This window comes from Emydura macquarii, unplaced genomic scaffold (genome assembly GCF_026122565.2).
Source record: "Emydura macquarii macquarii isolate MOO-44397 ecotype Brisbane River unplaced genomic scaffold, CSIRO-AGI_Emac_v2 contig_1146, whole genome shotgun sequence".
Lineage (NCBI taxonomy): Eukaryota > Metazoa > Chordata > Testudines > Chelidae > Emydura > Emydura macquarii.
This window is the reverse complement of record NW_027131283.1, coordinates 375315-519493: the sequence shown is the minus strand read 5'-3', so window position 1 is coordinate 519493 and position 144179 is coordinate 375315. Positions and strand designations below refer to the sequence as shown.

At 41.3% G+C, this 144179-nt stretch overlaps 1 protein-coding gene across 3 annotated transcripts; it reads left to right on the top strand.

Moving 5' to 3' along the window:
* Positions 1–31750: 31750 nt before the first annotated feature.
* SIM1 (SIM bHLH transcription factor 1) lies at positions 31751–94963 on the top strand. Of its 3 annotated transcripts, none has more exons than XM_067546513.1 (12): positions 31751–32070; positions 32812–33451; positions 45195–45277; positions 46471–46560; positions 46887–46995; positions 47121–47206; positions 48429–48628; positions 48740–48846; positions 49934–50081; positions 73580–73745; positions 81682–82087; positions 88234–94963. In XM_067546513.1, exons 2-12 carry the CDS (start codon positions 33277–33279, stop codon positions 88953–88955), a joined length of 2292 nt encoding a protein of 763 aa, XP_067402614.1. In that variant the 5' UTR covers positions 31751–32070; positions 32812–33276; the 3' UTR covers positions 88956–94963. The 3 variants fall into 3 exon arrangements, with proteins under 3 accessions (XP_067402614.1, XP_067402616.1, XP_067402615.1); XM_067546515.1 differs by lacking the exon at positions 88234–94963 and adding an exon at positions 84143–84318; XM_067546514.1 differs by lacking the exons at positions 31751–32070; positions 32812–33451; positions 45195–45277 and adding an exon at positions 45446–45552.
* Positions 94964–144179: the final 49216 nt, after the last annotated feature.

Sequence of the window (144179 nt, the reverse complement as noted above, 5' to 3'; positions counted from 1 at the left end):
ACTGGGCTGGATGGCGTTAAAGGACAGTACTGGGCCCAGCTAGCCCTTCAACCCTGCAGATCATGCTCCAAGTGGAGACAAGGTTGAAAAGGGAGTAACACAGCTCAGAAAACTGAAGGCTCAGAAGAAGTAGAGGCCTACCCTGAAGGCTCCTGCCCAAAGGGGCTAGAGACAACTCCTTGAATTACAAGGACTGTATGATGAGCTTGGCTGGGCCTGATGGTTTGGGTTTCCTTTTCCGTATCATGGACCAGAAGCAGAGGGAAGCAATGGGAGGAAGTGACTTGGGCAGGGTAACTCAGAGGATCCTTCCCCAGAGGTCAAATGCTGCTGACCCTCCTAGTGCCCTGGGTCAGAGCTGGTGCAGTGAGCAGGCCTGAGCTCCCCTACCAGTGCCCCACAACTGAGTGGACACTAACCACTAGACCTTCCAGCCCACTGAGAACTCTAATACAGCCTCACAAAGAGGAGAATATGTCCAGGTACATCTTTCTGGGTCAGTGGCTGAATCCTGCATTCTCATACATTTACAGGCCTTCCCTGCCCAGAGAAATTTCGAAGTCACTTTACCCAACCAATGGCCATAATAGTCAAGTGTGGGGAGGCCTTAGTGGACATGGCAAAACTGCTGACTGAATTCACTCATGGGAAGCTGCTGCTTTGGGAAAAGGTCCGCTTGCTGCAACAGGCTCAGACATCTTTCCCCATTTTTTTCCCTTTCTGTCACTTTAGCTTAACTCCCACTTAGGTTCCCCACAGTTACCCTTTCCCTCTCTGGGCATGGTCACTGCTAGTCTGGTGACAGCCACGTCACAGAAAAATAAAACACATTTTTATCTCACTAATTGTTCTATGATATGACAAAACCAGTGCAGATACAGTTCAAGGTCACTGGGCTCAGGCAAAGAATCAGGGTAGTGTAGGCAATCACAGTTTGTCTCCAACTTTGGAAAATCTTGGTAGGAGGGAAACCTGAAAACAGGCTGCAAGGAGAAAGAAGTTGGCATGACTATCCCAACTGACATGAAGAGGACTTACCCATTTTGGTATTGCATTTCACCTTTCACTCTTAATGAGGTTGTGTAAGAAAATTGGACAGATAGTTTAAAAACTACATAATTTTAATAAAATAATTGTGACACCCTTAAGAGTAAAGGGGAGACTCAGAGAACACCCCAGAGATCTACAGCAATAGTAATAATCCACATACTATGCAGCCAGAGAAGATAAGGGATAAAATGATCATTCCCATTAAGAAGAAAAGTGAGGGACACAGAGACAAAGGGAAGGAAATGTAAATTATAACTGCATCTACTTTTATAACATGATGGGGGGAAAGGGGGGAAGAGAGATTTTGTTTAAATCAAGACTAGGATGTCCTGGGATAGAAGATGAGGATTAAGAGTGTGTGCAGATGACACCAAGGATGGTAGTTAGGGTAGAAGGTGAGAGGTTTGTAAAATTGACATCCTATCCAACACAGATGACATAGAATGAAGACTCCACGTGGATAGAAGAAGCAAAGAGAGAAATTAGAAACTTTTATTAAGTAGAAATCATAGGGTACTGCAAAGTCATTATTTTGAAGTACGGACATTTTAATGCAGTCTAGAAAGAAGGTGGAATATGGAAGGCAAGTTAACTTCCTTGCATTCTAGCAAAATTTCTAGGAATGATGTCATATGTAAAAAAGCATGCCTAAAACTTCAAGCTTGCTTTTATTGAGGGGTGGTCATTTTATACATAATTGGCATTCTACTACCAGATTAAACCAAAGTTTAAGAGGACATAAATCATAAAGCTTTCCAAAAACTATTTTCTGCATTCTTCAGTGGAGGATGAAAGTTTAAAATGTGAACTCTGGTTGGAAAAATTCAGAAATTCACTCTGAGGTGGAAGGGTGATAGATGGCCTACTGTATCACTTAAAGCCTGCATTGGGGCTATACAGAAAGATTACAAGAGTTTCAGTACCTCCTCTGTGCTGTAGACTGGAATCCTGTGCCAGCTTTGGATATAACAATGAGCAGGAGGGATTTGGAGATGGAGCCATGGAATATTCATCTGCACGGATCAAGAGGACCAAAAATCCCATATGCAGTGATGAGAAACTGCATCTCTACCACTAGACCCCTCACTTGTGTAGTTCCTCAAAGATCAATTTTCTCTCCAGTCCTTTTCAACATCTACATGCAACCAAAAGATGATCTGGTCAGATGACATGTGCCAGTAATATGCAGCTGATATACAGCTCTACCTATCCTTCACTACATACAATCACACCGCTCCCACCAAGATAGCCCAGTGCTTGGATGAGATCAGCTCTTGGATGAAGAACAGTTGGCTGATGGTGGACCCAAACAAGACAGAGGTGATGCTGGTGGGCAGAGGAAAGTATGCTGAAGAGCCTGCAGCCACATTGCAGTCTTCATTGGTTGAAGATACGCACCCACAATTGGTCAATTCAGTCTATAGCCTAGGAGTGTGCTTGGATTTCTTGCTGACACTGAGCTCTCACATAGCAGCATCTGCTAGTATTGCTTTCTGCCATCTCTATGTGGCTAGGAGATTCCATCCCATCCTGGCAGACAAAAATCAGTTATTTGGCCTCAGTTACGCATGCCTTTGTCATCTCTCAATTGGATTACAGCAGTGCAATATACCTGGGCATGAAGCTTTCAGCACTTAGGAAACTCCAACTAGTACAGAAGGCTGCAGTGCATCTCCTCAGCAACACAGGGTACATCTTCACTGACAGCAGTGAGATTGATTTATCCAGATAGACTGAGTGGAAGTATAGATAGAATAGAGTACCAGCAGAGGGAGCAGCAGCTGACTATTCCAGTCAATAGATACTAAGAATTTTCCAGGGGAGAGGAAAGCCTACAGCTAAGTAAGTGATTAGACAATTTGTGGTGGATTAGGCAAAATATCCTTCCTGTGGAATGGTGGATGACAAAGCAAGATGTCAAACTAATTTCTGAAAAAGGGAATGCATGCACTCCATGTAATGGAGGAGAAAGATCTTCTGAAATGGGTTTGGGGCCTATAGGTTGCACAGAAAAGCTTTTTGTGCTGCAGTAGGCTGAGCAGAGCCTTTCCTGAGACTAGCCCTCATGACATTCAGCTTCTATTGTGTCAGCTATGTGTGACTCTGCTCCTGTCTGTCTAATATGTAGGTTTAATAAGTTAGTATATCTTTGTAAAGATGTGATCTTAATAATAGTCCTCATCCCAGAGATTACAACATTTCACTGGTGCTACACTGATACAGCACCAAATTCTCTACTGGTGCAATGCCATTGACATCAGTAAAGCTATACAAACAGAGAAACTTTGGCCCCACAGTTTTGTGAATTACTTCGGGATATTTGGTGATGAAAGAAACAGCATTATTATTAATGGCACATACTGGTGGCAGATTGAGGTTAAACATCTGTGTCTTTGAATGTGAGGGGAACTTCTATTCCAAGAACAACTTTTGGAAGAAACTGTAGTGTTTTCTACCAGTTAAATCCCTGTGTAAATAATTCCTAAAGAAGATTCAATCTAGAGAGAGGTAACAATCTCTATAGAGGAAGGATTCTCCACAGTGATTATATCTCTCAGCAATTAAATGTGTTTACAAGAGTCTTGTACTCAAATCTCATAATGAGTTCCATAGTCCCTCAATGTAATTTGAATCCAGTACTCTCAAAGTTAGTGAGTCCTCCTAATAAACCTTTTCTTCTGATTTTATAGACCTGGAAAATCACAATCTTCTCTGCTGTGGGTGTGTTAAAATTGAGATGAAACCTTTTCCTACAGTCTTACGCTGTCTACTCATTTTTATATTTAAAAAATAAAATTACCTCTCACTCCCTGCTAAACATAGACCAGAAGTATTAATATATTATTTCGGTACAAGATTCTACCCAGTTATTCTCACCAATAAAAGCCAAATAAAATTTCTCTTAATAAACCCAGACTACAATAATGGAGTTTAAACCCTAATTGAGAGTATGCAGCAGCCTTTACTATTCTGATATTTTTACGCTTTCGCAATTTCTTCTGGTCTCTCCATAACTCAAATGTTGTCCTACAGAAAGTTTTGGAATATAAAAAACTGAATAAAATGTAAGGCCCACTTCTTCCCTTGGTGGTTGTTCATTTGGGTCCAGACCCATCCCTGCTTTCAGGGTTGCAGAAGCTCCTTGGGGAGCAGAACTGTGAGGTCCTACTGAACAGTGAGAGAGTTGGATGGAAAGGAGTGCAGCATGTGTGGGAGTGAAGGTTTTGGATACAGGAGGCTGGGGTCTAGTGGGAATGGAAATCATCACTGTCTCAACTGGGCCATCACTGTGTGGGATTCTCTTATTACTCCCCAACACCCGATAGGCTACTTAAGTCAAAGGGTTTCCATATTTAGTTGAAAAAGCTGTGCAGATATTCTACCAGAGTTTAATAAAATATCCAAGCTGTCTGGCTTTGAAAGGCGAATAAGGCCAGGAAGGGGAGAGCCCTAACTTCCATTATAGTTGATTACAAGGTACAGCTTCCATTTTCACACTCGGGTTTATTTCTTTCCAGCTCAGACTTGTTCTTGCTGTTCATTAGTTATACTACTGAAATGCTGAATCATGAAAGTGCGACCACGGAATGTATTAAAGAAAATTGTTGCCTGAGTTCTGGTATGTCCTTTCCACATGTTATCTTCAGACATTTTGTGCTTGGCAGGTTAGGAGTTACGAGAGAAAGCAAATGGGAGTGGACTGAAGGGTTAAGGCCATGCTACAACAGAGTATTTAAGCACGTGCATGAGTTTAAACATGCAGAGCAGCTACCATTAGCTTCAATAGGAGCTGGAGGCGCTTAGCACCTCAAGATTTGGCCCCACATTTAGATTATTCCAGCACCTGGCCCAACAGTGCAGTTAATTTGTGAAGTGTCAATTACAGTAATCCTTTTAAACTCGGTGGTATGATGCTCTCTGCCAATCCCTGGTTAAAACCTGAAATGGAAACTGGACAGGGTAGTCTGAACTTCTATGATTTTTTTTTTTGAAGTGTCTGAGAGATGCACAGATATGGTGTGTGCACTGTGTTGATTCTGTACACTTTGTGATCAGTGTGAATACCAGTGAGACACGATACGCCCGATTTGCACATCAATAAGGTTTAATGTGCAAGGTTTTCTATAAATATACTAGTTAGATACAAAGCCTAAAATTAAGTACAATATATCATACTCACTAAGCCTGGAGAGCTAACCAGTTACTCAGAAGGCTGTATACAGGAATGGGTTTCTTCAGGGGCCCGCCAGGGAGTCAGTGGATCCTCTGGTCCAACTGGCAGCACCTCCCGCGGAGTCAGGTGTTGATGGAGCGCCCCCCTTTGTCTAAGTGGTGACTACTTATACTCTTCCATAAACAACCTTCACCTAATTATCTCTCTTTCATTATCATATGTGCTAATTACCTACATTGGGTTTCCACCCTTAACTACAGTCCATTCTCACCATAATAATTGGGGTCGTCAAAACAACATCTGGTGATAGGAGGGGCGGAGTAAAAGTATGCTCCTTGGCAATGACACAGCGTAGCCCCAGACGTTCAAAGATAACTTCTTGTTCAACTTCTTGTTCCCATCACCGTTATCTATGTGCAGCTGCAAGAAATACAGTATCTGTATTTTGTCTTATGTGCCGTGCTATGCAGAAACTGAGACATCTGTAAGGTTATTCAGTCTCTGCCAACTGGAAGATGTCATGCTACAGGGGTCAGAATAGCCAAGCAAGCAACTGAAGCTATGCTAGGCCTGTAGGACAGTGGTCAAGCAACTCAAATTGTACTGGGCCTCCAACACAGTGTATATACAACATTATCACAGGGAGAAGTCCCCACAAGTGACAACATTTTTGCCATCAAGGCTGCTTTTTCAGATAGCCGTTCTCCAGAACCAGCAGGTTCTTCAATAAACCCCAAATGCTGGGCTACCCACAATTTTTGTGTAACTATATTGGTTTAGAAACTGACCTAACCACCTCTGTGGACACAGTTGTACCAACACAAAGTGCTAATATCAGTGTAGTTTTTTCAGAAACTTTACATTGGTACAAAAGCTGTGTACAGACAAGCACAATGCCTCTGAGACTGCACAGAGAGACGTACAGAAAACATGGTTGATATTAATGCTATAAATACACTAACCTACTCTTTGTTTTTAACGGTGCTCGTGATACATTCAACACTGTGAAACTACAAAAGAAAGTCCAGTCCCTGCCCCGAAGAGTTTGTTCTGTAAAAAGAGAAAGGAAGAGTAGGAGGGAGAAAAACTTTGGTCTGGGTGTGATTGCCCACAATCTGGGAAAACAAAGATGATAAAAGTTTTGGGTTTGTTTTTTTTACATTTTATGTTGGGATTTTCAAAAGCACTCAGCAATGGCCTAGCTGCTCCCACTGAAGTCATGGCAAAACTCCCATTGACTGTAATAGCAACAGAGTTAGGCTAATATTTGAAAATTCCATGCATGCTCGCTCGCTCTCTCTCTCTCTCTCTATATATATATATATATGTATATACACACACACACCATGATCCCAAATTATCTTACAGCCATGCAATTATAGTTACTTTGTAGGGGACGCAGTACAGAGGTGAGTCTTCAACAGGGTAACATGAAGCACTGAATATTTTTTTCTAACCACAGTCTAAACTATAGTTATAAACAGCATTCCTTATCCATGAGCATATTAGCATCTTGGAAGTGAAATAACTCATTATCTGGCATATACAGCCAATGTGAGATTATGCTTGCTTTCTCATTTAGCTCCCAGAGATGCATTCTACCAATTAACGGGTTAAACTTGTTTCTGATGCCAATAGCACATGGCGAGTTCTTTTCACACAGCTCAATGTATTTGTCAGCAAATCCAGCTCATTAGGGGCTAATTACTCGATGGAATATTGCAGCAATATCAAATTCCGATAAACGTTCATCTTTGTCATTGTAAGGATTCTGCAATTAAGCCTTATTTTATTTTCTTAAATAATTCTGAAGTAGGAACTGGGAGAGCAGTGAGAGGACGCTGTCCTCTAGCGAAAGAAAAGACTTTTTTATTCTAGGGCAGGATATTTCCCTAATGTACATTTTCTACTGCTTTGTCCTTTCTAGTTTAAAGTCCCCAATGCCATAGGTTTCCATCCCAACCATGGGAGACTTTGACAATCTATGAGTTTACCAGCAAGAAGTTTTTCCAAATAGTCAGTGTGAATTACTGTAATTTGATCCCACTGCTTCTAGTTGTACCCCTTTCATCACCTGAAATACTGCTTTTCACCCTGATGTTTACCCTCTTCAAATGATTGCAAAGGCTTATCTTTCCCCCAGATATGTACAGGCCCTGCTCCAAAGCCCACTGAACTCGGTGGAAAAAACCCGATTACTTCAATGGAGTGTGGATCAGGCTTTGAGTGATTGCTTAGCTAAACTCCACTGTACATCCTCGTTAATTAACCAATCAATCCCTTCAGCCCCCCACTGAATTCCTTCTCTGGTACTACAGCGCCCAGAACTGAACGATGTATTAAAATGGCAGCCAATGGTGAATTAACACTAAATGGGTTACAGATCCATTCTAACCACAGCCTCACCACAGTGCTAGTGGCTCATGTATTTCTATCTGATCCTCATACAAACCTCTCTTTCAGAATGGAGCCCTCATCCCTGCAGAAATGTAGAAAACACAACCACCCACACAAAGCAGAGTCTCATTAATCTGCACGCTATATAATTTGTACCAAAAAAGTCAGTCTCTCCTCACTTCTCTTCAAAGATTTATTAGCAGAGGATTTGTAGTGCCCTCGTGTATTATTTTTACAAGACATACTACAGCCTATAGAGGACTATATTCTGAAATGTTATCCAATAATTAAAAATAAATTACAATTGGATGAGAGCGTTCAGAACAGTTTGCTTACTGTTTTAACTTTCTATTATGGACTATTTTTCAGAGTGGAATGATGCTTAGCTTAACCCTACACTGGTGCACTCCCTCCCTTTCACACATAAATAACTCATCTTTCATAATGGTATTTTTTTTCTTTAAATTGAACCACACTCTAATAGCAATAACCTACACCTGAGGGTGCAATAGCACATGATTGTTGCACTTCTGAGGTGGTTGTGGGCACTTGGACTTTGGCATCACACTCTGATATACCTGATGCATGCAGTAATAGCTTTCTAACATGCACCCCATTGAGACTTATTGCTACACTGGTCATGAACTTAAAACTTGAAGAAAAAATGCGAGAGCTCAACAGGTGGGTGTTCCTAAGATCTCACAGCTGTAGTCATTAGCTGATTACTGCATTCTCATACTATAATCCAGAGTCCTCTGAGAATTGGTGAAAGTTTGACTTTACAACACATTTTCAGGTCCTGTCACACTGTCTCTGTGAGTGGGGAGCAGGGGGTAAAAGAAGAAATAGCACAGGAACCCTGAAGACTTGACGTAGAGATCCAATTTGCAGAGCACTTAATTTTCCAGTGGGTATCATTTTACAGCAGCTACCCACAGAGGAAGAGAAAGAGGGAGGGACGCTGGCAGTTTAAAGTTGGAGAAAAGGAGGTTGTACTCTGAGACAAATGTTTAAATTGAACAAAGGCTTGTTTAGGATGAGCGTTGCATGTCCTTTGGGGAAAGCTGACAGGGTGAGAAGGGCATCATCCAGCCATGAAATTCCTTGACTTTCTAGCATTAATCAATCTGCACTATAAACCATCCAGGTCATGATATTCCAAATTAATATATTAATTTATTATCCTTATTTAAAACTCACTTTTCAGGTGAGAGAAAGCTCTAGTGAGTCATTTTAAAAAAGTAAATGATGATTGAAAGTATTTTTGTCTGAGAAAGGGCCTGAAATAATAGTGAGCTACAATAAATCAATAATTCCGTTAATCCAGCACCACAAAGCCAAGAAATGTTACCGATTTCTTGGGATTAGGTTTGTCCATTCAATAGCGCAATGAGATTATACAATTATATTCAAAGGTGCTTAAAGTAGCAAGAGAAAATATGTCTGGGTTATATAAGTTGAATGTGGTTTGACAAAAACATCACGTTAGAAAAGCATGAGAAAGTTAATTTTAGTTTGCTGATGTGTAGAAAATTATCTTTATGTATATTAAATTTGTGATGGAAAAGTTAGCTCCTACCATGATATCCTGAGCACTAAGAGAGCCCCATTCAAGATCTGGCTGAAAAAAGGAGAATTGTCACAAAAATATTCAAGAATAGCTCATCCTTTTATTAATTATTATTGAAAAATTTAAATGCCTCCTTTGTACCTCCCAGGATGCCACTTCTAGGGCCTGATGCTAACGGCAAATCAAAGGTTCTCAAGGACTGTTGCTTAAGCCCTGATCCTGTGAACACTCGTGCACATGCTTCACTTTGCTGTTGTGAGCCGTCCCACAGACTTCAGTGGGACCACTGCGTGTGCACAAATGTTTGCAGGAGCAGGACCTTAGTCATTTTTCTTCTATTTCCTAACAGTTCACTTTAACGAGTGTGGGGAAGGCATTTGTATTCAGGCAGCAATCCTATTCTTGGTGTAAATAAATTGCCTACGGGTTTCCTTCCTGACAAATTGCTGTTGCCACGAGGCATCTTTGCTTGTTGTCTGGAAAACCTGAAAGTCCCGCTATAATGAGGAACTATGCTTGTGACCCACAAATATGATGGATGGATGTTGAGGCCTAGTAAATTCCAGTCTTGTGCTTCTGGGTTTAAGACGACAGTCCGCAGGAAGTGTGATGGCAACGTGGCTGTATAATATCAGAAGAACTGGGCCACTATCTTCTACATAAAACCCTAAACAATTTTTAATTCTAGAAATCAAAATAGGGTGGGGTTTTTCACCATGTATAAACTCAAAATATATTTTCTTTTTTGTTTTTTGGCCTTAATTCAAAAATACATTAATAAGGGGAAAAAAACCCAAACCATCTGCTCCCCACTCTGCCCATAACTAATCTTTATATTTGCTGTTGGTATGTTTGAACAAGTTTAAATTATATAGAAGGAGGGTTACTCTCCAATGGTCTGATCCAAAGCCTTTTGACTTCATTAGCTTCACTTGGCTTTGGACCAGGCCCTCTGCACCAAATCCCAGGAGGTACAAAAGATGCAGTGCGCGGAGAAGACCCTCAGAATCCCATGATGAGGTAGCGCTACTGCTAATATTTCATATTTACATTTTTCAACAACAAAAAGAGGGATGAGCTACTTTGAAAACTCTTGTGGCAATTCTCCCATTTTGTGCTGTGTTAAACTTTAAAGAAAAAGGAGTTTGTTCCAGTCTATCCTAGAAATAATGGAAGGGTCCAAATGGAGTGCTTTAGAAATAAATTCAGTACAAGTGAACAAATGAAAAGAAACCTCACTTCCCAAGCAGACACTAAGAGGCATTCCAAATACTTTGTTTTTTTATTAAGAAAACAACAATACAGTACCAAGCTATGTAAGGGAAAGTGTTCTGGAACAGCTGCAGTAACTTAGTGAATGAGTTAATGGGCTCCATCTAGAAGTATGGGTCCATGTATACAAAGCAGTTTGCAGGATCTGGCTCTAAATATTTCTCTCCATCACCACCTACTGAAAAGTAATTTAAAGAATATGGCAAAGCTCCTTTTCTGTTGATGCATTACCCTTTGCTAAAACTTGAGAGGCCAGAAGATGAAATGTGTTCTTAACATATGTTATTCGTGGATCAAATTCAGTTTCTAATATCACTTTCAAAGGATTTGGCTAATCAACAACAGCATTAATCTAAACATCTAATCCCTTGCTCAGACCTCGCATTTACAGATTAACAGCTGCAGATTTATTTTCTAATATTTCTCATTTATGATCAATAACATTTTTTAAAATTAAACAGCTTGATAATGTTTTAAAATTATTTCATACCTGACAGTCATCGTCTCTAAAGGAAAATTGCCACCAGGAAAGTCAGGGCAAGAAAAAACTTCTTTTTAAAAAATTACTTTATAAACAAACTGGATGGGGAAAAAAACCCCGTCTGTTAACAATAGAACAAGCACCCCAACAAGGGGAAAAATTTGGACTCACACCAAGAATGCCGTGGGGCAATAGCTCCTTTAAAAGGAGTCCTGGCTGCTATCATTGCAGCAGGGATGATGTTCTTAACAGTAGTTTCGGATTTGGACCCATTGTAATGGTCAAGAGTGGCTGCTTGTAATGGTCAAGCCCCTGCTTATTAAGAGTCCTGAAAATTATTGATTTGTAAATAGAGGCTGTCAATTGACTCAGGGCCCTATTACACATAGCAAAACGACAATCTTTGCTCCCAGAGAACTTACAAATGAATAGACAAAACAGGCTGAGACCAGAAGAAAGGAAGTATTATTACCTGCTTTTTACACCTGAGGAGCTAGCCTACAGAGAGAACAAGTGACTTGCCCAAGGTCACACAGGAAGCAACTGGCAGAGACAGGCATTGAATCTGATCTCCTGAGTGCCAGTCCTCTGCCTTAACCATTAAACTGGCCTTCCTTTCTTACAACCCTGGGGAAGTGGGGAAAATATTGTGCTTGGACCAGTGTAACAGAAATGGGGAGCAGACGACTTTGCTTATTTTTTTAAGGTAACGTCATTCTAGGAGGGGTATGTGGGGGGAATTTGTGGTAGTCCATTCTAGAAGATGAGAAAAACAAAGTTCTGGCCTCTGGTGGGAGAAAACTGAGTGTGTGCAGGGCTGAGAGGTTCTTGACCTGGAGCTCTTGATTCAAGGTATAGGGCAAAAGTCCCTGCTGACAACTTGCTAGCTGGGTCAGTCAAGCACATAGGGAATCATTATGAGTGACTGAAATTTAGTAAAACTAGGGAAGCCAGCTGGAAGGCTTTGAAAAGGCTGTACTCTGGGTCCCCAGTTTCCCCTGCACCAGGAAGAGCTAGCCACTGTTGTGATACAATATTGGCAAATTTACTCACACTGGGAGTTCAGCTATAAAAAGCGAATGAATGTTTATAAAGTGTCACAACAAGCAACAGTAACAAAAGTTGATGAGAAAAGGTGCAAAAATGAGCCAGTTAGACCAAACAAAACATCCTTCAGATAGACCTCACGCACTGGGTTAAAATCAAGCGTGATAAACAAGATAAGTGTGGAACTGGAAATCAATGAACCAAAACTGGTGTGTCAGAAACTAGGCCTAATTGACGGACAAAATGATGAGGATGAGCTATTCTGCCCATTATTCCCCTCTTGGGATCCCCTAAAAGAGACTTTTGAGAGAGAAAGCTGGATCCCGAGATGCTGGCTGACTGAAAGGAGAGAAGAAAGCTTCATTAACATAAATGCCATACCCATCATCTTCTGGCACCCCAACCTTCTTTGTCCTAATCCTGAGATGCCCTGACCAGACCAGGCCAGAGAGAGGGACCCAGATGACACCACCATCTCCAGTTGAATCCTGAATACCACTGGCGATGTGAGACGTTGTCTCTCCCTACTCAAGTGTCCTTTTTCTTCCCCCCGCCCCTTATTTTTTTCTCTTTCCTATTGCTCTCCTTTTCCCTTCTCTCTAACAAGAGTCTGATTTAGCCAGCCAAGACGGTATACTTTTCAACACCACTGTGAGCCTGTTACCAGAGAGGCAGTTAAAAGCCATGTTCTAAACAGCCCAATGTTGGTACAAGTTTGCTAGGTGTCAGCATGACTGATAAAAGCGGGTGTTGTGCCTGTTTTTTTTTTTTCCCCAAGCAATCAGGTTGCAAGTGAGAGTCAACACCAGAAATAGAAACTGCATTTTCTATATCTGCATTTTCTCTCCCCTTTTACGGCTGTTTGTCTTGTTTTGTCTTCTAGGAAATGGGATCAGACTCAACAGCAGCAACAATGATCGCTCCAGTCCATCTTAACTAGCTTCTCTTTTTCCCAAAAGGATAGCTATTATCATCTTTAATACCATTTAAGAGACTGTCAAGGGGTTATTTTCCTTCTAAAAACTCTCCAGCTGAAGAGAGAGGGAACAAGGGATGTTGTTACAATGAAAACCTTACTTGATACTTTACATTTCAAATGCTTTAACTGTTTTTCCGTCTTGTCTGTATCTTTAATAAAAGGTTATAAGGTTTTTTAATGGTGTAGTTTATATGGCAAAGCAGACTGAGGTCTCTGTACCCCAAGCCCCAGATCCTGTTTAACACTGTTAGATTTTGAACAAGGACTGGGTTATGTTAACACCTTTAACTCTTTGGGCCCATTTATTTTATCTAAATTAATACAAGCCCCCACCCCCTCCACACACACACACACACACACACACACACACATCTAATGAGGAGACAACCCCACTATGCAGTGACTAGTGGGTTCAAAGGTTCTGCACTACAATTAGTGCAGCCTATTTAAAGACAACAATCAGTAAAGTTGACCAGCATTGCCTTCATTGCCCTTTTGGATTGGGAGATGCTGAGAGCAGTGGGCAACTCCCAGGGGATGTAACTGAACTTTGCTCAAACAGGAGCCTTAGTAAATCAGGTTCCTACCATATATCACTATAATAGCACATAAAAGAGGTTTTCTCATTGAGAAACCAGAGTCCCATCCAGGAGGAGGGAAGTGTAATCGTTAGCACTAGGCTGAATCCTAGGAGTCTGCACCGACCTTCAGCTTAGAGACTCTGAGTAAGAAGAAGAAAGAAGCAAAATCATCTCTTGAGAAAGGATTGATCTTGAGAGGCCCAGACCTTTATAGCCTCCAGATCCCACGACACTGCTAGAGCCTGGCACCTCATGGTTTTGTACCTGGTCACCTATGACGACCTCCTCGTGGGGCCAGACAGCAGAAAGACCAAGTGGACCCAACTGGTATGACATGAAGCAGGAGTCCCCTTCCGACCATCTCTTGGGTAAGTGGGCACTTAGTCCTGGTAGGGGATTTTAGCAGGTTGGTGGGAGTAGAGAAGGATTTTGTACATAATGGAGAACGTATTTTTGTAACCAGACTGTGTGACCTTTAGCTTGTAAATCCCATCTGCCCGTGCTTCTATTTTCCCCACCTAATGTTGTAGATCTGGCACATTGCCTCATGCCCATTGTTAAAGTATAAATTATCCAAGCCAGGACTGTATCTTCCTGTATGTTTGGGAAGCAAGTGGAATATTTGGGATGCTACTGCAATAAAAACACTTCTTCCTCGCCTTCTCAAGGGAGGAAGAAGAAATGGGATAATGTTAATAATAAAAAATAGCTTGCAACCAAGGCAACACAACCTATTTAACCACAGAATCCAGAGTTTATTATAGCCACCAATATAAATGGAACATAGGCATCCACAATATGTGTCAGAAAAGAAATGTCTCTTTGCGTTTCTCTTTCACTGTCTCTGATCTGGATACCTGAATGAGTGACAGGTACATTCTTGGTGACTGTAAGAGCCAGCTTCCTTGAAGATGAACTTCCACTTTTCTTCTTTATTTATAGCCCTCTCATTTCCTTTTTAATTATTTTGAAACCTTCTGTTTTGTCCCAAATCAAGATTTGACTTTTTCCCCCCCATGTCTGCCAGTCTAACGTTTGATTTGGAAGAACACTTACCAGCACTAGCACTATGAAATAATGGCTTAAATTCCCAAAACAATATAATTCTGCCATCCCCTCCCCCAAAAATAAAGAGTGGCAGGACATCAGAGAAGGCAATATAAAGAGATACAGGAATAAATAAAATGCAACTCTGCCCTAAAAACTGTATATCTTTTCCTTTCCTGTGTATATATCCTTTCTCTCTTTCCATGTCCCACTTTCATCCTTTGCCCCTGTGTCTATTTCACTTTTCCACTCTGGATAGCGTCAACTCCCTTTCCCTTTTATTTATTTTCTTCTTACTCTCTGCCTCCCAGTACATTTCTTCATGGAAGCCAAGCAGCACTTCCCCTTAGGAGCTGGAGATGGATCTGACTGAGTGCACTCCTGGAGTCTGGGACTTCACTAATCACTGACAACAAATTGTAAGTGGGGGGCACGGAAGGGGAAGGGAAGAAAATAGCATGTTAATGGGACATGTGTCTGCTGGATGTTCACACCGTCATGTGGGGAAACTGAGGCAATGGCTAACATCCAAAGATACTGTGGGGGTGGGTGTTTTGCTGCTTATTTGTATAAACATATAGTTGATTAATTGTTGTGTTTTCCCAAATGAATGCTAATTCCTTTTCCCCTTAGTAAAGTTTTCCATGTTTTATACACAGACCCAATGCTTATAAGAACGGAAGTATTGCCTGCTAAGGGTGCCCATGGAAAATATTAATTTTTCCCCAGGTGGCTGAGTTGGGGCTCAAGATAGTGGGGTTTCATAATTTCAAGAGGAACTCCTAGATAATTGAACCTGGCCCTTTTGCTGCTCTCAACACCTGGCTGAAGGGTTACACAAGCCTCTAGTACCTTTGCTTTAATCCAGCTCTGCTCTATCTTTCATTCTCCCCATCACGCAGACCTTTCTTTTCCACCCTGAAGTACTCCATTTGACTATCCTTATCCTGCTTTCTAGAACATGACTAAGGGAGAAGGCACAGGCTGAGTTCTCCTCTTTGTTTCCTGGCTCTCTGCTCATACTCAAGAGGGACTCAGAAGAGCCAGAATTTGAGATTGAGCGGGACAGTTGCCGGACAGTAAGGGAAGCAAATTCCTTCCAACATAGGAGAGAATTTTAGCCTCGCCTGTAACTTGGGCCCCGATGCAGCATGTCAGACATCAGCATCAGAGGGGAAATAGCAGAGGCACAGTGACATGAATGCAAGGAAGTCTCTCCATGAAACCTCATCTGTTGCATGGGCTTAATTTCAATTCTGTTCCTTTGTCCAAAGCTAAATCAATACTGAAGAAATTATCAAGTACAAAGATTGCTCGGCTCATACCTACGTAAGGTGAGGTAATATGATTGCCTTTTCACTTGTTTATAACCAGGAGCACTATTCTCCCCATCAAATACAGTAGTGGCTAGGTCATATTGATCTGTCTGGAATCACAAAGGGGTTACACAACTAGATGGCTAAGGAGGAAGTCCACCATCACATTAGGTAGGATAAAAATATATAAGGATATATCCTTCTGCTTCAGGTCATAGGTCAACCATTGCCTAATGGGGGTTAGCGTACAACACCCCAATGGGCAGATTGGTTTATAATTGTCCATTGCAAGGTATCACTGATGTATCTGGTACTGTTGGCATCAGCACACTGATCTGATTTGATATGGTTATTCCTGCATTGTTAATGCAACAAACCGAGCTGAAGGTAAATGTGTAAACCAGTCCGAACCTTTGATATTTTCCTGGGCCTCTTTTCTGTCTCCTACCAAAACCCACGTCAGGGTTTTGATCCTATGCAATACTTCCCCAGACAAGTCAGTACATTTCTCAGTAATTATTTCGTCTTTGAGATGGATCCAAATATATGAGCCAAACCCAGCTGAAAATAGCTTGCCTAAGCACATGTTTAAAGTGGACACACACACTCCTCCATTTGTTCTTAATCATGAATCTATACGATAGATAAAAGCTCAATTTCTGTGATTTAAAAGGAGGAAAACCCCATATAAAGAACTGATCTTGGGTGGAAGATAACACAGACGATTTCTAACATAAATGCTAGTTATTAGGTGTCATGTAGAGTCAGGAGTTGCCATGGAATCCATTTGTTTCTAAACCAGCTCCTCCTGCTGGAATTCTTTCTCATTATTATTTCTTTATGTAGCACAAAAGGAGCTGTCTGCAGAAGAAATGTTATTTTAGGAGGAAAGTTGCTATACCATGTCTGGACTCAGACATGAAATTAAAATCTCAATTTAAAACTATGTTTCAGCTCAGGTTTAGAGTGGTCAGAAGAATGAACTTATGTCAAGGGTTCTTTTCAGAAACACCTGACAATACAGAGAGAATAAATGATGACTGAGGTCTGATACGTAAGTCTTCCCAAATGATATGTCTTTTCAGGAGTGAAAGTAAATGTCATATCAGATGCCTATTATTTACATTTCTCCTGTACATTCTCATGTACATTGTTTTTATTTTTGCTTACCTTAAAATAATACTTAGGTATTTTTAATACTAATTATTTTGTGCAACTGTAGCCTAATTACCACATGTCCTCTTTTCTTGATCTCCTACTAGGTGGGATGGTTATGTTCATGCCAGACTATGATTGGTTAGACCATGGCCCTCGTGTTATTAGCTAAGGTGTCAATATTTTGATTGGTGGATTTTAGAAATAGTTGTGGTTACCTCTGTAAACTCCAGATATGATAATCACAGGGTTTCAATTTACTTGAGGAAAATAACTTCAGTGGAATGAATCATGATGAGACAAGAGAAATATTGGAAAGTAATTGATGATTTAACTATAATATTGTCTGGCGTGCTAACATTATGTAGGAATAAAATTGTAATGGTAATAAATTCATTTTAATTGTAATTGTAACCCTGTAGATTAATTCATAGCTTTTAATTCATACCCTTATTTGTGTCAACCTCTATATAGTTATTATTGAAATCATGTAACATTTGAACTTCTCTCAGTCATACTCCATATTGTGAATGTAAAACCCCATTTTGACCTATGTACTCCATCTTGTGTAAAAACCCCATTTTGACCCTATGTACTCCATCTTGTGTCAAACCCTTTCTAAACCTTTAGATGAATAAGATAGTTATCTGAACAAGGTATGAATGGAGGGTGTGTGTGTGTGTGAGTCAGACCCAAACTGCCAGCTTGTCTTGATGAAGTTGTCCTGATGAAGTGTGAAGTCCATCCTAGGCTGAAGAGTGTGAACATAGCCCCAAAAAGCAAAGAAGGATCCACCCCAGAAAAACTTAATCAAACTTAATCAAAGACATCAAAGAACAAGCTGAAAGTCACGTCTGCTATTGTACCAGCAATCAAGGGTCACAGAGAAGCGACGTGACACAGCAGAACTGAAAAACCTATAAAAGACTGGGTGAGATTTCAAGGCTTTGGGGGAAAAACAGCGTTCTACACATCATCTAAAGAAGAGCGTCGGTGCGCGCCCGACAAGGACCCTGCTCTCCTCGTGCCCAGCTTCCCTGGCCAGGTAGCTGCCACGAGCCACGAACTCCAGCAACGAACCCTAGCTACGATCTCAAGCCACAATCAGGACTGGTAGCTATATATAACTATAGAACGCTTTCTGGTATGTTTGGGCGCGTGTGTGTGTGTGTGTGTGTGTGTGTGTGTGTGTAGGTTTAAGTTAGTTATTACTTTAGTTTCTGTCAATAAATGCGGCATACTGCCTTTTCCCCTTGAAAAAGTCCCGAGTGCTTAATTTTGCACAACATTATTGGTGGAGAATGCGAAGGGGGGAAAGTGAGAGAGATTGAGAGTGAGTGAAGTATTGCTGCAGTTATTAAAAGTATAAGATAAGCGCTTGATACTTGGTGTGCCACCACCGGTTGTAGGGATAGCCGGAGTTAGAGCCAGGTTTAGAATACCTGCTCTATTGAGAAAATAATTATTTGATATTTGGTGTGTTACCACCGGTTGTAGAATAGCCGGAATTAAAGCCTGGTTTAGTATACCAGCTTTATTGAAAAATTTATTGCCACTGGGCAGAAAGTTGTGAAATAAAATATTGGTTTACACACCACCGGTTGTAGAATAGCCGGATTTAGGACCAGGTTTAGGACCCCGGTTCTATTGAGAGCATTATATTTAGTGATAGCACTATGTTTATGTTTAAGCGTAGGCAAACCCCTAAGGACTCTTCTAAAAAGAGATCCAAAAATTAAACTTTGTAAAAGAAATAACCCCGTTCCACACCACTTTAGAAAAATTTGGACACAGTCCCTGGACTCAGCAAGTTTTGTCTGATGTCCATACTATAGCTGATCTGGAGGATAAATTGGCTAAATACCTCCTAATATATAAACCCACAAGTCCCACAAAAAAGGATGCAGCAGCAATCTGGCTTTTATGGGAAGCCTGTAATGATGCCTACATTCGCCTGACTGATTTTCAGGAAGATATTGCTTCCCTCCAAAAAGAAGTCCAGAAATCTGGCCAGGAAACTGAAAAATGGAAAGCCTTGGCTGCAGGCTTACAGAACCAATTGGAAATTCTTAAAGATATGTTGAGAGAATCTAGAACTCAAGGAAAAGAGAAAAATAACCTCTCAAAGGAAAATGAGCATTTAGAAAAAGAAACCTCAAATTGTTTGAGTGTTACAAGTAGCAGTGTATCTGCTGGGGGGAAGTAATCCCCAGAGTACTGTCTGTGGAGGAGGCAGAAAGTACTGTTCAACTTATGCTGGTGAAAGATTTATCAGTTGTGGGTCTGGATTCAACTGAGATCCAGGAAGGAAAGGTTCCTAAGCCCGTGTCTGTTGAGGGCAATAGCTTGCCCATGGGGAAAGCCACCCCGGTCTCCAAAAGTTTGGCTGGGAACAGCCATATGGACTGGGACAAAAAGGGGGAAATTTCAAATAGTTGGAAGGTTAAGAATAGCAGTTTGTCTGCAGAGAGAGAGTTTAGCTCCAATCATCTGTCTAAAGAGCAGACAGGGTGTGCTTCTCAGTTTATGCAAGTTAAGGGGGTGCCAGTGGTATCAGATCTGGTCCTGGACTTAACAGAAACCCAGAAAGAGTCTGTTGGGGATCAGGGAAATGTTTCTTTGGAGCAGGCCCTGGATGAAAAGGGTAGGGGAGGAATTTCTGTGAAAAATGATTTGTTGCCTAAAACTGCTCCTGAAGGAATAAAACCTCCTGCTGGCTTTTGCAAGCAGTTTTCTGCAACTAAAGGGTGTGAAAGTGAATTGATTAAGCCAGCTCAGGATGAGTCATTGCCTGTAGCAAGCAACAGCTTAGATGTTGGGAAAAGTGGTTCAGTTTCTAACTGCCAAAGTTTTCCAAATGTGGATGGATTCACTGACTCTGTTATAAAAAAGTCCAGTTTGGATACCTTGGAAAAGGTTCCAGATGGGGTGAAGATTATTAGAAAGCTTAAACAGCCCTGTAACCAAGTGGCTGTGCTTAATCATTATAGTGGGGAAACAATGGTGTTGGAACCTGAATGTCTCCAGGCTGTTAGCTCTGTAGGTGAACAGATAGTGCCTCAGTTTCAGAAAAAAGACTGGGCACCTAAAGCTACACAGCAGAACAGATGTGCTGTTGATCTCTGGGAAAAACAGGGGTGGCAGACAAACTCTCACCTCTGAATGCTTTGGATGTATCTTGTAGTCTCTTAATGGACTCAGGTACATCTGATGCTATGTGGAGTCAGATATTAGCAATGGAAGAACATGAGAACCCTGTTTATGAGATGCTAGTGAAAATGGTTGATATCTCTTTAAAACCTAGTCCAGACTGGAAAGGGATAGCAGTTAAGCATCTGGGAACTAGTGAACTAACTAGTGGGGGTGTTGATGCATACTACCTGCCTGACAGGGGGGGAAAAGATCCACCCATAGCTGTTTGCAAGAAGAATTCCTCTCGGGTGTGGCCAGCTGAAAGTAAGTTGGGTGTGCCTGGATGGCTCTGCATTGGAGCCACATGTGGAATGAATCTGTTAGGGCTCAACAAAAAAATGTTTCTTTGGAGGGGGCCAGAGTGGGGGCCCAAAGCCTAGTCTGAGCAGGAGGGTAATGTAAAGGTAACAGAACAACCAGTGGTGAAGTATGTGTCACCATTGAGCTAACTAAACTATTATAACTGTTTGTAAAAAAAAAAAAAAAAAAAAAAAAAAAAAAAAAAAAAAAAAACCAAATAACATTGTTACCTCCATGATGAACCTTGCAAGGAAAAAGCCTGTTTTAGCTAAACATGATTTTGCTAATGATATGTGTGCCATTGTTAAGTCTTGTAGTTAGTTTGTTGTTAGTGCGAGAAATGTAAAAATGTGCCGTGTGCCTGATATTATGTAAAAGCCTTGAAACATGTTAAAAACTGAAGAGGGAAAGTTCCTATGATGCACCCCTTTCTGCATCAGTTTTGCGTGGTGGGGTGTCACGCTGTCTGGATAAAGAGGGAACCTGAGGTTTATTCAGGAGCTCCGATTGCTCCTTTCTACACCAGTCTCACGTTGGGGGTGTCACACAGGCTAGCTTGAGTGGGGGGGCATTTTGTATATTGGGTGACATCAGTATGGCAGAATCATGATAATGCGTGTCAGATACATCATGTCAGATACAATGTTTACTTGAGCATGTTTCAGGTATCCCCATAAGAAGCTGAATTTCATAAAATCTCCGGTAGCTACAGGAAGCTAAGCATTCATACCTGGATCACCCTCCACACATCCTTATGGACAGTCTCGGTACAGTAACCTACTAACAAAGACATTTCTCCAGCGCAAGCGTTTCTTTCTCTTTAGGTGGACGTCAGCAGCAGAGATGTGGACACCATTTCTGGGGCTACTAGTGCAATTAATCATTATAAAAACAACCAATGCGCATTGGGGAATCCAGTGGTTTAATTTCACCACGTGGAACCAAATTGAAATAATACCTGTATATAATAACATACTGCATGGACCAATTCAGCTAATCACATTACAAGTATGGGTAAATATTACACCCAGTGATCATGATTGTGTATTTGAAGTAAGCACCCACATTGGACCTGTAACAGATTACAACCGTGGGTGTCATCCTATGTTCCTGGATGGTATAATGTGCTAAACTCCAAAGTATATACATCCACTCTTACAGGGCATATATCTATACAAGTAATCAGGGCACAGCCCCACAGTCACAGGGCTATCTTGTGGCCATTCAAAGCCCTCCCAATTCTCCAGGGCAAACATATCTGGGTCCCTCGATTGGCAGGGACCTATCTAAATAACCAAGGAGACATTATAGATCATCGTTCATGTTTAAGGTGGACCCCACAACAATGGATATGCCCTACCTTATCAATATTAGAAGAACCCTGTTCATTACAACATAAGAGTTTGGCAACTTGTTATTGGGACGAGTTAAATAATGATACTGCAAAGGTGTACTATGATGAAAAAACTTGTGTTTGTGTAATTGGGTTAGAAAAAATTGTTTGGCAAGACAAATATATCTCAGAGCCCCCTGTGCAACAATGTATGTGCAATGTAACTATGTTAAAAACTCCAAGACTAACATATTACTTTCCATCTCATGAAGATAAAACAATCGATGGGTTAGAAGCAAGTAATGTTCTATGTTTTAATTTTTCATTGGGAATTAATTGGACAACTCTGTACAAATTAATGCAAAAGAATGAGCAAATTAGCCACCTGACCACAACTACCCGCAACCAAGTAGAAACCCGCAGTATAGCCATATTGCATCAGAAATTCTAAGAATTTCTGCACAAGTAAATAATGACACATCATTGGTATGACATTTTTGGGGGATGGTCCCCTCCTGGTCATCATTTTTAAAAATTATGTTACATCCTATTGTTATTCTCTTTGCTTTAATAGTGGTAATGTTAATTGTAATGTGTTTCATGTGTTGCTGGATGAAAAGAATGTATTCAAGGTTAAAACCACAAGCTCATATTCTATCTCAATATATTGCCTTAAAACAATTACATAAATTGTAATGAACGTCTTCTCCCTTCCAGTGGCCACCCTCCTGGCTAACAAATATTGTTTCAGTAAAATGTGACCCATTCACCACATGTGAGGTGAAGGGTCAAAAGGGGGATAATGTAGGAATAAAATTGTAATGGTAAACCTGTAGCTTAATTCATAATTGTAATTGTAACCCTGTAGATTAATTCATAGCTTTTAATTCATACCCTTATTTGTGTCAACCTCTATATGGTTATTATTGAAATCATGTAACATTTGAACTTCTCTCAGTCATACTCCATCTTGTGAATGTAAAACCCCATTTTGACCTATGTACTCCATCTTGTGTAAAAACCCCATTTTGACCCTATGTACTCCATCTTGTGTCAAACCCTTTCTAAACCTTTAGATGAATAAGATAGTTATCTGAACAAGGTATGAATGGAGGGTGTGTGTGTGTGTGAGTCAGACCCAAACTGCCAGCTTGTCTTGATGAAGTTGTCCTGATGAAGTGTGAAGTCCATCCTAGGCTGAAGAGTGTGAACATAGCCCCAAAAAGCAAAGAAGGATCCACCCCAGAAAAACTTAATCAAACTTAATCAAAGACATCAAAGAACAAGCTGAAAGTCACGTCTGCTATTGTACCAGCAATCAAGGGTCACAGAGAAGCGACGTGACACAGCAGAACTGAAAAACCTATAAAAGACTGGGTGAGATTTCAAGGCTTTGGGGGAAAAACAGCGTTCTACACATCATCTAAAGAAGAGCGTCGGTGCGCGCCCGACAAGGACCCTGCTCTCCTCGTGCCCAGCTTCCCTGGCCAGGTAGCTGCCACGAGCCACGAACTCCAGCAACGAACCCTAGCTACGATCTCAAGCCACAATCAGGACTGGTATATATAACTATAGCTATATGTGTGTGTGTGTATAACTATAGAACGCCTTTTCTGGTCCCGATGTTTGCACAACACTATGATAGTACCCAGAAGCCCTAATCAAAATCAGAGTGTGCCAAGTGAGGCAGATAGTGTGTGTGTGTGTGTGTGTGTGTGTTCCGTGTATTAAGCAATGTGCCTACACATCTGTCACAAGTTCAGTTATTAGTACTTTAGTTTGAGCAGTTTCCCATGTCAATAAATGCAGCCAGCAGACATTTCCTGTCCTCATTGCTGCCTTTGGCAGCAGGACTCCCTAACCTTGAAAAAGTCCTGCACTAAATAAGGCACAATGCCACACACTGAATGACTTAGAGCTACTGGACTAACTACATTAGCTGCCTGTAGGGCAGGCTGTTGCCCCTGTGAACCAGACATTAGAGGAGGATTGAAACAGTGGGCTACCTATGAACGAGTAGCCCTGTTTTACAAACAGCACAGCCAAAGACAAAGTGAGACCCTCCGTACAGTCCTTAGCACAATGAGAGTCTGATCCCCGTTAGGGTTTGTGGGCACCATCGTAGCATAACTGTTAAATGACAGGGCTTGTTCTTGCCAAGAGGCAGTGTCACTAAGTGAATGGGATTTGGGGTTGCCATATTAGATAACCGGGTTCTGTCCCTGGTTAGGTAACCCCCCAGTGTGGCTATCTAACCAGGGATAGAACAGTGTGACAAGACCTCTCAACAGTTTGTAACCGTCGAATCTCAGTTGACTTTTGGGGGAAGGGCAGGGAGCCTCTCTGACCCTGGGGCTTTCTCCCTGACCTGTATCAAAGGCTTTTGCAAACAGTGGAGGTGATCCAGTTTCTCAGGAAAGGCCACCAGGAATCTCTTATAATGGGAAAGCATTAGGCATCCTAACTGTAAGGATTGCTTCCAGCTCTCCATATAATATCTACAGATATAAACATGAAGAAGTCTAAAACTTGTAAGATATCTCCCAAAACCCAGCACAGATATTACAGCAATCTTTCGTTGCTTGCCTTCTAGCTGAATGATGGCAAACCGGAAAAACGTTTATGATGATAAAACATACCATCACAGTGGGTCCTTGCTGTAGGATTGTTATATGTTCCATCACTTAGGATGTTCTATTGCCTACAATTCACTCCTATCATTCCTGCCTGTTCTAGTGGAAGGGAGACTGAGTCTACCACAGGGGTTATTTATTTCCCCAGGTGTTTTCCGAGGGGGTGATTTTGGAAGAAGGGATTTTAGCATGCAGTATGGGGGAGAAGGTGTATTCGGTGTTACTCATTTAATCTAAAACGGTGTGTGTTTATACATAATGCAGACTGTGTTGATCCCATTCCTCATAGGCTGCTCTTATCCATTGGAATAAGGAAATGCTATAGCATAGTGTGTCTATTGGCAAACTCCAATTATCTGCTTGATCACAAGAACAGTCCATGGAGCTGTTCCTGCTTTTGCACATTACTCTTTGGGGTGCTGAAATTTACACATGCTTCTGCTGACAGATTCCCTCCCCCACAAGTCCTCAGTTAATGTAATCATTTATTTGCTAATGAGAGCCAGGCCCTGGGAAAGGAGATTGCACTGATGGGGAAAAGCCAGGCCCAGGAGCAAACCTGATGTGGCTGCAGTTGTATTGCTACAACTGAATGAAGGTGGTTGCTCTGGTGCAACTAGCGCTGGATCAATAGAGCCCTGAAAATCTGCAGATATGCACTTTATATCCGTGGATGCGGATATCTGTGAACCATATTTGTGGATTGCAGATCAGATGTGGATACAATTTTTTTCATCAGCTCAGGAATCTATAGATCAGAGCTTGGTAAAGAGCCAAGCAATGAAGACAAGCACCAGCAAAGTGACTTGTTCCTTCTCCCTCTAATGTTCCCGGGCAATACAGGAAGGATGGTCAAGTCTCTGAAGCGGGGGGCTATTGTCCTTCGGCATGGGCATGTGCCACCCATCGAAGAGAAGCCCCAACGAGGTGGCATGCTTGTGTCCTGTGGCTGTTGCTTCCTCTTCTTGCACAGACAAGAACAAACGGCTGCACTGCCCTGCCCAAAGAACAGCGCCCTCTCTCCTACCAGCATTGCCCCATGGCCATATTGCAGATTGCCGAGAGAGGCCTCTGACAGAGAGATTAGAATTTGGCTTGGTCTGGTATGAAACTAGCAGTCTTTCCGAGAGTACTGAAAAGAGAAGGCAGCTACTGGGAGCAGGGATTGTATAGGAAATTGAGCCTCTAGAGAGCCCCATGGCAGGGATGTGATCAAAATCCTGTTATTTGCAGAGCTATCCCTTTGCTGGCTGTATTCCACCACCCCCAATATGTCTGAGCCCCCCTCCCCCCCCCCCAAAAAATCCCCACCCTCCTCGCCATTGTTATCATTCTAAACGGTAACAATGCCTGGGCTCGATCAGGAATTGATTCTAATATCTGCGCACCAAGAAACCCAGCAACCACGGCTGCCTTTTGGCCACCCTTGCCACTCTGCAGCTCCCCCGCAACTTTGAACCTTTGGCACGTGACCAAAATATTTTGCCTCCACGTTTCTCACACGGATGTGCAACTAATATCAATCAGGCGTCGCCATAGGAGTAATTATCTTATTTACACCGCGTTCATTTGGTTCCCCCTTCCTCCGTGTAATTGAATCTCTCGCTCCGTGGAAAGGTGGGGGGCCGGTCTTCTTGCAAACGCTGCCTGGGCCCCGCCAGCGGATCTGATCGCTCCTGGGAGGCCGGCTAATGAGCACCAAAATCCCTTTGCCCAAAAAGTGAAATCAGCGCCGGCCAGTTGCCTGCAGGCTGCTCTCCCCAGCCCATTAGCGTCCTCCGGACCGCTCCGCAGCGCAGCGCAGGGGTGATGAAATACCAAGTGACACGTGTGTGTGTGGAGGGACCGATCGCTGCCACGGCTGGAGAGAAGCTCACCTCACACACGAGAGCCCAAGTGGCCCCCATCTGCTTCGCACTTCCGACCTCCAAACCTTGCCTGGCTGTGCCGGGGAAATCCTCTGCCTGGTACAACGTGCTTACGATGTACGAACGAGAGCACGCACGTGGCTCAGCCAGGAGTAACTTTGGGGAACTGTGGCACGTTCCGAAAGACTGTCCCGCCGCTGGATTTCGGGGCGTGTTTGGAAATTTCACTTTTCCCAGCCACTCACTCTAAATAGTTCCGGGGATCAGGCAGCTGGTGGAAGTCTGGCAGCTTTTTGGAGGGGTGGTTCATTTACATGTACAGTCTATATTGTACACACAGCAGCTGGTATCAGGAATTGGGATTCGTGCTAATCGGAAGGCTCTGGAACAGGGCAGGCCATTGTTAATGAAGGGTAATCGGGAGGTATTTTTACATTTAAAAGGCCAGCTGGAAACGGTCCTCAGCCCCCGATGCTCAGCATCCCGGCCACCTTCACTTTTGGGAAGAGGGGCATAAATCGCAAAGACAGACACGAGCTATTGCCCAGCTCCGCCACCCGGAAATAAACACCTCTACAAGGAGAGAGAAATCGCTCCAGGAAAAGCTAAAGGGTCACTGGTAATCTAAATAAAGGGAATACACACTGGAGAGGGGTGATTTTCTCACGTGTGTGTATCTATACCTATGAAAGAGGATGATCACTCGGTTTAATGCCTTAAAGTCCATCCCCACCAAGAATGAACTAGTATTTTGACCGAAGAATCTCATTCTATGGACTGAAGAGAAGACAAGAACTCTCAGGACAAGACAATGACCTCCGGATACAGACTTTCTCTGAGAGCACACCGAGGAACGTGACCGCAGCGAAACATTACTTTAGATTTCGGCAACTGCCAGTTTTGGCATCTGATCAGCAGAGAGCGACTGTCCACAAGTTGGTCCAAAACGCAGAAATGTGATGCGAAAAAAAAAAAAAAAGTCTGAGTGTGAGATAGAGGGAGAAGGTTTTTAGCAGTCATTTTATTCAGATATTTTCTACTAAGAGTGTTTCAGCTTCTGCCTTGGTTTCAGAGTCAAACATGCAGGTTTCGTGTGTAAACAGAGAGAGAGAGATGGAAGTGCGTGGGTGTGTAATCTGTAGTAACATAAAATCGATTTTATTTTACCTCCCTTACTCAATGCAACAATAAAAGAGAGCGAATTTGATTGTTATCAATAGTGTATGAAACAGATCAGAGCTAAGGAGAATTGATTCACTGGAAGCCTGAATGTAACAACCTTGTGACGTTTATGCTAACGAAGAAATAAAAGCCAGGGGCATACACGGTTAAGAGAAATGGCCCAACGTGGCATTTTTTTTTTTTGGAAGGATATATATATAGCTCAAATGTTATTTAATAAGGTGACAAAAATGCCGGAGCATGTTTATAGTAGTTAATCTAATTTACAATAGTCCTGTAATAGTTTTAAGTGATACTTACAGAATCACCGAGAGCTACCAGCTAGTTCTCTAGTGTCTAGCTCCTGTTTGTTACCTGTGCTGTAAAAGAGAATCCGCTTTCTCGCTTTCCTACTTGGCTGGGCAATCTAACATCAGATGAAAAGGGAAGATAAGTACCCAGACCGCGGGGAAGGGGGAGCCCAGATCCGTTAAACACGTTAGTTGCTTCTGAAGGTATCAAAGTGCATTCAGTGGATATATTTATTTCAATACAGTCTTGAATGAGACGTATGAAAACACACACACTATAAGGGGTTCCTAAGGGTTTCTGGTGCGTGTGTGTTCGGTAAATTATGGATCCCATAAAACTGGACTTTCCATTGCCATGTGTGCCTCGGTTTTCAGACAAGCACACTAACGCAGGGGTCCCTAAGTGATGCAGCGCAGGGAAAGGAAATGTATACTTATCTCATTTAAAAACAGAGCAGATTCAGTGCAATGCCTTTAATGCTCTTGGTCCAGCCAAGGTCGGATTCTGCACTCCTTGACGACTTAAGGTGAGTATTTTGGGAGCTCACAATTTGGGCCATAGGTACCAGAGACTTTTTTTTTTTAAGCAACCCGGGGACGGGCAAGAGCGGTTCGCCAGCTAATTTCCTACCAGTTTAAGACTCCAGCAATATACATATATATATATATATCTATATCTGAGCGTTTAGCAGACTTTTTCTTTGCATTACACACTGCCCTTTTGATCCTTTTGGAGTTTCAACACGTGCCCTAATTCACAAACCAATAAACAAATCTAAGCACTGCAGAACACGCTGCATACGGAAGAGTCCTGCCCGAAAGGTCACTTCCATCTCTGATTTCTGTGACACTATAGATATCGATATAGTTATGCAGCGTACAGCGCATATTATGAGGTCTGGGTAAACAAGTTTTTGTCTGCATCTGCGTAGAAGGCGGTTTGTGAAACGCGCCTGTTGTTTTCCGCGATCCCATTTGAACATGTCCCATTTTACACTGACCACACTGAACGCAAACTGTGACCCACAACCCGCTCGTTCAACTTCCCTTTACTGTCTAATTTCCAGCGTAGTCTCGCCTGTGGGAAAAATGCATCCGAATTAAGCACAGCTGTGGGGTTTAGACAGCAAGCGCTTTACCCCCATTCCCGTCTGCTCCCTGGTTTCCCTGAAGCGCAGTAACAGAAGGGAAGAGCGCACTACACTGGAGGCACGCTTTTACACTGAGCACCCTTTCAAATCGCGGCTGCTCTCCCCGGGCAGGAAACGGGGCGCGTGGAAAGGGTTGCGGTGAACGGGAAAGACATCGGTACGTTTAATAACGTGTTTCTTTTCGTTTGCTCGGGGGTCAGACCTTAACGCTCACAGGTGTTTCTCCAAGAGCTAATGCCCTCTCCCTTTTGTACACTGCGCTGTATGCTGCGGATTTACCGTGGCACGGCAATGCATTCAGTCTGTTTATTAAACAAAATAATCCGCTCCATTCTGGGACAAACGAGCTTCAGTGGGACACTGGAACAGCCTGGCTTAGCCCACCCCGACATCGGTCTTTCGATTGATTTCCAACCCTCTGTACTAATCTGGCTACTGCAGACGACGTGCTGGACTGCTCTGTAGCCCACCACACCGCGCAGACAAGCACTGAGAGAAACATACACAAAAGGCACCTAAGGGCACGGCTTATTTTTTTCCCCATCCAAAGATTTTTGTAACAAAGGTATCGAAGGTTGCCGGCTGCTCCAAAACTGCCCTGCCTGACTCCGACATTTGGTAGACAATATTAGCACTGATTAGAAATGTGGTTCTCGTCCAGCGCGGTTCGTATTACTCTGAACAAATATCCTTCATAAGCTGCTCCTTTTCCTCTCTTACACGTTATCTACGTTAGCATTTCTTAATACAAAAAAAAAGAATGAACAGTGTGTTTACGGCTCCTCTGATCACACTTTTATCAAAAATCTGTCCTCCCCACCTCGACAGCCGCCGTCAAAAATACCACAATACAGTGGTAAACTGTTAAAACTCATGTGTGTGCACATTACCCTAACCGCCGGTATTAGATGCAATTTTCTAGGGTTGGTGCCCAGGATTTCTGCAAAACCGTGAGCATCTGAATCTTTGTCAGAAACGGAGCTTTCTGCGGTTCACGTTGACACATAACTCATGGGATACCTGGCAGGGCTAGTCCAGTTGTTGCCCAGATGTCTAAATAGCCTCCAAGACATGTCAGTGTCATTTTGCAAGCTTATTGCCCTCAAATGGAAACCAGGAGGCAGATGTCAGTATTTTTTAACAAACATTTGAACGCTTGGTCATAGCAACGGACGGGGTAAAGGCTTAAAATCCAGCATTTTCTTCCTCCCATAGCAGCGAGCCCTTTAAAACGTGCGCCTGTTTGTCAGATCCCTACCTACACTAAACGTATTGCGTTTGTGTTTGTTTAGCAATGTGTTGCTTCAACAGAGCAGAAGAATCAAAAGAAAAATGTAGGCTACGTGGATACAGTTCTCAGATGGAAGAAAACGTCTGGCTACTCAAATAAGTGCCTGTACTTGTCTTTTCTATTATGTCCACTTTATTTATCGAAAGGAATAGAAGGAAAGCGTTTAATCAAAGGAGGGGTTAAAGCGATAAGCGGTGAACAGTAATCAGCATCTTGAAGACGTTAAGTAAAAAGTGGTGTATGTATTCTGCAGGAAATCTTCAAAACACTTTCGTTTGTTCGAAAACCGAATCGTTTCTTTTTGGAAAACACACTTGGCGTAAACAGCAAATTGTTCACTGTGATTTAGTTTAAAATAAATATTTTGCTTCATTACATTCCTGAGCTGATCTTTGGGGTTTATTTGCAGATTTTTTAAAAGAAGAGTTTTCACATGTCTGTGGTTTAAACGAACCATTTCCAAATCCCCACTACTCTCCTCTCTCCCAAGAATAATAACTGTCAGGGAGAGCTGCCTGGTGGGTTTTTTTTCTTCCCCCTCAAAGAAATGTCGAAGATCTCCCAGTTCTCACTCACTGGGAGGGAAAACCCCAGGGTTTGGATTCACTTCCAGGTGGTTGTAAAGTGCCTAACTCGCGTGATGAGGCATTCTGCAGGGTGTGTACCAAGAAGCACTCCCTTAGCGGGTTTTCTCCCCAGCCTCCATTCATGTGGTCACAGACAGCTCTGGACTCTGCTGCACATCACAGTTTGTGCTGTTAAAGGGTAACATGCCTGCACTTATTTCCCTCGCCCACCGAACACAGCGGCTCTCCCCTCCCTCCAGAAGAAAAGTGGCTTGAAAGACCGATCAGCTTCACAAATAATAGGAATCAAGCCGCTGGAGCGGGAGTGCTCCTTTCCTAGGGGCTGCTGCTGATTGAGCTCAACAGGGAGACCCTGCATCTTGCAGTGGAGGTGGTCAGCGGTGACTGCGAGGCGGTGGGTCTCTCCCGTTGCTCAGAGCCAGCACCAGCCCTCGGACTGGAGCATCGCCTCGCCGCGGGTGAGGGGGGAAGGGGCTGGACCGCACAAGCTGGTAGCTGGGAGCCGCAGCAAAAACATCCCTTCGCGAGTTACGCTCTCACCCAGGCCCAGCCCCGGGACACGCATAGCGCTGCTGCTGCTCCCGCCGCACGGAGCGGTCCCAGCCGGCGATGGGTGGGTGTGTGTGACTAGCTCCGCCGTGCAACTTGCCTTTCCCAGCGCCCGCTCATTAGGAGCGCAAGGAGCCGGGAGGTCAGAGGGCGGCCGCTGCAGACTCAGCCCTGCACAAGGGCAAAGGGGGGGGGGGGGGATGTCCGGAACGCGGTGGCGTCACCCTGCCTCTCAGCCAGTGGGAGACCGACCTCGGGGAGACTGGGACCAATCGGAGGCGAGGTGGGTCTGTGGGTGGCATTCAGGGAGGGCGAGGCTGAGGCAGGCAGAGAAATGAAGTTGTGCTAAAAGCCTTTTTAGCGGTAAAGAAGTTATTAGGCATTTCCCAGCCTCAAATTAGGGCTTCTTCGTTAATATCAACGCATCCCCATTGCTGGGAGAGGGAGAGTCTGACACCACATAAAGGGGCTAGGAAGGAAGCAATGTCTGGCTCCCCATCTGGGTGAGAAGCAGGGAGAGAAGCCAACTTGCCCTCTGCTGAGATTAATGATTTCAATTAAAGAGTTGGGCTCCGCTCCCACCTTGGGAGAGCTTTCTGCAGGCTGCTGGGTGCAGGGACGGAAGGTAGGTAAAAGCAGATCAGTCTCACAGGCCAGTGGCGGTGTTACCTGTGCAAGGGAGCAACGAGGAGTGTGTCTCGTTTGCTTTTGCTTTCCCATCACTGCTGTCCGTGCGGCTGGTCTAGTTGGACTCCGCGGCTCCCTTTGTTTAATATGCGGTCGTTAACCTCAATTCCTAGGCAGGATGAGAGAGTAGCATGCGTCCAGATGATCTAAAAATGGCCCTTTCATGAGTAGTTGAGAGAGTTGGTTTAGAAATCAGACTCCAGCTCCCACAAAGATGAATTGAGAGCGCACATGGGGAAAGTACAAATGCGTTGGGATTTGAGCGGTTTGCACGTTTCAGTGGACGTGGTAATGTGTAGGACTTCTGTTCTCCAGTCCGGGCACTAACAACTAAAGAGGAAGAAAGAAATAATCTAGTTAGTTCGTAATGAAAGGAGCGCAGAATTTCCCTAGTCTTTAAATAAAAATCTGTAACTTCATTTTCATTTTGGTCCTAACATGTTTGTCTGTGCAGCCGAAATGTGGGTGGAGAATATATGAACTTTTTTTTCCCTACTCATTCTCACCCGCTATTCACCAGAGATGTAAAAATACACTTGCCGTTATGAGCCCAGTTGAGAAAATGGTGCAACTCATAAGAGGCTGTTTCTTGATGATTATTTATTTAAGATTTAATAGCACGGTTATGTGTGGCATTGTGCAACAGATCTCTCATTCCAGGAATGTGTTGTCTTCACAGTGGCACGAAGGAAGTAACCTGTACCTGATACCCACTAAAGGAGCCTAAAGCCGATCATTTCAGGCATCGGATTGACAGCAGAATAATAATAGAAAAAGGATTATTATGTCTCTTTTCCGAGGAGCTATCTTTGCAGCAATGAGTAGAAGAAAAGGACAGAATACCTTGATCTGATTGCTATTTGGTGCAGGCATTTAGCTCTCCCCGCAGTTACTTGGATTCTCTGAGCTGCATTGGACTTTTTCTATCCATTTGCATTCAGCTAACGTTATTTTTAAGTGCATATTTTTAAAATTCTCACTTCTGGTCGTGCATCTTTTTTTATACCATTTAAAGATTCACCGCTGAATTCAGAAACAATGTTTGATGCTTCTGGAAGATGAATTGTAATTGAAAGTTCCCCCCTTCCCCTTTGGATGAATCTGTGGAGCTTAAATTGTAAGAAGGAAGGGGAAAAAAACCACAATGAAAGAGAAGTCCAAAAATGCTGCCCGGACTAGACGGGAGAAAGAAAACAGTGAATTTTATGAACTGGCTAAATTACTGCCTTTGCCCTCAGCTATCACCTCTCAGTTGGATAAAGCGTCAATAATCAGACTCACCACCAGCTATTTAAAAATGAGGGTGGTTTTTCCTGAAGGTAGGTGACTTTACTGAAAATGAATATTTGCCTCCATTCAAATTCCAGTCCAGATGATCGTTTGCTCTTATGTACATTTCATCTGGCAGTGTATAATTCCTGAAGGAAGGTGTTCTGTCTTGTCCCTTTTCTCTGCCGTAAATACTTTCACTTCACTTCAGTACATGTGGGACATGTTTGGTTGGGGACCTACAGTGCTTTTGTCAACACTTCAAGATACTGAGCTCAGCTGCGTATTCTGCTAAAACAAACATGACTTTTTCTTTTCTACTATGTAAGATCGGCATCCCTTGCGAAGCACGTGTATAACAAAAAAGGGCAATCCACCCATATTTATAGCGGTATGAAGGGGAGTTAATATATGGGTAAATATTTACATAAGTCTATGCAAAGTCCTAAAGCCTTAGTTCAAGAACTGAACGTAGGCACAATTTACAGGTACAACGCTATACAAATAAATAAGAAATCCAAACAAACCTTGATTGCATTATGAATGTAGTGTCTCCTGGTCTGAAAGTCATTAGGATGGTTTGGTGACGTTAAAAGGTCTCCGAAATATTTAATAGACGTTCGACACTCGGAAGAATTGAAAATCCCTGTAACACTAGGAAAATACGGTCCAAGTTTGGGCCTGATCCTATTCCCATTGAAGTCAATGGCAAACTTTATGTTGATATCAGTGAAAGAAGAATCAGGCTAGGCTGTCTAGTAAAATCAGGGTTTGGAAGTCTTATATACTTTTCTTGCAGTTAAGCAAATCTAGTATTTAAAGTTAATGTTTAAAATGTCTAGATCCGCTGCCAAGCAACGAAAAGTTAAAGAGGGACTATTCATCAGCAAGAGGGACTATAGAAAGTTCGCTTGTATCTTGAATCTATTGCTTTTAATGTGCGAGAAAAAATAATTGCAAAAGTATGTAAAAATATTTCGTGTGGGTTCACCTGAATGGAGTATACTGTATGGGGAAGAGAAAACCATGAAATGGGAAATTCTTCCGATCGAATGAATAACATGAATCACATATACAGCTTTAAACCCTCCCAAGATAGTGTGTTTTACACATGAAGACTGGCTATTTGATCCAGTGTATGTTTTTATCAGGAGCTGGAAAAAGTAGGGTAATATATTAATCTTTGCATTTTAAAAAGTCTGATGGAAAACCGAACGTGTGCATTATTAACATTTAAATTATACTTTTAAATAGTAAAAATACATGAGAGGTGGTATATATATTTGGAAACGGGAAGATTTAAAAAGTTTGCTATTTGTTTTAGCTGGTTTTAAACTGCTTTTTTTTTTAAAGGGGGGGGGGGGGAAGTCCCATGACAGTAACTTCTAATCTATTGCATTTTGAAGTAATTTCCTTAACCAATAAAATCCATCTCCTAATGACTTGAAACCAAGCGAGGAGATGAATCAAAGATGTAGCACCTAAGAGGTAACACAATAAATGAAACTGCACATTCCTATTGTGTCTGTGATTTGCCGGCCTGCAGATCATTAGATGAGGCTGCCTTCTGTTTAAAAAGAGATCGAGTTGTCCTTTATACTGTCAACGCGTACTTTATAAAAATAAAGCTATTGCAAACTCTGATGGCCGTGATGTTCCTAAAAGGATTATTAGCAATGATTTGTCAACTCCTGCAGTCTCAGTAGGCTACCTTTCTGCGTGATTTCGAGCAGGTCTCGTCAATTATTGGTGCCTCTGTAGCGGGTTGTTTGATCAGAAGAAGCATATGGTGTTTCTTGTAGGCTGTGAGTAATCATGGGAAGAGAAGAATAGCTGATCCCAGTCCCTCAGTGCCAAAGCAGAATGTTTGAATGCACGAGGGAATTGTGTGGCAAAGTGCACCATAGCCAGAGCTGCTGCTGTCCAAAACATATGCCAATTTGTGCAAAGAGACGAGGGAAGGAGGCTAAATGGGGTTTTTAAGGCAGCAAACCCCTCAGAGCCTAATTAAAGGCAAGCTTCAAATTAAAATAATCATCATAATAATTATAAAGAGGCAGGCACCGAAGGTCTTTCCATCTTAGATCTCAAAGAGCGTGGATGTTGTGTTGGACAGCGAGAGTGCCCCTACCCACTGCAAGGGCTTGATTGTGTAGTCAGAGCAACGCGGCATATAGTCTCCTATGTATTTGCCCGTTAGTCTGGGTGGGGTAGACACAAAGACACCGCAACATCAGCACAAACGCACGCGTTGCGTTAGTTTTTCTAGGCAGAGCCGCGCCGAATCTAGTCTCCTTCCCACGTATTTTCCACTGGCTGTGTGTGTGTGTGAGGGAGCGAGAGGTGCACACACGCGGTCACACACCCACCGCGGCAATGCACGCGGCTGGTTTCTATCTCGAGATTAATGCGGACTAGGCTCTGCCCCTGTCTAGCCTCCAGCTCGGTGGGTGTTTTTGCAGACGTAGAAGCGGGGCACTGGCTCCGGGAACAGCATTTATTTCTCACGTTTTTGATGACCTCGTAACTCACCGGCAGGTGAGCAGAGCGAAGCCACTGGTGAGTTCTGCCAGGCCACCAGGAAGGAGTGAGTCGCCCGGTGTGTCTCTTCCCAGTGTGATACAGTATCAGTCTAAATTCGGATTGGAACGGATGGACTGGTTTAGGGCATTTTCTGTGGTTGGGGGAAAATCTAGCACACCCTGGCATTACCGGTGGGGATGTGGGTAGCGGGAAGCCGAGAAATTATGCATTAGAAGCCAAGGGGCTACAGAAGGAGGGAGCTGGGTAAAAAGATAGGGTGTATTTAAAGGTGGGAACCTTCTTCTTCTATTTCCCCTGGGAAGGGAAATGATACAAACCTTTGGGAGCGAGAGAAGCTGCTGGCTAAAGAGTCCAGATAACAGGCAAGGGAGACAGCGAAATAACGTGTCATCTCAAGGCTTTCTACGTCACAAACCTCTTACAGTATTTAAACGTCTTGTTGGAGGAACCATACCTGCATCTCACTAGCAGCTCCAGTGCAACTCAGAAAACAATTTCCCTCTTAAAATAATGAATTCAAATCTATCTAGGCAGTGATTATATGTGAACTGATTAAAGTGATGATATGCAAGAAAGATATAGATACACAGAGCTGGGAATAGACAGATTTAAGGAGGGGTGAACAGCTTTCTGCATATAATTCCTTTTAAACACTTTTTATATAATCAGTACGCAGATCAATTTTGGATTCATTATTTTAAGCGGGAAACTGTTTTATGACTAAAATAAAGGGAGTGGTGAGTCATCAGGGTGCAGCTCCCTAAGCTTGTTGAAAAATAAATACGAAAATACATATTGACTATATAGTACTATATAGTATATTGACTACAACTCCTCAATGTAAGAAAGAAAGCGACCATTAAATTACAGTCAGCACAGATTTTAAATGAATTGTATCATTATCCTCCTTGCTTCATGTTTTAGATACAATTTAATTCTTAAATACCAATAAAAATGTGGTTAAAATACTTAACATTTCCCGTGTACCCTTCACAAGTCTGCTGTAGATTAAACCCTCTCAAAGGGGAACTCTATTATACTTGAAAACAGCGGCTTGGGCAGCTTGCATCCTTTTAAACCTCCATGGAGAAGACAAAGAGAAGCTTTCAGTAGCTAGCTAACTTTTGGAAGGACTGCAGTTCTGGTAAATCATCAAGGGCTGTACCGTGCCGGGGATTTTTAAGCACAACTGCCTGTTGAATTCAGGAGGGAGTTCTGCTTTTAAAAACAAACCCATGACAAGATATGGCCCTGAAATCGCGATTTAACATGAAATAGTTGAAACGCCGAGTCTAATGCAGCGTCAGAAAAGTGTAAGGAGCAAACATTCCATGTGTAGCAAATGGCTCAGAACATTTCCTTGACATTTTTTTCCAGGTCTATGCAGCCATGCGTATGTTTTTTGTTTTTTTGGGGGGTGGGGGTGGGATAAAAAGAGAGCTAAAGGATCCAAAACTGCTGAAATAAATAAGTACTCAGTTTAACTTATTTTGGATAAGTCCATGCTATTGTTTCATGGCGAAAATAGTTTAGGAAAACGATCATGAAAATTGCTGTGCGTTTGTAGGTAGTCTCAGAAAGGCGTTTAAATTCACAGACTCAAGCAAAGGGCACTGTTTAAATAAACCTTTGCAGAATAATAATGGCTAACATTGCAATACTGAAATCCTTGATCTTCTTTTATTTTAAGGACTAAAAGACTAACCGAAAAAATAAATCCGTTTCCCACGTGGATAGGTGATTTAATGCTGTTTTTCTTACCGCTAGGGGAAATGATTGAGCATTAGGTTTCAATGTTTATTTTCTTACAGAAGTTTTTCTCATTTAAAAGCCTTTAAGCTGCAGTTTACTCTCCACGCTGCCTCTCTGTGTTTAATTCTAGTTTTGATGTGGACTTAAAATGTGAAATGCAGAACTAAACTTCTTGCATAACAGTTGCAAAAGCAGATTTATGTTCCAAAAGCGCATTATCAGATCAATGTTGAAATCATATTTTCTTCGGCGTCAGTCTCTCTCTTTTGCTAATAAAACATGACCGTTTTTAAAAAAAAAAAAAAAAAAAAATCTGGCGGATGCTTTTCAGTATTCATATAAATACCGTGTGAAATAATGACTTGGCGCGATCGTTCTCAGGATAGTTGCCTGTGAGCAAAATAACTTTGATTTGGATTCTTTTATAATAGGTGCGATCCGTGTGAAATTCGAAAATTGGGGCTGACGTTTTGAAGACGCTGGCTTGCATTGTAAAATGTGATTACGTTGCCTTGTGTGTGTTAGAAGCAAAATGCCGGTAGTTTGCTGCATAGTGAATCAGTATAGACAGCAGCAGCATTAGTTCCCCTACGAGGGATGCTTATTTAGGCAATATTTCTTTAGAAACTAAACATGGGTATGAACTGAATCTTTGTTTCAAATGAACACTCTGGGTTTACCGGGCTAATAAATGTTTAGAAATCCTTGGCAATCCTCTGACACTTCGAAATGAGCAACACGTTTTTTTTTCTGAAAATAGTTTATTTCATTTGATCTGGAGCCTCCAAGGAGAAATTAACATTTCCTCGCAGCCTCAATCGTTTGGGATTTTTGTTACCGGTGACTGTTGCCTGTAAGATTAACTATCCATAGCAGGGGTCTATGCTGGAAGGGGGTAGCAAAACAGGGCATTGACAGTAAACTTATTAAACGGCTAATAACCTCAGTTTATAACTGAGTCCTACACGCAAACCCTGGTGCCTTTTTTATTATTATTTTGCAGGGACTAGGGCTGGTAGTTTGGTTGGTTCGTTGTTTTTCAATCTTTGCGAATGGAAGTAATGGCCTATGCTGGTTCTAGCTGGTCTTCCCCCTCGGAAATGGCAGCAAGAGCGATAAGAAAGCACCCTGGCTGGTGCGGTGAGATCAGGAAACGCGAAAGGTGCTGCATACGTCCTATGGGGTGCAACGTTTGCACAGTCATAAAGCTTTATGAGGGGCTTCACCTGGCAGGCTGCAGGGAAGCAACGTATGGGGAAAGGAAGGAGCCGATGCTCACAGGGGTGGGCCACGCACTTCGCCTCTTCAAACTTCTCTATGCCCCTGCACACACGGGCGGTTCGCGCCCAGCTGCAGGGTCCGGTTGCAAAGACGCCGCGGCTCTGGCTGCCAAACGCGAATTCACTCCAGCTCGAGCTTCACTGGCAGGGGCTGCCTGTCTTATTTCATTTCTCGGCCTCCCTGGTTGGGGAGTGTGGTGAGGATGTGTGTGAGTGAGTCCATCCGCCAAGAATCCGCAGAGGAACCCTGAGGTGGAATTAGTATCAGCGAGATAGAGATGCATTTCTTTTTTTTTTTTTGCTTTCATCGAAGATGAGCCTGCCAGTGGCGGTGTGTGTCCTACCTTCTGGAGATGCTCTCCTGGAAGCTGAGAACTGGCTACAATATAATCCTTCATAATAGCCAGGCATTGGCCAGCGCCTAGCCCGGGTTGGAGCGCTTGGCGTGTGGCCACTCCGGGTCTGTGGGTCCCTGGCTCTGCAGAATGTTTCGTTTCACATGCAAACGACAAACGCCTCCGTCAGGTTTGCAGAGGAAAACGAATCCGAAGCAAGAACGTTAGGTGGCCAAAGAGAACCGCACAAATCGAAGTCAGGTGTGCCCTGCTCCCATTATTAAAGTGTTAATTGAATTACATTATATCACTCTGTTTGCTGAGATCCAAGTTTAGGGCCTGATTTCCAGTCTTTGACAAATACAAAAAAGATCTCTTGAGGTCCCTTGCGGTCCTACCACTTCGATGACAAAAGCAATCCTTTTGAGGTCAGTAGGGAGTCCATCGATTTTATTTATTTATTTTACTAGAGTTAGGACTACAGGTCCTACTTGGGCCCGATTCTGTAGTTTTCACTCTGGCAAAACTCCTTGTTGAACTCCATGAGAAGTTTTCCCGGGGTAGGCGGTGCCGGATTTGGTCCTGTGTTGAAGGCGAGAGAGAGATTGTCTTCAGTATACAGTACAGAAAACCAGAATAGAAAGACCCTGACTCAGGCAAAAGACCCCGATGACTTCAAGAAGAGTTTTGCCTGAATCACGATTGCAGACTCGGGGCCCAGTTCTAATAAACGATCTCGTGTGATTCCTATTCGAATTGTGTTTGTGGTCCTGTCTGCCCGCAGGCCCCCGCGCCGAGCTAGACGTGTTTAAATGCGCATCCTTTAGGAGGACGTTTGTCTTGGCATTGTTTAACGTGGCACTCAGCGCTGGGCGCAGCCCGGAAACGCGTTCCCCACCGAAGGCCCAAAGCTTTTCCACAGGCAGTGGAAACCAAGATAAAAGAAGCCGACCATCCGCGAGCAAAAGGTGCCTCTTTTTTCAGGGAGTGCTCAGCACCGCTCCTTCGGGGGTCTGAGACCCCCAAACCTGGGGCAGCCACAGCGACTAGTCTTCGCCTGACCTTTGCTTTCACTGCGCCGCCAGTGACTTCCCAACCGGAGAGCGAAGTTAGTGCTTTGTTTTCTCTCCCCTGAATCCGGATTGTCGGACAAAGAGTTTATTTGGGGGGGGGGGGGGGAAGAATAATACTACTTTGAAAAGCCAGCAAGTGTGAACAGAACAGAGAAGGGTTTACATCGCCAGCCAACCCCTCTTCCCTACTCCCGAACAAAGGAAGGGAAAGAGCAGCGTGTGCTTCAAAGCTGCGGCTGCGCACTGAGAGATTCCCGACCTAGGAGATCGGCCAGTGCTAAAGAGATGGAGGTGCCTTTTGGAGCCCCGCTTGTCCTGCCCCTCCCTCCGTTTAATTACTTAATTTCCCCCCCTCTAGATTAAATTAGAACCGATTGGAAGGGCTACCTTCCTCCGTTCCTTTGCCGCCCTTGCCTGGGGATTTCGCTGTTGCATGGGACACAAGCGCTGGTTTATTACAGCAGAAATCAGAAAGTATTTCTCAGCCCAGTTTTGCCCCTGGCTGCTAGAATTAAAGACTGAATCAAGCGGACGGTGGGGGTGGATGTTGTTAGGTCAATGGTTACTTAAAGCGACGGGGAGGGAGGTGTCTTAATCACGGGATTGTCCCGTCAGTGTGAACTGGATTCTCCAGTGGTCTGGGTATGTAGGTGTGGAAATAAGACATTTTCAAAGGCCAGAAAGGCCCCTTATGATTCAGCTGATGTGGCTAATACCCGGACATCAGAAAACGGAGAGGAAACGCCTTCTGTAGCCTTGAATATTTCCGAAAGTTAAACGCATTTCCACAGAGACGTTATTAAAAGAAATAATGATGCAGCACCCGCACCCCCAAAGAAGGTAGCGTTTTATGCTCTATTCCGACTAGGCACTTCAATGGGTTTAAGAGCGTAAGCAACATTCCAGGTTGGCTACAATGCCTTCTGCTTTCTTCTAAAGCTGGGTAGTTTCTTGTAACCTAAATTGTTTATCTTCTTATAAAAAAAAATCCTCGAGTGGAGGAGATTGTTATGTAGAGGCCATAATCTGTATTTTGCCAAGAGTAGAAAATTCATTCCGAAGGAAAATCTCGATCAATTTAGTTTTGCTGCTTGCAATAACACAGCTGGATGACGCCTGGAGCCCACGGTAGACTGTGGCTCATCATTCATTCGCCAAGAACTGGCCTAAATGGTGCCCGTGGGATTAGGTCAATTTTAGTGGATCTACTTCGCCTCATTTGGTTACTAATTGGTTTCTTGTTTTATAAATCGAAATCTCATTTTCAGGAAATTACAAAGACCAGGCAGCCAGTCCATTGAGGTAATCCATGGGTCAGGGGGTATTTAAATGGAAATGGTTCTTCTACAATGCATCAAGTATAAAGCAACAGTAAAACGTCGCCTAGATTTTCAAATGAAATGTGAGCCAGCCTAGCTCCTTAGATCCATAATAGATACATCCCTTCTAAGGCTACTTATGTAAATATGATAAACCAGACTTTGATGGAGGTGGGGGCTCAGGGAAGAAAGCAAATTTTATATACTAAGGTTAATGTGGCATATCTTGGAAATCTTCCAAAATAGATTATGTTTTGCTTTGTCTTCGGCCACTTTAGCTGAGAAAATCCTTTGCCTAAAAGCGATTTAGTTATCCTTCCCCTCACAAAGCTGCTTGTTTCTATTCCAAACCTATTATTCTGTTGGCCTCTCCAAATTACAAGAGAATCTTTAGATCTTGTTTCCAGTGTAATCCTGAAGCAAAAGGGAGAGCTGATTTCCTTGTTTTGTTTTAAATAGACAATCAAAGGATTTGCAGAATTTTCTGCGGTAGGTCAAGTGCAAGAAATCACAGTTTACCCCCCTCGCTAAAAGGAAATTGGAAGTTAAAACGAACAGACAGAAAGACAGACAGATAAAAAAAAGTTACATCAGTGGAGAATTTTTCTTGCACAACCTTTACAAAGCAGAATTGCAAAGGGCATCAGGAGAGCAATACTTTTTTTGGGGGGGGGGTGAGGGGAGGACTGGCAATGAATAAAAATAGTCTCTAACTTGAAAGCACTGAAACATCTGGGAAGTACAAAGACCTGTCTTCTGTAGGATTTCGAAGGTAGACCAGTGAAAACATTTAATTATAAAACATTAACTTAGACACGGCCAAACAGCGAAAGGTTTCCACTTGACACATAAAAAAAAGGAGTGCAGTGCTCCGTGAAAAAAAAAATGTGTTCCTGAAAAAAGTTAACCTGTAATAGATGGGCTATTCATTAACCCGCAAAGGTAGGGATATTTTCCCTTTTAGGAGCAGAATAATTAGATCCGTTAACTCGGATTAATAAACAACTTAAAACCTCGGCAAGCAGTTCATACGCTGTGTTAAATACAGAAATCCGTCTTCCTGATTCTCCGGGTAGGAAATCTTAGGTAGAGCGGTGCTCTCTTTACTTTAATGGGCTTTATTGTTAATTACAAACAAACAAAACCGCCTAACCAGGTCATTAATCAACATTTTCGTAGAGGAATTTTCTGTCTTTCTCTGGAAACGATGCAACCTTTGCAAGATAAAGATAGTGCTTGTTAATTTCAAGAGTAAATGTGGTGCCTGTTAATTTGGTCACACGCTTTCCCTAGTCTATATGCTTTCCGGTCTCTTCCCCGTGAAAGGGATAGACGTCTGTGCGTCCGTAGCTCGCCTGCTCTAACGGGGAGATGCGATGATCGCTTTCGGGAGCAGCGCAATTGTCCATTATTATAGAAGCGCGCAAGGTGCAGACTTCTCCCATGAGCCTTTACCCCGGGGCTGTGCAAAGTCACGACATTGGGTGTCTGCGATTGAGCAGAAGGAACGAACTCATCGCAGGGACCCTGCTGCCCGGCTGGCATTTGGCGGGAGGGAGGATCTAGGGATAGAGACAGAGGTATGTCCTTGGGGGGCGGAGGGAAGGCAGGCTTTTGAGGCCGCTGGCTATAGAGGTCTGGCCGAAGGAGCACCGAGGAGCGAAGGGTAATACCCGGTGTGTAGGGAAGGGGAGAATAGCGCAGAGGCGGAAGGGAGAAGAGAGATGCTGGTATGGAGGAGAAGGGCGGGCTAAACAGAAGAGGAGGAAGTGGGGATGGAAGGAGAGAGACTCCTGTGGAGAACGGAGAGGGGGGTAGGAGAGAGATGGTGAGCGAGGAGCGGCTGGCATCGCAAATAGGTCTGGCACGCTGAAGGAGGGATGGAAGAATGGAGGCCTAGAGAGAGACAGAGAATGGGCGGCCTTTGAGTGAGAGCTGCAGTGTTTGAATAGCGGCGGAGAAAATCGTTAGCTTTATTTAGCCGTGTAAACACCCAGGTGAGCCTGGTCAATACTGAGGGGGAGCGGAACTGCTCCACGTCGCCTCCCTTCCTGTCCCTGGTTTGTTTGCATCGGAATGAACGGGAAAGAAGCCACGGGGAGCTGTGGAAAGGCTGAGTCTGGGCGAGGCCGTCCCGTTTGTCGGCGTGTTGGTCTGCCGGCGATTTGCGCAGCACGGCCATCAATCACCTTTTCTGTGTGTCACGTTAAGCCTTGTTTAATGGTGTAAGCATAAAAGGGTTTAATCACCACCTTTCAATTGTTTCAGCAGCCGCGCCGTTAAAAGGCATCACCCAGGAATAGTTTAACTCCGGCACAGCCCATTCGGTCTGGCTCACCTACCACTTTGCACACAGGGAAACAAGCACAGACTGAAACACGAGCCAGGGCCGGGGAGACTCGTTGTTGCACCCACCCGACGAGAGTATCTGGCAGCTGATCGTTCCCAGTAAAGACAAGTCATTCCATCAGTGAGAGAGAGAGGGCCTTGTATGTTGTGGGGAAGAGGGCTGGACTGGAGAAAGGGGAGCAGGTACCTTGGCCAGCGAGTGACTCTAACCGCTTTGGGAGTGCATTTATGCGTTTATGGGAGTGCACGGGACATTGCAGCTACGGATAGACCTCGGGAAAGGTAGTTTACTTTTAGTGGGCTTGGCGCATACTAAAGGGGAAGTGCTTTTTAATAAAGAGATAACTACAGAGGATGTAGGGGCCCGATCTTGCATTCCTGGTGCACCAAAAAGCTCCCGTTGGAGTCGACGGGTTGTTGAGGGATGAAGGATCTGGGTCTTATTAGGGATTTATACCTGACCGCTGATCAAATCAGAAAGTGATCTTGGTGGCCAGGGTTGTATTTTAAAGCCACCACAATATATAGGCTGGTCTGCGTATTCATCCTGTTAATTTCTCAGGAGGTTGTGAACAAACAATCCAAAGCATTCGGGAAACACACTAAATAAAACGCTCACATACCTGAGTTATCCTTGTATGATCGAATAAGATTGGATAAGAGCAATGCTGTACTTAATTGGCTTCATCACATTTAAATCATAGGAAACTGTATTCAAGTCCTGTTAACGGCATCATTCACTTGAAATGAAGAATTTCTTTTTGGTCTCATTTTGACACCTTGCCTCGAGGTCAGAAACAAAGATATTGTCTCACATTTTCTTCCCGGAAGCAACATTCTAGTAGACATAGTCCGTGTTGAATAGCATTTTATCTGGAGCGGTTCCTGGCTTAGTGGAATTCCCTCAGTTCTTCCTAATGAACTTTACTGTTAGTTCCAACATACCTATCCCCCGCAACAACATCCCAAACAAGAATTAGATTAAAAAAAATCAGCAAGGAAATGATTTCTGCTTATTCAACTACTAGAAAACGTTTGTAAGTGTTTGAAACTAAAACCGAACAAGCCAGCCCTAACAGGCCAATGAGAATTTTATATCTTGTCGTCTCACCTTAATTTTTTGTGTGTCTTAAATAAACAGGACTTGGCGAAGCCTGGGGCCATTCTAGTCGAACCAGCCCTTTGGATAATGTTGGACGGGAACTGGGATCCCATCTTTTGCAGGTACTGGCCTGGAAACGAGAGCCATTTGGTATTAATGATTAAAGAAATCGTACCATATTCTGAGCTTTTAATTATCCCCTTGTCTAATCGTTAACTGTTCACGTGCTTCACAAAGGGAGAGCCCAGAGCTGTGAACAGTGTGGCGGAATTTCTTGACTTGTATTGGAACTTTATCTTAATCTGTCACGATCCTTTGCCTCTCTCCCGATACAATGGGCGATGGCCGCGCGACTCAACAAGCTCGAGGACATTTTGTGTTTCCGAAGTAGAAAGTGGTAGGTTGATTTCGTCCCTTATCTCAACATCCTTGTCAATCAGCCGGGTGACAAGAGTTGTGAATGTAGTTGTCTTGTGCTGAGCAATCTGGGCAGTGCAAACATGTCTTTAAAGCGGAGGAAAGTGGAAAGAGAAGTGGGAGACATCGTGCAGGCTCAGGGGGGTATATTGAGGAGCATATAGAAAAGGTGCGTACAACGTTTAGAAAGCCTTGATCCGTGTAGTAGTTAGAATAAACATCGATTAATTACAGACACAGACAACATTAAACAATTCAGCTATGACACATTGAAAACTCACTGTTGTCTGAAGGATTAACTAAGGAATATTAGTGTTTACAATATTAGCTATTCAGGCCTTTTGTATTGTGGAGTCTTGCAGCATTGAATACCCACCTCTAATAAAGAGAGGCCTGTTCTTCTCTGAAGGCACACAAATAAGGCTCATTAACGTCTGTCTGTCTGTCTGTCTATCTATCATCTTCTAGGCTAACGTAATCTAATCTTAAGAGGCCTTTTAAATAGTTCTGTCCATTTCAGACTTTATTTACAGTGCGGAGAGTTTTACATTGTCCCTTGCTCGCTCATGTCTCACAAGCAAACATTTGAGTTAAAATCTCTACTGAAATTGTAGATGGGGGATGTAAGTGTTCCGTGTTTCTTCAGTGGGAACAGTCAGCAAAGCCGAGGCTGGGAGCCCTGGACGCTGAGAGCTGATGTTCTTGGTGCTTTAGCGTCTTAGGTTGATTCATTGTCACATTTCATTTTAAACAGCCCCCGTTTTGAGGTGCGTTGCGTTAATATCCTGGCTCCTTTAAGCGGATCTATTGCATAAAAGCCCGGCTGGAATCCCCGATCTGCTCAATCAAACCGAGGCACACGTAGTTCACAGATATTTTGTCTCTCTTTTCCCCCTAGACCTTGGATGGTTTCATATTTGTTGTGGCTCCAGACGGCAAGATCATGTACATTTCAGAGACTGCCTCAGTTCATCTGGGTTTGTCACAGGTAAGTGGACAGGTTACCCACTCACGGCTTATGTGTGTTCGTGGCAGGGCATCATTGTAATTAAATATACAAATACACACACACACACACAGGGCATTATATATATTGCCCTGTATTTTCCATATGAGTTGTCCAGCTGCCTCTAAGCGATTTGCCTAAAACGGAGCTGGTGTGAATGGCAACCCAGACAAAGCCAGGCCGCTGTAATTGTCTGTGTGTATTTATAGAGCTGCACAACTGCAGCAGATGGCACCACATCCAGCGTCAGCTACACATGCCCGCTATGTAAATGGCCATAACGATGACACCCTCCTCGTCCTTAACAGGTAGAGCTGACCGGAAATAGCATTTATGAATACATCCACCCTGCGGATCACGATGAGATGACGGCGGTGCTCACAGCTCATCAGCCCTACCACTCTCACTTCGTGCAGGGTAAAGTACACTCTCTCTTCCGGCCTGGCCTGGGGGGATTTCGGATCTGCATTGGAAATGAAGGCAGCAGGTGCCACCCGGCCCCGCCCTCCTTTTCTCACTGGTTCCTCTGCCTTTTCCCCTAGAGTACGAGATCGAGCGCTCCTTTTTCCTAAGGATGAAGTGTGTCTTGGCTAAGAGGAACGCGGGGCTAACCTGCGGGGGCTACAAGGTGCGTGCCCAGGGGCCACTGGAGGTTCCTGCTCGGAGGGATGAGAAGCGCATGCTATAGCATCGCGGAGTATGTGGATGGGTCTGTGCGTGTCTGCGCTAGGCTGCTCGGTCGTGGGGTGAAGGCAGGGAACTAGAACTCAGCCCATGTCAGCGCTTTCAGCTGGCAGGCGGGTTTAAAAGTCTGGATTCCTGTGCAGGCCCAGTGTCTCTCTTGGGGCTGCAGAGAAATGAACAGACACCACAGAGCCAAGCTCGGCCAAATCCTCCGGGTTTTGCGAGCGTTTGCAGTAGAAAGCAAGCAAAAACCACGGAAGTCCCCGAGTTTCTGTGGGAAGTGTAAGCTGTCCCCTTGCAAACCTTTGGGCGAACCTGGCCGGACTTGTAAAAAGTTTTGAAAGACTCTTCCAATTAGATGAAGTTCTCCTAGTCTAAGCTTTTGTTACCTGTCTCCTAGTCTTAACGTTTTATGTACCTCTGCTCAGGACTTCTGGCTCCTATGACTCAAATACATCTTATATGGCTTTTGCCTTTCAAACCTCTCTTTGCTTCAGCCTTCTCCGTAAAATGAGGAAGAATAATGGTGACTTACCTCAAAGATATATTGAGACTAAATTAATGAATACATATACACCGCTTTGAGTTCCTGCAGAAAAAGGCATTATAATACAGTATTATAACAATATAAAATATCTGCACTCTATGTATGTGTGTGAAATGTGTAGAAATCTCTGTCCACGTACGTTTACTATCCATATATTGTATCTAATACATATCTATGTAATGAACACCTCACCAGTATTTACATAGGTATATGTACACCTACTCTAAACTCACACACAGCTTGTGTGTGTGAAACTACAAAGGTCAGTTGTCAACAACCTGACACGTCTCCGTCTTTCTGGATGTTCCAGTTTGTAGAGCAATAGTCGCATAGGTAGGCCTTGATCCCAATTCCACTGAAATCCGTGGAAAAAACCCCACTGACTTCAATGGGCTTTGGAGCAGGTGGACCTTAAGAGAAAAGAATGTCCAGTTCCTATACCAGGGCCATGGTCACAGGCACATTCCTACGACACCTGCAGGGGCGACTAGTGGGCTGTGTGTTTGGGGCGCTGGGGTGCTGCCTTTAAAGTGCCCCCGCGCCCGTTTGTCGGTGTGTAAGTGTGTTTTCAAACGCCAGCTGTTTGCCTAGTGAAGTGTCCCTGTCTTGTGCCTGTCAGGTCATTCACTGCAGCGGCTACCTGAAGATCCGCCAGTACAGCCTGGACATGTCCCCCTTCGACGGCTGCTATCAGAACGTGGGCTTGGTCGCGGTTGGCCACTCGCTGCCTCCCAGCGCAGTGACCGAAATCAAACTGCACAGCAATATGTTCATGTTCCGGGCCAGCCTGGATATGAAGCTCATCTTCTTAGATTCCAGGTACCTGGCTTTACTTTGAAACTCCAGCCCCGCGCTGTCCTGTCCGGCTTCGCGCTCTGCCCAGACACTCATGGATGCCTGCTTCTGGCTCTCTCTCTCTCTCCCCCACAGGGTGGCTGAACTAACAGGGTACGAGCCGCAGGACCTGATCGAGAAGACCCTTTACCACCACGTCCATGGCTGTGACACTTTCCACTTGCGCTGCGCTCACCATTTGTGTAAGGAGTCCTCTTTGCTGAAGCATTGCATTGGGGGTAGAGCCCCAGCTCCCTCTCGCTCGAGATCGGGGCTTTGGTTTTTATTTGGTTCACACCTCGCTTGGAAAGGCAGCCCAGGAGAAGGAAAAGCAAAAGCTCCAGGAGGTTTTGATGAAACAATCTTCCCTAGGAGGAAATCGGGGCTGGAAGGGAGTGGGGAGCATAAGGCAGAGGGTGCGGTTGCAGTGGGTCTCCGATGCTTTCCCGGTGATGAGGAAAGAACTGAAACGAACAAACTGCAGACAGTTCAGTTTCGTTTAGATTCTAGTTGGGAATCTCTTCCTTGCTCCTAAACGGCATGCCAGTAAAATCCGGATTCCCTTTCTGCGTCCCCACAAGGTCACACGAATCTGATGTGAACATTTCTTTTGAACTGTGAGCATCCGATTCCTAGGTCCGAGTTTTGTTTCAATATCACGTTGATCTTAATACATGGAGGAAAATGAACGAACAAGAAATTAGTTTCCTGTAAGTTTTCTTTCCATTTATAGAAAGTATAATGGATACAAGTAGAGGCAAACACCATTTTAAATATTCTTTTAAAAATCGGGGTGATGCCAGAGAGATCAGAACAAAACATCGTCCCTCCCCCCAGAAGCTGACTGTATATTATTATTTATTATTGTGAAACAGTTAGTGGCATGTAGTTTCCTTTGAACCCCGGGGATTTGTGTGTGTGTGTGTGTGTGTGTGTGTGTAACTGTGGTGACATGAATACACTGGAGACAAATAAGTGATTATTAGTTGGAAATTTCTGGACATGACTTTCTCTGCACTAATCCTGCACCATTGATGTCAGGGGGAGCTTTCTCAGACTAGGCGTAGGATCGTTGTCACCACGATACACAAAACGAGCGGATCTGTATTTTGCACCGGTCTGCCCTTAGCCAGCCTCCTTGAGAAGGAGCTGTAGCCCTTTATCTGAGCTCTGGCTAAAAGAAGCAATTGGGGCTTCCTTGGTGCGTGGATAACCCTTTGCGGGGGAGGGGAATGCCAGGGGCAGCAGTACTCCACTCAGTCCCTTTCCCTCCTTTTGTATTCTCCACAGTGCTGGTGAAAGGGCAAGTGACTACCAAATACTACCGCTTCCTGGCCAAGCACGGCGGCTGGGTGTGGGTGCAGAGCTATGCCACCATCGTGCACAACAGCAGATCCTCGCGGCCACACTGCATAGTCAGCGTCAACTACGTCCTCACGTAAGTCAGCCCAGGGGCCGCTCTAAAGTGTGCGGATCTAGGCGCTCCGGAGGGGAAAGCCTGGGGTAAAAAGGTGGGGAAGGGAAGCGCGTGGAAGCAGACCTAGCTCCACGACCAGCTAGTCTCTGCCTGCCTCTTGGCTCAGGGCTGCTAAATCCGCTCCATGCTGCAACCGAGCAAGGCAGACACACCAGACCGGCTGGGGAGCGTTTTCATCTCGACGAAAGGTTCCCGGCTGACTGTTCCTTTTCCTCTTTCGCTAGGGGAAAGATTTAGAGGTTTGTCACCCACGTATTCGGCTCCCTCTCGCTTTCTTTTTACAGTTGAAATGCTCACAGCTTTAAAGAAAATTTAATGCAGCGTAAAAAAAGGAGTTTCAACGTACGGAGTTATTTAGACCTAACGAACAGGACATCTGTTTTTCTTTTAAAAAATCTGGGGTTTGAAGTTCTTAATATCATCCAGAGTCTCTATCAAAGCTCCGAGATTTCTTTTTTGTTCTGAGAGAGTGATCCTTATATTGAACCACAAAGAAAGTTTAAGTGACCAGAAGGTTCTCCGTTTAACCCCCTCAAAAGCAAGAAGGTTCAGAGTTAATACTGAAAATCTTGGCTAATTCTTCTTAATTCTTCCCATTGTACCTGGGTAGTGCAGGAGTATCAGACCTGTGTGGTCCCTGCTGCATGCACTGCAATACCTAGAGTGCAATTATCTCTGGCAGACTGGCTGAAATTAATTATGATATGAATATTATTTTCTATGGAAATAATGGTTGCTGCTGGCAGAAGTGATATGTTATGAGAATCATATGGCCTGTTGTGTTTGTATGATAGTGAAGAAATCATTCATGATTGCTTGTAAGTGCAGAATACCTGCACGTGTACATAGTTATAGTCCAACGCTGATTTTTTCATTCTTCACTCAAAGGTAATTATTGAAAACGGAGGAGCTAAATTCTCCTCCTCCCAAATGGATGAATATTTTGCAGTGATTTGGAGCCTTAAAGCAGAATTCTCTTGCGGGTTTAATATACACACAGGCAATTTATTGTTGGGGCAGTTCGTTTTTAAGGCCTACTTATAAAAACAAGTTGTTTATTTGGAAACAGTGACTTGCAAATGGTACTCTTCTAAGGAGCCTGCACTTGATTGGACGGGGGAAGGCTCATGTATAAATAAGAGTGCCAGCATTACAATGGTAAACATGGGATCATTAGTAATGATACTCGACGATCAAAGTGTGTATTCTCTGCTTGATTCAATATGGAGATTTCAGTGCACCTGGATGAATGACATGAATTCGGTTTGGGTGGGCATTACTGTGTCTGGGGAAAACCCTTGTTTTTCTCCGTAGATGGACTCCTACGCTCACAGCTGATAGTTATGAAAATCCTCTTGATTCGCCTTTTTAAAAAAACAAAGCAGGAGTAAACACTCTGGCATTTACCCAGCAGGGGCCAGACTGGATTAGCAGGAAATTGACGCATCACGCACATTACACCCTTCCATACATGTACATCTCCCATCAATGCCTATATTTCACAAATGTTAGACTTTTCAATTAAAGGTAAGGTGAGAGGCCCAAATGTGTTTTGCCGATTGAAACACTCGTGAAACATGACTGTTTAGCAGCAAAGACATAGGTCTGTGCCTTGGAACAATTTTTCAAAGAAAAAGAAAATAACATAGTAAGCTGCTTTGTATGTCAGAGGCTTCCCAAGAATTAGGTTTGTTTTCCCGTGAGTGCCAGTGGTTAGCAGTCAGATTTCACCCAAAAACAGAGCACATAGTCACACAGACCTACATTAAATGACTTGAATGGAAATGAAACCTCCCAATGGATAATTAATTTCTGCTTTGGGTCATTTGGAAAAATTCTGTTTTGGTTGCTTGTGAATAACTGGATAGCCTTTACCTCTTGATTCTGTCACTTGTTCGCGCTGCATAATAACTCTTCCAGCGTGTAGCAGAAACAAGACAGCGATTGTGGAGGAAAGGATTTAATCACCAGAATAGTTACTTGCTTTACTGGGGGAGAAAGGGGACAAGAGGACGCACTCCTCCGAAAAATGGTATAAACCACATTTGGATCGATCCTGCAGTTCTTTCTCCTGGCAAAATTCCCAGTGATTAAATGGGTATATTGCCTGCCTAAGAACAGCAAGACTGGACCCACTGTTATATCCATATGCAATTCCAATATCTTTTGCTGTATGCAAATGCTTCCGTCACTAATAATGTACCTAAGGCAGTGGATAAAATATCGAGTGGTTCAGGGTGTGTTGACAGGATTGTCACATGAACAGGTTGCAGTTTGTTTGCTGTGGACCTCATACATCTGGTTGCAAAGGGCTGATTTACATTGTTTTAGCCAATTAAATAGATTTGTATTGATTCTCCATGGTAGCAGCGAATCTGAACCTCGATGTGTTCTGTATGAGCCTTCTTTCTACGGTGATAGAGTGATAACTGAGTTCTGTTCAAACACACAGCTTTAAATACAGCGCACAGCGAGAACACCCATCAGTGATTCAAGCAAAGACCTGGAATATTCAAAATCTGTCAGGCGTTGGAGAACACTAGGGGGCCAATCTTGCTCCTATTGAAGGCAACGGAAAAACTCTAATTGTCTTCAATGGAAGTAGATCTGGCTCCCTGAGCGCAGTGTATGTGTATGTATGTTATAAAAATATCCAACAATCCCAATTCTTTAGTTTCAATTGATTTTTCTGTATTTTTGTGTGAGGTGGTGTCTTTTCTTTTTCACACAATATAAAGTATATATTTTAAATACATTTCTATTTCGACATATTTCAACCAGGCTGCCATTTATTGGAAAATTATTAAAAAACTAACAAATCTCAGACGTTTCCCCTAAAACACTGGGTTATACTACGTAGCAACTTTACTATGAATTGAGCTATTTAAGAATCTGCCCTTGCTCTTCAATTGTCTCAAGTGTGGAAATAGAAAGAAAAACCAGATTATATCAAAGGCAGATGGTAAATGTTGTGATGTCTATTACTGGCTACAACAACCGCCATGTGCTATAGAAGGCTGAAATTCACAATGCAAAGACACTATGACTACATTAAAATCTTGTTTTAGTATGTCTAGGTCCCCAAGGTTCAACCAAGTCTGCCCATCTCTTCATTAGTGCTCTGTAGAACAAGGAATCATGTAATATTTTTCTGCAGTAAAGTTACCACAGTAATAATAACCACAACAGATCCCCAAGACACGCGCATCATTTATTGCCCTTTTTAGTCTACTGATAGCCTGCAGTTTGGAAGATAAGTGATAAGGAAAGACAATATTCTGTTTCATAATACTTTGCAGGTAGATACATGGATGGCTTTTAAAAAATCAAATGTAGCCAACCTCAGAAACAGCAGATAACACTGTGACTATTAGACAGAAGTGGAGGAAAGCTATTGTCGAAGAAAGTTCACATTTAGGAGAGTCAGAGGGGCTTGCTGAACTCACCTTATGTAGAGTGCAGTTAATTGTCTCTATCAGCTATTCATAGTTACTCCTGCCCATCAGCCTTTTATCATTCAAATGTGGAACATAGGGACTGAAAATATAGGGGGAAAAGAGAAACTATGGGACACCAGACTTCCTTTGAGTTAAATGGACTTTAGATCTGAGTCATATTTTGGATCTGATTTCCAGGAAATCAGAATGAAGGTTCTTCTGTTGCACTCAGAGTATGCAATTTTTAATATTCTTTATTCTAATACAAATTCTGTAGCTACTAAAGTTCCTTAAGGATGGCACTGGATTATTCCACTAAACCAAGAACAGCTGTGACGTATGTGCGTATGGTGTAGGTTCTTTTCATGCTTTTGTTATACAGCATTTGATATATGGAAAAGCACTTGTACAGATGCAGTTCTTGGCAGAGACATACCCCACAGAAGACGCAGTCGAATAATGGTATACAATCAGTTAGGAGCGATCTGCTTAGAGGAGATATTCGTACGTTTCTTGACTTGTTCTTTGCAAATAAATTGTGTACATTTAACTCAAAAATATAATGAGAAATGCAAACCAATTGATTTTGTGGTTTGAAATAATAAGGTGCCATGGTAAGGACTACACAGTGATGTGTTAATTTCAGGTGTAGAGGTTACTTTGGAAATATTCTAGCTGCTCTTTATCACTACATTTTGATGAAAAGTAATCAAAGAGGAATCAGCTTTATTGAAAGATATTTTGCATTATTTTGCCCTTACTCACTTGAATAATACTTTATTCCTGGAATGGACCAACTGATTTCAATGGGAATATTGAGGGACAAAAGAGATACTACTGAGCATGAGTAAAAGTAACACAGCCTGGCTTAAACACAGTCTTGTTTTTAAACTAAGCGTCGCTGACCCGCACAAAAGTTATTCTTGACAGAACCAAAGCAGTGTCAAAATCAAGCCGTGTATAAAAGACAGAACAAATATAGATGATTTGTATCACTAACCTGTACCTGCTGGAGCTGGATGCCCCTGGGCATCTAAAACTGAGAGAAGAAGGCAGAGAGAGATAGGGATCATGCAGATAAAAAACCAATTTGCTCCATTTAAAAAAAAAGCCACCAAAATTGCTATGGTCCATAAATCTTTAGCTTTGAAAAAGTGCATTCTAGGATTAAGAACAAATGTTTTTAATAAGTGTAAATACTGAACTATTTACAAAGGATACTACAATCTGAAACATTTAAACAACAATATTTTTTTTTGAATGATAGTGTATCTAAAATAAAAATAGAGCACTTGAGGTTTATGTTAAAGTATATATTTACTGTTCTTTTGTATTTCAATTGATATAAGTAAGATCTGAAGTAGAAATATTCATTTCTTTTCTTATTTGTTCTGTGCACCTAGTTTCTATATTATTATCAGCTGTGCATGTTTAGTTTACAGACAATTCAAGTATGTTTCAATTAATATAGACTGCAACTGCTAAAGTTTGGTTTATGTTTAAATTGCAAACAATCCCTTTCTGAACAAATGGATAATATAACTTGCAGATCTTTTAGCTTTTTGAGCAGCAAATATTATAATAATTTATCCCTAGAGAATGTTGGAGAGCTTTTGCTGTATATGTTTAATTTTTTCTTCATAATTTAAAATAGCAGCTGTAACACTAACATATACAGATAAATTGGATTAGATGCTTAATTGCACATAATCTCTGTTATGATAATATAGTACATAAAAGTCCCAGTTGCCATCTTCAAATTATCTTGTATTATGTAACAGGCTGATTAGAAGTACAAGTTGAAGTATGCAATTTGTATGAAATATCATTTCAAAAATAACTGCCATTTAAACAAAAATGTTAGTTCATGATAGATTAAATGTAGTTTAGGGTAAATTAACTGTTAATTGCATCTATAAAATATGCCTTTAACTTTAGTGTTTATTATACTTTATAGTCTTATGTCTGATCAGATTTAAAAAAATTAACTACATAATCAAATATATCACTGTGTATCATGGGTGAAATTCATGATCTTATAAAAAGCCAGAATAAGTGGGCTTTAAATGTTAGAAGGCAACAAATCCATTCCCACAGCCCCAGGTGCAGATAGCTCCCCATGGCCTCTACTTTAGTCTCCTCCTATGTGGGATTTCCCATTAGTTGGATTTACATAACTACAGGCCCAGTGGCTCCTCACCATCCTGCCTCAATGCTCCCATCTCTATTAGCATATTAGGAGCTGGTGCAATGTCCATCTCCTCACCATATTGTGCATATATATTCCCAGTGACACGGTGCACTCCCTATATCAATCAAGTGTGCATGTGAGAGTGTATATGGCATAGGGAATATATACGGACTTTTACAATTTTGTTTAATATTGCTGGGAATTTTAGTATATATTACAAAAACTAAAAAAAGGGTGAAAATCTGTGCAAAATTAATTTCACAGTTTTCTGGGTAAATGTAGAGATTAACACTGGGAAATGCAACAAACAGTGAAAAGTAAGAGATTGATAGTAAAAGTAATTTAATGCTGTACTTTATTTCATAAATTGTACGTACACATCTGCTCACACGTGTGTGTATATCTTCTGTATTTTCAGTTAAAAATAAGCAAAAACTAAAAATGAAGGGCCTCAGGAATACATTAGTAATGTTAATTACTTGCAGATAACAGGCTTAACTCCTACACGTACACGTATGAATCATACCCCTGAGTTATGGAACTACTCATGTGAGTAAGTGTTTGCAGATCAGGCTCAGCAGTTAAAAAGATTTAACTGTGACCACTGTATTTGCCACCAAATATTTACAAACAGTAAGATGAGCATAAAATTGTTGCTTTACTTTATTACTCTTTAGTAGTAATGACCCAAACCTAAAGTCATTGGAGGTTTTGCTATTCTCACATTCCCTGCCCATTTTATTAACTCGTATTATTTGTTAGATGTAAAAAGACAACACCATTATTCAAGTGATGATTTGATTGGAAGTGTGAAGAAATCATGTCACTTTACTCAACCACAGTAGTTTACATGTACATACTGCAGAGTAAAAATATTAAATTCAGTGAGTGCTTTTGAGTTACTCTCTTCAGTATTTTTTTGTCCACCATTACCTTTTATAACTTACAAATATCTTATCTGGAGTGTCATTTATATATTTCTTGCAAATAGGAGGCAGACTTTTCCTGATGTCCACAACATGCTATTTCAGTTCTTTGTTCATACAGGTTTTCTTAGTTACAGTTTTCTTTAATTCACTCCAAATTCCTTCTCTTGGCTTTAAACCAGGTAACATTAATGGCCAAATCACTAAAAACTAAGGGCTAAATCCTGAAACTCTTACTCATACAAAACTCCCATTGATTTCAGAGGATTTTTTCTCTTTTTCATTTTTTGTGAGCTTTTGACCATTGTCACATGCAAAATAAATCCCTTCCCATGATTCCTTCCCAAGAGAATTTTTTGATGCTAATAATAATATTCATTAATGCACTTCACTATCAATTATACCATCATCAAAACACAGATTGCCAACAAGTTTAGGAAAGATTCAGCAGTGCTTCATGATAGTACTTCCACTAGCTGTACAATAAGGGACCAAAGCTTTCATCTTTTAGAATTTCTCCTTCATGCCTCCATGTACAGTATAAGCCTTGTTATCTGAGTGCAATTTGTTAGCTTGTGTTTCATCAGATGATAAAACTTGAACAGTCCATCCATTTTCAAGTTGTCCAGCGGAGGCTTCAACTGCTTTGCATTGTGCTTCCATGTCCAACAAGGTTTCTTACTTGTTACTCTACCATGTAGATCCTCACTCCTCTTTCCGGGCCAAATGGTACAATCTCCCCATGCCTCTGCAGGCAGGTAGGCATTGAAAACCCTAAAGAGCCTGTGGTCCTGCTGTATGGGTGGAATGGGAAAGGATGCAAGTTACAGACTCTGACAGTTTCAGAGCTGTGTGTTATGGAGTCTCTGTGGCACTGAAGCAAGGGCCTAATGGTGGGGGCAGCAGGGCAGGTGGAAGAGCAGGCAGTGGATTTGCCACGATCTATATAGATAGCTCTTCCCTACTACATCAAGGTCAGCTGGGCTCCAATTGCTATTTCATCCTCTGCATTGCTTTAGTGGCTGTGCAGCTTCCTTGTGCCAAGCTATCGAGTTGAGTGCTCAAAGAATCCTTCCAGACCAACCCCTTCTTGATCTCTTATGCCACGTTTGTTTGGGTTTTGTGTGGAAGTGGCAGGAGAAAGGCATTTGGTCCATAGATTCTGCAATGTCATCCGCAACACTGTGTTCCTTAAGCAATTTTTCAAGTCTGGGCTCTCCTGTTTTCTCAGTCTCTTTCATGCTCGCTCTCTTCACTTTGTTGTGTGCTTTGGTTCAGTCAATTTCCCACTTCTTTGTTTTGCATGTAATTTCATTGGGTCACTTTGGGTGTTCTAAACTAGTGGTTTATTTTTATTCAAAGACAAACTATTATTCTGCTTCTGATTTCAGGCCTCAACTCTTCTGTCTCCCTCATGGCACACGCTCTCTCTTTCTCTAAAACGTTGTCAGTGACTGGGATATGGATGGTTGTGCCTAGTGGTTGGAGCAGGAGTCAATAGTCAGATATTGGAGCCCAGGATCAGAGTCAGAAGCCAGGTCTCAGAACCAAGGGTCAGGATCAGGTGATTTGGAGAAAAACAAGGCAGGAGCTAACACAGCCATGGGTAAATCATGGTGTGAGCAGCCCCTGAACTGCTGCTGCTGGGCCTAAGAGCTGGTTTGCTGACTCTTCCCACCGTTCAGACATTGTGTAGCCCACCAGGCAGCCTATTAGGGTATGTCTACACAGCAAAGAAAAACCTGTGCCAGCCGACTCAGGCTTGCAGGGCTCAGGCTGCGGGGCTGTTTCACTGGGGTGTAGACTTCCAGGCTTGGGCTGGGGCCTGAGCTCTGGGACCTTCCCACCCCGCAGGGTTAGAGCACAAACTCCAGCCCAAGCCTGGAAGTCTGCACAGCAATGAAACAGTCCCGCAGCCCAAACCCCGTGAGCCTGAGTCAGCTGGCATAGACCACAGGTTTTTCATTGCTGTGTAGACATATCCTTACAGGCCAGCTGTGCTCATTAAATTGCCCAGAGATTGGCTCTGTTGCAGGCCCTGCTTTCTGACAAACATGCCCTAAATTAAGTGCTAGCTAACTAATCTCTTTTCTTCTTTCAGCCATGGCAAGTATGTGTTTAAAATACAATCTGTTTTAACTTTTCAGCATGAATCAGATTCTGACACCCGTACTCACACTGAATAAGCTACTCCAGAAGTAGCCTCATTCACTTGGGGAAGCTATGTAAACAAGGATACAACATCTGCCCCTTCTGAAAACTTTTGTGGTGACTAAAGTCAGATGTCAATCCCATGATTTAAAAAATGGTTACATGCCTACTTAATTTCTGTTGGTATCTTTTAATATCTGCCATTTAGTACAATTAAACAACTGGTTAAAATAACACAGTATATAGTTCAGGCCTCAATTTAGCAAAGCATTTGAGAACATAATCAGATCTTAACACATATAAGCTTAACTTTAAGTATGTGCTTAAAATCCAGTGATGTCAATTTTGAAGGCAATGAGACTTACGCACATGCTTAAAATTAAGCACATTGTTAGAGGCTTGCTGAATAGGGTGAATTTAAGCATGTTGTTGTTGCTTTGTTGACCTGAGGCCTAATAAAGAACTGCCATAGTATTTTCACCTTCAGCCCACTGTGTGTAAATCTGGGGCGACTATATGCCAGCATTATTGAAATTAACTGCCATTATATGCTAAAGTTTCAGTACAACTCTGATAATGGAAGTGCCTGGTTAATCAATCTTCAGCTATATCCCTTAGCCTTATGTGGACACTTTGCGTTATCCCAGAATGAAGTTCTTTAAAGCCATCCATCATTCTTGTATCTGTGCTGTGCCTAGAGGGCAGCCTTTTCACAGCTAGCCTTCTGGCAGGGGACTTGCTGTCCTGTCTATGTGGTTGGGGACCTGCAGTGCTACTATTTTAAATTCTCAGGCTAGTTCTCTCCTCCATCTAAAGCCCTGTCTATCCAAAGTCTATCCAAAAGCTTGTCACAAACAATGTTGTCCTATATTTCCAATTATTGTTGTATATAAAGAACAAAATAATCTACTCCTTATTCAGTCCTTCCTGAGGTAATTCTCAGAAGTTTTGCCTGAGTAAGGACTAACAAGTTGATCCAGCTGTCCATCTCCTTATTTAGGGGAAAGTGCCATTAAAGTCAGTGGGACCTTTTGCCTGAGTGAGGCGTGCAGAATCAGGACCCTGGGTAAGGCTGCAGGACTGGGTCTCTGTAGATTTGAAATACTAGTTACTAATAAAGTTTGAAATAATGCTCATAGAGGGCTTGGTCGTATAGTGGTAGTAATAGAACATTCCACTGTGCAGACTGACAAGTACACTTCTGAATCCCAGGGCTACCATTTGTACTGCGTGTGTTAATCAGACTCTTCAAAGGCTGTTCATCAAACTTGAATGATAATATTCCCTGTATTATTCTGTTGATATTAAATCAGGTTAGAGGAGTTAAAGAAAAAGTAGCAAAATACTAAGTGGTGTTCTATAAGAACTTGATCCTGCCAAGTGCTTAGCACCCTTGACTCCCTTTTAAGATTGGGCCCTTAGTGTACTAGCTAGAAAACTTTAACTAAATTGAAAATAACAGAATGTAGCTTGACATTATCATGATCTTTAAATTGTGTTTATTTGCTTGGGAACATGTACTAGCTAGTCCCTATACCTATTATCTATTATCTTGTAAATGTTTTATTACCCAGTACCTGTTCCTTTATACTTGTTCAGCTTACTATAGACGTACTTTCAATGTCCCAACATAAGTTTTAAGTGCTGTGTATGTTTGTGAAGCTATATACATTCTTGTTATTATTTTTATAGGTGAATTGTAATGTAGCATCTAAATAACCATGGTTAACAAAAATTGTGTTTTCTGTGTTTGGCTGTTGGAATAAAGGACCAGCTTTAAGGGTTATATACTCAGGGTTGTAAGTTACACTGTGGCTCATAAAAGTGAGTGGGTGTAAATAATAAAGCTGAGTATCTTGCACCAATTTTGACATTCTGTGAGTGTGCAAAAAGAATGTAACTTACAGGCTGAGTACGGCTGGCTGGAAAACAAGAATTCCATTTAGCAAAAATTGTCAGGGTTTCAACACTTATTTTTGTCCTGATGCAGAACAAAACCAAACCCTGGAAAGAGAGAGAGAGGGGGTCTTGATCTGGGTCTCCCACCTCCTAAGTGAGTGCCATAGCCATTCTATTGGCTATTCTGGGGTCAGGATGTTTCTCTTAGGGGCTGGCCAGAAATTACATTCTGGACCTGAGAAACTTTTCAGATGAAAAAATGTTTAGTTAGAAAATTTCCGACCAGTTCAAAGTCTGCAGAGACAGAAAAGGTGCATAGCAGGAACAGCAATTAGTAGGAGGATATAAAATAATACAGGAGACCTTGCTTTATCTCACAGCCTATGTTACTTCTCTTGCTATATCTCTCTTCTGTTCCTTCAGCATGTAAGTTACACTCATTTTGCACACCCACTGAAGGTCAAATCAAAATCAATGCAAGTTACACGATTTTATCACTGATGCCAGGCCAGTTTGCATAGACTGTGTAACACTGTTTATGCCACACCTGCATTTGGCTTGTAGCCTTCTGTGGGAGTTACACCTGCTTATACCAGGCCCAGTGTTTATTATCAGTGACCTCAGTGCCATTTGGTGGTTCTGATTTTTTGGAGAGTGCTCTGCAGTAAATGCAGACATTTTCTTCCCTTAGAAAGAAGCCAAAAGCCAGCAGTTTCAAAAATAGGAGCCTGAAGTTCAACTCTTCAGTCCATATTTAGGTGCTAGGATGAGACTCTGTGCTGTGCCTCTAAGAAGAGCAGCACAAAACTCAGAGCCCAGATGGGTAGGGAGCTAGCATGGCTTTAAGCCATCCCAATCTTTGACTGCTTTGGGTGCTGGAGAAGCCCCTGGAGTAACTTAGATAGCTCTGGGGGCCTGTTTAAATTACAGCAGCCTCTCCAGGCTGCAATATGGGCCGTAGCGCTGTGAGGATCTTCTGCAGTGCTGTGGTCCAGCCCTTGACATACCCCTCCCACTCCTATACTCAACCTTGTCCAGGGCATGCGGAGAGGTCCTGGGAAGGCAGTGCCTGCAGTAGGTGAATCCTCCCGCAGCCAGAACTAGGGCTGTTAGCACTTTTTACACTGCTTCTGTCCAGGTGTAAAAGGGCCAGAGTGGGGAATGAGTATCTGACCTCTAAATAATTGACTTGATTTAAAAATAGAAAGCACTGAGTGTGCAACATCTCCTATTGAAGCCAACAGGAGCTGCTGTTGGTCAACACTTTTGAAAATCAGACCCCTTTATTTAAGTCCCTAGCTGTGGACTTAAGAGCATAAATTTAGGCTCCTATTTTTGGAAATCTTTGCCAAAAAGTCTAAAGTAACCATTCTGAAGCCTTTTTTTTTGCATAAGCATAACAAGGGCTTATCTACTGGGTTATTTCTAATAATTTCTGCTTGGATAGGTACATAATAACAGTGGTAAAACGTGTTCAATCAAGTATTTTTATTCATAGAATACATCTCAAATTTATTTTAGCAGTTTAAATAAAAGACTTTAATGTATATTTAGTCAAGCATTACAGTAGTGAGGGCTTAAGCAGATTAGAAATAAATGAATCCAATTAAAGAACATGTCTCTGAAATTTGATATGTCATAGCTGTGAATGAACTGTTTGCACAGCAATGGTAAAGAAATCATTAATGATTAACTATTTAGAAGAGGTTTAATCAAGGATAAACGGTATAGGACATAGTCACAAACATTTAGGGTAAATATATGGAGATTCTGAAATAATAAGAAACACTTGGCATCAATAGTGACTTTGGTACTGCCATTTGTAAATACATTTATTATTATTATTATTATTAATAATAATAAATACATTTGCATTACCATAGTAACTAGGAGCTCTGGCCATGGACCAGGACTCCATTGTGCTAGAGACTGTACAAAGACAGAAGAAAAAGATGGTCCTGCCCCTCACAACTTATTATTTGTGCTACAGTATCACATAGAGGCCACAAATGAGATCAGGGCCCTGTTTTGCTATATGTCATTCGTACTGATCATAAGAGACAGTCCCTGCTCTGCACAGTTTACATTTTAAATAGACAAGAGAGACAAAGGATGGGAGAAAGGAAATATTATTCCCATTTTCACAGATGGGGATCTGAGACACACAAAGATTACAGGTGGGATTTTCCAGAGCTCTCAATGTGCCTAATTTTGCTCCCAATTGAACTAATTGGTAAAACTCCCTTTGATTTCAATAGGAACTGAGTTAGGCTAACTCTGAGTGCTTTTGAAAATCTCACACTTGGAGACTTGGCAAAGATCAGACAGGAAGTTTATGGAGTGTTGGGGATTGAACCCAGATTTCAAGGGTCCCAAAGTGTCAACAGTACTAAAAAAAATACTTTCAGCAAAAAACAAATTTCATTGATAAAGACTGAGGTAAGAAAGTGTAGCCTGTGCAACAGTAAAACACCTGTAGTAGCTTTCCCTGTAATGGAATATTCTCATGCTGATGTGTGAGAATTTATATCTGCTTGCCAGTGTGCCATTAATACTAATGGGAATTACTGTGCATTCATAAATCTTGACACACTGAAGTGAGAATATAACCAAAGATCAATATCCAAAGGAAGCATTTTTTAAAGAGAAAAAAATTGACAATTTTACCCCTCATTTAATAAGGTTTTAGTTCATTCTGGAATGTGCTTTAACCCCCCCCCCCACACCTATAAATGTAAAGTAATGGAAAACAATGTTATAAAAGGTCAATCAATCCAACAACATATCCAGTGCTGACTTTGTAGGGATGTGCTATGGATTTCTTCATTGTTAGAGTTGCTATCAGATGAAATGTGGAACTAAGCTTCTTTCTTTATGTGTTTGGTGACTGTCCAAGTAGATGTTAGAATTCTCTTGGCACTTTTCAAAAAGCATAGCAGACAGCCTTTTCCTTAGCCAACTTTCTCATTATCAAGCAGATTCTAACATCCAAAGGCCTTTGAAAGCTATATACAAATACATATTGCTTCATTTACTTACACAATCACTGGATATATACCAGATGTGATTTTGGCCCACTGTGTTCTGAGACACCTTACAATTGAAAGATAAACTTTTTATAAACTCACATTACAGAATTAAATTAGTGTTGTCCTATTTTGTTACATTTCTTTTATGCACTGTACGTATTTTCAAAGTTACATGTGAATACAGAGGTAAATGATCTTTGAATATCATTATCCTAAAGTAGCATAGGAATTTTATTAATAAAACAATTACAGATCTTTGACACACACTTTAATTTGGGCAAAACCTCGTGAATTCAAGCGTACAAAGTGTTGCTGTTTGGCAGAAAATCAGACTGCTTCTGTGTACACACATAGCTAGGAACAACACGCTGCATTTCCTAATTGCTGGAAATGCAGCTGGGCTATGAGGATCTAGAGGCCAGAACTCTCTTTTATTTAACTGTCCAAACAATTTGAGAGCAGAAGTGATTGACAATCTGGGACAAGACACCAAGCAGGAAAGCTTTGAAAACATCTTCAGGCACCAACCCATTTGTGCCTGTTAACTTGGTGCAGCAGTGTGTGTCAGTGGGGTACGCATTGTGTTGCACACAAACTGGCCCAGGTAGACTCTGCTGATCCGTTTCAAACAGTACTACATCAACACACAGTAAGGAACTTTTAGTGTGCAACAGCAGGGTCCACACGGGCCAGTTATTGTGTCTTATATTGGTGGGCTTTAGAAGCCACACCCCTCTAATGTGCACTACCACACTGTGTTAGACAAGTTCTTAGTTTGGAGATTGTTCAGTGTTTGAAGGCTAAGTACAGTGATGTGATTCGCAATGTGTGAATCTCATGATGGGAGAAGATAGGTCTGTGACTCCACTACAAATGCAGACCTCTTATTGAGCACTTATGAGGAAAGAAATGCCTGGAACTCAGTGATTGAGACCACCATGCAGAACTATAGTTGCCCAAACTAATCTCATTATTAACAATAATAATAAGTAATCTCTTGAAGGGCCTAATCAAAGCCTGTTGAGTCAGTGGGAACCTTTTCATTGACTTCAATGAACTTCGGATCAGGCCTATGTAGTGCTTTTAATCTAAAAGTGTTTTACAAAAGAGGGTAAGTATCATTATCCCAATTTACAGATGAGGAAATTGAGGCACAGAGATGTGAAGTGATTAGCCCAAGGTCAGACAACAGAACACCAATGAAGTCTGGTAACAGGTGATGAGGGAACTGCAAAAGAGTCAGAGGTTCTTTTCGGTTCAGGTAAGTATTCTAAAGTTTGGATACTTATTCAAATTAAATGAACTCCTTGGGTATCCAAAATTAAAGTCTGCTCTTGATCTCATTGATTTTTGCCATTGGCTTAAATAGGTGCAGGACTGGGCCCTTAGCTTGGAAATCTCACAAGACCTGAACTTTTTGCAAGATGTTTGATACTGTCTGCTTTTGGTTAGGCTAAAAATGCCAGACAGCAGCCTTTCTCATTGCATATTGGCACTTCTACTGCTGGTCCTGGCTTGAACTTGGAAGTACAGAAGTGTATAAAACTGAAAAATAAATGGAAGGTGGGTAAGGGATTTTACCAAATGTTTTTGAACTTCAAAAAGAGTTTGCTTTACATTTAAGATGATGAGTTGGAGGATGGATAAATGTTTTTTTTTTTTTAAATCTCAAATGGTTCATTCATCACTACTAAGTGCTAAGGAAGGTTTCATGAATCCCCCTTCTGACATATCTTGTAAGCAGACTGTTGCTTTTTCCACCATTACTGAGATATGCTGTACAGAAGCATAGGACATAACAGATGAGAATATTGTCCAGTCTGTTGTGCCATCTGCTGCTTCAGAGAGTAATGGAGACAACAAAGAGCAAGAATCTGTTTTCCTTTTATTCATCAGCTGAATGAAGCTTCTTCAACACTGAGAGGGGGAATAAAGCAGAAATGATACAAGTGGACATTTTTTCAAAAGTAGAAAAATGATGTATTATAGCAGTGTGTTTGGACACATAGAAAACTTACAGACACCTTTTTCGCACTCCTGGCATAATTAAACTAAATGGCAAGAACTCAGTGACACAGACTGAGTATTGATTACAGTGAACTTCCAGCAGTGTGGGTTTTCTTTATTATTTCAGTTTAATATTTCCATTGTATGTCAGATTGGCAGAAACAGTTCTTCAGAGCCACTAACTAAAATAAATGCCAATTGCAGTAATGCGTTATTTTAAAAATAACAATACAATATCTGTGTATAAGTACAGGGAACAATGACTATATGTAATTAGTGGATCCAACTCAGCAATTAAAACTACAACACACTTTCTACTGTGAGGACAGATGCCTGCCACATCTCATCAGTAACATTATGTGATCGTGTTTACAGTGCGTAATCCTATTGTATTAATATCACCTTGCACTCGCGCTTGTGTTCAGATAATACCAAACTCTCACCGTAGTGCACCAATGACCTTTTCATTGTGTTAATGGATTAATGCTAATGCTACGCATTGCTATTAGAGTATGATTGTATAACAGGGCATTCTGGCCCTTTAAGATAAACTACAGGCTCTTTTCTTACGTCAGCATAGGATAGGGGAGTTCTGGGAGTTGTTCCCAGGACTAATGGGAATTAGAAGCTGTTACAGAAAGGAGTGCTGGGAAGAAGTGCTAGCTGGTATAAACCTCCCACGCTCCTGCAGAACAAGAAGAGGCTGTGGAAAGAGAAAAGTTTTGGGCCTTTCTAGTAAGGCCCTGAAAGGAATAAAGAGGTGTAGAGGGCATAGAAGTTGGCCTGATGGCATTCTGGCAGAAGGTGGAGAAAGTTCCTTTCTCCAATTCTTTGTGGTAAAGGTGAGAAGATTTGCTGTTGTATTCCAGAATGGGAGGAGTCTGGGTTGAGCAGGATGGATAAATTACCCAAATGATGAAGGAAAGTGAGCCAGCAGCCACAGTAGCACAATAGAGAGGTAAGACACTTGCACAGATTGCCAAGTATTGATATGACAATATGCTCAGATCTCAGTGTGGTGTTACTGCTGTTAAGTTAAACTCCCATGCTATATGGCATAGGATTATAATGTATTGATGCAGATGTTTGTCCCTGTACTTCTACACGTCTTCTGCATAATTTATTGGGCTATTTTTTGTTTTTGATGTACACAAACTGTGTCCCACAGAGTACTGACGATCCCCAGAGATGCTTTCATCACCACAATGATGCCTAACTCTAGCCTTTTCCTTGCACAGTCTCAGTAATTCAGAGCCTCAGATGTGTGTGCCTGTGAGGGAGCTTCCCCATTCACTCTGAGTCCAGTTGTTCCCTCTGGTCAGGTAGAAGGGGGGAAGAGAGTGGGGTCAATCCCCCAGCCTAGTCTTAGAGTCTCGGTCCTTCCCTTGGAGATCACTCTTCTTCAGCAGCTATAACCTGTCTGCCTTCTTGCAGCCAGTCTCTCCTTCACTCTCCCCCTGCCTGACTGCTAGAACTCTGTTTTAAGCAGGTTTTCCATAGGAAGCATGCTTGGCAGCTGCTCAGTGGTGGGAGACTTCTTGGCCCAGTATGTTCCACCATTCCTTTATCCTTAGTGTGGGGTCTTTAAACTCCAATACAGGAGCTTAGTAGCACTGTGAAAGGCTGCAAAGAGGTCCAACAGTAAGACCATGAAGATCTTACTTCTGTCCATGGCCAGGAGGAGTTTGACTTTTGATGCCACTAGAGCCATCTCTGTGCTGCTCCTTGGTCTCACCCCGATTATGAGGTATCCAGGATGTTGGCAGATGTCACATGTTAGAGTTCGATGGTTACTACATTCTCACTTATTTTGCCCAGGAATGGAAGTTTGGAGACAGGACAGTAGCTGGAGAGATCTTGAGATTGTTGGCTTCCTGAGGATTGGGATAACTATTCCATTTTCCAAGGAGTTTGGTAACTGGGCTTCTTCAAAGGATGCATTGACTATTTCTGTTAGTTGCAGGCATAGTTTTTCACTGGGTTTTACCAGCCAGGAGGGGCATGGGTCCACTTCACAGGTTGTGGCTCTGCTATTTTTTTCAGAACTTCCTGAGCTTTGGCATGATTGATGGGACCAAACTTAGTTGGGGTGGTGGGATGGATAATACAATCTAGTCGGGGTGGAGTATTTCCCCAGTTAACTCCATAAATATATTCGTTTGATCTTATCAGTGGAGACAGTTCTTCACAGCAGTCAATGCTTAGTTTGGTGTCTGGGCTATGCAGCCTGGTCTGACTAGCCAGCTCACTATGCAAAATAGCTTCACTGGCCATGTTTCTTCAGTATTGATTGGGGTGGTGTAGAATCAGAGAATCATAGAAGGTTAGGGTTGGAAGGCGTCTCAGGAGGTCATTTAGTCCAACCCCTGTGCTCAAAGCAGGACCAACCCCAACTAAATCATCCTAGCCAGGGCTTTGTCAAACCACACTTTAAAAACATCTAAGGATGCAGACTCCACCACCTCTCTATGTAATCCATTCCAGTGCTTCACCACCGTCATAGTAAAAAAGCTTTTCCTTATAACCAACCTAGACCTCCCCCACTGCAACTTGAGACCATTGCTTCTAGTTTTGTCATCTACTACCACTGAGAACAGCCTAGCTCCATCCTCCCCAGAACTCTCTTTCAGGTAGTTAAAGGCTGCTATCAAACCCCCCCTCATTCTTCTCTTCTGCAGACTAAACAAGCCTCATTCCCTCAGCCTCTCCTCATAAGTCATGTGCTTCAGCCCCCTAATAATTTTTGTTGCCCTCCTCTGGACTCTCTCCAATTTGTCCACATCTTTTCTGTAGTGGGAAGCCTAACACTGGACACAATACTCCAAATGAGGCCTCACCAGTGCCAAATAGAGGGAAATAATCACTTTCCTCGATCTGCTGGTAATGCTCTTACTAATGCAGCCCAATATGCCATTAGTCTTCTTGGCAATAAGGGGACACTGTTGACTCACATCCAGCTTCTTGCACACTGTAAATCCCTGGTCCTTTTCTGCTGAACTGCTGCCTAGCCAGTCGGTCCCCAGTGTGTAGCAGTGCATGGGATTCTTCCATCCTAAGTGCAGGACTCTGCACTTGTCCTTTTTGAATCTCATCAGATTTTTTTGGGCCCAATCCTCCAATTTGTCTAGGTCACGTTGTATCCTATCCTTACCGTCCAGAGTATTTACCACTTCCCCCAGCTTAGTGTCCTCTGCAAACTTTCTCAGGATGCAATTCACCCCATCCTCCAGATAATTAATAAAGATGTTGACCAAAACCGGCCACAGCGCTGACCCCTGGGGCACTCCGCTTGTTACTGGCTGCTAACTAGACATTGAGCCTTTGATCACTACGCCTTGATGATGATCTAACCAGCTTTCTATCCACCTTATAGTACATTCATCCAACCCATACTTCTTTAACTTGCTGATAAGAGTACTGTGGGAGCCGTATCAAAAGCTTTGATAAAGTCAAGTTATATCACATCCACTGCTTTCCCCACATCCACAGAGCCAATCATCTCAGTCATCAAGAAGGCTGGTGGTGCCTTCGTTGTAGTAGTAGTGTTATCCTGTGAGTGTATGTGCAGCAGATGGAGGGATTCAGAATGTATATTTGCACCATGGCCATTCTAACTTTCTGTCTGTGTTGTTAATCTGCTGTAGAACCACTGTGATCTTCTTGGTCATTGTAGGTGCGTGGATAACCTGGGGCCAAGGCATCAATGGTAGTGAAGAACAGTGACTGTACTGTTGTACTAACTCCTTGGTGCACTGGCCTTGTATTTGGGTGGCTTGTTCAAATAGGGTGAGTTGGAAATTGAGGAAGTTCTGGAGTTTTTCAGGAGAAGACCAGCCTGGTTGCTCACTACCCTGGTGGGAGATAGGGAAAGCTCTGATCTCTTCCTGGATAGATGGTGATCTGATTAGGACAGTGGTATGTTTGTGATATCTCCAGTATCCAGTGCTAGGTTGAAGATAAGATGCAACATATGTCTGGCTGCCTGTGTAGGTAAGAGACTGACTGGGAGAATCCTATGGTTTCCATGTGGGCCATGAGATCCAGTGCTGTTGTGTCGCTGACTTAGTCTATATGAAGATTGAGGTCACTGAAGAGGAGGAATCTGGGGGATTCCAGTACCATGGAGGGCAGCAGTTCTGCATGTTCCTTCATGCAGATGACAGAGTTTCAGAGGCAGCTATGTACCCAACTAGCAGTCTGATGTTCCTCTTATCCAATGCCTCACAGATCATATGGATTCACTCAAATGTTTTTGTGTCTGAGATGGAATGTCATCTTTAGCCAAGGCTGCAGGGGAACAGAACTGCTAATCAACGTCTTTTCTTTTTTCTTGTGCCTTCTGTCTGTCTTGGCTTGTGACATAGAGTATTCTGTGGGGCCTAGCAGTGTCAAGCAAGGGTTGGCGATGACATTGAACGATGTCTTAATAAGGCAAGCAAGGCCATGTGCTCCACCCAAAATGAGATCATAGATGGTGCTGGTTTTGTTGACAGCTGACTTTGCATTCATCTCCCAGAGTTTCAGGTTCTTATTTTCTACTTCTCCTCTGTTTAATCATATTACTGATGGAGCAATTAGCTTTAGGATTTATCCTACTGTCTGGTGTTCTTGTGGGATATCTCCTGAACATAGCGATAGTCGAGATTTGGGGAGGGATGGGGTATTGGGGTTTAAGCCCATTTGTGCTGATGTTACTGTTCTACAGATCCTGAGGGCCTGGCAGTGTTGTTCTGCACTGTTGTCTGGAAGATTTAAATGTTGGTCCATAAACAGGCATAGCTGACAAAGGATGGTATTGGAGTAGTAGATGGTGATGTGAGTAGTGAGGGGCATTTCTTCCCATCTCCTTTTTCCCTCTTCTTTATTATAAGTAATGGGTAATTTCAGTTTTGCGAAGGCTTCTATTCCAGGGAGGATGTGGAGCTGAGAAGGTTAGGTTGTGGTAACAGGAGGGGGTAGCCAGAAAGGTTGGATTAGTCATTTATATCATACAGATACTGGGGGAGAGGGAGACAGAGACACTAACAAAACAACCCCAGAGCTTAATAGTAATGTTAAAGACATCTTGTCTTCTTGGTTTTGTCCTAATATTAATTTCTTCTGCAATCTAGTTGCCACAGGAAAGGTGTTGGGTCAGAGCTGGAAGTTACAAACATTTAAAACATTGTGATGTTTTAATAATTAAATGTATAGCCTAACTACAGAATGTTAGCCTCCTTCATTTTAATGTCACATTTGACCTTCCATGCAATCAAACAGCAAATTGGTAGTGTTCAACTGTGCAGAAACAGACGCCTTGCATCCAGAGATATACCTGCACCGAAACCCAGAATCCAAACAATCCCAAAATTAATGAGGATAAAAATTAGAACAGGTTTCTAAATTTTGTTGCTGGGCCTTTCTTTTATAGTAAGCCAAACCAAAACCCTGGATCCAAACCCTCACAATATTTGGGGTGTTCGAAACACAGCTCCAAATATGGCACAGACGCATCTCTATTCAAGCCAATGTTTGGAGAAATGAACTCCTTAAAGAAATAGCTAAGCATTACAAAACATTAATTATACACTGTGGAAACATCTGTCTGTTGTAAACTGAAGATACCGTACCCAGCTACTGCTCTAATTACAGTGGCTCATTTATACTGTACGGTATGTTTCTTGTCTGCGAAACCAGGCTCTCAATAGAAAAGCTGTTCTACTAACTGGTTTCTTGATTACCTGGTACAAACAGGTTTTAGTCTAGAAACAGATGTATTGACCATAAATTAATTTGTCTGTTCAGCAGATTTATTTGTCTAGCTATTCAGAGATTCGTTATATTTAATCACTTGAATATATGGAAGCTTTCAGTCATTTATCAGGTTTGTCCTGCAGCCCTAGTATTTGTTTGAAAGAGTTTCATTGTTCTCAGCGGGGAGATGCAGAGGCTGGGGCACAGTTCATGTATATTTTTAATTGGCATGGCTTACATCAATGTACGTATGATTACAATTCAGGATATGGTAGGCAGAAGCTGTTGAATGATTTGTTATTAATAGTTTTCATTAAGGGCTAGATTGAACCTTTAGATTCAGTCTGGAATATGAGGCAAAGTGCAACTGCACTGCCCCAGAAAAAAAAACACGAGTCACAATTCCTCCTCTGCCCTCCTCTTGCTTTTTTAACTGGCACAAGGGAGGGGCAGAGCCAGGGCTCCTCCCACTGCCCCTGGTCTGTGGGAGGCAGAATCAGGAACACAGCTCCTTCCTTTCTTCCTTCTCCACATGCCAGGATCCTAGTAGGTTTGATGTGATCATGCAGAGAGATGTGGGCTGTTCACTTTCTAGTCCCCTCTCAGAGTTGTGAAGATCAAGGGCACAATCCTGTCCTAAGAATTTATCCCTTATTTTGGTTAGCAAATCATTGTGAACTACTGTTGATCTTCTTAGAATGTATTTGTTATTTTAAACAATTAACTGAAAAGTTTGAATGAATAACCTTCTGACTTTGTGCACTGGTATTTTTGGCTACTCAGTGATTGGTCATTTAAGTTTATTGGAATTTTTTTTATTCTCCCACCAAATCTTTAAACAGGAGAATAATGAATAGTAAATTTTTGGATGGATAATTTGTGAAAGTTTCAAGATTTGCAAACATATTCACAAATATTCATCAGTTTTTTGAATACTTGTGAATAATGAATGATATGATCTCACAAATCACAGCAATCTGATTTCCAAAATAATAATCACAAATCCCATGATTTACCATTCAGTCACTGGCAGCTGTATATGTGTCAGTTTAAAAAATCCATCTGCACCCCTTTAACTGCATTGCTACAAGCTCACTTCCTTGTAATATCATTTTCAAGAGTCCCCCTCATCATTGCTCTGTATTACTGAAGAAAGTTGAGTGCCAAGACGGGGAGAATGTAGTGTATAAGGTAACCATATTTTCAAAATCAAAAACCAGCAATACTTTTGTGTAGACATTTGTTAAAGTAATGAAATAATCATAGGAAGGTCATTTTTTAAATGTGTGCTACTGTAGATACTGCCAGTTTCTAACTAGACAGTGACATATGCATATTTCTTGGAGTGGAGGATTTTTTTCCAGTCACACAGCGTTCTGAATGAATTTATCATTAAACAAATGTAATTAACATTCACTTGGAGCAAAGGATCATCTTTGACAGTGTGTATGATCATTCAGTTTTGGAGAATTTGGCCCCCTTTGCCACTTTAATTCTCTGATACAAATGATAACTGCATAGCACAGCATTTATTACTTGTCTGTTCATCTTTTGAGTAGTGCTGCGTGAAAGACCTGTTTTGTGAAGGATTGTGAGATTATGAAATCTGACTCTGACTCAGAGTGAAACCCGAAAAATTTGAAATGCTCTGAAGGTTAAGGCCAGAAAAAAAATAATTTTGGGTTAATTAAAATATTTTGTTTAAAAAATGTTATAACAGTCTGTTTCCAACAGAACTTTTATCCTATTTTATTCTGTTTTCCTTCTGAAATGATATTCTGGCAAAATCAACCCAGTTTTGTGAAGCCTTTTGATTTCAAAAGAACCACATATTCCAATGGAATATGGTTCTGTCAAAGTTTTTCCAACCAGCTCTACTTTTGAGTCCACTATTTCCCTATAAAACAGAATGAGACAATCGCTGCATTTTCAGGCTTTTCCAATTATTGTAGAGAAAAACTAAAGCTATACAGTTGTCTTGGATGTCTCCTCGCCCCCCAAATTGCTTCCATCCCCCACTTAAGAGAAAAACATGTGTCTGATTAAGATATGGAGTGAGTTTGTCTTATACTTCTGCCTTTAATAGGGATACTGAATATAAAGGACTGCAACTCTCCCTGGACCAAGTGACAGCAACCAAACCATCATTCTCATATGCAAATTCAACTCCGACCATAACGGACAATAGAAAGGGAAGCAAATCACGACTCTCGAGCACAAAGACAAAATCAAGGACATCACCGTATCCACAGGTAGCTGTCTTTGAACAACATGCTTATACCACAAAGCTTTCTTTTATTGCATAACTTGATTTTGGCTGATTTTCAAGCAGGAAATTAGAATGGGCTGAGGAAAGTACCCCTCAATATGAGTTAAGGGTGACAGAATTGGATCCTTAGATTATAAGATCTTGAGGGCAGGAATGTATTGTTGTTAATTGTCTGTAAAATACCATGTATAACTATGGTGCAGCATAAATAAATCACCATCAACCACATATGATGGGGATTTCATGGGGGAGGAACATAAAGAAGAGTTCATAAAGCTCTTTGTAGAGCATATTTTGGTTTGGTATGTGGGGACTTTGAGTTGTGACCATTTGAATGATCCAGTGATGAGATGATCATGTTTTTTCTTAAATTGTTTTTCTAACCCCGTAATTATGAGGAGAAGGCAAGGCAGTGAGAAGCACTTGTGTGGTGATTAGTGGTGAAATGCTTGCTAAAAGAAGTGAGTTTCAAGGTGGGGAGAGGATGAAGTAGCAAGGTGAACTGGAGGAAGAAGGCTCTTCAAGGCACAAAGTTGTGAATAGGAAAAGGAAATGCAGGCTGGTGGTGATAGGTTTCAACAGATTTTAATTCCCTATCTTCCATATTCAGGCTTATGTTTAAAATAAAATCTCTTACCTGTAGTATGAGGTCAAATTTCCAATGGATCTCCAAAGGTGTGCTTGCAAAAATCTGTTCATACAACTGTTTGGCTGCACAGAACCCCATATTTGATCAGGAAAATGTTGTTTGTTGAGCATACCAACTGTTGTGGCTACCAAATATTGAGTCCAGTCCTGTAGGCCTTACTAACATGAGAAGAGCCCCTTGACCTCGATCGAGACACTTGCATGAGTAAGTGGTGCAGGATCAGATAGTTGTGGATGCCTTTAAGAAGTCCAGTTGAATTCTGGCCCATAGTGTTACCTCTTGATATCTCCCTGCAAGACCAATATTTGTCAAAATGGGTTCTTAAAGTGATGAGTCTGAGTCCATACTTGGTGCTTAAATAAGAGACCTGTTTTTCAAAAGTGCTGAGGACCCAGCAGTTTTAACTTACTTCAGTTAGAGCTGCTGGGCATTAAGCACTTTTGACAGAGGACACTTATTTCGGCACCCCAGGGTAGACTCAGACTCCTAATTAAGAATCAAGTTTTGAAAATGGCCATATTGTTACAGTTATTTAATATTTTGATCACATTACACTCTTGTGTGTTATTCAGGGCTTGGTCAAGCAAGTTTTGAGAAATTGTATATACAAAACATTCTTAATGAGATGTTCAACTGTTTAGCTTTTGAACATTTGAACTCACCCATTGTTTTGCGCTGTTTCTTAATAGTCAGCGTTCACTACTGTTAGTTTCATCCAAAGGCCTATAACTGTCTCTCTTTCTTTCTCTGACCTGAGATTAATATCCATACAGATTCTTCCTCCTTAGCATCAGAAATTTTCTTTTGCTAGCACCTTTAGCACCCATATGTATATGGGCCTTAATTTAGTAGCGGTTGTTGCCTGAATGTTTAGTCTCCAATTCAGTTTGCATCCTCATCACCAGCTGAACTGGTGACAGATTTCATCAAACATAAAGCTGTAGCAGTTCTGGTTGCCAATCTCTTGAAAAACGGTCATACTGTACATTGTAGCACCTCACCACAAGCAATGCTGGCAGCTTGTCTGTACCTCATCCCTTCCAGTCACTGAATAAACTGTTGAAAGACCAACCAAAGCTGTTGTAAAGAACTTGCAGCAGGTGGTATTGCCTGTGTCCATCAATTTCCAGCCCACATAATCTGCCACTTAGTTGTGGAGAATTGGAGAGCGACTCAAAGGCATGGTTGTAAAGTGACGATTGAGGTTTTGGCTCACCGGCAGAGCCTGTTTTTTGGGGGGATTCTTACTAAAATTAGTGCCATTGGACATGGAAATCCCTTGGGGTTACCCAGCTGTCAGTGGGTATTTTGATGGAACCCACGCGTTTTTAAATTTGTGTACTTTCCTTTTTTTGCTTTCCTTCCTTACTCTTAGGAAGGAAAAAAGGGAATAATATGCTTTACTGAGTGATGCCTGGGAATCCACTTCTTTGCCAGTTGTGTACCAATAGGGCAGCTACGTTAGATGTGGACTGTAAGAAAAAAAGATTTTAATAACTGCATGGACATTACTAGGGCAGAAGGAGAGGTGCTTGGCTCACTTAACACAGAAAATGTCAACATTTTTCTTAAACCTCATATTATTGCTGAATATGGTAGACTTAGGATATTTGCAGAGAGGAATCCTTCTACAACAAGAAGGGAGGCCAAACTTACTGACCCTCTGAGCTGCATACAACAATCTTCAGAAGTTCAAGAGCTGGGGCGCACCCACCGGGGCTAAGGGTTTCAGCCTTGTGGGGATGGGAGTCTTGAGGCTTCAGCCCTGTGGGAGGCGCCTGCCAGGGCTTGGGGTTCGAGCCCTGTTTCTGCTGAAGCCCCAAGCCTAGGCAGACACACACCATGGAGCTGAAGCCCTGTGGACCCCCCCGCACTGGGAAGAAGCCCCTGGACCCATTAACCTGCCACAGGGCAGAAGCCCCAAGCTTCCCCCACCGTCTGTTAGGCAGAGAATGTACTAGAATCTCTTTCACTAAAAGTGACTTTATTGAATTGGAGGTGCTTGTCAGCATTTCTCTAATTCAAATTGACTATAGCAGAACAGGGACGTGCAATACCTGCCCAGAGAGGGAGAAGGGGCTGTCAAATTGTAGGACAGCCCAATAGTCCTTATGTGATTGGGGGGTTTGCTACTGTCTGAATGCATTGATCAATGCTCTTTACTTGTGCAGCCTGATAATAGAAGTGGAGAGATTAAATGCAGGAAAGGGGATAGAAGAAAGAAGGGATGAGAAGTTGATGAGGTTATGAGAGAAAGGAAAGATTGAGTTGGCTAAAGGATGTCCCTTTTCTCCTTCCCCGCCCCGTTACTATAATTCTGTTTGGGTTCTCCCAAAATCTAGCTCTGGACCTCATTTATTCTGAGCTAGCCCCTGGGCTTCATTTTCTGTACACAGGAAATAGCAACAAAATTGGCAAAACATTTTAATTGTGATCATCTGAACAATTGCTTTGGAGTTTAATCTTCCATTAATAACGATCATTTAAAGAAAAAGTTGAAAGTTCTCAGCCTCTGATGGAAACATTTTATGGTCAGATTTTGATCAGCCTTTATTGTTTCATCTAAACCTCTTCCTTAGTTCTTTTTGGTTAAGCCCATATTCAATAGAGGTTGGGTTTTTAGTAATTATTAGACCATATATTTATTGACTGTAGAAATAACCCTGCCCAATAAGTGCACATTAATTATTGCTAAGTTGCTCTGCAATTGATGTCAATGCCAATTTTGCTCTACATTCACTCTCAAAGGAATTGCTGGGATTCATTCTGCAACCCATACTCATTCTCACTCAGCCAAATCACCCACTCTTTTAAAGGGCTGGGTAAGGACATTAGGAATGGGACCAATGCTAGACAGCCTCTCATTTGTTTATTGCTTCTTGCTGTAGCCTAAAGCTTTGGCAACTACCAATGTATTCCAAACAGCAAAGCAAAACTCTTTTTTATAGTAAACATAACTCCTGATCTGGTGAAGACTCACCAGCAGTGGAGGTTATTTTAATGGACATGCTGTATTACTTTAATCTAAGCCTTTCACCATCTGTTCTGCCTATAATAGTGAATGCAAAAAGAACATATTTTACATTTCAGGGTTACATTAGGAAAAAGTAAGATAAAAGTGATTTAAAAGCATGCATATGTTCTTAGTACAATGCAGCCTGCATCTGTGATGTTTTTTCTCAGGGCTAAGACACAAATCAAGAGGAAAGCTGCTAATGCCTCATATAGTGAAAGTTTTTCATGGAAAAGAGGACTCTACTTTGAGAGGATTTCACTATATATTTAATAGTTTATAATGGTAAAAACCTGAGCAGGATTCCAGGAAATTAGAGAACTGTAACATCTATTGCATGAACATCTGGCATTGTGTGTGAAGCTGGCTGTTGTTGCTATCTATGGAAGGCTAAGGGCTGAGACACCTGTATTAGGTATTAAGAAATAAGAAGTCAGGTGTGTGTCTGGTGGGGGAAAGCGACAAAAAATATTATAGTGTATAGTAGCCTGATACATTTTTATGGCCTTTCTTAAACTAAGCTTTAGATACCATGGGAGGATTGATTTCTTCCTTTTTCTACCCACCAAAATAAAACTCTCCCAAAAATTCTCCTGGGCTATAAAAAGCACCAGTGAGTCTAAATAATTCCTTTCTGGGTTGACGCTAATCCTCTGATCACTTCTCATCAGGCTGGCACACTAAATTAGCACTTTGGAAGATAGCTCTGGTGTCTGGAAGTGCCAGGTCAGTTTGTCAGGAACTGGCAGCCCAGCAGGAAGCAGTTGGAGGACTGGAAGTGGTCTGAAATACATCACTTGAATTCATTGTTGTTTCTTTACTGCCAGAAATATTTTTAGCTTTGGAAGGTAGTGATTGATTTCAGGCATTGCCCTCAGGCCAAAGAAGTCCTTCCTCTTGTCCCAACTTTTATCTCCTAATTTGACTAGACAAGCCACATTTCTAAAAAATACTGCTTGAGAGCAGACATGGAGAAAAATGAGCAAAGCATAAAACTTCCAGTTATGCAGGTGCGGTTTCTTTACAGAAGACAATGGTTTCACTTCTTCTGGTTGACCAGATTGCTTTTGAAACCAAATTCAGTTTTCTGTGCCCTTCCATCACTTGAACTAATTGAGCCTAATTTTAATTTGAGAGGTGCCATTTTCATTTCTGTTTCAGCAGAGCTCAGAGTTGCTGTATTACATCCCCCCTACAACTACCACTGAGAAAGTCACACTTGCCTCCATTGTGAACATCACATTCCCAAAAATCATAAGGGTGGGATGGCAGCAGGAGAGACAGTGTGACAATACCAAGTGGAGAAGCTTTAAAAGGAAATGGTTTAAGCCTATGTCTGCCTATGCTCTGGACTGAGAATAGGCAATTGTATACAGGCAGCCTTTCTAGACCATATGGGCCACAAGCAACTCACTAGTGTTAATTTAATTCTTCCCGTGGCCTAGCAGCTGCACCAGGCCAGATTTCAGATGACCATCTTTTACATCAAGTACAAAGAACATGCACAAAGTATTGTTGTTTTTGATTATGTGGCAATATGGCTATTACCTGGTGCATTTCTGACACATTGGACATGTGCTCTTTGGAATGGTTCACTGCTCTGTGAGCTAAATGCATGCAACCTGTTGAATTTTAGCTACGTGAAGAAGATCTGCACAGAAGAAGTCAGACTAAGTTTCATTGCAACCTAAACATATCATCAGGGACAAAAACTCTTTCCATGTCAGTAGCAATATAGCTGCATAATAGAGCTGATAGAAAAAAATGCCCATTAGAACTGAGCAAAATTCAGAATTTTCATCCTGAAATTCTAACATTTGAACATTTGTTGACATCTGAAATTGGAATGAAATGTTGAAATTTCAAAAAATTTTGTGGAACAGAAATTCTGAAAAAATTCTATTCAGAAGTGTTGCAATGTAACATTTTGAAATTTTTGATTGAAATGAAACATTCTGATTTTGGGAATGTCAAAACAGTTCATTTCTAGTCAGTGCAACACTAAACTTCATTTTCTCATTGGAGAGCATTGCCTCAGGTGAGGTGTAGTTTGGGAACCTGATGCCCCTCCTTCCCCTTCCTGCAGAAAATTTCAGTTTTTCCATTGGAAAATCATTTTGATGAAAAATTCCCAACCAGCTCTAATGCCAATTATTTTTCATGTGTGATCATTTTTTGTTTTAAAATTTTGTATCATTTTTAAAAATAAAGCACTGAAACAATTTTATTTTTGGTAAAATTTTTCACTTTTGATAAACAGCTTCAATTTTTGGTAAAAATTTTCAGTTTTTGAAAACTACAATCCAAAAACTGAAATGAAAAGCATTTTTTTTAATGAAAACTTTTACCAAAGCATGTTCATTTTTTGGTTTATAGTGTTTTTGTGTGGAAAAACTGAAAAAAAATTGACCAAAATAAATGTTTTGTTTTTTTTCTGAAAACTTTTGTTTTGGTTGAAAAGCCTTTTTTTTTTTGGTAGGAAAAATTTCAAAACCAGCGCTAATGAAAATGTCTTTGTCACAGAAAAGTTTGAGGATGTAGGTGCTAGGAAGACCAGAGAAGAGTTTGTTTTCTAGTTTGGCACACTATGCTACACCAATTAACACAGTTAACTGAAGTCCATTTATATCAGCTAAGGTAGCATGATATTATATCCCAGGCTGAGAAAGTTAGATAGTTTTCCAGACTGGCTGGTTTTAAAGGGACTATGATGTTGCCTCTTGTTCCCTCACCTTCCTCTAAAACCCCATATATATGAAAGGGTCTGGTGTCCCTTTAAATAGTCATTTGCTCTAAACTGCCCGTAAGTTTGTATGTAGGTCTTTTGCACTGAATTTTCTTTTGTGAGCAAATAACAAAATATGACTGGTCTATGCAGAGCTGTTACCATTTCTCACCGATACTCATGTTAGCCTTTTTGTCAGCAAAGAGAGTTCATAACTCAAAAAGCTGCAGAAACAAGCAATTAAAAACACGCATACAATCCTGCTTCTTTCCACCAACCCACTCCGCCGCCAAATACTTCCACTGCTGGAGTTGCCCAGATGGTTTAGCTTTCTGAAAGTCAAACATATGGTCAGTACTTTTGATTGGTAAGTGCATAAACCATGATCCTGGTTGATAATGAGGAGTTTCATAGCAACTCAGTATAATGAAATAGAAGCTAGCTTATGTTTTTAGGAAAGAGATTTGATTTGTACTAAAATAAAAGGTTAGAGGGTATTTGCTGGCAGAGTGAGAGGAGTTGAGAATTACAGGTTCCTTTAAGCATATTGATTTATCGCACTGATATGCAGTACTGGAGAGATGGGAGTTGCATTTTTTGGTCCCATCCCATTCCATGATCATGGATAAAGCTGATGTAAGAAGATGATCCATATGCTTTGATGGCACAAATTAATAAAAAGAAACATAAGCTCTAATAAGCATTATTTATTCAGAAAAGCATCCAGAAATCTATCTACTTATCCAAAATTTAGCTTTACCTTTAACTCCCTCTAAGCACAACCCTTATTTCTCCAGCTGGCCCATATCTCTTCCTCCCTCTTGATAGGTCCTGATTCTGTCTGCCTTTTGTGGTGACCTCCCTTACCATTCAGTATTAATCTCAAGTGTGGGTGACCAGATAACCCTCTCCCCCTGCTCCAGTAAATGATCTCCTCTTCTGGTAAATAGTCTTCAGTAGTTTACTTCCTTGCCCTCATGCAGCAGGGCAGTATAACCCTTTTGGGTCCCCTGATCCGCTACTTTAAAATTTAGAAGCACTCTGGAGCTTTTCTCCACAGTATTTTGAAATGTTCCTTTCCATCAGCAGTAGGTGAGGAAGAAAAGTCTGATAAGACCTGCCACCACAGGTAAGAAAGCGAGATATGTGGAATGGATAGGGATCCTGGAATAGGAGTTTCAAAACAGTTTCCATTTTGGTTTGGAGATGGAAACGTGTTCAAAGAGAGGGGTTCTTTCAATTCAGTTTTAAACCACTTTTGAATGGAAGAAGGGAGCTGAAGTATTGAGCTATTGAACGTCATTGTTGAATGTGGTGAGCTACACTTTACATGCCATAAGAGGGGGCGAGTGGGTCGTTTTCAGACTTTTGTGAGGTCTGCCTTGTCGGGTATGGGGTCATCACAGAATGCTGTACAGAGAAAGATTTTGAGATGAGTCCCTGTCAGAACAGAAACCTCCCAGCCCAGTCTAGTTGCTTATGTTGTCTTGTCCAGGTTTAGTTATTCCTCTGCCTTCCTTTTTGTGTTACAGTATTCTGGATTTCACACAGAAAGATCTGAATCTGACCATGAGAGCCAATGGGGTGGAAGCCCACTAACTGATACTGCCTCTCCACAATTACTGGAATCTGCTGAAAGGCCAAGCTCCCAGCACCATGATGTCTCCTGTGCCTATAGACAGTACTCAGACCGCAGCTCTCTCTGCTATGGTTTTGCACTTGACCATTCCAGGTTGACGGATGACAGACATTTCCATACTCAGGCCTGTGAAGGCGGAAGGTGTGAGGCTGGTAGATATTTCCTGGGCACACCGCAGTCTGGAAGGGATACTTGGTGGGGTTCTCGTTCAGCATTGCCCCTGACAAAAACTTCCCCTGAAAGCAGAGAAGCATATGAAAACAGCATGCCCCACATTACTTCAGTTCACAGGATACATGGTAAGAGATAACAAGTAATTGCTGAAATGGTTCTATAGTAGTATGAAGCCAGCATTTCAAAGGACTGACTTAAACATTCCCAACTTGTATGTGTGTGAGTCCTGATGTGTGTGCTGAAGTCAAGGTTTATGTTTATGCACTGGGAATTGTGAAGGTGCAAGTCTGGATTTTGATGATCTAACATAGATAATCAAATATTCTATTTGTTCCATATTTTTTTAACTGTGAAATTGAGTTAGGTAAACATTATAAGTGAGATCTTAGCAAACCTGTGAAAAGGTGCACTTAATATATATATTTTATTTCCTTGAGTGAAGGCTGCACAAGTTTGGAGAGAACTAACCCGAACTTGTATCCAGAACCAAACCCAAATTAAATATTTTTTTGTAGTTTGGAAAAACTAGGAGATCTTTTCTTCTCTTTTGTATTTTTTAAACTTTTGATCCCCTCCATTGGTGCTGTCTTGGACTAGAAATAAATATGCTGAAAAAACCCCAAGAAAGACTGTTTTCCAAGTAATTCCAGCCAGACTAAAGGTAAAGAGTACTGGAAACTTCAAAAGAAGCCCTGATCTTGATTTGATAGAGTCAAGAGGTTTGGATAAAATTCACATAAACACTCAAAATACCAGGTGCTTATCCAAACCAAATTGTACTTCCAAATCTTTTGAGGGTTATCCATCACAACCAAACTTGTGCTGCAGGTGTTTCAGATACAAATTAGCAAAAAATAAAATAAAAATGATGCTATGAGAAGCACAGAGATAATTATAGTCTGTTTGTGACAGTCCATTGTAACAGTAGTTTGCATATTGAAAAAAGAACTGGATTGCAGTAAAAGGTATTACCCATAGAACTCATGGGAGCACTTTATACAGGCGCAGATCCTCAGCTTGTGTAAATTGGCACAGCTCCATTGACTTTTAGGATCTGGCATTATAAGTTCAGAAATAATAGACACTGTTTCATTCCAATAAGAAAAAAAAATCATGCCAAAAAAGAGAGAAAATGTAATAGCAGATTCAAGAAAATACAGTCTAAAAGAAAGAGAAGGAAGAAAGAGACCTCTAATTTGATTTGGTTAGTATTGTTCTGCAGATTTCTCTTTGTGATAACCTATTGCACTTCTTTGTGTTCTGCTCCCTAATGCTGATATTCATGAGTTTGTCTAGCTTTTTCTTTGCAATATGAAAACTGACACGTGTGTTAATTTCACAGTAACTATAGACATACACTTTGATACATATATTTCTCATGTTATAATTTTTGGTGATCATGCTAACAGAGTAATGTAGAAATAGTATTTATGGGTATAGGTTATTTCTTACAGATATGATAAAATATATTTATCTTTTTTTTTTGCCAAACACAATCAAAGAAAGCTGCTAAAACTTGGTTTTGGTTTGTTTGTTAATTAAACTTTTATTCCAGATGCTTCAGATACATTCTTAATTATGCGATGCTCCACAGATCTGTTACAGTGGGTCTTCAGCCCACATGTAGCTTTGGGGGCAGAATCAGACACATCAGTCAATATCCGGAAGGGAATGCCCCATGTTCTGAAGAAAGGATCAGTTTCATTCTGCCAAACCATGCTGCTGCAGAGCATCAGTCTTTCCCCAAACACCGCCCCCTCCTTTTTTAACTGATTGGCCTTAAAACATTTGAACTCAAAACTTCACCTCCAGAGCTGCTTCTTTGGATAAGAGAGTGATTTTTCTCTTCTTTTCCTGTTCTGAGGTGTACTTGAGCGGTGGTAGTGCATGTCACCCATACGCAGGGTAATAACGGTGGTCAAAGTCAAGAAAGGGGAAGGCAAAATTAATGTGCCTCCTACACTTCTCCCTTCTTTTTGTGGGAAGACCCCTCAATAGTAACTTCTTCCAGGCAGTGGTCACTTAGGCCCCTTGTGCCAGGGCAGGCCATGCTGGAGATATAGCAAGTGGCAACTCCACATCTACCTCCCACATGCATCAGCACCAGAAGACCCACGCATGGAAGTAGACAGGGAAAGGTAACTCCAACCTACTGAAATCCACCTCTTTCATCTTCTCAGGAAAAACCACACAATATTTCCCATCTGGATCTAAACTAGAACCAGACACCTCTCTCCATGAAGCCCTGGGGGATGTCAATGAGGAGAAATGGGAGTCTCCACCAAAGCCAAGAAAGATTAAACAAACAAGACAACAGGTTCTAAAATGTACCTCTGTCTAAATAAAATGTGGTGTTTTCTCCCCACAAGGAACTCAGCTCTTTTCTCTTTTGTAAAGGACATAGTGATCCTCTCAAAGGGGGTTTTCTTCTAAGGTTCCATGACCTGGACAGTTGATTCACACCTTAGAAGAAATTATGTGGCCACTTTGGCCACCCTTGAAGGCTTCAGCTGCCTCCAAATATTTTGCCTGCTTTACCTTTACATGCACAGATATGTTTTAGCATCTCATCCCCCTCAAGACGAAGAAAAGCTTGTGGTCTAGGGTCCTTTGTCTAAAAGATCTTCTTGGTGACAGAATTAGTTTTAGATGCACTTCATCTATCAGCAAGAACAATAGGTTACAATACAATGACCTGCTTGTGGCTTCCTTCAGAGAAAGCACAAATGCAAGAGAACATCTCTCATGTGTTTCAAAATATGCTGTCAGAAAACATTTTGGAGAACCAACAAACTATATGGGGGGGTGGAGTATTTGGAAAAGACAAAAGAACTCTAGCCTCTGGTAGGCAGTAAAGAAGAGAATAAAAGCCACATTTCAACTGTAAAAATATTTTCCTTATACAACTAGGGGGACAACCAATACAACAGAGGGAGAAAGAACAGACTGGAGTAGGTTGTAATTTACCATCTAATCTCCAGCCACCTTAATATCACAGTCTTCTCCAGTGTGCAGATCAATGGCCACTGTTCATATTGGGTAAATAAGTCGTGGACATCTCCAGAGGAGATACTCATTAGAATTATATAAGAGGCCTAGACACAGATTTATTTTCTACTCTAACTCAACCAAACCAGGAAAGAAATGGGACAGGAAGAAAGCTATTTACCTACTCCCCATCGATAAGGGGCTATTGCACCAGGCTCTTCTGAGGAGGACAAAGCCTATTCTCCATCCTGTAAAAAAAGAGTTAAAAAGAGATTGGGCAGAAGCAGAGCAGTACTGGATTTTAAACATTTCAATACATTTAAAAAAAAATGCAACTTCAAGATGGAGACTCTCCTATTCATCCTAGCAATAATCAGTCAGGGGGAATTTTCTGTTGCCTATAGCCTGAAGGAGACATGAGTCCATATTGTACCATTACCATCCCGACAGAAAGTTACCCTGCTTTGCCAAAGCACTTCCAATACAAGTCCTTACCTTTTGGATACACAGTGTTTAAAAAACACTAGTGGTCCTAAGAATAGCTCTCAAACAAGAAGGGAACCATTTTTATTTCTTCCTCAGGGCCCCATCCAGAGCTAAAGTGCTCAGTGTAAGATTTGGATTCCAGGTGAGCACAGGGTGATATTCTTGGAGGTAGGGGCGCTGGAACAATTTTTATAGTGGGGGTGCTGAGAGCCATTGAACCAAATTGTAAATCCTGTATATAATGGAAACCACTTCAAACCAGGGGTGTGGGGGGAACCCTAGTTCCAGCACCTATGCTTGGAGGAGTGGCAAGACAAACTGTAAACACTTATACAGGAAGTTAATTGTACCACAATGCCTCTAACACAGTCATTCATGTTCCTCTTGGATATGACAGCATTGTGCATAGATACACTACAGTGGACCACAGGCAAAATGAGACGTCTCCAGAGTTTTCTTCAGAATTTCCAGATTATCCCCCCCATCAGTGAAAATGGGAAAAGTGCTTCAGAAATCAGAGTTATTCCAATGCTGCCAGCCTGGAAGTATAGGGTGCTTCTTTGAGGGTCACAGACAATCCAGGGAACATGGCCCTGGCAGAAGAGGCACAGCATCAAAGCTTAGAACTATTTGTTATGGACTCAGACAAATGGTCCGCTCCATGGAGAATGAGCATATATTTGTCATGACAGACAATGTATCCACCAAGTCTTTTCTAAACAAGCAAGAAAGAACCAGAACAGGCAAAGCTACTGTTGTCTTGGTTAGAGAAAACTTCCAAACTTCTTGTGTGACCTTGGGCAAGTTAAGTAGGGCCAGCCTCTGAACTCCTTTCCTTTGAGGGTGAGCGCTTACACAGATATTCCCTTTGGGATGGATTCTGATACCATTACTCACGGTGAATAGTGCCTTTCTCCATAAGCATCCATGTGAAGCCAATGGGCTTGTTGTGAAGGAAGGGGCTGCTCAATGTGAATAAAGAGATCAGAATCTGGTCAAGAATTTTGCTAAATTCCAGTTCCCCACCTGTAAAATGAGGATATTAATTTTGGGAAAGGGCTATTTTCCATTTATTCTTTGTACCGTGACCAGCACAATGCAGTCCTAATGGCTACTGCAATAGCTCAGATACTGTGGTGATGAGCACCCAGCTAGCAGATGTTGCCTTCAGGAGAGAGTGTTCCACAGTATAGTACCTCATATACACAGAGAATGGAGTGTATATACTATTTGCCCACAATTATTAATTTTATCACTCACCCTAGAGGCACACTGGTGATAACATCCCACTCTCACAGATATGTGGACCTTAGTGCAAAGAAGAATAGAAAAATGTATTTATGCTTACCTGAAAAATTTCTTTCTGTGAGTAATAAGGTCCAGGAATCCTGCCCTCCCAACCAGATGATATTGTTTATATAAGCTGAGGCAAAACATAGCATTCAGTAATTTGCAGAAGTCTTTCTTGTGCTCTGCAGCAGACATGTATATGAGCTCAGTTCCATTATTATATTGCCTCTGTAGTTGGGTAATATCCTCCATGGCTGTAGAAATTGTTTCAGTTGCTAGGTTCTTCTGGGTTAGGGTCACTCCCCTCCTGCTAGTGATGGATGGGTCTGGTTCCGCCCCCCCCCCCCCATCCCCTCCAGTGCATGCCAACTTGAACATTCCCTGGAACAGATCTATGGGCCTTATTACTTGCAGAAAGGAACATTTCAGGAAAGAATGGTTAAATGTCCCTATTCTAAAGGTTTTAGACAGCAAATATTCTTGCATTACAAAACTAAGTACAGCGCTGGCTTGCTTCATCTGTGAACACAAAGGGAACTGTTTTGTTATTTCTATTTTTTTATTGTCAGACAGCATGTATAATGTGCAATGTAAGACCACACAAAAACCCAGTGTCTGGATTTATCATATATTTTGCCTATGTCTTAAAATACAGAAGGGGTTAATAGGGCACAGTTTAATAATAAAAATGTATATGGTCTTTTGTGGGTTTGATTTTCAGATGAACCTCAATCCTCTCTCTTGATTTTCTTGATGTGGAGAGGTACTTATATATCTAAGTGCTGCCAACTGTACATGTAATTCACTGTAGGTGCTAATTAATTGCATCCCCAGATTACAGACCATCATTGAAAATCAGGCCTGTATGTTCAAAATCTGACCAAGCACACTTTCTCCTCAGAACACCCATGTGAAGAAGTAGTATTAACTGCATATTATAGGTGATGGTGGTAAATATACATTAGTTAAATCAAGGCTAGTGTTGGTAGCCCCAGGACTAGAACTCAAAAAGACTGAATGGCAGTTTGGTCCCCAACTGACATTTTATATCCCTTGCAGCAGAAATATTTCATAAAGAGCTTAAGTACAAACATTTGGTCAATTAGTTCAACTGGCCTATCTTGACAACAGCACTTACATGGCAGGAGGAATTGTCTAGAAGGTTAAAACACTTGACTGGGTCTCTGGAGACCTGTTTTGAATTCCTGGCTCTTCTACAGGCTTCTTTTGTGACCTTTGGCAAGCCACTTAACCTCTGCTTCTGTTCCCCATCTGTAAAATGGGGATAATAGTATTTACTATGACTCTCTTATCTACTTTTTGTGTCAGGGGCTGTCTTTTATGCACAATGTGAGTCTCCTGGTGACACCGTAATGCAAACAATAACCAGAAAAACCAACATAATCAATCGTTACATTAAAAAGGATTTTAGATTGTTTGCCTTCTTTCTGAAGTCCACATACAAATCAAACCTGATGATTTGTTCCCTTTTTTATTTGTTCTGTAGGGAGAGGACACTGGGATGAGGACAGTGTCGTTAGCTCCCCAGATCCTGGCTCTGCTAGTGAATCAGGAGACCGATACCGTACTGAGCAGTATCAAAGTAGTCCACATGAGCCCAGCAAAATTGAAACATTAATAAGAGCTACCCAGCAAATGATTAAAGAGGAAGAAAACAGGCTACAGCTACAGAAAACAACCCCTGATCAGCTGGTCTCCATTAATGGAGCAGGGAAAAAGCACTCTATTTGTTTTGCAAACTACCAGCAACAGCAGTTGACAGGGGACGTCTGCCGTGTTCCTACAGTTGTCGACACCTCTCCTTGTGAACACATCCAGCAACGAGATGGAAAGATTATGAGTCCGCATGAAAATGACTATGACAATAGCCCCACAACACTGTCTCGGATAAGCAGCCCAAATTCTGACCGAATTTCTAAGTCTAGTTTGATACTAGCTAAAGACTACCTGCATTCAGACATGTCGCCTCATCAAGCAACAGGGGACCATTCAGCAGCTTCGCCAAATTATTACACCTCACACAGGCAGTACTTTGACAAGCATGCATACACGTTAACTGGATATGCTCTGGAGCATCTATATGACAGTGAAACCATTAGAAACTATTCTTTGGGATCACACTTTGATGTGACTTCTCACTTAAGGATGCAGCAAGATCCAGCACAAGGACACAAGGGGACCTCCGTTATAATAACCAACGGAAGCTGATGTTTTTTCTACAATATTTTGTACTCTAAAAAAAAATCTTTGAAATATAAATGGAAGATATGTAAGTTTTAATGCCCTTGTTGTTACCAGCATTTGATATACCACTCTGCACTAGAAAGAATAGCCTAAGGTATGGGGAATGAGTGGGTTGACACGTTACTGTAAAAAAAATGCATTGGCATTCAGGGTTATAGTGAATGGAGCTAAAGTCCAAGTTGCTGGCACATTATGTAGAAAAGAAGATAGAGGAGGTCTGTGTTGGGAGCACATTGTGGCAGGACAGCTGAGCAATTCGTGTATATTGTGTTGGAGTCAGTTGATGAAAATACTGCCAAGGGCAGAATCTCTCAATTGCATGTGTGCCCCACAGATTTTAGTCATCAAAACAGCTATGCACTCTTTACATGTAAAAATATGGATCATATATCTTTTCAAAATACACATACAAATGGGTACATTCACTGATTTGTTTATTCATTAAACTCTAGCCATGTTTTGCTGCTCAGTGGTGCAAAGCATCTAGGGCTGGCCAACAGAAAAAAGAGAGAGAACTTCAGATTTGTTACTTCCTTGAATAGCCACACACATAGTGACACCTTTGCTTGATTTGAAAGACATAAATTGAGCAACATAGTTATGGGTGGCTATTGGACTGCTTGCTCATGCAGTATTTAAAAGAAGGACTCAGAAAGGGGGGATTTCTTAGCTTGGTTTTGAGCTAAGCAGAGGACATGATTGTAACAGAAAGATACTTTGAATTGTGGTCATATTTTGGATGAATGCATGAGATGTCTGGTAAAGTCAAATGGAGGAAAATTAGTGAAGAGAAAGGGGGCAAAGAAGCTGAAATGGAGAGTGGTCCAAGATGAATTAATTTAATCCCATGGTTATGTATACCATGTAGCGATAAATATGCTATGGGGAAAAAAAGTTCAAAGTGGCTGAGATAACAGGAATAAGTTAGAAGCATAAAATTACTGGAAATTTGGCTGTAAGGACTATAAAACACAAATATGTTAATGCAAGACTATTAGAGACAATGACAAAGTGAAGACTGCAGAGTGGATGTGATACCCAAAGATTGTCTCAGAATGTGTGTTAAGAAAGTGAAGGAGATTGTAAGGACTCAAAGGTTGAAAAGGTAACATGTCGACGGAAGTGATGGGTGTGACTTTGAAAAAGGCATACATTCTTGTCTTGTTCACAAAGGAAAATAGGGAAGAAATGTCAGAAACAGTCATACAGTAACTATGGGAAGAGAAAAAAGATACTGCAGGAAAAATCAGGGTCTTGAGAGAATATGGGGAATAAGAAATCCCAGTGTCCGATGACTGACTACAGCATCAGGGCCTGCAGGGACCTGCTCTAGATTAAGAGATGTGTCAGAGGAGGTAAGTAAACATATTTAAAAACATCATGAGCAGGGAGATACTGTTGGAGTGGAGATGAGTCAATATAACACCTGAATTTAAGAAGGCAGCTAGGGACGGTCATGGTTACAGTTACTGGCACAATCCTTCTCCAAAGGATTTCAGTGGAAGCTGGACCAGGACCCTCCTGATTATACCAACCTAGAGAATGGGCAATGGGGTGCTTAGTAAAATGAGATGAACACTACAGAATGGCTTGATTTGTAATGTAAAGAAGCTAGATGTATGGGACTTTACTGTCAATGGCCAAAAGACATAATCCATCAAGTAGAAGGTTGCACTGAGGGTTTGTGTAGATTACAAAAGTATCAATCTTCAAAGCAGGGCTAATCAGTAGCAAAATATTAATAATAATCTCAGTCACCAAGTACAGATTTACTAGAAGACAGAGAAAATTACATAGCCAAACTTGGAATACTACTATAAACAGTTCTGATCACTTTGAAGCAGATTGTGATACTCTTACTCACACTGAGTAGTACCTTATGCCACAAGCAATCCATTTGACTTCAGTGTGATCATTCATAGTGAATGGTACTATTCCACAAGACAAAGGTGTTACAATCTGGCCTTTATTATCTAAAACTCACAATAGAAAAGGTACAACAGAGCACAAAGCAGAAAGATAAAGAGAATGAAAGATCTAATAAAAGTGTTTAAATAAACTGGATCTATTATTTTTGGAAAAGATTCAGAGGGAATTTACCTGATGTGCACAAAGTTCTGCACAGAAGAGAGGTTAGATAATGGTATAAGATTATTTGAATTAGTGGCAGATATGAGAGCCAAGGGGCATTAAATGTTAGCCAAGGAAAAATGAGAACTAAACAAATGTGGAGAGAATTATATTAAATGAAACCTAGTAAGTTGAATGAACTATAAAGGTCATAAACAGGAGCAGCTAGTATAAATAATTTAAAAAAAAGATAAAAACAAGGCAAGTATTTAATGCTGTTGGGAAAACACTAACAGCTGCTAATTCAAAGGGGGATGAACCAAAATGAATTTCTTTCAGCCCAACAATTTTATATATTCCTAAAATGTTAGGAATGAGAGGGTATTTTTGATAAGTCTGGTTCTGGATATATCTTTATTTAGTTTACACCTATGAATAGAGTTAACAACTTTTTGTTTGGAGTCTTATTGTACAGTATTAAAATATGATTTGCTGAATAAAATAGAATAGAAATACATGCTATCATATGTCCCTTGGCTTGCTGCCAGTACATTACAAAAGTGACTCTAAGCAAATGTGAATATTATACTATATTACAATATGAAAGGCACCTTCATGAATGACAGTGCTAATAACACAGTTTGCTTATATTCTTCATCTAAGAAAAAAACAAGTAAGCCATGGAATAAAGATTCCTAGTTACTATTTACTGTGATCCAATATAGAATACAAATTTCCAAGCAACCATCATTAATTAAATTTCTCCTATGCTGAGACTTTCAATAGTTTTGTTTCACTACACTGGCAAATGCAGGAAGCTGCAATGTAATAAATATAATATCTAAAATATCAGTACAGTGGTCTGGAGCCCTCCATCTGCACCCAAGTTGTGAGACAAGCAAGACTGACACTTGCTCATTCCCCACACAAGATGGCAGCAGTTATTGCTCCTTTTTAGTGCTTCATTGTCATTGGCTGGAGGCACTTGCCTGTTACAGGCTGCCTGATTGGCCGTCCTGCTCTCTTAAAAGGCCTACCTTTGTGGGAACAGTTTTCTCTTAACTTTCTCTTAACTTCAAATAAGGAGCTGGCAAGGAGCTTTTAATGTGATTTTGAAAAAATTCTATAAATTATTTGTAAGTATAATTTTGTGTAAGTTGAGGGACCTGCAGCACGCTATATCCTGCTTCATACTAAATGAAAGTCATTTTGCAACCCTTGACTATAGCATTCATTATTGCCAGTGGTAAAACATGTACTTTCCTGTAGGGCACAAAGCTTACACTTGTCCATGACATCAATGCTTATTGTATGACATACTTTAATGAACTCATGTTTAGTTCAACTCAACATTTAACCTTGCTGATAAAACGTAAAAATCCTCAACATTCTTCAAGGAACATATTTTTTTAAAAATGAAATGAGCAATTTTGAAAAATGCAAGCTACAGTATTTGCTTTGATAGTTTTCAAATGTATCATGTTAGGTTAATGCTGTCACTTTATACATGAGACATTTTAGGGTACATTTCAGTTCCACAAGTGCTACAAGTAATACTACACTGATGGCACTGTATTATGCTTGCATTTCTATATCAATAGCATTATGTCAAAAACATAATGCCAAGTTAATTTGCTAATAAAAACTACAAACTACTTATGACCCTTATCAAAAGCTTGTTGAAACCAATGGGAGTCTTTTCATTAACGTCATTGGGCTCTGGATAAGCCTATATGCCTTTATTTGATGGTAAGAGAAGAATGGCATTATCTCTCATTTAAACACAATTGCACTCAGTGGGCATCATGTACATGTTTAAGGCCAGAGTCTTATACAAATTCTTAATGTAGAGTAAGAAACTTTACTCCTCAAGCAGTTTTATTGATTTCAATTTGTGGAGTAAGGTGCTAATCTAGCAGAATATGGCTCCTAGTGATTTGGCACTAGTTTTTGGGCACCTGAAAGATGTAACTATGAAAATTGTAAAGGGAAAAGCTCACAGATGGCATGTATTAATAATGCAAGTTGGCTTTTCTATACATTCTTTGAAGAGGTTTAGAAAAATATGGGCAGCTCTGAACATTGGTGGGTGCCAAAGCCCAAGAACATTTTGCTATCCTTTCATTTTCTGGGGAGTGGCCAACTTACCATGATTTTTGATGCTGTTCCTACAAGTACTCCCACTAGGTATAATACAGTAAAATCCTATTTATCCAATCCCATTTAATCCACAAATCCCTCAGTTTATCTGCATCTCAGTTATAACTCTCCTGGCATGAAGCACTTATTCAATAATTCTTCTGATTACCTGAGCCACCATTTATCTGAAAGGTTTTGATAGCCCCCAAAGTATTCAGAAAAATGGGCTTATGTGGTATTTCTGCAAAAGGCATGGATGTACTGGAAAAGCTACCCGCCTGTTGCAGAAGCACCAAATTTTAGTTGCAGCACCAAAGTCCAACAAACTCATGGCTACCAGAATGGTTCTTCAGACCTTCCACAGGAAAGTTCACTTTGGCTTCAAATGGGGTTATTGCTCACAAACTAATTCTAGGACCAGACCTAGCTATGGGTGTTTTGGAGGAAGACATGATTAATGTCTGGTAGCAAATGTATTTCAATTCTGGCCTTTCCATGGAATTCTCTTAAATTTACACATAGCAGCATAGGGTCGTATCTTGCTCCCATTGAAGGAAATGGAAGTTTTGCTATTGACTTCAATAAGAGCAAGGTTAAAGAATTTATTTCCACACAAATATACATGCTGGTTAGCCCCAAAGTCATCTAGACTGTGATATTCAGATAACTAGAACATCTATTTTATATATTGTTTTATTAAAAATGGCTATTAAATAATCTGATTGTCTGCTGTTTAAAAACCCAACAGTGCTGTACTATCACTATGGTACCATATATGTCATCTTGTTTGTTGTGAATAAGGCCCCCGAGAGTGGAAGCTCCATGGATTAGCAAAGTATTTTTACTGGTCGCTGCTCCAAAAGGGGTTATTATTTTTGACAAAGAAAATTAAGTAGAATTTTCTGCAGAATGGTGCGTGACAGTGCAGTTCTCTTTCACAAAAAGCATCCTTGGAGTGTCTGACAGTGAAAAATTACATGAGAGGAAATTTCACTATGATGTTCAGTTCATGCACACAAGCGTTGTGAGGATAAATCTTGGCTCCAACTGGTAAGACTGCACCCCCTTCTGAAAGAAGGTTAATTTATGGTTCCTGCCACGGGACTATACATGAAAGGAAAGATCAAACATATAGGCATTATAGTAAGAAACAAGGATTTTTTTTTTGCCTGTTGTGTCCACTACTTAATCTCTCCTTTCAAATGGATAAACATAGGATTCTAGGGTTTAAAATACAAATTTTAAACATTTTTATTTATTGAAATTTTGACTGCATGTGATTGTGCTGTCAGATACTAATAAAGTGGGAAGTTTGGAAACACACAAAATAAGCTCATGAACATATTTATAAAACAATACAGCAGTTCCATTTCTAAAGAAATAAAGTCAATTTTAGAGCACTGTAATTTTTTTTCCAATGGGAAATATTGCATACTTAAAAAACACAAACAAACCCCAACCCCCGTACCCAAACCCAATGGATTATATTTATGAAAAAAGACACAGATTGCCAACATTTCAAATGCCATGCCTTGCAATGTATAGGTTCTAGTGACATTGTAGTATAACATCTGTAATTTGAAGTTTTCCTTTGGAATGTAATGTAGGAAACACAATTTAGCTATGTTAACAATATCTTGCAAAGTGTTCCCGTTTATAATTATTTATATTGTAAATAGCTTTCTGAAGTAAATTTGAAGTTAATGTGCATAAGATGTATTTATTATGTGAAGATTTTTTTTGTTTAAAATATAGTTACCAATATGCAGTTTTTGTCTGGTTTCGTGAGTTTTTAAACTGACAGTCCTTTACATGGAAATGTTTTCAAGAACAAATTTTAATCATCTTTTGAATACCTCAGAATTTAAAGGATGTACAGGAGAAGTCACTTAATTGGATTTCATTGTATTCCAAATAAGTGGCTTTATATTTTGAACAAAGTTTATTGAAATGGTATGTAGCACTGCTGGTACGTGCCTTTGAAATCCATTTAATCTAAATGGAGCATAGTTACATTTTATTCTTCATTTATAATTTGCCATTTATAACCCACTTAAAATACCAAAACCAAAGATCACAGGCCATTAGGAGATGGTGGGGCTAAAACACACCAGTAATTCTCTGGTTATCAGCCATATTATACACACTGTTTCACGTTTGTAGTGTGGCTATTGTATTGACGTGCCATCCATTGCCACTGCCCAGTTTCTGAGTTTTCCTCTGTACCTGGAAGCATTGGTGGCTGTCTCACCTTACATGGAGTCCCTACAGTGCATTGACTGCAGACTGCAAAGGGAATGAACTAATGTAGCACTTTGTGGGGGTAGTCAATTGCAGAGAGTCAATGGACATACGCTTCTTGCAACTACAATCCCTCCCTGCTGCCTCTGCTTAATGGTAAAGAAGGTTTATTAGCTGGGTGCCGGGTAGAAGGAAGAAGGATTCTGAGCTAGAAGGTTGGAGTGGAAGGGTAAAGAACCTGAGGGTGGGGACGAGGGGTTTCGGAGCATGAGATGAGAGGAGCTGTGAGCTTGGGGAGGGTGGGAAGAGAAGATGTCCTGAAGCATCTATGAGGTCTATGAGAAAGTGGGGAAGGAAAGGTGGACGTTCTAAGCTGGGGGGATGAGGGCCTAAGCTTTAGGGGTATGGCTGGGTGAGGTATTTTAAGCAGTGTGTTATGTTGGAGGTGGTCTAAAAGATTTAGGGGGCTTCAATAGCTGGGAGGAGGTGATGGATTGAGTATGGGTGAATGAGTGGTATATGTGAATGAAGGGACATGGGTGAGTGGAAGCTGGTAGGATAGGAGCTATCTTGCAGTAGGAGAGAGAGAGCGGTTAGATGCTGGAATTGGGAGAAAACTGACAGTCATAGATAGTGGACACTGTTTCATCTGCTCCTGTTCTTACTGAAAAATATCACAGCTTTTCAGCGTGGAAAGAGGAGTGGGGGTTGAATGGGGAAGAAGATGGGAGGGCTCTTTTCTTCCATTGTTCCCACTAGCTGCCCTCATCCCTCACCAAAATTCTTCCCCAGGACTACTCCCACTAGTGCCCCATTTTTTACTTTGAAAATCTGTTCAGTTTGCATTAGGAAAGCAGGAGACATGAGGGTGAGGGATGCTGGGAAAGAGGCAGTGGAGCCTCTAGTTCCTGCAGCTCCATCAGTTAGCTGGGGGGGCATTGTGTAGGTTACTACTTTGTGAGACAATCAAATAACAAAAGTTGTGAGAACTCTGTGACCTTGTGCTGTCATATTCTTACCTCCGGTTGTGAATTGATGGAGCAATGAAGGCTGAAAAATCATCTCCACAAAGTGGCTGGAGCAATTATGACTGTCCGGTTATAACCTGAATATTCATTTATTTTAATAGGAAAACAATTAATTTCCCATGGTTTGTCCCTTTAATGCGGCTTTCCCAATCACTGGGCACCACCCTCGAGCTTGCAAACAGCCTCCACCTTTTTGTATTCCTGTGCAACGGTCTGTCACAATTCCCATCCTTAGGCTTCATGGAGCACAGGGACTATCCTGTTAGTGTGTTGTGGGGTCAAAGAGCACCCCAAAGGAAGCGGGGATAGGTGGGGAAGTGACGTCACCCCCTCTGCACAACAGCCCATGGAGCAGACCAACCGCAGCAGCATCATCCTAAAGACTGTACCAGACCTTACTTAGCTCCCCATGTGATAGTGAGGCTCTATACCACCTGCTACTTGTAGCAGCTGCTATATGCCACAGCTTGGCCCTCTGAAATCTAAAAAAGTAATGGGTTCTACAGGCAAAGAAAGGAAACAACGTAAAGTGCAAACTGTTCACAACCAATGGTTAGTTCTCTTTGTAGATGTGACAAATGTGTATATTTTTTAAAACAGTAAGGGGTGGCTTTTCAGAAGTACTCATCATTGCCCTAACTGCTCCTATTGAAGTCAGTGGTAAAACTTCCAGACTATATCTATGTGGAACACTAAGCCTGCACTGTGACTACTTCCCTCCTCACAGAAATCCATCTGAGTTGGGCCTGGAACTCCTATAGACTTGGGCCCGTCGATCTTGTTAGGGGAGTAGGTCAGAGTCCACGTCCCACAATAATGTAGGTTAAAGTCCAGGCATTTTTGCAGTGTGGACACAGCGCCAGCCTGGGTTGCCAGACTCAGATTTGGAGAGTCCACCAGTGCTATCCTAAAACCCACTAGATCTATGTTTCCCAGCCTTCCATCCCCAGACTTCCCACCCACTTGCCAGGAACCAGAAGGAACCCCCTGGTTCAGATGTAGCTGCTTGGTATTTAACTCTTCATTTCCATATGGACGGCTCAACCTGAAATAGTGAACCACCCAAGTATTAGCTGTGGACAGAACTAAGGGGTCCAGCATCAAGTGTGGGGCTAGCTGGTCAGAGGAATGCAGCCGGATTCTGGTTATCGCCAGTGTGAGACAAGAAAGATCCTTAATTTCAACAAGAGCGCATGAAATGGACATGTCTACAAAGCTATATCTGAGCAGGGAGGAGTGTTGGGGATCAATCAGACAGCTGTACAATGCAGAGAACAAACAGAGCAGTTGAAGACAGTACTGCAAAGTGAAACATTCTAATGGCCCCTCTGGGAACTCCTGGCCTTCCTGCCTCGTTTACGAGGAATTTGACCGGATACTGGGAACTACAGTGAACACTGAGCCCACAGTGTTGCATGATAATCTGCTGAGCAAGGATGGCATTCTTATAACCTCCGAGTCACAAGCACTGCCAGAGGAGAGCAGCTACACCACATCCTCAGTCCGTTCACTGAGGAGCTGGTTGGGGATGGTTCTGAGGCACAGCCTGCTGCAGAAGTGGCATCAGAGCTAGTGCTGGAACCAGAGTCAGAGCTGAAGCCTGGTAAGTTTCTGCCACCATGTTTGTTGTTATTTATATATGGATGGGGGGGGGGGATTTCCAGTTATGGCCCTATTAAGTTATTAATACAAGCCATAATTTTGCTTCCATTCAGGGTGGAGCCCACGTCATTCCCCTCACATTTTCCACCCCCTTCACTTTCTACCCGACACCACATGGGTTCAAAATAGACACGGAAATGAGGAAAACTGTTAAACAAGCATGTGAGGTTGGCCTCCCGGGGAGCCACTCTGAGATAGCTTAAACAGGGAAAACTGCAAAGAATGGGGCAGGCAAAGTCCTAAATACTGGTAGTTTTCTTTCCATAAGATATACCACGCCAGAAACAAACAGCTTCTGATGATCTCACTGGTCAGTCAGTAGACAAAAACACAGTTTTCTTAAAACTATTCAGCCCTTTGGCTAGCACCCAGACAGCCAAGTCAAATATGATGGGGATTACTGAAAATCTTTATCCATCATATGTAAAAAAGTTCTACCAATCCCAAAGGATCGGACACATTACCAAACAGGTCAATTAACAGGTCAACTCTTACCCAAATACACGCTTAAAGCCAATGCTTCTTAACTAAACTAATATTTATTTTAAAGAAAAAGGAAAGCATAATGGTTAAAAGGTCAGTATACATACACATGAAAATAAAGTTCTTAGGTCAGTTTCAAAGTAGAGATGATAACTGAGTTGCAAAGTTCTTAAATTGCAAAATCTCTGAAATTATCCAAATCGCTTGGGGGACACCAATTCTTGTTTAGAGCTTCTCTGTTAGAAATCCAGTCCAGAGAAATGAAGACTAAATAGTCCATGCACAGAGTTTGTTCAAATTCTCCCATGAGAATTAGCAGGGTGATTCCAGGCTGATGCTGGATCCCAAGCTTGCCATCCAAACTTTCCCTGACAAGTTTGGACAGATTTGAGATAAAAAGGATCAGTCCACTAGAATCTTTTTATAGATCCATGCAGGTTGACCAATATCTTCTTGACAGCAGGTACCTCCTTGAACAATTAATAGATGATTGCTTGTGGCTTTGAAGTATCATCTCCCATGTCCTGAGCACACTGGTAACTAGTTACATTAGCACAAGGTAATTGGCTATTTACAGCCATTCACAGGTATTTACTACTTAAACTTCAAAGAGAAATAAAAACAATAGTATCGTTACATTCAAGTTCCATCTAAATGTTCATATGTTCCTTTTGAACTCTTAATCAATAGAACAGTGATAGAAAGGAAAGCAGTTTATTTACATTGCTAACCTCTAACGATATATGTAAACAACATCAAATAACTACCAACACTACAGTTGCATATCAACGTTCTAATCTATTTATGAGGAATGACCCTCACTACCATTTTATTTTCCTATAATATGTCTCTAAGGGTCAGATTTGGGTCATACAATTGGTAAAGTTACTTGGCTCTTTCTGGCCTAGCCTCACAAAGCAGTTATGAATTTTTTTACTAGTTAATTGCTGTTTGTTAAAGTATTGGCTGGGACACCTCAATTAACAGCCTCACATTCCCCACTGATCTAGTACGGCACACTTTTAAAATCAGCCATTCTGCACTGTCCCAGGCAGCCTGTAAACTGTAAAGCCCCAAAATTCTGTCTGTTATGAGTCCAAACAAAACCGAATTGTATATTTGGTCCTTAGGAGTCTTAAATATGAGAGTCCAAATTACAGAGGAAGTTAGCTGTCTGTCTGTGTAAGCAGTCCCCAGGCTGGCAGTCAGTTGGGTCTATGCATGGATGCTAGTAAGGAGGCTGTACTGCGTCCCCATGCTAAATCAGCATCTTGTTGATTTTACCACAAATTTTCACCTTTGTTGCCTGGTGATGAAAGAAACTTCTCACAAAGTAGGAACTCCATATGGTTGATTATGTTCCAGGAGCAGGGAATACTTATTAGGGCCAACTCTGTAACTCATGGGCCTCCTCCACTCTCGGATATGCTGGTCAGTCAGTCACTAGTTACCTAAATATCTCCTTAGCATAGATCGTTAGAGGTCCTCTGCTGATCTGGAACAGAAGTTCATGATTCCACTTGGGGACCTCCAGAATATTAATGTTCTCCAGAGCTTGCCCTGCCTGAAAGGATTGAAAAACCATAGCTAGTGATTAGACCCTTCATGAGTCCATCCTCCCGTCCCACTGCACTTGAGAAAAAAAAAATAAAGGGGAAGTAGAAATCATTTCAATTGAATTTTGCATGTGTATCTTACCATGATGTGTGATCACTTTCAGTGCTTTCAGTGCTGCTCCAGAGGACATCTGAAGTGGCTGGTGTTTTTTTGTGTGAATAAAACAAAGCCCTTTGATAAAATTTTGAATTAAAGCAGCCCCTTGATAAAGTAGAAAATTAAATTTTTTCTCAAGTTCAGACAATAATGTGTTCTTTCATTTTCCTTTCAAGATTTTTCCACACAACAGCACCAGGAGTCTGGGGGAGTAGACCCACTGATTGCGGGCAAGGAGAAAGAGAGTCCAAGTGAGTTGATGGGAGAGATTCTAGATAAAATAAATCAGATAGTGTTCCAGAAGGAGCAGATTTGAATATCAGAAGACTAAAGATGCAAGAAGGGTGAAAAGAGAGAGAGGCTGCATAGCGAGAGGAAAGATTGGTGGAGAGATTGATGGAGCATGACTTACAGATTGAGGCAGGAGAATAAAGTGCAGCAGAAGGAGCTATTTGAGCAATTACTTGTGCTCATGGCTACCAGACTGCAGGCTCCACAGCCACCTTCAGCCCCACACCTGGAGTCCCCTCCATGCACTCATGTCCTGCAGACTATGCAGCCTTTGGACAATTCAGGGGTTGGCTGCACTGTGCATGGAATGGACAACTGTACTCTGTACATTCATCCACTCTAGTCCAGTCATGGCCTACATATGTAAAACATACCAGAAACTCCAAGGAGAACAAAGGACACTGAGAAAGATAGTTCTCCATATCATTTGGTAACATGCACCTTTCACCGTTTTGGCATTGAGTTTGGTTATTGTGTTGTACATTTTGATTGTAGCTGATCAGCCTTTCTGATTCTTCGACTGGTATGTAAATACATGTGTAAAATAAAGTGTTGAATTTGCAAACAAAAGTTTTTATTATTAATAAATGTTAAAGTAATGTTAAATGTTAATAAATGTTAAGGTAATGTTATAAGTGGCACAAACTGTAATGTGTTAGCACATGCCTATTCTCAATACATTTCATAAGAAAAATGTAATAACTGTCATCACAGTAATTCATAAAATGTGAGTTGAAATACATGGCCAGTATTTACAAAATTCACAATACATAACACTAACACATTTTTTTAAAAATCCCACAGCTGCCTCACACCTATAAACAGCACAACTTCAAATACCATTTCATTCCCCCTCATGCATAGGACCATGCAAACCCATTATGTAGGTGCACAAAGCAACCCTGATTTCCATTGTGTGTGTGGGCCTGGCATAAGTCATGACAGGTGCACTCTTTGGTTGAGTGTACTGGTTCAGAAATCCAGCATTGTCTTGAGTACAGTCCTGGCAACAAGGTTCCCCATCCTCCTTGCAGACATCGTGTAGAACACAGCAGGTCACAATAATGCAGACTGCACTGATGACAATGCGTTTTGAAGTGGGCACTAACGTGATTTCAGTCTGCCACATTCCACCACCATCATACTGATTGTGTAGCAGAACCTTCTTTTGCTAGGTCCTCTGAAATTAGAGTATGGTTTCATAAGCCATGGCAACAGAGGGTAAGCAAGGCCCCTTGAATAACAGTGGGGACTGTGACTCTATTTGTAACAATGCCATTTGGTGGGAAGATTGCAGCATCTTGGTGAAGGTAAAGTCCCAATCTCTAGAACACCTTGGTGGCATGCGCCTAGCCAGTACATCCCGCATGAGTATCCATGAATCTGCCCCTGTGAGTGACAGGGCCTGCATACTGATGGAGTATATAGCAGTATATTCCTTTAGTGGTAAATGTACTCATGTGCTCCTGGTGATGGGTAAACAATAAGCACATGTCACCTCACTGTCCCCAGCATAGTGTGGCAAGCCCATTTTCTCAAAACCAGCAAATTCTTTCAGGAACATTTGTAATGCCTACCATCTTTGGGTACATCAGAGTCCTGGTTGCCTCATAAACCTCTACCACAGCAACCGCCACAGTTGATTTGCCAACTCCAAACTGTCTAGCCATGGACCTGTAGCAGTTTAAGATAGCCAGATGCCAGAAAGCTATGGTGACTTGCTTCTGGCCCAGCATGGCCTCCCTCATGGGGCTTTCATGGCATTAGAGGCACATGGGTTGTGACAAGTTGATCACAAACCTCCAGGAAAGTCTGTTTCTTTATGCGAAAGTTCTGGACCCACTGCTGGTCGACCCAGGTCCGCATGATGACATGATTGTAGCATCTGTGCTTGTGGCCCTGCTCCAGAAACATTGGTGTAGTAGGGAGAAACTTGTAGCTATGACCACAAGCATGAGCAGTTGGATTGCAGCTGGCATGGCAGCATCCCACTCTGAAAGGTTCCTTCGGCAGGTCAAAAACAGCACTGAAATGTCCACCAGTGTCTTGCAGATGCTCTGACTGATTCCAGAAATAGGACTGACAGCATGAGGTGGAGAAGTTCTGCCACCGTGTAGGGATTCATGATGATGGCTCTGGCTGCTGGGAGTGTGTGGACACAATATGGCTTATTTGGATGTGCTGGTGAGCAAAAAACCACGCAAAACACTTCCAGTTGACTCCTGCGGGATAGACAGACAAGTTCTCGCACAACCCACTACGAAGCAAGCCCTACAGCTGGCGAGGCTCTAGGAACTCTGGGATATGATGATATACACCTACAGAGGGTGAAGTTCTGACTTGGGGGCTGCACCGTGCAGGATGACATAGTTGTTAAATCCTGCAGCTCAAGCATGGGTGTGGGAACACAGGGGGCGCGTCGGACACACCTAGGATTACTAGACAAAATCATAGTGGCTTCAATGAGAGCAGTGAGGCCAACACTGAGTGCTTCTGAAAAAAATCCCACTATAAGTATTTTTGAAATATTCCATCACTCAGGCTCAACTCTGCAGCATACAGCCTGTTTGTCAGTGCCTCTGGTGTTATGAGCCCCCGTTTACTTTCTTAATAATTTTTAGTTGTTCTAAAAGGTGGTTCAGAACTTCTGCAATTTACACGACAGACACCATTAGACAATGTTGCTAGGATACTATGCTATGATGCCCGAGGCTAGTACTTCAAGGACATCTTATAGCACTATTAGCCAATGTTTTCATGTAATTTCCAGAAGCACCATGTCACTAGTTTCTTGGAATGCTGCGGAAAATAAAAGGTGGCTTCTATGATCAGATATACCTGCTGATTGGTTGGATCCCAAATGAGGGAACACTACAGTTAGGTGAGCGTTTGAAGTATGTCAGCGCTTGCTGTTCTCTGTTTCTAGGGCTTTATTTTTTAGAAAAAAAATCTTCCCATTTTGTACTCACCATTTTGCTGGTACAAATAATAAATAATAAAAAGACATTGAAAAAAAAGTGGATGCAACAGATAAAATTTTCATGTCCGATCACGTATATATCACTTGCATCAACATTTATTTGTAACCATAGTGAAATTGTAGGCACAAAAGGGAAGGCTAGGTTAAGGCTCCTTTTTAAATAGGGTGCATAAATTCAAATGTCCCCTCCAAATTTAGGGCTAGAGCCTAAGATTACTGGATGCACTTGTGAGTGGGGGACACATATATGGCCTTCTGCCATGATCCTGGTGGCAGCCAAAGGCCAGTTTGGGCATGGCACAAATTAGAGTAGCCTTGAAGCTGCTCTAATTATGCTAGGTATAATGGTCCTTTAGAGGTCCTTAAGCTGGTTCTGGATCAGTGAAATGCAGTGTGTTTGCCCCAGTATCCCCCCTCTTAGTGCAGGGAGGCCAAAAGCGGGTGGCTTAAAGTAGTGCAAAAGGGATGAAATGAGGATCAGGATTCAGCCTTATTTTTTTTAAATAAAAATGTGATTTTTTAAATTTAAGTATTGTCTGTTTGTGAGGCCAGAACAATTTACATTGCATTCATGCATCTGTCTTTGTATCTATTAGCCTCATTACCCAAAAAAGGGTTGGTAGGAGCAGGAAGAGAATGGGAAGGAGTGTAGAGTATGTAAGTCCATGTTCCCTTCCCTGCCAACACTGGCCAGCAGAATAGACTGAATGTAGCAGGGAGTGCACAATGCACTCTTAAGGAGTGTAGCAAAAGGTGCACATTCCCTGTGGAGCAGTGCTTTGAAGCGACAATCAGTCCCTAACTATATTTAATTCATTAATATAAATATAACAAGAACTGCACCCATCCCCCAAGAAAAAAACTCTTCCTAATCCCATTATTAGACATTAGATATTTTATCAATCATTTTACCAAAATAATCTAGCACTTTGACACTATGCTGATGTCTCTAGATGAAATAGCAATGTAATTTTTTAGTAGCAGATGTTTAGGACAAATTTTTAAAGGGTTCTCAATGAAGCTTTGATTTCAATGACATCAGAAGTGAGTGAAAAAGAGAGTATTAATGCATACAACTACCTGAGTTAAGGGCACAATCACGTATTTAGATGTCCGATTTCTGTCATTTTTACCCACAAAATCAGAGGCTTTTTTAGTGTATTCCTTTCTATCTAATCTGCCAAAACAACTGCAAAGTATTAGAGTGATTCCTGTATCCTCCCCAGTAAGAAAATGTCCATAGTGCAAGAGAAATGCCCCCAGTTTCATCACGTTGGTTATGAGTCAGAGTGCTCAGCGAAAACAGCTGATTCTTATTTTTCTAGCTGAACTGAAGCTTTGGCTTCCTGTGATCAATCTTCTTGGTCGCAGCAGTAAATATGCTAAACTGCAGGTGCCAGCAAGCTTCGAGACCGCCTGAGCACGAATACTGCACTACGGCTCTGCTTTGTTTTGTGTGTCATCAAAATAGCTAACCTTGTGTATAACTAGTTGGTCTTTTTATAACTATGCTTTAGAACTTAATATGTCCTGTATTTACTAATGGAATTAAATCCCATGTGGGAGAGATGCAAAACAGCCAGTGGTTTAGGAGTATAGTAAATAATCTATGCTTTGTTCAGGTTTCATTGTAGGTCAGTCTCTCTGCATGGAGTAATTCCATATGGCAACCTGATTTGAGCGTACAGAAAGTAAAATTTTAAAATGGATCTTGGCAAAATCCATCCAGCCATGAGGACACCATTCTCAGTTTCTGGTGGGGATTTCCTGGCAACTCTCTTTAATTTAGTTATTAAACCAACCACCTAACAAAGAAACCTAACTTTTTTATAGGGTTCACTTAGGAATGTAAAGAGAAAGCTCTAACTTACATCAAGAGCTGCAGAATCCAGGAGATTCATGGGTGGTTTAAGGTAGCTTTGCTGTCAGGCTGCACTTTCTATGCTGTAGTTTCTGAAGGATGTAGCAGAAAGTCTATCCCCTTGTGTCTTAGGGACATGAGTGGGGGTGCTGTGGTGTGGCTTCTTATTCCCTCTCTTTGCTCTAGCATCTGCACAGAACTGGCCACAGGCTAACCTCTAATGTGCTCAACAAGGGAATGCTGCCAAAAGAGTGCTGTAGCTTCACTAACGTTTAGTTAATTGGACCAGTTAAAGAGCTTACCCAATTTTGCATGGTTTGAGAATCCTCGTTAGTGTACCCCTCTACATTAAAAGGTCAGGGTGAAAGCCTGGCCCTATTGAAGTCAATGGCAAAATTCACCTTTACTTCAGTGCGGGATCAAGCTTTCCGCCACAATGTGTAAATATTTTTTAAACTAGGCCCCTGAGACAGTGTAATGTGCCTCTCCAAAATATAACAGAACAAACCATGGAATAAATGGAGAGAGATTTACTCATGCTCAAAACAAACAACGTTAAAAAAATGTGTGGAAGAACAATTAAACACATATCTAAATCCTCCCACCATGTCATTTAGCTGAACGGTTTCAAATATGTACAAAAAGTCTGTGATAAAACTTTGGATAGACAGTAGAAATTCTGACAGGGCAATTTTTGAAATGAGGCTCTAAGGAGAAAGCTGCTGATTAAAATCAATACAAGACCTGGAATTTGAAAAGACCATTTCTGAGACCTGAGAGGGTCACTGAACAGGAGTGTCAGTTGATGGTATTCAGACCATGCAATTGCCTTCACCAAGGTGCTTCACTGTTTGCTTAAGTGACTTGTATTGGTGGCTGAGCATACATTTAACAATTCTACCTGAGATTATACAGCAGGGGTTGGGTAGGTTTAAAAGCCTTCTGTAGTTTAAGGGTGTATAATGCTGTGAGCTGCAGAGCTCCTGAACAGGATCTAGCCCTTAATGAATAAAGTTTAATAAATATACTGCACAAAATGAACAGAAGAGATTATTTTTCTGGAGAGCACTTTAAAGGGCTTGGATCTTGCTACATATTTCAGCTGCTTTTCTTAAAACATATTCATTCACTTGTGAGTGTCTGTTTTAAGAAGTTGTAATTTATTACAAGAAACTCTTTTGGACAGACCTCAGTTAATGTTTCCAATTTACCTCCAGGCACAAGGAATCATTTCTTTTTTTTTTTTATAATGTAGCATTGCGTTTGGTAACAGCTTCCTGGGGATTGGTGAAATACAGTTGCTCTCACATAATTTGAAATTTCTTTGAACAGCAGTTAATGGTTAATTTAATTCTCCTGATTAAGACTGAGCAGTGTATAGAAAAAAAAAAAACATGCATTTTAATTTTTGAAGAATGACATCAATCTTTCTGTACTGAGATCCAACAACTGGATGTTTTAAAATCATTTTGAAAGTCAAGGGCAGGCAGGCGGGAAGGAGATCATTAGTTTTCTGTTTATTCAGAAATGAATGTGTGGCACTTTGAGACCCTTAACACCAACTATTTTCACAGTGATTACATTACATTGGCACTTTCATGATATTCATTGAAATGAGTTTTACACTACTTTTTGAAGGTATCAGGAACTCATTCGGCTTTAGTAATAGTTTATTAGCGTGCCAAGGAAGTACAAAAGTGAACGAACCCTTGGTACAATTTGACCAGTCTAGGGCTTCACAGCATGTTGTGGGGATTCCTGGGTCTATTTTTAATCATTGTCCATTATCAGCACTCTAAGTGTTATATCCTCAGCTGGTTGCCATAACCCCATTGATATCAGTGAAGCTATGCCAATGTACACCAACTGATGATCTGTCCCTAAATGTCTGAAGCTATCTTGGTGGTGCTTATTTTATCAAAGCCCAAAGCGGGAGGGCAGATTGTTTTATGTGGCTGAGCCTTGCTGAGGCTGAGTTAGCCTTCCATGCTTGGGGGAATTTTCAGCTAATTGATCAAACTGACTTCATGAACCATTTGAGGTGCCAGAATTTGCAAAATAGTAGGAGCAAGGCTGAAAATCTGACTCAAGTGTACATTTTACATCACCATTGTTGACTGTGAACCTGATTTCAGAGGAGTTTCTTTGGATGTATGCCAGTGAAATTGAGATCAGAATTTAGCCCAACTGCATTGGGTCTCAAACTGCTGAGTATGGGCAGCTGCTGATCCTCAGCTTCCTTTTATTGGATTTGTGATTTTGTGTGAAGCTAGATTTAAGACACATTTATTTGTGGATTATTGCTTTTCAGTTCAATTGATTTTTTACAATTTATTGTTACATGACTTAGGCTGTGTTGCTTGATAGGAGTTAAATAGGAGAAGATTTTATGTGTGTTTTATTGCAAGGGCTGTATTTTACTGTAATTCTTGAGTTTATTTTCACTATTTCGAATAAAGCTGTATATTTAAGGATTTATTTAAGGGTGTAATCAAGAATGCCATAACACTGTCTCCAGAAACGGACAGATTTAAAAATCCAATTGTAATTAGCAAGAAGATATTCCTCGTATAAATCAGACATTATTACAATGGCAATATAAATTCTATGAGGTGAAACAGAACCAGGAATAGAGGCTGCAAATTCATCATGGTACAATGCATTTGCAATATGGATTGCACTTAGCATTTTATTTGTTACAATGTAAATTATGTGCAACAGAATGGAGATTCAAATAATTTAGCATCTGCAAGACACTATAAATTATGTTCTACTGAGTACACTAGAGGAAACAGGAATTTACTGATAACTGACTCAAGTGAAATGATATAAAAGGCAGTCTCCAAAATTGGTGATGAAGTGACCGCAAGAGATTCAGTTTGGTTGAGATAAGTTTTAGGGGTGGGATTTTCAAAAGTGCTCAGTGTTGGCCTAGCTCTGCTCCAACTGAAGTCAATAGGAGTTTTATTGTTGAAGTCAATGGGAGCAGAATTGAACTAATGCTGAGCACAGCTGAAAAACCCCCATCTATTTAGGGGGGATTGCAAGAATATATCTGAATTCTTTAAGGTCTTCAACCTTCATTTATCACAGTCTCTCATTTATTCACCACACTTCCTCTTTGCTCCCAGTATTATCCCCATCTGTCCTTCCATCCCAACTGAAGCCTTCCTTATTCCTTCTTCCACAGCCTGATTCCAAAAACCTTCTCACATTCAGCTCTTTCTCACAATGCAATAGTTTGATCTTTGACTACATCTGATGATTTCTGTAATTCTTTCCTAGCGTGTTTTTTTTCTTCTTCTTGCCTGCTTCCTAGATCCTGATTGTTTCTTCTTAGTCCCAATAGGTTCACTTTCTTTGCTAATATTTCTCTCATGGATAATCAGGTTCTCAGCAGATCTGGCAGTTTTTTGCTAATCTGGGTTTACTTCTGTATTCTAAATTTGCAATCTTTAGGGCTTCCTCAAATCAGGAGAACCCTAGGATGAATTGCTTTCTTCTGACATGAAGAAGCCACAAACTACACAGATCTGAATTCAAGTTGTCTTTGGTCCAGTAGATACTTGCAGAATATAGAGTGCTTAATAGGGAGAGAAAAGTATATTGAATAGGATAGGAGTCATTTGGATATTGGAAAGGAATATAAAGAGGTAAGAGGAAGTAGAGAATAATTGTAGCTATAAGTCAGGCTGGTGATTGACTAATACTATTTTGAGGCAAGTGGAAGGAGGGACACAAAAGGAAGCTGGGAAAGAAGTGAGGCGGCTAAACTTTTTCAGGTTTTAAAAAGAAATGTTTAAGGGAAGGACCAAGAGATGATTTTTTGTTTGTTTGATTGATTTTGGTTGAATCATTGTACTCCAAGCTAGAGATTCATTTACATTATAATAAACCTGCCCAGTTCCACAATCCTTACTAATAAAAACTCCACTAACTCCAGTGGCAGTTTTGCCTGAGTAAGGAGTACAGGATCGAGCCTTTAATGAAGAGCAAAAAAAAAAAAAAAATGCGCAGCACTGAACTAAATGGCCTTTGTCTCAACTTGAAGGGGCATACAGCCAAGTCTGACTGGCTAGGAAAATATTAAATAATTTCTGTTTCAGTCCTAATGCATTTCATGGGTCTTGTCAAAGGTGGTTAAGCATTTAATTTAGGTCTTCAATAAGACAAGGTTACTCACAAATGATCTAGAAAGAAGGATGATCTTCAAATTCTTCATATTTTTGTAACCTTTCTCAGGTGATAGATGATGACATTATTGTCAAATATTTTTTAAATGATTGGCTTATGGTTACCAGAGAGCAAAATGAGCAATTAAAGCAGAAATTGCATATGCTGCTAAACTTGTCAGTATGCCCAGTGGATGAATAAAGCCCAGTTTCGCTATCTTTGGTACTCAGTTCAGCATCATTATCATCATCATCAAGTCGAAGGGACATTGCTGGATTGCAGATTGAGTGCCGTCTGGATCGATCTCTAGGTAGGTTCTTCAGACAGTCTGGCTGAGTATTCAGTCTATGTCCATCACTGGTGATCTTCTCACATCACTGAAGCTTTTGGTGACCATATGATCACTGCCCATGTAGCAGCATTGCTTGGTAAACAAACTTTGTCATTCATTAGTCTTCCATTCTATTAGGATATCTGCATCAAGAAAGCTGCTGAAACTGAAATAGCGCTGATGGAGGCAGTTTGCTGATCTTGTCCTGCCACTTAGTAGGACAAGTGGATGATCTGCTGATGATAACAAGAATAAAAAATGTCAATGGGCCACTCTTCAGTCTTCCTCAGTGCTCACATTCACCACCATACAATAGGGTTGATATAACTGTGGTTCTATAGAGCTATTGCTTTGCAGAAAGATTGATGTCCCAACATTTCCACAGAAGCCACCGAAGGGCCAAGAACATGGAGCAACTGCTGCTCTGTGAACATCACATTTTTAGAATGTCCTCCAATGCTATCTGTGACACTTCCCAAGTATTTGACAGTTGCCACCTTTTCAAAATCCCATCTGGACAGGCTATTATTGAGCTGCTTGTGATCTAGAGTTGGAGGTGGCTTGATGGTAATGGCCAGACTTAGTTTTAACCAGGTTGATAACCAAGCCAATGTGTGCTCATTCGTGCCCAACTAGATTAATCAGCTCTTCTTGCCCAACCAGCAGCTGGCGTGATTCACAAAAATGAGCCAACAAAGCAGTGTCATTGGCATATTTGAGGTCGCAGCGCATAATGGTGTTTAGCTGAACATCATCGATGGCTGCCTTCTCAAGTTTACCCATCAAGCAATCAGTGCCAATATTGACCAATGATGGTGGCAGCATGTAACCTTGCTGAACCCTTGTGGAAATAGGAAACCATGCTATGCATCTGCCATTGCCATACACAACATTCTGTTTCATTATAGACCTCTTCTATCAGTGACACTATCTTTAAAAGATTCTTCCCAGGGTTGCCAAGTTGCCTCATCAGATCACACAAGCTTGTTAGATGCAAAGGCCTGATGGAAGTCTATAAAAATGTTGCACCCAACTTATTACATTCAGTCGCTTTCTCAAAAAGCTGTCTCAAGGTAAAGATCTGGTCAACAGTAGAACAACCAAGACTAAAGCCGCATTGCATATCCCAGCCTTTGCCACGAAGAGCATCGCTGATTCAAGACATTAACACAGAAGCGCACAATTTCTCTGGGATCAGAAATAATGGATATCTCTATAGTTGCTACATTCAGCCTTTACAGTCTATAGCTATGAATAAGGGGAAAATATTTAATAGTGGGCTCTTAAATTTAGCAGAGAAAAGTATAACTAGATTCAATGGATGGAAATTGAAGTTAAACAAATAAGGCATAAATTTTTAGCAGTGAGAGTAAAAGAACAATGGAACAATTTACCAAGAGTTGTGGTATATTCTCCATTCACTGATAATTTTAAAATCAAGATTGGATGTTTTTCTAAAAGAGATGCTCTAGGAATTATTTTGGGGAAGTTCTATGGCCTGTGTTATACAGGAGGTCAGACTAGATGATCACAATGGACCGTTCTGGTCTTGGAATATATAAATCTGTGAATAACCTTTTTTGAAAATAACACCCTTTTCCAGTCAGTGGGAATGATATTAGTGTACCAGGTAGTCTGGATGAGCCTGTGTAACCATGGACAAAGATACTCTCACCTGTCTTCAGCAACTCAGGGATGATGGCATATATCCTGGGTACCGTCCCAGACTTCAGTTTATGGACTGCAATCTGGATCTCTTCTTGACTGAAGGAAGGTGACTCTAGTGGAACTTTCCATCCTACTTATAGCAGAAGACGTGATCATCAATACAACTGATCTTGCAGACTCTGGCTAATGCCAGTTCTAAACTGGACTAACTGGTGCTACATTCCACCACAAAGTTGAACAAAGGCTATAGAAATGGTGCCTGGCTACAACATGTTCTAAACTGGCTGCTTGAGTCAACCACCAGGATTCTTTATTTTTCTTATACAATTACTTGATGACATTTCCAAGTTGAACCAATTCTGCCTTTGCTTTTGCTTTCCACAAATGCGTCTTTGAAGATTCAGATTATAGACTCGTTTTTTTCTTAGCTCCAGTTGCTGTCAGTGTCTCTTCACCGATCCATGGTTAATATTTGGAGGGCTAAGGGGCATAACACTGAGCTGGCAATGATCAGCACAGATGATTTAAAACAATGCCATTCCTTATCAGATGATGGAGGAAATAAGACTTCATCTGATCTCAGTTACACTAATGTAAATCTGGACGAGCTCCACTGACTTCAGAATCTATCCTCCTAGGTACACTTATGAACTGATTCACCTTTCAGACTGGTTTTACTCCAGTCTAACTGCATTGACTTTAATTGAGTTACTCCTGATTTAAGCTTGTGTAAGATAAAAGTAGCTCAGCTCCAGTGTGTGTAATGCTTACACAAAGACTGTAAAACCAGCCTTTGACAACAACACCCACTGTGCACACTAATTCTGGGATGTTGCACAGTCATTGTAAATCAAACCACAGCTGGTTTTAATTGATCAAATTATCCTTACTAATTTTTAAGCTGTCACGGATAGATCTGAGGCAAGTTATGTGGCCAAGTTAGATTGATTGCTTTTTCTTAGAAATGTACAAAGCATTCTGTCTTCAATTCTGAAAGTGGAAACATGACATCTTCCTGCCTCGTCTGGCTATGCAGAGCTTCTGGCTCAAAGGTGAAACAGTCTCTGCTTTGAAAAAAAATATGTTCCATAAAGGTCAGTTCACATATTCTCCATGAGATGCTTAGTGCTTTTCATAATAATGGAAGGGAATAATTCTCTCAGTCCTTATACCAATCTCCAAAAGACAAACATAGATGTATATTAATAATATCTTCCAAACATTCTTGCTTACAATTGATTATTTAATTGCTTATATTACACAAGAGAGTGAGAGACAGACAGAGAACCAGGGATTGCATTAATAATGTAGCTTGCAGAGAACCCATAAATAATGTTGTCAAGGGGGTGAGTTGGCCCTTTAAGAGGGGTGGGGCCTCAGCTGCACCTGTGTCAGGCTTAGCCCAGGTGAAAGTAGTAGGTCTACACGATGGGAGCATGTGATTCAAAACCATGCCTCCTGGGAGATATAAAGGGCAGCTTGAGAGCCATGAGGGAGAGTTCAGATAGAGACTCAAGTAAGGCCTGTGTGATTTGGTTTATACCAAGGGATGTGCCTGCTGGAAGGAAGTGTGAGGACTAGGGATTGTGAGCCAGCTAGGAGGGCTAGGTGGAAGTTTTTTGTGGTGTTTTGAACTTGACATCAATAAACCAGATTTAAAAAAAGGAGAGAGTGATTGAGAAAAATGCATGACGTATGAGGTTCCTTTCCCTGAGGAAGGAAGGGGAATTGAGACAGCATAACATTATTGCATCACAGGGATAATATACATTAACATATTTTCCATTTCAATCTTGTTTTACTGTGTTATATTTTAGTGGGAAAACACTCTTTGATCAAGTGTAGCAGCAATTTAATAAGTGGGATTTCTGTACATTATGCACAGTTCTGTGGAGCTTTGTAGGACAACAACCCACTAGTGGATCACAACTCATTTTGGCAAGCCATTTTATGTGCATTGTTGACCTTTTCTTGCTGTCCATAAATCCTTGACAATGCTGACACAAATACGCACCAAATGACCTTTCAAAAAATGTTGGAAATAATCTGTTCCAGCTGAAGATGGAGGACAATGACCATATTCAAAAATAAATCTCTCCTTCTGCACCATAGACTGCTGGCAACAACGGCATTCATACTCCCCACTCTGATTCTCCCCACCCACAGGTCCAATGTCACTAAAAAGTGGGGATTTCATTGGCTGTCAACAGAAAAAGAATCAAAAGCTGATTACCTATTTTCACCTCACCCAACAAGGGTCAAGTAGCCACTGTGGAGAGTATTGTGTCTTCTGATTGCCCCTGGAGAGAGAGATAGAGGACCCATTGACACAAAAACATGGTTTCCAAGGGGAGGAATCTGTTGTGCAAAATTAAGCACTCGGGACTTTTTCAAGGGGAAAAGGCAGTATGCCGCATTTATTGACAAAAACTAAAGTAATAACTAACTTAAACCTATACACACACACACACATACAGGCGCCCAAACGCACCAGAAAGCATTCTATAGTTATATATATAGCTACCAGTCCTGATTGTGGCTTGAGATCGTAGCTTGGGTCCGTTGCTGGAGTTCGTGGCTTGTGGCAGCTACCTGGTCAGGGAAGCTGGGCACGAGGAGAGCAGGGTCTTTGTCGGGCGCGCACCGATGCTCTTCTTTAGATGATGTGTAGAACGCTATTTTTCCCCCAAAGCCTTGAAATCTCACCCAGTCTTTTATAGGTTTTTCAGTTTTGCTGTGTCACGTCACTTCTCTGTGACTGTTGATTGATGGCACAATAGCAGACGTGACTTTCAGCTTGTTCTTTGATGTCTTTGATTAAGTTTGTTCTTTGTTTTCTGGGGTGGATTCTTCTTTGCTTTTTAGGTATGTGTTCACACTCTTCAGCCTAGGGTGGACTTCACACTTCATCAGGACAAGCTGGCAGTTTGGGTCTGACTCACACGCACATACATCCTCCATTCATACCTTGTTCAGTTAACTATCTTATTCATCTAAAGGTTTAGAAAGGGTTTGACACAAGATGGAGTACATAGGGTCAAAATGGGGTTTTACATTCACAATATGGAGTATGAATGAGAGAAGTTCAAATGTTACAGACAAAATTGTGAGATGGTGATTATACATTCTGGGGACACGATTTCAATAATAACCATATAGAGGTTGACACAAATAAGGGTATGAATTAAAAGCTATGAATTAATCTACAGGGTTACAATTACTATTTTATTCCTACAGAATCTGCAGCCTAGTCTACAACTAAAACTTAGGTTGATCTAGCTTGCACCCCTACGAGACATAGTTAAGCTGGCCTAAGCTGCAGTGTAGACAGTACTAGGTCGACGGTTGGACGCTTCTGTTGACCTAACTATTGCTTCTCATAGAAGTGGATTTACTACAGCGATGGAAGAGCCCCTTCTGTCACTGTAGTGTCTATGCTACAGCAGCACAGCTGCAGTGATGCACCTGTTCCTCTGTATCCGACGAAGTGGGTTTCTGCCCACAAAAGCTTATGCCCAAATAAATTTGTTAGTCTTTAAGGTGCCCCAGGACTCTTGCTGTTTTGCTAACAACAGACTAACACGGCTACCCCTCTGTTCCTCTATAGTGTTTCTACTGTAGAAATGCCCTGAGACACACGTTCTTTGTTTGGGAAGTCTCCAGGGAAATATGGAACTGATGAGAGGACATCAGCAAGTTAGGTCTTTCACAGTAACTAGTTGAGAGACAAGATATTGTCATGAGGAAGCACTGGGGAAGCACTTATAGGTTAGGGAAAGCAGAGTGACTGATCAATGAACAGATATTAAGAAGTGGAAGATGGCGGTAAACTGTAAGCACGGGAAGCGGCATAAGTCCAAAATACATCTAGACTTAAAGAAAAAATCCAAGTGAAACAAAAGGACTCGTGTAGCTCAGACTTGCCATGCTCCATATCTGATCGCCTGAGGATGTTTTTTTACACAGATCACTGGGCCTCAGAAAGATGGGTACTCAGTCCCCTTACTAGGAGCTCTTTGCCTCTGAATACTTGGCTACCACTAGACTTATGAGTTCACCGTCTAATAGGAGCCTTTCCCATCGTGTTTTCTGTTGACAAGCAGTAGTAATATGTTTTATATCTGAGTGCTGTAGGGTGCATCTCTTTCTCTTCCAGCTATTTAGAATTTTTCTCGTACTCCTGAGGATATGATATATTTTCACAGAGATCAGAGATATGAGAAGCAGAGGTTGGGTGGGTTTTGGAAGCAAGAATTAAACATAGCCACGTGTGAATGGGGCTAGTGAGACAGCAAGATAGAAAATAAAATAATTCAGTTTGGATAAGGATCCAAATGTTTTCCATGGATTTTTAAGGTCAGAAAGGATAATTATAATAACCTAACCTTATCTCCTGCATAAACAGGGCATAGACTGAACTTCACTTACTAATTTCTCCACTGGGCTCAATAACTTGTTGTAAGGAGCGGAAGAATATTGTGATGTGGATATAATAGCATAGTGACAAGGCTAGGCCTGAGTTAGCATAAGAAATAATAGTTAGGCCCCATGAGCAAAGGTATGCTTCCCAAGCAAAGCTAGGTGCCTCACGACCTGGGCATAAACTCAGGAAATATGTTAACCGCACCATGACCTAGATATGAGCTTGAAATAGAGCAGCTAGAGACGAACACAAGTAACCACAGCTTATAGTGAATTGGTTCCTAGCTAAGTGCCAATAGCAGAGAGAATAACAAATGTTAGGACCCAATCCCCAAGTGGATTGAGACATAACCAATGAGCTTATTGCTAGACATGGGGGGAAGAAGTATATTGGGACCTCCCGGGTGCTGCACGGCCCTGAAGCTCTCCGCAGGCCCGTAGAGGATCCAGCGGGTGCTGCATGGCAGGTTTGCTCCCTGGTTGCAGCCCGCTTACAGGGTGGGGATGGGCTTCCCCTCCCTTATTGTGGTAAGAGCCTGATTTATATCCCCAGCAGCTGAGTGTTGTAACGATAGCCTAAGATTTGTAACTTTCACAGTGTGAGTGCTGCTTAAATAAAGGTAAGGTACTTCCTCTTCCGGCTGCTCTTTTCTCGCTACCGAGATATCAAACCACGAATCCTCCACCTCGGCGGACCACACTTGTGGTTGAAGTAAAGCATATTTTCAGAAAAATATCCAGCCTTGATTTAAAGACTCCAAGGGAAGGAGAATCTTATCACATTCCTCGGGTAAACTGTTCCAATGGCTAATTACCCTAACTATTTGAGGGTTTATTCAAATTTTTCTAAATCTTAGATGATTTTCAGGATCACCCAGTCCTACTTACAGACTCAATCAGATCTGTTCTCACTGCCTGTATGCTATATCCAAGCAAATGGACTCAAAAGACTGTTATCTAGAAAGGCACAGATAATTTTAGGTCTGCTTGAAAGGACTTCATCTGAAGAAATCAGGTAGCTTCTGTGCAGATCTGAGAAACAAATGCAAAGGTAACTAAAGAAATATTTTTCCTCTTTGTAGATAAGTTAATGAAAATTACTAGTTCTCTTCCAGCCGCAAATCTATTGAAAGTGTGGTAGAAAGTAAAAAAGGAATAGTTCTTTCTTAATATATAACTTTTCACAGTGGATATACTGGTCAATCTGACATAAACAATGCAAATAATCTAACACAATTTGGCTGCAATTTAAAGTGGGGTTTCATATTTATTGTGCCTCAGTAATTCTATATCAAATTCACTATGTTTAAAACTCATCTGGGATCTGAAAACCAAGTTGAGTTAGTTCTGTATCTCATGTCATTACCAGTAATAAAGATTTTACAAATGGAACTTAGTTAACAATTTTTTTGAGGACATTTAAGCAAGAATAGACTCCACCTCCCTTTCTTTTGGCTTTATTAGCATTGTAGAGCTAACCTGAGTGTTTCATTAAAAAAGTAAGCAAACTGGTTTCAGAATGAATACATTCAGGGCATTATCTGTTAATTATAAAAGCATTTTTGTACAGTCGCTTTTCTAGCCATATAAACAAGAGCGAAGTAGAAATCAATAAGAGACAAGTGTATTAAAGTATGGTTCCCTAACAAACTCATTACTTCTGAGTCATGAAAACAACTCCTTCCATTGACTGCTAAAGAGATGAGGATGACTTATATGATCACATCTATCAGCAGTATACCCTTTCCAGTAACGTCATGGGGTGACAGTACCCTCCCCAAAATTCAGAGGTACACAAATATTGGAGGAACTCATAGGGTATGTTATGCACTTGATTCAGACTGAACAATTGATTTATACAGAGCCTATCCTTATGATGATAGGCACCAAATACATCTGTAAATAAATAAATAGGGAGCTTGGTCTGTTTTAGTATTGCCTGTTTTCTTGAATTAAGTACTATAAGCACTGAGTGTATTCTGAATGCTCAGTTGCTTCAGAACTGCTCCTTTATTCAGTGATGTTCAATATTTTCTTCAGTGATTTAGATCAGTGTTTCTCAACAATCGGTCCATGGACTGGCACCGGTCCCTGAGATCTCTCTGACACAGTATAGGAAGCCAGTCCCTGGTATCAAAAAGGTTGAGAAACACTGATTTAGATAATGGTATGGAGAATACACTTATAAAGTTTGCAGATGATACCAAGCTAAGAGGGGTTGCAAGTGCTTTGGAAGATAGGATTAAAATTCAAGATGATCTGAACAAACTAGAGAAATGGTCTGAAGTAAATAGGATGAAATTCAATAAGGAGAAATGTAAAGTACTCCACTTAGAAAGGAACAATCAGTTGCACGCATACAAAATGGGAAATGACTGTTTAGGAAGGAGCACGTGGAAAGGTATCTGGGGTCATAGTGGATAACAAGCGAAATATGAGTCAACAGTGTAAAACTGTTGCAAAAAAAGCAAACACATTCTGGGATGTATTAGAAAGAGTGTTGTAAGCAGGACATGAAAAGTAATTCTTCTACTCCACTCCATGCTGCTTAGGCCTCAACTAGAGTATTTGTGTCCAGTTCTGGGCACCACATTTCAGAAAAGATGTGAACAAATTGGAGAAAATCCAGAGAAAAGCAACAAATATGATTAAAGGTCTAGAAAGCATGACCTATGAGGGAAGATTTAAAAATTGTGTTTGTTTAGTTTGGAAAAGAGAAGACTGAGGGGGGACATGATAACAGTTTTCAAGTACATAAAAGGTTGTTATAAGGAGAAGGGAGAAAAATTGTTCTCCTTAACCTCTGAGGATAGGACAAGAAGCAATAGGCTTAAATTGCAGCAAAGGTCAGTTTAGATTGGACATTAGGAAAAACTTCCCAACTGCCAGGGTACTTAAGCATTGGAATAAATTGCCTAGGGAGGTTGTGGAGTCTGCATCACTGGAGATTTTTGAAAGCAGGTTAGACAAACACTTGTCCAGTGTCTAGATAATGCTTGAACCTGCCATAAGTGTAGGGGACTGGACTAGATGACCTCACAAGATCATTTCCAGTCCCATGTTTCTATGATTCTAAGGGAAAACTGTTTAGCTAGATCAAGTTGAATACTGGAAAAATTATGTATTTTTATGAATTACATCATTTATTTGATGAATAATAACATTTTCCAAAAATGTGCTCACTGATTAATAATATTTGGCTAGCTCTACTCTTCATGTTGATGGATTGCACAAAATCACAGCATTGAGTGGAACAATCCCATCACTGACTCTTCAATGCACACAGTACTAAAGTATTTGTCTCACTCTTTGCCAACCAATCTGTCTGTTGCAGATGAATGATATTTATCCTGCTTTCCTCGATGAATGATGAGAAAAGCCCTTAAAATGAAAGTGCTTCACATGCTGTTTAATCATTTGCTCTGCACCCGTTCAACATTTTCCCTTAATGTCTTCAAAAACACAGGGTAAAATCCTTATCCCAGTTGAAGTCAGTGGCATAACTTGCATAGAATTCAATATGGTCAGGATTTCACCCACAGCAAACAGTATTTTTGGTCTTTTGTTGGTGAAAGGAAAAGTAAATGCAGTGAGTGCAAAATATATATTTTTAGAATATTAATATCTATATTAACGGCTATTGGTTAGTATTACATTACATTTATTGTGGGAATGGTACCGTAAACAGAAGTACGTCATACATATTATTTTGCAAAGAAGGCTGGTCAGTGAATACTATTGAAGGTTCTATTTCTGTTCTTTGCCTGAGACATCAAATCAAATAAAAAACTCTGGCCATTTCTTGTGATTCTCCAGCTGGAAGTTAGAAATTCTATGGCATATTTTGCCAGTTTTCCCTCTTTTAATTACATCTTCAAACATTCAAGTTTTTGTATGAAAGTTCTGGATTCTGAATTTTTAATAGTTATTCCTGTTTATAGGATTGTATTGCTTGAGATATTATTAATGAAAAAGAGAGTGATTTCTAGTTTATGAATGAAGCTTAACTCAAGCTTTTTTTATATTTGTCATGTTTGTATTGGTTAGAAACAAACATCAGCAGCCTTAACTCCATATTAATGCAATTTTTTGTATTGTAATTACTTCAGAAGAACAGTGAGACAATTTGAGAACAAAAAGCATTATATAAAACATTGTACTATATGTACTGTACAAATTATATTTGACTCAGGAATTTTGCTCATAGATAATTGATGATTTAATCAGCAAAACATAATAAATTACTAGAAAAAATGATCTCTCTCTTAAATGATAGTACTAACCCAAGTTTTCTCATGTGACACACTATAGCAAAATGGGAAATGTTAAATGGGATTGATGAATTTACAGGGACTGATTCTGATTTATATTAAGGCCACTTTATACTGCTTTGACAGCGTAATAAGTCCTTGAAGTATAAATGAGAATCAGACCCATGCTTTATGCAGCTTTATGCAAAATAGAATTGATAACATCATAATATTATTCTTTTTAATGACAGATGGCAAACATACCAAAAAAACTGCCTGAGGAAGATCATGTTTTTCAGTGGTAACTAAAGAATATCAACAGATTAAATTTAATATTCTGAGCCTACTCCTGTTCACCAGTCCCAATTCCCCAACACCAAGGGGGAAACGGTAATAGAAGGCTGCAAAAAATAAAAAAAAAAGTATCTTTTCTATTCCTATGAAGAAGATAACCATCAGGTGATATAAAAGCTGAGTAGGCTTATGGTTTGGCTCTTGGTTTGGTGTTCTGATATGTCATTGACATGCCTGCTTCTTGTTGATGCATATCGTGAAGGGGAATGTATAAAGGGCTATACCTCATTCTCTCTATTTTTTGGCATAGAAGAGAAGAAATGAGAATATATCCCACTACAATGGCCTACCAGAGGGAGCGGAGCTGTGCCTAAATGTGATCATCGTCATCCCCCTGAGTGGAGATTTTAATGGTGATGCTGACAGCAAAAGGGTGAAGCTGGGAGACAGTTGCCATATGCAGGCATCTCCCTCAGCCAATTAGTAGGAACTGCATTGCTAATTAGCATGCAAAGTAATAATGGCTGCAGCAACTTCCACAGATCTCTGCACATTCATGTTTCTGCTTAAGTATCTTCAGCAACTCATGTGGTCTCTGGTGCCTCTCCTCATGCGGTCTGTACAGCTAGGTCTCTGAGTATCTGTCTGAATATTCTATCTGCACAGGTGTATGGCCCACAACTGCTAGAGCAGGTCTGTGTTTCCATAGGTTCCACAGCGTTCTCATGTTCCTGTGGAAATACTTGGTCACTCTGTTTCGTCCCTTACGTTGCTAGAATGATTTATTGCAAACACGGTGAATGGAAACTTGCAGATTTTACTGCTTAACTATGAGCAAAATCTGGCCTGTATCAAATTCTGGCATCACTTACAACTTTACAAAACTCAGAGTAGACCCTGGACAAGTGAATAAACTGACATTCATTGAACAAAGACCAGGTGACTGTATTACATCTGATTCTATCCCCTCATTTGTAAAATAAGGGCCCCTGCCACCACTTTTACCCATTGGAAAGATGTTTCCCAGAGTGCAAAGCTGAATTCTAATGCAAATTAACAGGTTCCATTTGCATGGTTAGAAGGTTAAAAAATGGAAAAGGAAAAATACTATTTCAGTATCTGTGGCACACTGAATGATCTACTAAGATGGCAACAACTCTGTACCTTTATTTCCACTCCTCAACCTATACACTTAACTTCCAGTTAATTGAAATTACACATATGAAACATTCTAGGGATTTCTTTCCAGATGGAGTTGCTTCCTCCAAAATATTGTACCTCATAAATGCTGCCCTGCCTCATATCCGCCCAGTGCTGTTATTTAGGACCTAGACAATTTAAAAAAAAAAATGATTAGGTGCAGGATTCCTTTACACCAATTTAACATTGTTGGTCATGTCCTCAGCAACTGCAAATTGATGTCTCTCCATAGAAGTCAATGGGCCTACTCCAGTTTATGCCAGCCGAGATTCTGCCAGAATGTAAAATTGGTGGAGGCCGTATATCTATAAAAACAGATGAAACTCAAAGCGGTTTAGACATGATTGTAAATCTAGAGAGGCATACTCTGCCCTCAGTCCATATGCAATGCTTCCACTAACATTGTATGGTTTCCTTGCATAGATCAAAATATACAGCATGCACATTAAAGCTGAAGGTTCGGAGATCTGGATTTTTATGCGCATGACTTGACATTCTGATTTGCATATTTGATGAACATGCATCACCTTATGTACATAAATGTCCTGATTACTAGAATTTAAAACTGATAAGCTGCTGCAAGCATTAGGAACACAGGAATTTGTATGCTACTAGCTGGCTCAGGCATCTCTCTAGGCTGCTGTCCAGGTAATGCTGGTGGCTCCTTGAAGCTATTCCTGGGTGCAGGGCTGTGGTTAGGTGTTTAGCCTCTGGCGCTGCATGTTGCCTGCTTTGGGTTAAGAGAGGTATCTGGCTGCTTTTTGCCATCAGCTGGCAGATGCTCTGGCTTTGCTGCTAGCCCATAGCTGGGTGCCCAGCATTAGCTGCTCCTGCTTGTTACCCTCAGATCGGGGGTTGCTTTGGCTGCTGCCCGGTATTGCTCCAGCCATTGCTCCAAGTCTATGGGCATGAGTGGGTTGAAGGACTATGCTCCATGGACTTTGTCTGACTAGATTGCTCATGGCTGGGTGTTGCTGGGTGGATTCTAACCATAGAGATCCCACCGAGAGCACCCTAGCTATAGAGAGGCAGCCAAGAGTGTCTTCTCAGCACTTCAAATGAGTAGATTTCTGTTCTTTGGCCCCTGCTGCAGCATGAGCTCAGACACAGCTAAAGATAGGCTCCTCCCAGCTGCAACAGGTCACAGAATGGCTCTGGGAGAGGCAGGGCTTTTGGGATGTGTCTAGACTATCAAGCCTGATCCTATACTACAGGCATACTCAGTCCCAGTATTCCTCTGCTGCATAGCAAATAGTTGTGAAACCCACTGACCAAGAGTGTGTGTGTCATCGCCCTCTAGTGCTCGTCCATATAGAGGATGACAATCTACTGTTGCTATTAGTTTCTTCATTAGCTCAAATGACAGAGATCTGTGTGGCAAATCTAAATGTTCCAACCCTGCTGATGACCTAGGTGGATGTCAATATTGTTCCACATAATTGAATTTCATTTGTTTTCTTTTAGGGTTTTTTTTTTTTTTTTAAGTGGAGGAAATTACACACACACACAAAATGCATTCAAGGAACAATAGGTTGCAAAGTTCGAGCATTTAAAAATTAGAAAAATGCCATAAGTTTGCCTGTGCATCATTAATTCAGCCACCTCATGCAAACATATTATAATATAGTCTTTAATTACATGATCATATGTTACTTTTCTACAAGACACACACCTCATTCCATGTAGAGGATGGACAGTGCACAAGGAATGAATCAAGACTGGGTAGTCAATGAGTCTCTTGTATCCCCTGATATATGTGTTGCAAAAATTTGGAAGGTATATGGTGAATGAGGCAGAGGTCTGCTGATGGTTATGACAGTTAAATGCCACCTTGGAGACTGGATTCTATGCCTGTCTCTGCTGCAAACTTCCTGTGTGATACTAGTCAAGTAAATTAAACCAAAAGTTTCTCCAGGTGGTCACTCAGTGTGTGTTCCTTATTTTCTACCAAACTTGAGACACTGAAGGTTTGCCTTGCAGAAATGCAGAGCACTCAAAACTGCAACTGAAGTCAAGTGGATCTGTGCTTTGAACATATAAAGTGCTATAAAAATATCAAGTCCTGTACTTTGAAAAATCAGGACGTAGGCATCTCAAGTTGGGCATCCAAAGCCAGTTAACGCTTTGGACAATTTTGTCCATGTTCTTTTTGTATCTCAGTTCCCCATCTGTAAAATGGTCATAATACCTTCCCCTTCCACACACCTCACACTTCACAGAGATGTTGTAAAAATAAATTAATTTATATTTGGGAAGCACTGAAAACTAATGGGATGAAGACTATAGAAAAGTACAAAAGTTAATGAATTATGTGTTCTGTGCAGAGTTTGGCTGGTGTGCAGTTGATATGGCACAGGGGCTGCACATTGAATGATGGGGAAAAATAAATATTGAATGGCTACACATTCACTGAGCATTGTCCATTCTATATACTCATTGGAGGGATCCTATGGAAACAATAGTATGAAATCATATAATTAAAGACTACTATAATGTAGATATATAAGGGGGCTGAATTAAAGTTGCACAGGCAATCTTAATTCTGTCATTTCTTAACATTTGAGAGTTTGACTTTGCAACTTTAATGCTCTTTTAATGTAGGTTCTTTATATATAACATATATATAGTCGTTAGATACTTATAAGCTAGCTGTGCAGTTTTTCTTAAATAATGGATACAAGGGCCTGTCACACTTAACTGGAAATACTGATAGAAAGAAATATGCTACAGTTGTTCCTATTGAAGTATACATTATATGCAGAATTTCCCCTTTATTCCAAATAAAACAATACCAGAATATATTCTCCAAAGTCTTTTAATTTCAAAAACCTGGCAGTACCAAAAAAGAATGTGGTAAATAAAAATCCTATTTCATTTCTAACCCCCTGATTCAGAAACCCTGAGTTTTCTTCCTGTGGAGCCTTACAGAGTCCATCACAGCTGACACCAAGTAAATATCTCCCAGTTGAAACACTTTATTTTTCATTATGATGATTTTATATCCCTTGCAGACTTTAAAGCTTTTTCCATCTTACTGACAATTTTTGATTTTTCTGGTTGGTGGCTCAACCACTAAGTTTTTAGTGAACTTTTCTTACTGTTCTTTAACTCCTAGTGAGCAAATCTGGATGAAGAAACATCCTCTTTCCCCAAAATAAATACTGGTGACTCTCGCCTAATTTCCACCAACAGAAACCTACATGAAGCTCTTAGGAAATGTTGGATCAAAAGCACTTGATACATATTTCTGAAGATGAGTGGCTGTCCTTTGGGAATACATTTTATGCATCTCATGTTGCTCTGGATTGCATGATGTACAGTAGTATTTATACTTTTCACATATAAAACATAACTCCTTTCAGTTGGAAATCTCAAAGTAAAGTCAAAATATTAAGACACATGCAACACCTCTGAGAAGTAGGTAAAAGTATTACAGTACAATCGTGATCTACTGACCATGAGTTAACCAACAGTATGCACACTATAGGGAATAACTGATATATCTCAGCTACCACTCTGTGCTATTTCCGGGTTAATGTTGACTTTTAATGGTTGTCTGTGTATGACACAATGGGCGATGGTACAAACTCAAAGTGGTGAAGAAATCTTGCCAAGTTCGTCTTTCAAAGACATTGCTGGAGGCGTACATTTTAATGCATACCTAACATGGGACTGATCCTACTGTGGCTGTGTACACACAAAATTGACTTTCACAGGCATTATGCACACATAAGTTTGGGATCCTAAATATATGCATGTGAAAATTCTGCATTTTCTTTGAAAGTTCCAAATTTTTCTTTTCCAAGAATCAATGATATCCAAATACATGTTCACCTCTGAGTGTACAAGTTTCTCAGGAAGAAATGTAGTATAATTAAACTGTCCTGCAGAATGGCTATTTAAGATATGGAAGTCATCTTTAAAAAACAAAAACAAATATTTAAATGGTAATTTCCTTGGAGCACAGCCTGTCTTTAATCATAAGTATTACTAAAATAATATTGTATCAATGTCTTGGAAGAAATTAAGTTGTCAGTAATCTACTTTTCTCGTGTTATAGCTGTTTTGTTTTTCTTGCCCTTCCTTCATTTATAAAACAAATTGTATAAGCTTCCACTGCAGTCAGAAGAAGTGAATGCTGGAATATATGAATTTCCATGAGAAACAATGTAAATAGATACAGGACAATGGAGATGGTATAGATTTTTTGGAAGAGAAACTGTCCTGGCCACAATGCAAACCTATCTTAAGTACATATAAAAAACGATTTAAAAACATGTATTATATCAGGCACAGTTCAAAGGGAATCATATAATAAAATCATATGCGGCTGTAGATCCATACAGAATTTTACTGACAGCTACTCATTATGCTATAGGTGTCAGGTAAAGGCAAAAATGGTGAGGTGCCAGACCATGAGACAGAAAGGTGCTAATCTGCAGAAAATGTGTGGAGGGAAGTTTCTGTGCATCTCTCATGGTCTGGTGCCATGCTAGTTTTGCTAAGGAGTAGCGTGGAGACTGTACTTCTTGTTTTCTGTCTGTTTGAATGGGGACTAGCTGGCAATAGAAGGACAGGTTGGGAAGGGGGCGTGGTGGGAACTATTTACCTTGAGGAGTATGCAGTAATTGCAGCAGCCAATGATCGCAGACATGAAAAATATGAGTAACATACGGCAAAATACTGTCGGGACCATTCATGGTATGGATGGGAGGAAAACTACATAAGCCAAATCAGGGTAAGCACCTTTTGGTGGCAGTGGGAATTTTGTATGACCTGGGTTTGAGTCTGGGCAGTAGGATCTGATCCCATATAAATGGAGAGGAGAGGGTCACATAGCTCTTCAGGCCATATGGAGTGCTCCTCCTGTTTAGGAACAGCATACGGTGCATTCTGGTTCACTCTGTGTGTGTGTGTGAGAGAGAGAGAGAGAGAGAGCAGGGTGCTAGGAGGAGAGGGGACTTGGTGACTATGATGTGACCTCAAACTGAGATGCTGTTGTGCTACAGCTGTAAGTCTCAGCAGCCCTAACACAGGATAATGTACATCTTCCCCTCTCATTGCCGAGCGTTAGAAAGGCCCAGTCAGTCACAGCTGTCCACAGTACTCTTATTCCTTATTCTTATTCCCATTGCCCTCTCAGTGTATAGTTTGGCTTCCTCTCTTTGTGACACAGAAGCTTCTTGGCAAAGGATCTCATGTTCATAGACTCATAGACTTTAAGATCAGAAGGGACCATTATGATCATTTAGTCTGACTTCCTGCACAACGCAGGCCACAGAATCTCACCCACCAACTCCTGTCATAAACCTTTAAGCTATGACTGAGTTATTGAAGTCCTCATGGTTTAAAGACTTCAAGGTACAGAGAATCCACCAGCAAGTGACCCATGCCCCACGCTACAGAGGAAGGCGAAAAACCGCTAGGACCTCTGCCAATCTGCCCTGGGAGAAAATTCCTTCCCAACCCCAAATATGGCAATCAGCTAAGCCCTGAGCATATAGGCAAGACTCACCAGCCAGCCATCCAAGAAAGAATTCTCTGTAGTAACTGAGAACCTACCTCATCTAACATCCCATCATAGGCCATTGCCATATTTACCACTGTCGTCAAAGATCAGTTAATTGCCAAATTAGGCTGTACCATCAAACCATCCCCTTCATAAATTTATCAAGCTCACTTTTGAAGCCAGCTAGGTTTTTTCCCCACTGCTCCGCTTGAAGGCTGTTCCAGAACTTCACTCCTCTGATGGTTAGAAACCTATGTCTAATTTTAAGTCTAAACATCCTGATGGCCAGTTTATATCCATTTGTTCTTGTGTCCACATTGGTGCTGAATGTAAATAATTCCTCTCCTTACCTGGTATTTACCCCTCTGATGTATTTATAGAAAGCAATCATATCTCCCCTCAACCTTCTTTTGGTTAGGCTAAACAAGTCAAGCTCTTTAAGTCTCCTCTTATAAGGCAGGTTTTCCATTTCTCAGATCATCATAATAGCCTTTCTCTGCACCTGACCAGAACTGCACACAATATTCCAGATGAGGTCTCACCAGCGCCTTGTATAACGGTACTATCACATCCCTATCTCTACTGGAAATACCTCATCTGATGCATCCTAGGACTGCATTAGCTTTTTTCACAGCCAAATCAAAATGGCGGCTCATAGTCATCCTGTGATCAACCATTATGCCCAGGTCCTTCTTCTCTGTCACTTCCAATTGATGCGTCCCCAGCTTATAGCAAAAATTCTTGTTATTAGTCCCTAAATGCATGACCTTGCACTTTTCACTATTAAATTTCATCCTATTTCTATTACTCTGGTTTACAAGGTCATCCAGATCTTCTTGTATGATGTCCTGATCCTTCTCTGAATTGGCAATACCTCCGAACTTTATGTCATTCGCAAATTTTATTAGCACATTCCCACTTTTTGTGCCAAGGTCTGTAATAAAAAGGGCAAATAAGACTGGTCCCAAGACTGATCTCTGAGGAACTCCACTTGTAACCTCCCTCCAGCCTGACAGTTCACCTTTCAGTATGACCATTTGTAGTCTCCCTTTTAGTAACCCCTTTAACCAGTGCCTGATTCACCTTCCAATTTTCATACTAATCCCCATCTTTTCCAATTTAACTAATAATTCCCCATATGGAACCGTATCAAATGCCTTACTGAAATCTAAGTAAAGTAGATCCACTGCATTCCCTTTGTCTAAAAAATGTTTTCTTCTCAAAAAAGGAGATCAGTTTGGTCTGGCATGATCTACTTTTTGTTAAGCCACGTGATATTTTGTCCCAATTACCATTAAACTCAATGTCCTTAATTACTTTCTCTTTCAAAATTTTTCCCAAGACCTTGCATACTACTGAGGTCACACTGACAGGTCTGTAGTTACCCGGATCACTTTTTTTCCCTTTCTTAAAAATAGGAACAATGTTAGCAATTCTCCAGTCATACAGTACAACCCCTGAATTTATAGATTAATTAAAAATCCTTGCTAATGGGCTTGCAATTTTATGTGCCAGTTTATTTAACATTCTTGGATGGAGATTATCCGGGCCTCCAGATTTAGTCCCATTAAGCAGTTCAAATTTGGCTTCTATCTTGGATGTGGTAATTTCTACCTCTTTATCCTCATTCTCATTAGCCGCCCTGTCAGTATCCCCAAACTCTTTATTAGGCTCATTAAAAATGGAGGCAAAGTATTTGTTTAGATATTGGCCCATATCTAGGTTATCCTTAGTCTCCACCCCATCCTCAGTGCTTAGAGGTCCCACTTCTTTCTTTGTTTTCTTTCTGTTTATATGGCTATAGTACCTTTTACTATTGGTTTTAATTCCCTTTACAAGGTCCAACTCTACTTGGCTTTTGACCTTTCTCACTTTATCTCCACATGTTCTGACCTCCAAGAAGTAGCTTTCCTTGTTGATCCCTACCATCTTCCCCTCCTTGTAGGCCTTCTGCTTTCTCTTAATCACCTCTCTGAGATGCTTGCTCATCCAGCTTGGTCTACTACTCTTGCCTATGAACTTTTCCCCCTTCCTTGGGATGCAGGCTCCGGATAGTTTCTGCAACTTTGACTTGAAATAAGTCCAAGCCTCCTCCACCTTTAGATCCATGAGTTCTTCAGTCCAGTCCACTTCCCCAAGTAATTCCCTTAATTTTTTAAGTTAGCCCTTTTGAAGTCAAAGACCCTAGTCACAGATCTATTTTTGTTTATCCTTCCATTTAATTGGAACTGAATTAGTTCATGGTCACTCGAACCAGGGTTTCCCCTACAACCAGTTTTTCTATGAGGTCCTCACCACTCACCAATATCAAATCTAAAATGGCATCCCCTCTTGCATCTCCTTACAAACTCACTACACCAAACACGTCTTACAGGGGATTTATCCATTAAAAATAACATGTGAGGTACCGACGGAAAGACTCATAATCATTGTGAGACGTATGTAGAGGTAATATTTATAATGCAAGTATACTTTATGGACTTGGAGTAAAAATTTGTCACCAGAGGTAGTACATCACAGTGATGGTCTATTCGGGTGAGGGTGTTGTGGGGGGAGGGGTGGGAGAGGAAAGGGAAGTGGGATTATCACCCTGCCCTGTTTAGCCAGTGAGATAATGCAAAGCTCAACAACCTAACCTTGCTCTCCCTCAAGACTACCAATGGAAAACCATCCGAGGCAACTACAAACAACAGAAGCCACTTGGAGGTAATAAAGGAACATTATAGCCATCAAAAGTTCACTCTATCTATGAACAGAAACAAAAGGCTGCTTTCAGTATAACACAGAGGAGGGAGAAGCACTCTTTATCCATTGACTGAGGGAAACCCCTTATGGAGCGGGGGGCTTCCATGAATGTTTAGATCCTGGTTCTTGTGACCAGCCAGCTCCGCAACTGACTGAACTTTGGAGGCAAAGCCTGCTTTATTATATAGGAAAGGTCACTATTGATAAATATAGACCCTGGTTTGTATTTTGATTTTGTTCTGCGTAGTAACCAGTTGTGTCTATCACTTTCTGTCACTTCTAGTTAAATCCTTATTATTTCTTAAATATACCTACTTTTGTCTTATTATAAGTCCTTACAAGTGCTGTGTGATTTACAGGAGTGGTGGTTTAAGGTAAAACTGGTTAATTGGGGTACACAGCACCTTTGGATGCAGTGGAGCCGGAATACATATGACTAGCCAATTTAGTGGACTGGCTATCACAGAGGATGATTCCAAGTGACTCAGGGATTGTGGTGCACCTCTTGTTAACCTGCAAGGCTAAGGTAGGGCTGGCATAGCCTAGAGGGGAGTGCATGAAAGGCTGGTGATGTCAGGGAGCTGAAACCCAACTACCAAAGGAAAGATTCCCTCTCTTTGGAAGTAGGGGTAATGAGATGACTCAGTCCTGGGTGCCCCAAGGATTGTCTCAGCAATCTCAGGCTCTGTTCATAACTCCTCCTATTCAAATGTAAATTCCATGGGCGGGGAGAAGCACAGATTAGTGGTGCAAAGGAACACTTACTGAAAAACCAGGCATGACAACTATAATTTATTCATTGGGACAAATTCTGCTTTCAGTTACACCTTGCATACCCACTGAAATCAGATGTACAGTGACTGGGTACAGTGTCTGTGGCCCGTTATTTGTACTATAAAGCCTTCATTCATAGTTCTAAGGTGGCACTTGATTAAAGAAAAGCTTTTTAAAGACACCTCCATTGTCATTTCTATTCTTTGCTGTCAGATTTCCTGTCATTCTTCTCCAGGGAATACTTTTTCTTTTAGTTTCCTGATACAGGTGGCTACCATTTGTAGTGCTATCAATTTCTCGGCCTGCTTTAAGGCAGCTATTATTTATGCCAATCCCTGCTTATCCTCCTTTTTATTCATTTAGACAAGAACAGCTACAAAACATTTTAAACAGCTTGAGATAAGGGTTAAGCACAAAGATCACATGTTATCATGCACAGCTTCAAAATAAATGGGTGAAGTCTGCGCCAACACAATGTTCAGAACTTGTGTTTTTAATGTGCATTTAATTTGTGCCACTCTTTCAGATGTAAGAAATGTGAAAACGTGAGCCAAGTTATAAAGCTATGGCCCATAAAGAAAATCATCTGCAGTAGCTTAAAAGGTACACTGTGCATTTTCCCCCCCTTAGTCCTCTTATGCAGGATCATATAGATTTTATAAAAACCTTTTTAAAAACAGTGTTTATAACTGCATATTTTACTGATAGTATGTGTCTGTGGTATATGTCTCACCGTAGAAATGTGATTGCAGGGAATCCTGTATTTATCCTTCAAATAATTTTTTTAGAAGTTTTCACATTAAAATTAATGGCAGGTTCACAGCCCTTGTTACAAACAATAAATTATCACTACATGTCTTTCTATTGAAATATATTACTTAGCCATTCACGATTTGCCATGGGATGCTCTCCAGATGTGTTGCATATGAAGTTCTCTGAATTTTCACTTGAATACTATCAAGTTAATCTGTTGTTTAGCACACCAAAAGAATTGCTGAATATCTACTAAACATCATATGGGTCTGCAGTGTTCTGTTGTGACGCTTTTGTGTGTGTGTGTGTGTGTGTGCTCTTTCTTCCCTCCATTTCAATGATGATATTTAACAATACCCCACTGTTGCATTGCTGTACTTTTCCTCCTTCAAAGTTTAATTTTATGCTAATCCTTGAGCTGCTGAGGAGGGCATTAGCTTTCAACTGGTCTGTTAGCACAACAACTCAGAAAAAATGTAGTTACTTACAACCTGGATATCATATAGACATTACCTATTGCTTGTATGTTTTAAACACTTCTTTGAATTAGGTAGACATTACAGAGTAAGGATGTGTCTTCTGTCTATCTCACGATCCAATTGTTGAGAGAACTGAGCTTTTATCTCTGTGTTGGAATATGGCCCAGATTCAAAGCGACTAAAAGGAAGACAATCATTAAGACAATGTTCCCTCAAATCCCAGCTCAAATAAACTGAAAGTCTATGCAAAACACAAATGTTGACCCTGCAGAACATCCCAACCTCCAGAATAACCTACAAAGCTCTGAAAACACTCCCAACATATTTCTAAAACTTTTTTTTTATTGTTGGCAAAATATCCTTTGGTTGCCATTAGTTTTGCTTAAATCCTTTAGAAATATTCAGCGCTCCATGGTGTATTCAACAGTTCAGAAAAATGGCTCATCAACTCATCTTAGCTCAGTCTGCACGATTGCTTGTGTACTTAGTCTCTACTTTTTTTTTTCAGGTTCACTATCAGACTAGACAGCTCTGTCAACTCAAAAAGACATTCTTTTTTCAAACTATTGATCTCTGTTGCTCTTCCAAATCCTTTAGTATTGGCTCTTAGGATTACTATAATGCTATAATCATTCTGTTAAGGATTCAGATTCGTGGTGGACTAAAAGATGGTAACATCAAAAGAATTGAAATGCCCTTGAAGCAATCAATTTTTGTTCATCAAATACAAATGCTGAGAGGCTGCTTTCAGCTAATAATTTATAACTGAATTAATGACACATGGCTTCCGTCAGTAATGGTCTCTCTCTCCCCCCACTCTCTGGGATCTTTTTTCTTCTGTGATCTGATTTCATATTCTGGGAAAGGAAATCAGAGTGCTAAAGAATTCAATCAGGATGAGGACACAATGAAGTTAAAAGTTTAGTTTCCTTGCTTCAAACTCAGAATGCTGCTGAAATCTTTCTTTTTTAGCAAACTTGAATTTATAAACTAATCCCACCCCTTCACTTTTAGTATTATTCCCATTTGTTTCTTGGTAATGTACAACAGCTAGTAGAGAAACACAGTGGGAATATATTGAAATATATTGCAAAAATGTGAACACGCTTCAAATGCGTCCCTGTTGAGTTTCCAGATCCTCCATCAAAAAGCTGTGTTTCATGCGAAATTTTTCATGTGACCAAAAATGCCAAAAGATGGGCACAATGTTTTTGCCCTTTCACCCTGAAAACTGCACCACCACTATTTTTGGCTGTCAGCAAAAATTTCAGCAAAGCTTTGTGTAGTGTGTTTCAAACTTGGATAGCTGGGTTTCATCTCACGATCAAAGTCATATTTCTTCCAAGACCCTGATTATTTGAGCTTACTCTATGTGTTCAGAAGGGCCATCAAAAGCCCTTTACCGTCTTGTTATTTCAGGCCTTTGTGGAAAGGGGAATATGCCCTCAAAAGATGACAGAGTGCCAGCTATTCTGGACAGGGAAAGTATCGAGAAGACAACACCAGGTAGGGGTGAACTGAGGGCTGCTGGGGGCAAAATCTTTCACAACGCCTGTTGTGGAGGGGGGAACTGTTTGGAGATGAAGGGCCATGACCTTGAATAGGCATTCATATTTTTGAATGCTTAGATAAACCAAACACTGAATCTTTTAATGTTTCCTCATCCCCAGCTTTATTACTGTATTTTTCCAACATTGAGGCTGTTCTTCTGTAAGCCCTGGTGTGTGGCTTGCTATGGTAGGGTGCTGGGTTTTGAGTGCTTTTATGTATGTAGTCTTGCTCAGTTAAAGAGTTTTTTTTTTTTTTAATTACTGTATTACTAAAAGCAGATTATTTGTGAGACAGAGGAAGAAGAATGTTTTTGTGCAGCAGTAGAAGTGTGAAATTCCCTATTTTTTTGTATCCTTGAATCTAAAACAAAATCAGTTTATCCTCCCACTTTCTTTCGTCATGGAACAGAGCAGTTGTAGAATTATGCAAATATTTTTTCTTTTAATTTTGTCTCATCTTCCATTTGGGAATTGTCCACAAGAAACTTATAATTTTCTTGAACATACTATCTGGTGAATAATTGGTATGAATAATCCTTGGCTTGTAAATCATTCACAAAAAGTTCAGTGTGAATATCTGCCATTCAGCATTGAGAATTTGAGATGTGCTGATTGATTTTGGTTAGGCACATACAAATGGCATGTTTCAGTTCCCTTAGCATAACACTTAAATTAAAATGACAAGCCTCATTCATCATCCCAGGTAAATTATCCCTAAATGTGAACACTCTCTCCCCACTTCCTCTATCCTCAGCTGCATCCTCAGCCATCTCTTCCACTCCAATCTTTTCATCCACTTCCCTACTCCTATCTTCTTTTCCACTCCTCCATCACAGAAGGATTGCTCATTTCTGTGTATATATAATTTTTCTTTCTTTCTTTCTTTCTGTTGATCCCAAGAGAACCAAAGTTTTTTTACTTAATAATGAAAAGTACTTAAGCATTAATTATCATTATAAAAATTATAATTCCATCAGAGCAATTTATATCCAATTAATACAGAGTTCTCTGATATAGCAAACCATTTCAAAGCTAGGGCTCGTTTGCATTCTTAGCTGTTGTTGCTATGTATTGTCAAGCTTATGATATGTACAAAACAGCAAGAGTTCTGTGGCATCTTAAAGACTAACACATTTATTTGGGCATAAGCTTTGTTGGTTTCTGCCCACAAAAATTTATGCCCAAATAAATTTGTTAGTCTTTAAGGTGCCGCAGAACTCTCACTGTTTTGCTAAAAACAGACTAACATGGCTACCCCTCTGGAACTATGATATGTATGTCACCTCAAGCAAAATGGAGCTTCATTCTTGGTCTTCTGGTTGTTTATCAGAATTTTAAAACCATAAATTAAATAGCAAGCTAATGAAATATACAAAACCTAAAGTAAAAACAAAACAGAAATGCATATCTGAAATTGAAATAATTACATATAAATGGAAAAGAATAGATTACAAAAGTTAAGGTTATTAAATGATGATATTCTACAGTAAACTACCCAAAGTCCTAAAAGAGACGAGATAAATCCCCATATGAAATCTGACTCACACAGAAATCCATTCAAATTCTAATATTTGGATTTGTTCAATCTCACTCAGAAACCAATTGATCAAATTCTGCAGGTGCTGAGTACCTGAGTACCAAAGTCATCTACTACTCCACATCTTGCAAGATTAAGCCCTATATGAATAATGAATGTTAGATTAACATTTTATAATACCAAATTATAAATAGGCTTTCAAAATTTAAGCTATATACACCAAACCAATTCCATACACTATTTATATTACTTAAAAAAAAACCCTGTGTACAGTATTTTTTTCAAAACCCTTTAAATAAATCTAGACTTATTCCAAATAAAAGTTACAAAATAACTAAATTATAATAAAAATGAACAATAAAAAAAGCTTTTAAACTAATTGAAAACATCATAACATTAAGCTTTATGACAACCATGGGTTTTTTAAAAGCAGCCAAACACGCAGTCTTTGGCAAGAAACCTTTTGTTTTAAATTCCCTCCCACTGATCAGTTAATGCAGTCCAAATGTCTTTGCTGTTGTCTTTGCCCCATTCTCAACAGTATTTTTTGTTCTGGGTGGGATGAAGGGGCTGCTGGTGGCCCAGTGGCTTATACATGACTTTCTATAATTTTTTCAGCCAAATGGTCAGTGACTTCCATCTTCATCTTCTCTCTCCTGCTGTCCCCTTCTTGCCTATCCTCTTTTCAATGTTTATGATGGGATGAGGGAAGGCTGCAGGTTAGTCCTCATCCAAAGATTTGTGAAAGAGGCCCTGGAGAAATCCCGAGAGGGCTAGAAGATGTACAACAATAGGCACAGAATGGGAAGGAGGTGAACATCCCGCAGTGCTGAAGGAACAGGTCCAAGACTATTTAGAAAGATTGGACATACACAAGTCCATGGGGCCAGATGCAATGCACCCAAGAGTGCTAAGGGAGTTGGCTGATGTGATTTCAGAGCCATTGGCTATTATCTTTGCAAGCTCGTGCCAATTCGGGGATGTCCCTGATGACTGGAAAAAAGCAAATATAGTGCCTATCTTCAAGAAAGGGAGGAAAGAGGATCCAGGGAACTACAGACCGGTCAGCCTCACCTCAATCCCTGGAAAAATCATGGAGCAGGTCCTAAGGAATCCATTTTAAGGCACTTAGAAGAGAGGAAGGTGATCAGGAACAGCCAACATGGATTCACCAAGGGAAAGTCATGCCTGACCAATCTGATTGCTTTCTATGAAGAAGTGACTGGCTTTGTGGATGTGGAGAAAGCGGTGGACGTGATATACCTCGACTTTAGCAAAGCTTTTGATATGGTCTCTCACAGTATTCTTATCAGCAATTTAAAGAAGTATGGGTTGGATGAATGGACTATAAAATGGATAGAGAACTGGCTGGAGCATAAGGCTCAACGAGTAGTGATCAATGGCTCCATGTCTAGCTGGCAGCTGGTCACAAGCAGAGTGCCCCGGGGTCGGTCCTGGGGCCGGTTTTGTTCAACATCTTCATTAATGATCTGGAGGATGGGGTAAGATTGCACGCTCAGCAAGTTTGCAAATAACACTAAGTTAGGGGGAGTGGTAGATACCCTGGAAGGTAGGGATAGGATACAGAAGGACCTAAACAAACTGGAGGATTGGGCCAAAAGAAATCTGATGAGGTTCAACAAGGACAAGTGCAGAGTCATGCACTTAGGACGAGAGAATCCCATGCACAATTACAGATTGGGGATCGATGAGCTAGGCAGCAGTTCTGCAGAAAAGGATCTGGGGGTAACAGTGGATAAGAAGCTGGATATAAGTCAGCAGTGTGCCCTGATCGCCAAGAAGGCTAATAGCATATTGGACTGCATTAATAGGAGCATTGCCAGCAGATCGTGGGAAGTGATTATTCCCCTCTATTCGGCATTAGTGAGGCTGCATTTGGAGTATTGTGTCCAGTTTTGGGCCCCCCACTACAAAAAGGATGTGGAGAAGTTGGAGAGAGTCCAGCGGAGGGCAACAAAAATGATTAGGGGGCTGGAGCACAAGACTTATGAGGAGAGGCTGAGGGAACTAGGCTTGTTTAGTTTGCAGAAGAGAAGAATGAGGGGGCATTTGATAGTAGCCTTTAACTACCTGAAAGGGAGTTCCAGGGAGGATGGAGCTAGGCTGTTCTCAGTGGTGGCAGATGATAGAACAAGGAGCAAAGTTGCAGTGGGGAGGTCTAGGTTGGACATTAGGAAAAAGTTTTTCACTAGGAGGGTGGTGAAGCACTGGAATGGGTTACCTAGGGAGGTGGTGGAATCTCCATCTTTGGAGGTTTTTAAGCTGCGGCTTGACAAACCCTGGCTGGGATTATTTAGCTGAGGTTAGTCCTGGTTAGTCCTGCTCTGAGCAGGGGGTTGGACTAGATGACTTCCTGAGGTCCCTTCCAACTCCAGGATTCTATGAATCCAGAACAACACAGAACAATGGCTGTTTCTTCAGTGTGAGGTGTTTAATGATAAGGCCCAGTGTCTCTGGGCTGTTTTCACTGATGGTGAGGGGAGGAATTTGGTTTTCTATGTGCACCTCATTGTAGCATCTCTTCACCTCACAAACGTTAATAAATGCATCTTTAAAACAGTTCTCTGATGTAGGGGATTAACAGAGAGGTACAGAGAGACTAAGTCCCTGATCCTGCAAACACTTGGAAATGCACTTAACTTTATGCACCTAAGTAGGACCATTGACTTCAGTCAACTTGAATGTATTAAGTTAAGCTTGTGAATGAGCATTTGCAGGACTGGGGACTAAGTGACTTGCCCAGGATTTCACAGGAAGTCTGCATCAGATTCAGGAGTAGAACCCAGATCCCATCAGTCCCACAGTATCTTAAACTGTTCTAAAGGTGGAATCACAGGCTAAACTTTAGGGGAATAAGATTTGTGAATGCATACGACTTGGAGTCATGTCATGAGAGGCATCAACAGGATAATAGAAAGATGAATGACATACCCCACCATTCCAAATACTCAGTGATTGCTCCTCTGAGATATTTCACAGTATGATAGTATTACTAAGTATAGTATTTCAGTGATGATTGAGTCACTTTTAATGAAATTTACATCAATAAATAATGTACAGAGTAAACAATACTAACACGACTGTTTATGCTATGCATATAGGAGTTCTCGGCCCTATCTTGGCTAGCAAAAAGATTGTTTTTCATCTGTGCTGGGTCAATCAGATTAGTTTAACATGATTGAAAAGCCCCATCAATGTTTTAGTTTAAATTCCCACCCAGGCGACAACATTTTTGTTGTCCTGATGCTGCCCCTTCCCCCCAACCCTGCTGCAAGACTAAGCATTCTCACACATAGCTCCACCCTGTGTTGTGCATATGATTACACTTTTGGAAGAGCTTAAAGTACCACATATGTTTAAAGTCTGAATTTTTTCAGAAGGTCAGTATTTGCGTACACATGTGCATGCTGATTTTTGCATGGTCATTTTTATGCACATAAACTTGATTTATGTTTGTACCAATTGAGCACAAATTAGTCCCAAAATACACAGGCATTTTTGCACATGCAGTTGCAGTCCTGACTTTTTGAAAAAATCAGAACCCTGGCATTACTGACATTTGCAAAGAAAAATTAATATTGGTGAAGTTCATGCTGAAAAGCAAAAATCCCCTGTGGTTGACTGAAAAGCATATTGCTCTTGACGAAATTGGAGAAGGGCCTTTCAGGTCCATCCAGCTGCCATCCATGTTTATACTTATCATGGTCTTTGCAAGCCATGCAAATACCTGGCTTGAACTACTGCTAGAAAACATGAGATCATGTGCAACAGAATCATAGCTGCTAGCTGATAGAAAACCGCAGCTATTATTTGGCTTCCAATGAATAAATCTTCTTACAAAATGGTGGTTTTCCCATCTCTACGCTAAACAATATAAGGTCAAGTTGTATTGTGGTCTGAAGAATGGCTTATCCCTGGATCTTCTTCATCCAGTAATGGTACTGTAAGACGCGATCGCTCATCTGGAATTATTTTGGTTATAGATCTTCTTTAAAAATACACTCTCATACTGATAAACCATGGGTCAAATCCTGATGTGTTTACTCAGGCAAAACTCTATTGACATGAATAGGGATTTCAAGTGAGTAAAGTTTGAAAGATTTATGTATTAGTAATATTATTATTTATTACTAATATTACAGTAATGCTAGGAAGCCAGCTAGCTCAGGAATCCCAGTGTGCGAGGCACTGTACAAATATGTAGTGAATGACAGTCCCTTGCTCAAAAATCTTACAATAATTTGGATTATTTGGATAATTTGGATTTTACAATAATTTGGATTATTGTTAACAAAACTATGCTTGTCATATTCAGCCACAAGAGAGCATATTTCAATGAGATTTGCCAAATATGTACCAGCACAATATTATCAAAATATTAAAAAAACAGAGCATATGAGGTAATTCATAGAAAAACATAATTGCTCCTTTATTCGTTTGTGAGTTTGCACTGTTTCTGATTTGGGTAGAATACCAGGTATAGTATTAATTCCAACTCAAGGGTACCATATTGGTGAAACTCCTAAACATCTAAAACAGAAAGATTCAACAACAGCAGCAGTATTTTTATTTTTTCCATTGATACTGAAATGAGGTTCAGGGGGTGATGTCATTTTCTGTCATATGAGATATGATCTCTTGGGTTAACCTGAGCAATTTCATGTGTGACTTGCATTTTCCCACCAGTTAATAGAAGCTGACATGTTCCATTCTTACCCACCCTCTAAAGAATGCCTCTGAAAGTCAGCTGAGCTCAGGACTTAAATCCACTGCTGGTAGCATTTTAATGACAACCAACAATAGGGGGCTGATTTTCAAACTTGCTTGCATTTGCTCCAGGTTATTTTTATAAGGATTTCTTCACATAGTTACTTGTTCAATTGTAGCTTTTTATTGATTTTTCCACAACTGATGTGAAGTAGAATAATCTTTTAGGCTCTTTTTTTAACTGCATTTCCCAGTGTTTTCCTCCCTTAATCTTTGTAAACTTAGATCTTTCTGAGACTACAGTAGTGTATTTGTTATCCTTCTTTGCCATGTGATATTTATCTATCTGTGATTGTGATACTGTTGGCATTTCTGAAACAATCTTAGGTTCTCCAGCTAACTTTCTGAAGATGTTGGATTTTCCTTTCTTAAAGAAGTTTTGATGTCTTTGTTTAGAATAAGTGTAATATTTTTCAGTATTTGGCTACTCCTAGCTCTAAAAACTAGCATGCTGGAGTGCTACTGACATTGTGCCATTAAGTTGTCCTATTGCATACATATTTCTCAATCCTTTTACAGAATTAAAATTAAAAAACTGGAAAAAAGAAGCTTTTTTAAAAAGTAAGAGCTTTTGCTACCCAGTTGACTATTCCAAATGTACATTTAAAGCTACAAAATGCGAAAAGAATCTGCTATTTCAACACTATGGGGTCTGCTGGTCTTGCTGTCAGTGAAGTCAGAGAGAATTTTGCCATTGATTGTATTTGGAACAGTCTATTTCCTAATTCTTAGCCAAAGTAAAAAACATCAGACTATAGCATTTTAAATGTGGTTTAATTTTTCAATATGAAAAAAACATTAGATGAGGCTCAGGCATTTATAAGCATCTAATTTTTCATTAGAGATAGGAAAACTTAAGGAACACCCACCCTGCCAGCATGCTTGTTTTTCTAAAGAATATACTGAAACTTGTCTTAGTCGACCACCCCAGGGTCCAGTAAAAATGGGTTGCTTAGAAGAGCTGGCTTTTAACTGAAGGTTGAACAAAATTGTAACCTTGGGGATACTTTAAGGAGGTTGTTTAAGAGTGGAAGTAGCCTATTGGATGTGGTCCTTAGTGTAGGTTTTACAGCACATAGAAATCTATTCTCTAGACACAGATATCTGGCACTTTCTCCTATTCTTTTTTGACTACTGAAGGTATGTTCCAGGCACAAAAGTTCACCTACAGGCTTAATTAAAATAAAAGAGGGAAAAACAAACCTTTGAAAAGTGGTATTTTGAGAATGACTGACCTTGAATAATTTAAAATATCAAAGGTTCAGGTATTCTGGCTGACAGTTAGATGTGTGGATATTTTATTGCTTGATCCATCTCCCTGTGCTATCTATTTTCAGTCTTTGGGGAGCCTTTTGAAAACAAAAATAACATTTATAGTATGATTTTGATGCTTAAGGCTCTCTTTCTGTCTTATAGATGCCAACACAATCACACTCAGAACAAATTTCACTCTAGATAGTTCTGTTTCTCAGTCATTGCACTGGTCCCCCAAGCATGAAAAAGTTTGTATATTCTGCTGGTCTAAAAGCAATCCTACTTCAAACACATTTCCTACTGATCAAAATGCTGATTTCTACACAACATGCCTGTTAACACTTGGCTGGCTCCTCAAACTGGAGAGAGAAATAATATTGCAATGTGAATGGAGAAGAATATAAAGCTGCTCGGATTGTAAGTTTTGGAGTCATGTAGAGACCTTTTGTTTTGTATTGAGGGAATGCCAAAGTGGTGTTCTTGGTTTGACAACCAAGTTGTGTGGATGCAGTTTTTTTAGAAGTAGATGTATAGCTGACAGATTCTGTATAAACATGTTAGTAAAACTACCATTGTAACTTACTTTGAGGTCTGTACCTTTATCCTGTCTGTTGGGCTTACGCCTGTAGAGTCCTGTTTGTGGGCAGATTATTCCTATATAAACTTGAATCTCGTGCAAGTTCAGTGGAAAAAATTGCACTTCCTTTCATCGTTGTTTCCTCCTGAACTCTCATATATCTCTTATATACGTATTTACCAACGTCACCCATGTCAACTACAGAATGGAAAATGAGATGGTTTAAAAGACTGTGTGATGGGGTATACGTGCCCTGCACTGGACAGGAATGGACTAACTCCATACTGTGGGTTTGTAGGAAGGTGCAGTGGCCTTCCTCCGAGCCTGGGCCCGGGGAAGGGCCACAACCACGGGGCCGGGCAGTAAAAAGACCAGCTGTCCAGTCTGCCTGGCAACCGGGGAGCTTGCCAGTGATAGGTCCCACCAGCCGGCCAATCCGGCAGCAGAGGGGCGGAGCTTCAGCCAGGGCTGTGAATACAAAAAGCAGGCCCCACAGCTCAGTAGGGAGAGAGCTGCTGCCGGAGGCAGACGTGCCATCCCGCCGGCTGCAGCAACGGCCTGAACCAGGATGGACTGCTGCCCCAAGCGAACACCTCCTGGAGCAGAGGCCTCGGTAACGGCCCAAGCGGCCAACCCCTAACAGTTGGATAGGGCCTCTGGGCCCCCTAGACTGGCCTAGGCCTACAGCCACAAGGACTGGGCCAGGCCTCTGGGCCCCAGTGACTGGACCGAGTCTCCTGAGCCTGAGGGCTGGGAGATCCCCCCGAGGCTGACCCGACCTGGAGGAACTGCCTGATGCCGAGCCCCCAGAGACGGGACAGGACCTGGAGGAGCTGCCTGAGGCCGAGCCATCCCCTGAGCCCTGTGACCTGGAGGAGCTGCCCCTCACAGAGGAGCTCTCTGCCTTGCCACCTGTGGACGAGGAGGGACTGGTGAGCCTACCCCAGGCCGTGTACCCCAGCGACCCAGAGGACCTGGCGGACACAGGTACTTGGGGATATGGGGAGGAAGTGGCCCAGAGACAGCCATAGCCATGGCTGAGGCAGGGGCAATCCCCGTCGGCGTGTTGCGGCGGGAGCCCCGCCGACTCAGTGGCAATGTCTTTGCCACTGCTAGGGCCCTGGGCTGGGACGCAGTGGAGTCGGGTGGGCCTGTGTCCCCCTCCCCTTTCCCCTTGTCCTCGCTACCCAGGGAGTGCTTGCTGTCCCCTGCTCTGCCGACTGCTTGCCTGCCCGCCCTGCCTCAGGGCTGGGGCGATAGACTGCTTGCCTGCCAGCCCTGCCTCAGGGCCAGGGCGATAGACTCATACCAGGCGCTAACGTTCCCCTTGTAGGAAGGTGCAGTGGCCTTCCTCCAAGCCTGGGCCTGAGGAAGGGCCACAACCATGGGGCTGGACTGGACCCCGTGCGACAGGGCTGAGGAGCCACGCCTCCCTTGCCTCTGCCGGGATGCTCCACCTGGAACCCAATATAAAAGGCAGAGGCCCTGCTCAGTTTCGGCTGACCTCTGAGGAGAGAGGATGCATATTTCAGGCTCCTGCCAGGGGCTGCCGGAGTGCCAGACTGTGGCAGCCAGGTTCACCAAGACCCAGGAAAATACCTGGCTGCCTGTGGAAGCCCCAAGGGGAAGAAGTCGCCAGGAGCCAGGAGCTGTCCAACTACCCCAGAGATCCAGAGGTCCTGTGAACTACAGCCCAGGAAGACAGGGTAAGAAGTAGCCCAAGGGGACTAGATATTGATCTGGTTGTGGAACTGGGAACAGAGTCAGTGTGTTTTGGACAGATCCCCGCTGGTCCAGTGGTGGATACACTCTCTACTGAGAGGGCCCTGGGGTGGGACCCAATGCAGCAGGCAGGGTCTGGGTCCCCTTTTCCTGGCTGCCAACCCACCACTGGGATGGGAGATGACCTGCCGCAGCCAGTATAGACCAGCCCTTTGGCTTTCAATAAATATAATATAAATTGTAGCATGTGAAGTCAATTCTGTTCTGACTTACATCCTCTGTGAGCCCTGTTAGTATAAGTCAGCCCAGAATTTGGTCTTTTGTATTGAGTGGCAGAGATGTCATCTATTTATCCAAGCACAGGATCTGGAGACAGGAACTTGAGTTCTTGAGGGCAGATGTACCAGCTGCGAATGTGCTCTTTTATTCGTGCTCTGATACTAACTTCTTTGCTGGCTTTGGGCAAGTCACTTACTCTCTGTCTCAGGGTATGTCAAATCTGCTGCCGTCAGATTGCTCTGTCCGGATCGATTGAGCAGTCAGTGAAGACTTGCTCAATTGATCTGGAAGTCGACACGTTAAAACCACCCCCTCGAGCGGCGCAGCGCAGTGAAGACGTCGCGTAGAAGAGGAGTTGTGAAGTTGACGGGAGTTATGCAAGCTACTCTGCATAGCTTGCGTAACTCCCGTTGAT

Bases quoted from the DNA above. Each gene is read 5' to 3' on its own strand.
- SIM1 (XM_067546513.1), top strand. From the start codon at position 33,277: ATGAAAGAGAAGTCCAAAAATGCTGCCCGGACTAGACGGGAGAAAGAA. The intron at 33,452-45,194 runs GTAGGTGACTTT...TTAAATAAACAG, and splicing joins GAGGGTGGTTTTTCCTGAAG to GACTTGGCGAAGCCTGGGGC. The intron at 48,629-48,739 runs GTACCTGGCTTT...TCTCCCCCACAG, and splicing joins CTCATCTTCTTAGATTCCAG to GGTGGCTGAACTAACAGGGT.